This window comes from Platalea leucorodia (genome assembly GCF_965183815.1).
Source record: "Platalea leucorodia genome assembly, chromosome: 8".
Taxonomy (NCBI): domain Eukaryota; kingdom Metazoa; phylum Chordata; class Aves; order Pelecaniformes; family Threskiornithidae; genus Platalea; species Platalea leucorodia.
The window spans coordinates 53,704,310-53,818,933 of NC_138830.1; the positions used below are offsets into that span (position 1 = coordinate 53,704,310).

At 43.0% G+C, this 114,624-nt stretch overlaps 3 protein-coding genes across 12 annotated transcripts; 2 read left to right on the top strand and 1 right to left on the bottom strand.

Annotated features, from left to right (window-relative positions):
• Window positions 1-2,198: 2,198 nt before the first annotated feature.
• Window positions 2,199-24,143, bottom strand: COTL1 (coactosin like F-actin binding protein 1). Its single transcript, XM_082320896.1, has 4 exons — window positions 24,008-24,143; window positions 23,616-23,698; window positions 13,427-13,584; window positions 2,199-3,537 (listed from the first exon to the last, which is right to left on the bottom strand). The coding sequence occupies exons 1-4, from the start codon at window positions 24,082-24,084 to the stop codon at window positions 3,427-3,429; spliced, it is 429 nt and encodes a 142-aa protein (XP_082177022.1). The 5' UTR covers window positions 24,085-24,143; the 3' UTR covers window positions 2,199-3,426.
• Window positions 24,144-24,539: 396 nt separating this feature from the next.
• Window positions 24,540-44,970, top strand: KLHL36 (kelch like family member 36). 4 transcript variants are annotated; one of them, XM_082320452.1, is made up of 5 exons: window positions 24,540-24,625; window positions 29,088-29,166; window positions 33,045-34,118; window positions 34,949-35,106; window positions 41,540-44,970. In XM_082320452.1, the coding sequence occupies exons 2-5, from the start codon at window positions 29,107-29,109 to the stop codon at window positions 42,093-42,095; spliced, it is 1,848 nt and encodes a 615-aa protein (XP_082176578.1). In that variant the 5' UTR covers window positions 24,540-24,625; window positions 29,088-29,106; the 3' UTR covers window positions 42,096-44,970. The 4 variants fall into 4 exon arrangements, with proteins under 4 accessions (XP_082176578.1, XP_082176575.1, XP_082176577.1 ...); XM_082320449.1 differs by having other exon boundaries at window positions 24,545-24,625; window positions 29,085-29,166; XM_082320451.1 differs by lacking the exon at window positions 24,540-24,625 and adding an exon at window positions 28,765-28,818.
• A 5,354-nt stretch (window positions 44,971-50,324) lies between these two features.
• USP10 (ubiquitin specific peptidase 10) lies at window positions 50,325-108,362 on the top strand. 7 transcript variants are annotated; one of them, XM_082320296.1, is made up of 15 exons: window positions 50,325-50,453; window positions 71,185-71,253; window positions 76,149-76,194; window positions 81,036-82,061; window positions 87,911-88,002; window positions 89,490-89,599; window positions 90,085-90,140; window positions 91,545-91,648; window positions 92,428-92,527; window positions 93,842-94,022; window positions 97,687-97,852; window positions 103,187-103,331; window positions 104,625-104,690; window positions 106,996-107,202; window positions 108,275-108,362. In XM_082320296.1, exons 1-14 carry the CDS (start codon window positions 50,433-50,435, stop codon window positions 107,181-107,183), a joined length of 2,370 nt encoding a protein of 789 aa, XP_082176422.1. In that variant the 5' UTR covers window positions 50,325-50,432; the 3' UTR covers window positions 107,184-107,202; window positions 108,275-108,362. The 7 variants fall into 7 exon arrangements, 6 of the variants coding, with proteins under 6 accessions (XP_082176422.1, XP_082176423.1, XP_082176421.1 ...); XM_082320297.1 differs by having other exon boundaries at window positions 106,996-107,117; window positions 108,275-108,330; XM_082320295.1 differs by lacking the exon at window positions 108,275-108,362 and having other exon boundaries at window positions 106,996-108,086.
• The last annotated feature ends 6,262 nt before the right edge of the window (window positions 108,363-114,624 follow it).

A 114,624-nucleotide genomic window follows, 5' to 3' on the forward strand; every position in this document is an offset into this window, starting at 1 on the left:
TACTCTTCATGTCCCAGTCTTTCTTCTGCTCCATTTTTGTCAATTGTTTTTTGCATTCTTAATTATTAGTAAGGAGGGATAACGCATGCAGATACTGTGGGGTAAATACTTTTCCAGCCAAGCAACAGCAGACCCCAGAGAGAAGTTTTAGCCTGCGGAGCAGATGATGAGTTACACCAGGCGCGTAGAGCCCCTGTGACTAGCTGAGCTGCTCCTATTACAAACATAAGGGTTTGACATAATACCAATAAAGTCACTCTCTTGAGGAAAATGAAGACCATTTGGTAATGCTGAAGTATAATCAACATTTTAAAAACAGAGCCATTTAACGTCTAATTCAGATTACTCTTACAGGAGTGATGAGTAGAGAGGGAGGGAGGCACTGAGTTCTTGAAACACATTTTGCCCCAAACACTGCTAGGCAGCCACCTGGGATGTACATTCATCAGCTGGGGCTGGGGGCCGGGCTGGGTGTGTTTCCAAGACATTCTTTGTGACAAAGATAATCTTATATTTGACTGAGGGTTTGACAAGCACGGACTTGATTAACTTGGCTGTTGCGGTGTTGTTAGAGGAACAGGACTGTACAAACAGAACTCCTCGGTGGGTTTTTCAGAACTGACCCAACTGCGCTCCAGCGAGGCCAGAGACAGACCAGCAGCAATGTTTTTGTACATCTCATCCTGGTTTTTCCCCACGAAGTTCTTCAGAGCATTAGCAAGATGGTATTGCCAGGTAGCCTGCCTGAGAAGACGAAATTGAGGCTGGAAACAAAACCAAACCCCACTAATTCTCTGTTACTAGTATCATTCATTAGGCTAGTTTTTTCCATACCGATTTATCCTAATCTCTTATCACAAATGAGTAATTCCTTCTCTTCCTCATTCTTCTCATGTGTATCTAGTGTTGCTCATGCAATTGCTGTACTAGTGACTGCAAGCTTGATATTCCTGTGGTCAAAATGGGACCCCACGTGCCAGTACACCACAGAGGTGATTCAAAGAGGGAATACGGGATCTTACATGTTCTGCAAACTGGACTGACTAAGGGCAAATAAGATGGTTATCTTGTATGAGCACTTTGGAGTCCTACTTCAAACCGCTGCAGAAGTCAGGAGAAAATCCAAGGGAAGGACAAGCCCTGTGTCTCCCCTCCCAGCCCGTCCAGCTGCCGCTGGTGGGTCGGCCCCGCATCCCGGGCACTGGGCCCCAACAGCGGCTGTCAAAGAGGGCACGGAACAGACATGCCTGGAGAAGTTACCTGGAGGAGACAAATATTTAGAAAAGATTTAGAAAGTCTTCAGAAAAATACTTTGTGGGAGGCATATGCTGACCAAGGATAGCAAAGCCGCCGAAGAGGCCAGGGTGGTGCCCTCGCTTCCTCCATCCCTGGAGCCAGCTCGCCGAAGGCAGCACAAGCGCTCCGCTTTGTCTGGCCGAGATGCCTCCGAGCGGCTCAGAAAGCTGCTCTGCCTCTGGGCTGAGCTCTTCCCTGAGCACTGCATCAAACCCCACTCCACAGCGGGTGCGGATGAATTTCTTGCGATGCTGCTGCCAGGCTTCAAGACCAGACTGGGGCTGTTGCCTCAGTACCCCACAAGCTGTCAAATCAGAGTTTATCGTGGTCACTGAACCAGTAAGGCAAAGCCTCAGAGCATCGCAAGACCTCTGCAAAGCTCTTCCCTGTTAGTTATGTCTGTCCCTACTGTCAGTCCTTTAAAAAATAACCATTTCCCTTCTTCCAGGGCAAGTTTTAGTAAGTTCAGTCCAGAACCGTAACGCCCCATGTAACCCTGTGCAGGAAGCTGCAAAACTTCACTCTGAAAGTGTTCTTCTTGCTGCCAAATCTGTTCCTGACCTCTCTAAATTTATTTTACGTGGGTGTGAAATTCTCTTTGACCTAATTACAAATCCCACTTGGCATTTTGGCGCTGGAAATTTAGATGTAGAGCTGCTGAACAAAAAGTGTGTCAGATGCACTGTGGTCAGACAAGCAGACAAGGGCTGCAGGCACCAAGATCATTTTACATTTAAGCCAGTGTTTAATTGTCCTAATAGCCCCAAGACGGCAAGAGCTCAAAGCCTCACGCCCAGGATTAAGAGAGCTCCTAAATATAGGCTTGTTGTTGCAGGGAAGGTAAAAGAACAACAGAGTCACCGAGAATTGTTCTTGAAAAACATTTATTTCTGTAATGGGTTTATAGCGCTGATTCCCAAGCCCCAGTACAACACAGTTTCCCCCTACACATAATTCCGGGGACAATTACCTTTGATGGAAAAAAAAGCCATACAAAGAAGCCCCCCAAACCAACCATCTGGTACCAAACCAACTGTGCCCAGGTTAGCTCTGAGCCTCTGCTGTCGAATGTTTCATCCTGACTGGGACAGAGCTGCCCCGCTCCATCCCTCGGTCACTGCTGCAGGATGGTTCCCTGCCTGAAGGCCCCAAATAACTGAAGATGTTGTGTTTAACTGCAAAATAACAGGGGGGACATGGGCAGAGAAGGCTGCTAGGATTCAGCGGCTGCTATTTTTTGCAGACATCATTTAAAAAGAAAATCTATGCATTTCAGTTTCACCTCCTGAGCCCCAGCGTTAGGAAAGTCAAATACAAACCCAGAGACCAATGTACGCAAAATAGTGAACAAGTGTCCAAACATTTCTAAGCCCCTCACTTTACTGTGCCATGATACCTCCAAAAAACAACTAAACCTCCACATTCGGATCATGTTGGATCTTATTTTTAAGAGGGAGGGGTAGAGATGCAGCACATAGCATAGCAACTGTCAAGCAATGTTTAAGGCAAATTTGTTCCCATTTATTAAGAGTTGAAGAATTTTTTTGTTTGTTCGCTTTGTGTTTTAAGCTGTTAGATAACATCTCAGCTGGACATTTAAGCCTAGACAATTTAATCAAAGTTTGAGTGAAGTCAACTCAAGTTGATCTGAGCCTAGAATAGCAAAAAATATTATTCCCAAGAATATCAGTGAAAACAAATCAAAAAAAATTAAAATAATCGATGTTCAGAACTCCCCCAAAACTTTCTCCCCTCAGAGACCAGGTTGAGCCCAACTACAACACACAGACATGCACGCGTATGAAGAAGGACACAATGGCAAGCCTCTACGAACACAATGCTGAATAGGACCAAAGCAGAGCCAAACCTAAATTCCACAGATGCGAGAACATGGACAGAGTTATGAGTAAAAAAATGGGGGGAGGGGGGGGGCGGAACAGAACCGCAGAGAGGGATGTTTCATGAGATGGAATGGAAAATAAAAGTCCGCTGTATGCAAAGGAAGGGAGTTCTTGGGTGCACACAGAGAAAGCTGGGGGTTTCAGTTGCCTCATCTCTCCGTTGTGTTAGTTTGTTGTGCCTTCCCCCTCCCTTTGGGATCCAGGTGGTGGTGCCAGGAGGTCCGTGCGTTTACTCAGTCTGTGCATCGTAATTAGCCCCCCCTGCTTTCTTCAGCTCGTTCTTGATGTAATCCTCATCCAGCTCTTTGTGGTCACTGATCACAAATTCTTTGGCAAAGTTCTGCAAGAGATAAAGAAAAAGCCTGTTAAAAAAGGGGATACTTGTCCAAGGACCTGAATAAGTAAGTGTTATCCAGCTTGCATGGCTGTATGAGCTGTATACCCTTATCTACGGTGGTAGGGATGATAAATAGAAAGCTGTGGATGAGACAGAAGACTAGTGATGGCAAAACCCAAGACTTAACCTGGAGAAATTTTATGTTTCTACTTCTACAGTCACTGGCTGCAAGACCCAACCCTGCCCTATGCAACAGCTCTTCCTAGCGATAAATGCACAGGCTAGGTTAGGTCAAGTTTCCTAAGTAGTATGAAAACTAAAAAGCTCAATATCGTTGACCTTCTAACTGCCACAGACCCTCAGCACAATCTTCAGCAAGTCGCTAATCCTGTTTGTGCCCTGGTCCTTTTTAGGAGCCCTTCTCTCAAAAGAAGGGGAACAGCGCTCCACTACAGCACGCTCCAGTAAAGTACCCCAGCAGCTGATGCTTCAGTTGAAGACCGAGCAACATGCTGATGGTACCAGGAGCAAATAAGCCTACTTCAGTGGATTTACTGACTCCTCCTCTCGACTGTCTGACAGACATCATGGCCAAAACAAAGATACTGTACCAGACAGGCTGCTGCTGTTCTTAATAGGCTGCACTATGCTCCGTGGTCTAATGATCCACAGTGACCTTTAAGGACAGGCTTTATCAATACACTCGTGTCCTGCAGGGCAGCCATCTAGCTGCTCGAACGCTCTTTGCAACTCAGGGGAGCTGGGCAAGCCCTAGGCAGCGTGCTGTGATGCGAGGCTGCGAACAGAGAAAACCTTTCTCAGAGGAGACGGCTGTGAGCGGGATCCCACGGTGCCTTCAGGGCAGCTCCCCACACTCAGGGATTTGTTCCTTGGCAGGGGCTGTCCCGCCTGCCTCGGAGCAAGGGTGGCATGCACGCGTGTGCACAGATATTTCAGCAAACATGCACATTTGCTTCTTGCTTTAGCATTTTCCTCCCCTTCCTAACCACAACTGAAAACACTGTATGTGTCTTTCCCTTCCTCCCCCCCAACCCACAGAGGTTTGAGACAGCATGAAAAACACAAGCATTCATTGCGCTCTGCAGGGCCACGGACAAACTGAGCACAAAAAAAAAAAAATTGAATCAAAATCCCAACAGCCCTATAGCAGTGTCTCAGGAAAGCTGCAATGCCAGGCTCCCTGGGCAGCGAGCGCCCCGAAAGGTGACGGAGGCTGCCGGGGAGAACGAGGCGATGCTTTGAGAGAAGCAGTCATCTCGTCCGGGTCTCTCCGGCGTTGGAAGAGCCCCAGCACAACCGTGGAGGGGGGGTTTCTAATTGGTTTCAGACTCTAAGCCATGGGAGAGCTCTTTATTTGGCAGCATCTCAAGGGTCTCAGTTTGGGATCAGAGTCGGGTAAAGGAGGGGGTGGAGAAGGATTCAGCTTGAAAGAGTCTCAGCACCTCTTTCATGCGGTGGAAGAAATGGAAGGGAGAGCAAAACAGCTCCCTCCCCCACGCCAGTCTCCCAGGCTGCCGCTGATCCTGTTTCACGCTGTAGGAAATCCTCACCACCAAAGAGTTGCTTGGGGGGGGCGGAGAAAGAAGCTTATAGCAGCTACGAGAAGCCCTGCCTGCTCTGCCTCAGTTTATCAGCAGCTAGACAAAGTCCTAAGAAATAATAACTGCTTCACAGCATCATTTTGCTCCGTGCTTCAATGGTCGGTTTTTCTGGTGTGAGGACAGACATTACAGGCACTCATCCATGTCTTAGCAGAGTTCAGAGAAAATGAGAAAGAAATTGTTTATTTAGAGAAAAAAAATCCTTTTTTTTTGAGATGGGAAACAAAGAGGCAAACTGCCCAAAACATCAGGTTTGGTCATGCTCACAAGTGTCCTACTTCCAGATCTCCTGTGTGAGATCTCTGCAAAGCTCAGCTCTTGCTAAGACCAAACAAATGATATTCAACTATTTGATGCTCACTGAGGTGTGCCACCTACATGATTTTTGAGCTGAGCCTTTCTAATTTCTTTTTGACGTGCCAACAGATTTAACAAATTTTCCTTAGCTCAGGAAGCAGATTATCCAGGACTACCCGACTTCAGTGCTAGTCTTTGCCCTGACTTTAGTGAGAACTGAGGCAGGCTCATAAAATCATTTCTGAGAGGCATTCCATGAAAAGTGTGTGTCTTTTATAAATGCACGGAGGGTTTCCTTCAATGCCCACTCTGCAGAACCCAGCTGATTCTGAAATTAAACCTGCAAGTGCAGTCATGCATGAACAGAGGGGAACTAAATTATATGTACCACAAAGTAATCGTAATTACTCAAAGGTCTTCTCAACTAGACAGCTATCCAGATGATACCTGGGTGATGATCTGTGGGCACCAGCCACTGTTTCATGTCAGTGCCACCGAGACACCTTGCAAGGTCTGAACAATCTCCCTCTAGCAGTGGCCAGATGAGTTATGTTCCCAGCCACTCCTAAATATCCTCTTAGCTGACTGGGCCACCTCTTGTGCCAGATTCGTACCCTCGGAGTGCAATCTGGGTCACTGCTATTAATAACTCTTTGCTTTATTCCTTTCTGCTGGCAGGTGCTGTCAGGGGCTTCTTTGGTTCTTTGCACCGGCTCTTACCCACCACAACGTCTCATCAAGCCTGGCCCCAAGGGGAGAAGATGCTTTTGGTGAGTTTGCTGCCTGGAACTCCTGATTTCAATATCCTGCTTGACCCTTCTTCAGCCATAGCCTCCCTCATCACTCTGAATTCACTGTTTGAGCTCTTTGGGGTTGAGCTTTTGTTTAGGGCACAAATTGTAAGGTGAAGGGAGGCATATAAGCATTTTAGAGATGGTTGAAACTTCCTCCTGTGTCATCAGGGCAGGAAGACAGGAGGGACTGGCTCTCAGGTCAGGAGATGGGGCACTCATGATCAACGGCAGCACTTTTCAGCTGAGGGCCACCTTATCCCGAGTTCACTCTTTTTTTTGTCCCCACTGAAACTGCTAGAATGTAAAACTACTCCCAACTGATTTAATGGGGTCTGATGTTAGCTAGACCAGGCAATGGTCCTTATTTGGCATGACTGTCATCTGCAATTACAAATAACCGATCATAGCAAGCCAGCTCCTGCAAAGCACCAGGAAAACCCTTAGCTTCAAGTGGCTAATAGCAATGCCAACAGGCATCCGATTTCAGCCAGCTTTCTGCTCTGCCACCAGATTTTCTTTCTGCCTTTAAGAGACCGGGGTGGGGAAAGTCCCTGCTTTCTCTTCTCTCACACATACCAATATCTAATGCCTTTCAAGAGAATTGCAGAAGTTATAGCCGCCTAAGGCACAGTGCATAACTCCGACGCTTGGGCCCTCACTTTGCTTCATTTTACATCCTCCACTTCCTTTTCTCTTCTCCTCCCCCTATCCCCAAGCTTTTTACAACCGCAGCAAGCCCTGTGAGTGAATTCTAGCCTTTGTATTCACCCCAGAGTCACCAGCAGACTACAGATAACAAAAACAATGATGCCATTTATCTTTATCATTCTCATGCCACAGCACTGACCACAGTCTCTTTGCTTTGCCTCTCAAATCATTGAACACCACGTAAAAAGTAAGGTTTACTCATGGTTCTTCAATACACCTATCTAGCACGTGCTTCACTTTGTGCCTGAGTAGCAGAGGGTCACAATTTTGCAATCCAGTCCCATGTGTCAACCTTCATGTGACACTACAGAGAGAAAGGGCTCCAACCATGCAGGGCAGTTTGCAAAAAGGGAGCCTGCATCTCTCCCTGAGAAGCATGAAATTTGTACAGCAAGCTCAGTCCGGCCTTCCTCTTCCAGACAACTTTAGGGGGGGAAAAAAAGGGTGGAGTAGATTTTCTTGTTATTCCAGGCCCTGAATGTTTAGCATATGGGGCCATAAAATTTCCCTAAGCTGGCCAAGGGAAAATCTGTCTGCTGCAGATACTGTACCAAAAAGGTCTGCAGAGGCTCTTATAAATCCCAGCATGGGTAGGCCTGAAGCCAGAAGGAAAATCCTTGTATCGTCTACAGACACTTGGGTTCTTAGCAACTAGGGACGGTGCCAGGTAGTTGAGCAGCTTCTTGCTGTTTTTATCTACATTGGGGCTTGCAGCAGCCTCCACTGATGTTCAAAATCCTCAGTTCCGCTGTGCTTCATGTCACCACTCCCATCCACTGGTCATCTTATTTTCAGTGCAGATGCGTTACAGAGGAGGTGACATCTCCCATGTTTCTCTTCCAGCACGGTATGAGTCCTAGGCCTGGGGTCATGGGGAAGAAAGGACGTGTCCTCTGGCTGCAGCAGAGGTATGTTCTAGCAGGGCTTCTCTGACTACAAGGAGAGCTATAAAGTGACAAGCGCCTAGAGCAATACAGTACCGCTGCCCTCCACTCTGGCTACACCAAACCTGGTCCTGCGATCAGCTGTCAGAGGCCAAGCCATCAGCAAAAACCCTCTCTTCAAATTTACTCCTTGCCAATTTTTACATGGACCAGTTCCAGCCACTGGGAGAAGCCAGCCCAAACCTCTGGCAAACACATCCCTCAGCAATGAGAAACTACATTTCAGCTGATCTGCAAATTCTTCCTATCTGTGCCGCATCCCACTGGAAAAGTCACAGGACTGTGTGTCAGATGTGGGGGGATGAGAAGCTGCTTATTCTGGCCTGAAGAAGTGACTTATAAAGTTACCACCTTCTCTAGAATAGGCCTAGGAGTTCTTGTAAATCCATAAACGTTTGGTATCGTCATTACAGTAAACCAGAATAGGAAAAACAGTCAAAAAGAACAATTCGGTTTGCTTTCCCAGCAGGATCTCGCTCACCCTCCTGAGAAAGACTGTCTCAAAGCCACCGTGACATAGCCGTTACTGTATGAGTTTGATTTTCTGACTGCCTCTAACAAAGCTATTAAACCATCTTCTGTTTAGGCTGCTGTACTAATATGAGAATCCTAATGCACACACGTGGAGTTATATGTGTTGGATCTGCCCTGAGACCAGGGACAGTAACCCCGTAAGTGGGTCCTCTCTCAGGAGGTAAAAAGAGAAAAAGAGAAAGGTGAACAAAAAAAGATCTGGCCATGAGCTCCAAAGCAGGAACTCAGTAAACTTGTTGACATCACTAAAGCCAGGCAAATTCCTCACCAAAAATAATAATGAATAAAATGCCACGAATATTTGCTTCACAGAAACAGAGCTGTTTTACCCTGAATATGATTTAGGCAAATAAAAGAGCACATGACTTTGTGGGGGCAGGAGTGCTGAAGAAAACAGAGAAGGGTCAAAATTCATGGAAAATAAGACAAACTGGCAAAGGTTGGCCAGTCCCTTTGCTGAGAAAGCCCTGTAAGGGAATTCAGTCCCGTCAGGAAAAAGACCTCTATGCTGCCTAATGAAGGGTTAAAATCTCCTGGTAGGAAATGCAGTCATGAAGGGCAACAGGTTCACAGAGAGGAAGCAACACTCAGAGGGAAACCAAGTCCTGTTTTCAGTTCTTCGGCATTTACATCAAAACCGGACCACTTCAGCACCGGTTGCCGCTCCCAGCCCCACAACCGTTGTGCCTGGGCTTGTCCTTACGCAAAGAAAAGCACCGTAACATCATCCCTCTGCCTCTCCTCAAAGCGAGCGGGGCCCTTCACTGGAAGGCCTGACGCTCCTGTACTTAAAACCCACAGCTGCCAGGTTTCACCTCGCAGGAATTTTTATGGCTGAACTGAACCTTCTGCTGGCAGCCGTTCCTAGCCATGACAAGCAGCTTACAAGAGCCTTGATTTCTGAGCTTAAGCTGACCGACCTGTTTCTCCTGGGCCTCTGGAATAAAAGAGGTCAAAACAACAGCCCTCAGAGCACAGAGTCTCCTGGATGGATTTGTACTAAGGCTGAATGAGCCACAGCTTGTGCATATAAAGGAGGGAAAAGGCAAAACCATCCTTACTTACTGTCAGGGACATAAAACATGAGTTTAAGACCAGCTTTGGATGTTCTCCTTTTTAGCCAAGTAGAAAATATGCCCAAAGCCTTTCCGCTCAGCTGGCAGCCGGGTACAGCCTTGGGATGACAACTAGGGGCGCACAGGGATCAAACTGCGACCGTGCAGAGCACACAAATGCCGTGGGGCCTGCTCTGCGTGTGGCTCACTGCAAGCACAGCATCACAGAATCATTAAGGTTGGAAAAGACCCTTAAGATCATCAAGTCCAACCGTTAATGCAGCACTGCCAAGCCCACCACTAAACCATGTCCCTAAGCACCGCATCTCCCCGCCTTTTAAATACCTTCAGGGATGGGGACTCACCCACTTCCCTGGGCAGCCTCTTCCAATGCTGGGCAACCCTTTTGGTGAAGAAATTTTTCCTAATATCCAATCTAAACCTCCCCAAGAGCAACTTGAGGCCATTTCCTCTCATCCCACCCACGTGCACAAGGTAAGACACACTACTGCCGATGACAAAATAGATGCAGCCTTGTGGTTTAAGTCATCCTGGCTTACTGTTTCATAAAGTTCCCCAGCTGTTAAGTTTAGATCATTCTAGATCTATGTTTAGACTGTACCCCAGAAATGAACTGCTAAACATCTTAAGCAACAGTCTGCAAAGCATGGGACGTTGTATGCTACTACCCCCCAGCCCTAGGTCTGTTCTTGGCCTAGACAGAAGCTCAGTGGAGAAAAGACAGGATACTGCATCACCTTGCTGCATGTCTCCATTTACACAGGCAAGTCTCTACACATTAGTACTGAGCTATACCCTTAAGAAGAGAGAGAGAGAGATACTTTTTCCCCATCCTGGCCTTACTTCTAACCTGCTCTCAGCTGAACTACTTGGACCAGGTCACAGGCTTGATCCAAGATTTCCAGCTGAGGTAAAGAGGAAAGGATGGAAAATAAATGGCTGTGGAAAAAAAAGCTACTGAATATCCCTTAAATGCAAAATACATTTTTCTACAATCCAAAATAAATACAATAAATGCAAAACCCGTTTTCCAACAACATTAAAGAGGTAATAAGGTTAGTCCTAAATAAGGAAGAAGACCCGATTCTCAGCTAGCACAGATCAGGAGAGCTATGGCTATTTGCACCAGATGAGATCCATCCCTGTAATTTTACAGTTATTACAGCTAAAAATCAATTGTCCTTTCTTCCTGAGAGATTTTCTGGCAACCTCCTCCGCTGACTATCAGCATCGCTTCCCAAGCCACCTCCCTGTAGATTTCACAGCACCTGCTCCCCCTTCCAAGGGAGGAACACAAAAGCAAGGGCAACCCCGTTCCTCTCCTTGCTTTATAATATTTCATCCTTTTGTTCACAAGCCCATAATCTACTCTTCAACAGTTCATGTCCCTTACGTTTTCGTTATGGCAGGTGCTTCTAGGAGACTGTTAATAATCACCACGTGTGAACGCTCTTTATTCTACAGATGCAACATGGTGGGTTTTGCTTGCTAGGCGGTATTCAAGCTGACTGTCTTTCACTTTGAGTGTCTCGGCGGAAGAACAACGTTTATTGGCGTTTGTTCAGCTTTGAGCAGAGCTCAACCGTAGCTCATCAATGCATCCACAACGTAGCAGAGAATATAAAGCAGGCCTCCCCTCACACTGGAGCTTTGGTCTTAAATAAAGAGCCACAGTTAGGTTTTGCAAATATTACAAGATAGTGAGAGCCCTTCAAGTTTTACTGAGGGCTTCTCAGACTGAAGAGCTGTTGTTCTGGAATGCCAACCAATCACTTCGATAGATCGCAAAATCAAAGCTGTTATCTGCCGTACAAAAAGCCTCCTTGTGCCACACTTCCTTGGAAGGAGAGCCATGTCGCACGCAACTAAAACTGCAGAGAGCCAAACTGCGTCAATAGCCTAGATTCCCTTCAGGGTTTGTAAAGAAAAAAATTCCCGCTTTAGGGTACTACTTATTCCAAATGATGAACCAACACCGAGTCAGATTTGTAGTTTATCATTACAGCAAACAACCAGCTGTATTTTTCTATGTATAACTCACATCTCAAATCATCTCTGTAAAAATCAGAAGCAGTGGGGTGACTGGGAATGTACTTGAAGGTCAAGAGAACTAGCGAGAGTGAAATAGCTCTGGGATAAATTCCCTCCACTAAATTTCAGTTGGACTTTCTTGTCCTCTTTTGTTTTGACAGATTATCTGCAAGGTTACATGCGTAAAAAGAAGAAAATAGTTCTGCTTTTATCCCACTCCACTCAGAGGGATTCAGTTGCACATGTAGAACTATTCAAAATAGTTGTCAAGATAATTTCTTATGGAAAGGAGATCACCATTGACATTACATTCAGAAATGCTATGGAGTGGGTTATAGACATGGTTGCTCAATAGAAGTGTATTAAGCACAAGTTGTATTGTTTTCATATTTTAGTACAGATTAATTGGAATATGAAAGCTTTTAAGTAACAGCCAAGAATGGTTAATGTTCCACCAGATTATTAACTCATACAGACTACTAATCAAAGATGAAACAAGTGAAATTGCAAATTATATGTAACAGACCTGAGGGACAGATCTTAGAACAGCATTCAGGAATGCTATTCAACTCAACAGGAATAAATTGTCTAAACACATTTTAAAAAAAATCTTGGGCTTAGTGACTCCTATATGAATCATTCATTAGTACTCTATAATTTCATCTTCAGCTACAATTACACAGTTTCAGCTGCTTCACAAGAACAGAGATTTGCTTTCTTATCTCTCAGGTGTCATTACAGAAGTTTCTACTCAGAACGGACCCCTCGGCGTAGTTGTCATTTTGAAAGATTTAGCACCAGCGCTTATCTTCTGGAAGGATACGAATTTATTATATTCTTCCTGCTTCTTATCTAAATATAATCTTCTGTATCATACAAATTACCAATGAATTGAGGAGGAGTTCGTTCTCATCCTTCACATTGCCCTATTGGGAGATTCCTTTACATAGGCAAGAACACAGCTATTGAGGGAGATTATTTCAATGGCCAGCCTGTTCTCCAAGCGCGTAAGAAAGACCATTTCTCAAGCATTGGAGAGCTGGCCCTAGCTTTAGTTGGAAGAGCTAATCTTGCCTTACATAATTCTTCAGAGAAAACATGCTAAATGTTAGCATCTTCGCCATTAAAGTCAGCTTTTGGGCAGCAGTTTTTTGCAGCCTTCCACAATTCACTTCTCTTACGGCTGTTGCTTGTTTTCACCCGCTTGGGCTGAGCGTGGAGCCCAACAGAGCGAGGCCGGCTCAGAGCGCCCTGGGAGGCCTTGACAGAGTTAAATGATAAACTCAGCTAGGGCAGGCAAATTCAAGTGAAGCCCTTCCAAGGTGTGTACTAAGCACGTTTCTCTTTTTCCCTGATACGCCCAAAGCCAAACAGAAGACTATTCAAATCTAGTTAGCTATTAAGAGCTGTTAGTTAATTGGTACTGATAGGGGGGACTTCAGGTTTTAGTTGATTAGGTCCACAAATTCATTGTGCTGAGACAAAACGCCTAAAGAGAAAAGTTTAAACAAGGGTGTGGGTTTTTCTGTTTAATTTTACCTGCTTAACTTAATACTGCTTTGTTCTCTGCCACTCAGTATTATGTTCTTTCCGTATCAAGGAAGGAGATGGGAAACATCTTAATGGTGACAGGAGGGAAGTGTGTATATTCCCCCTTCATGAAATAGTTAAGACAGCCCTAAGCTCAAAGGTGCTTCTTTATGCCTGAGTGCTCAAAGGGCAGATGTTAAGTCTTCCTAGTAGGAAGACAGGCAATAGGAAACTGTCTTCTTTTTGCAGGATTAACTACGAAGTTGAAGGATGATCCAATCCTTCCCCTTCTCGTACCTCCTGCTGGTGTTTGTAGAGCTAAAAGCGATGAGAACGGGTGGTAAGGAAGAGGTTACCTGTACTACTTCTTTGACCAGAGTCTTGTCGGTCCCAGTTTTGGCTCTCTGCAGGCCACTGACATCTTCTCCAATCCAAGTGATGAGGGCAAACTTGACTCGCTTGCTCATGGCATCGCCGGTGGTGAATCGGACAAAGCCAAACAATCGAACATCATCTGGAGAGACAAAGCAACAGGGGTAAAGTGATTGAAAACAGCAACATCCCTGCCTTGCCATTTTCCGGGGTGAAACTATTGCTCTCAACTTAAAGACCAAGTTAAGGCACTGATCCTGTGTTATAATAGCATCGTTCTGGATTAACAGGGCAATACAGGGGCTCTGCTCACATGTCCTTCACTTGCAAGGTGCGCTTTGCCGGTGTTAGGTCTGCCTAGTTAGTGTGCTGCTAGGGAGTTTGGAACTGGCTAAAATACAGCCAACAGGCAGCTCAAGAGCCCAGAGCTAACCCCAGTTACATTCAGCCAGATCATTCATCTGCAGGTCACTGGTCAAGAAGGAAAGAAAGTGATTTCTCAGCATCTCTTTCTTACAGGATAGCAGGATTAGGGTCATATTTTATAACGTATACCCAGAAACTGGCCATTGTGCAAATCCGATCCTTTTCTCTCCTTCCCTTCAGCGATATTTCTGGCTCACTCGTGGCACGAGTTTACAAGAAGGAGGGAGAAGAAGGAGCAAAAGAAAAATCTGCAATTACTTCCCCAGATGTGCTTTTCTACTCCTTCCAAAGGCCTTGGATTTTAAAACTGTTCTGATCTCTGTTTCACAGCTGGTTTCTGCTATATCACGCCAGACTAGAGTTATTTAGTCTGGCCATATGTGTAAAAACCTTTTAAACTCCTGGTCTCGAAGAGTTCGTTCCCTCATTGCAGGGTGACTCATCAACTGAGGCAGTGGGACACCTTCATGGTCACAGGCACTTAGAAAGCGTGTGATACCATCCACTCATATCCCCAGCCTCGGTGGCACGCACGATACCGCAGCCTTCAACCAGGACTGTGCCAAAAAGCAGAGCAGATGGACAGTTGTGCAATCGTGGAATATACCTAATCATAGCTACTTCATCTGTTACAGGTCGCTCAAGACCTTTTAAATGAAATGAGATGACTCAAAAGAGAAGAACAAACTTGCTGTTTGAAAAGAATCATGTTAATCCTGGTTACACTTGTTGTGACCAGTTCAACACGTCTTATAGTTATTTGCTGTCTTGACTACTGCCAGGTGAAAATGCAGGCTCCAGGTGTGGTAACGTTTGCCAACACCCCCATCCTTGCATCCGTTACAGCATGCTCCAGGAATGGTCAGGACAGCCCCGGGAGCTCCAGGGATAGGGGCGAAGCAGCTCTAAATTGCTCATCCTCAGAGAATAAGCTACGAGAAACCAATGCAAAAAAGTGGGATTTTCTCTGAAAGCTGACAGATCTCAGAGCTTCTTTAACACTTTGTGTTGCCAAAGTGTGAGTAAAGACAACTTCCCGTTGATAAAAGATAAGAAGTTTTTAAATCTGAAAAAACCCTACCTATGCTCTCCCTATTTTGTTCTCTATGTACTTTTTCGCCACTGACAGAGGACTACTGGGGAAAAATGGAAAATGTATGGGGGGGGGGGCGGTGAGCCAGTACAATGTTTAAAACAAACTCATCTCATGATTTCAAATTTGAAACAAAGAGAAAGAAAGAGATCTTACTCAAAAGACAAATCCACATGGATCTTTGGAAGGAGAGTAAGAGTTTTGTATGGACAGTGCAGGCAAACAAAACTTCTCTCTCAGATACCCTGTTACTGGAAGTACAAGAAATGCACAGGCTCCCGTTTCTGACAGTCAATCCTCTTCCCGAGATGGATTAGAACCATAAATGAACTGACAGCCAGGAAATACCCAAGGTGAAGAGAGACAGTAAATCCCCTAACGTTACTATTAACAGTTCCATGAAAAAACCTTGCTTTCCCAGATCTGACAGTAAAGGAGGCCAGGCTCTGCTAAGAATTGTACCGTGGGTCCTCCGGGAACACAGTGCTGAAGGCACTTTAATGTCATCAAGTCCCGGCCCCCACTGTACTGTAACCGTGTCACAGCCCTTCCCATGGACCCATCGCTTTCCACCTTCAGTATGTAGGTTTTTCATCCCCACCCCTTCTACCAAAGGCTGTTACAGATCCTGAAGACTGCTTCAGAATATGCCCTTTTATAATAAAGATAATGCAAAAATAGAATGAATGTGAAGAATTCCAAGTTTTTCTGCAGTGCTTTTTCATAGCGACGTAGAAAGGAGGTTGAAGGAATTTATCTGTCAGCATGAACTTTAATTTGACGGGAACCCACAGATCACTGGCAGCAGCAGGATTTGCTTCTCAGCAGAAGAGTTTGAGTGCTTTCCCGTCCTGTCTGAGAGCAGCTGGATCGGTGGCACCCAAGAGAGCCAAGCCCAGCAATTCCTCGCAGGCTTTTATCTGTTTGATCACCTTCTACTCAGTGACTATGAGCCACTCTTACTTCATCACGTTCAGCCCCAATAAGTTCAATGAGCAATCGAGGTTAGATGCGGGGCTCTGAGTCACTGTCTTGGGCAGAATTTACCTGGGGCAGGTTTACTTGTGGGGGCTTGAAAGGTTACACCCGAGCTACGCGCTTTCTCCTCCTGCCTCCCCATGGGGGTTGTATCCCCACAGGAGGCAGAACAGCCTCTTCGGCTGCCAGTTTTCAGTCCAGCGTATTCAAGAAAAACTAATACGTGATGCTTTACCCTGATGTGCCAGTCTGTGAATCCCAGCAGCTGAGGAGCATTTCAGCAGCTGCAGATAAAGCCAAGAGGGCATGTGAATTGGAGCCCTAAGCAATTAACAGGTCTCTTTTCCTAAAAGGGCAACAGGGACAGACGTGGAGATTTTTAGCACTAGTTCAGCCTGGGTATGTGCCCCTCCAGCTGCAGGTCAAAATCCCTGAGCAGAAGTGGTTGAGTTTCACAATTAGTCTGAAGCATGTTCAGAGCGATAACAGGATCAAAACCCAAGTTCTTTTATACTCCCAGATTTCCTCTTTCACAGTTAAGCGCAAAAGTAGTTCTGCCCTACCAGATCACCTCGCGGCGCTGGAAGTCATCAACGCCATCAGTGCCACCTCCCCTAGAAGTCTCAAGGCATTAATGCCCACCACCTCCCCCTGCCCTTTTCACACAAAGCCACTTATAGTGGTTTTAGGAATTGCTGGGTGCGTGGGGAAGTCGAACAAATCATAGAGAGACAGTAGATTTCCTCTGAAAGAGGAAATCCTGCCTAGCTCTATGCAACGACCTTCCTAGCCACTAAGCCATGAATTTCAGGGCAGAGAGAGGCAAATAACAGATCTGGGTAGAACGGAAATAGCAGCCTTATTTGAGAAGATCTCAGGCGTTACAAACAGCAGAAATTAACAACGTTAATTCCTGCTAATACAACTCCTCCTTTAACTGCGGCTGTACAGCAAGACAATAGGGCTACACAAACAATGAAAAGTACAATAAATGCCTTAATGAGCATCTCTTAGCATTTTTCTCCAAACCCCTTACTTATCAGTAGGCAGGATTTTCCAAATATACTGATTAAGCTGCCCTTGGCTGTCAACAAAGCTCAATGCCAAGCTGCAGAGATTTCCTTGATGGTATTCTCCTCTTTTTCATCCACTCAAACCCTTTGGTTCAGCTGTACTGAAAAATTCCCCATTAGATTAAAATGCACTGACTCATCAGTAAAAGATAATAGCTGCAGGAAAGAAATACACTGTGAAAAGCTTCACGGTTCTTAGTCTTATGGCTCTGAATGGCCAAGCCAGGGACATGCCAAGATAAAGCCACCGCTCCCAGCTTCACCTGCCTGCTAAACCAAGGTCACGTACAGCAGGGCAGCTGAAGGAATGATCTGCTTTTGTGTTCTGTCCAACAATGAATTACTGATAGCGCATGACAGGTTTCATGAAGGATTTGTTTGCTTCAATTGGATTCATTTTAGATTAATTTGTCAATTTTCCACTTCTTCAGTCACCCCTGTAGTCCCGTGGCTAGAAGTGCAGACAGAAAACCTTCCCTACCTCTTACTACACTGTTTTTTCCCTCTTCAGCCCTGTACTGAAGCGCGTGTATCTCTGATGCGATGCTGCCTTGCACCATGCAGACGTGTTCATTAAGTCATCCAAGACAAATACAAAAACCGTTTGACCTCAGGACCATCACCACAGGGCACGCTGTAGCTGGGGCACCAGCCTTGCCCGTGTAACCCGGGGTGGCTGCCGTGAGTACGGGGTACTCGGGACACAAGTGCACGGGGAGGATGACCCCACACTGACTTCTCCAGCTTTCTCTGGTCCAGCGAAGCCACCAGCAGCGTTTCATCAGAATGAGTTGCCACTACTCCAGCGACAGCGGTCCTGTACTGGTCTCTCTCCTGAGCTGGGTATATACTGGAGTGCAGCGTGGGAGGAGACAGGGGATCCAGCTAGTCTTTGCTCCCCTTTCCCGAAGGAAGGAACGGTTGCCTTAGTTGGCCAGAAGTAAGGGCCAGGCAGGCCCCAAAACAACGGGCATCCAAAAGATGTAAGGCTCTTCTTTACCTGCTTTTATGCCTAGCACAGGATGGTAAAATGCAGCCCCACAGCCATACTATTTTAATTAAGCATCACAAAACTAAACTGAATGCAAAGAGTCACTATTTCAGCGCAGAACTTGACCTGATGAGTTACCGCCGCAAAAATCAATGAGAACATTCCCTAGAACAACCTCCTGTCCATTGCAAGGGACAGTCTTAGCCACAGCTCCAGCTGGCAGCCAGGAGCTGGCTGTCAAACACGCCGTTTCAGCCGACCCTCCCAACGGCACCGGGCAGGGAAACGCTGCAAAGACAGCGTGAAATTCCCACAAGCCACTCGTGGCCCCAGGTCTTCCTTTAAATAGATATCAAGGGAAAGCAGGCAAGACGAACATTAAAGAGGAAAAACAAAAGCAGTAGGAGACTGATTTACAAAGCCCATTTTAGCACCTTGAGAAGTAGCCAAATACAGATAAGCACCTATCTCATTATATGTCCTCGTGCATTTTTACAAATCTTTCCTACAACCTAAGATGCCAACGTAATCTTGGTGATCTCTCAACTCTTAGCTCCTAAATTTTATATACAGGCCAGCCTTTATAGGACAATTGTCATAAGCCCAAAAGAGCTTGCATTTGTCTTAGGAGCCGATTCTATTTCTATTTTCTTCCTAATAGTTTATGTCAACCCGAAATGATTTTATAGGGTATTTATTTCAGACCAAAGATTTTCAGTTCTTCCTCATGCTGAATGCACAGTGTGGTTTTGGTTCGATCTTTTCAGACACATGAATAACTCTCCCATTTCATGCTGTCATTGCAATTATTTATCTGGACGGGGGCTTTCCAAATAAAAGGCTCATTATTTCTTTTGTCAGAGATGGACTGAAAAACAACTGTTCACATGTGGCATGGGGGGAAGCACAGTCTTCTGACCTCTCTGCTACTTAATGGCAGAATACACGCTTTAAAAAAAATGAAAGTAAACCCCAGAGAGAGACAACGCAACGCTCTGCTGCTTCGTAAGACAGAAACTGAGGCAAGCTCTCCAGAGCAGTCAGATATTACTGACACACACAAAGGGTTTTAAGCGGATGTTTTTGACCGGACTTTTACTTCAGTATCTCAGCTGTATCTCATTCTACTCTTCTCAGCAACAGCATCACCAGCCCAGTTACGAGACTTTGAAATTAAAAACAACAACAAAAAAACCCAAGAGCCTTCACATCCTTCCGTACAATAACCTTCAACTCTTGTCTGTGTTCCTGGCTTCAAATCCACCAGCTCAGCTGGTTTTTTAAAAGTATACTGGTGGCGCATACTACTAAACACCAAATTAATGCTGCGTCTGGATCCATGCCATCTGCAGAGGCAAGAGTGAAGTAAAATGGATCAAAAGCCTTGAATTAAGTCCTTGTTTAATGCAGAGGTAATCTGTGCCCAACCCAAACAGTCCTCAGCCAGAAGACACAGGGGGTGTCTACACTGTGTGTTTAATGGCCCTGACACAATTAATGGCCTCAGCTTTGGTCTCCAGACTCCTTGGGTCAGACAAAGGCCAACACAGCCACGTACCTTGGTCCTTACGCAGGACTGCAAGAGGAAGTGCCACCCGCGGCCACCTCCGAATCATACAAGGACTTTACTGTCCCAGTGGTCTAAACCAACCTCCTCGACTTTGGGACAGGCTGGAGGAGAGGGGTTCACCCATCTGGGGCTGGGCTTTGGAGGACAGAGAAGACTACTGCCTGAGACTAAAGTGGAGTCTACTACCTCCCAGCCAAAGTGTTTGAGTCGTCTTGTGGCCTGGCACAGACCTTGACAGCAACAGCATGACAGCGACTGATATGCAAAAGTCCAGGGTTCAGGCTGTGTTGGCAGCATAATCCTTGGACCCTGAACAAAAGGGCACTGAAGAAGCTTTTCTTACCATGTTTTCTTCCTTTAAGAGTGGCAATTGCTGCCCCCAAACAGTGGATGGGAAAAGGATGATAGTTTCATTATGCAGTTCCTTAACCTTTTCTGCTAGTGCACGAAGCTTAGCAAAGAGCTTAGGAAGAAAAAGCCTGCACGCCAGGATACGTGACACGTAGGCCTGACGCGCACCGCGTATCTGAGAGCGGAGCAGTGGGAGTAACGAAACCCGCGGGAGGCAGACGGGGTGCAGCAGCGGCTCCTGGCTCAGGGCACGGCCTCGCTGCCCCAGGAGCTCAGCACCTCCGTCTGTCGTGCGTTCCTTTAACAGCAGCCCACGGGGCGTTGCTGGGGGTTGGCAGAGAGCTGTTTCTAACATGGTCTTTTTGAACTGCTACTTCCATTAAAAGAAGCAAATTAAATTTCTTGCTTTTCCCTTTGTCCTCAACCGCTCCGGTTCCCTGAGGAGGTTTGCAGGATCAGTAATGGGTTGGGCCATGGTCTGCATGAAAAGGGTTATGTATGGGGGGAAGGAAAAGCAAAAATACAACCCTGCTACCAGCAACCCCCTCCAGCCCTTCCTAACCTCTGTCGCCGCACAAGGCAGGACATCCACCACAGGCAAATGTCTTCAAACTGGTACAAAAGACCCTCTTGGTCTCAGAGCCCCATGAATTAGCACACACTGACACCGCCTGCTCTGTAATGTAATGCCCTGGAGGGAAGCAATATGTACCGCCTGCTGAAGGTGCTTTTAATAAGAATGGTTATTAAAGAAAGCGGGGGACACAGATGTTTGCCACTCAGAACGGCACTGAAATAGATGGTGCAGAAAGTAGAACAGAGCAAGCTCTGACGGCGGGGCTTGGTGCCACTTTGCAGGCTGAAGCGTTCGATTCCAGCTCCTGCTCTCACCTTCAACCACCAAATTATGCTCAGCTTCTACCACAGGCAGCTGCAGCACTTTGTGGCTTTCAGGGCAGTGTTTTTCACAAAACAGGAATCCAAAACAAGGAAGGAAGTTTATTCTGATGCCAGGTTTTTGAATCTTTTAATCACGTTTCCCAAAGCTGTTCGCACTGATATTAGCTCTTCTCCCCTACAGCATAAAGGTAGAAGGAGATGGGGTGCGGACCGGGAGGGAGGAGATGTAGCAATAGCAAGGAATAATATTTAGCAACTCTTCCCATCCCTTCCTGCTCTCTTTCACTGACTTTGTTTCAGTACGAATATTCCAACCAGCTCTACTTCATAGTAACAGTTGGCACCTTTCTTCCAGATGGGAGGAAAGCTCTAACTTCGCTGCTGGCACGAGCCATGTTTTCTGACTACGGTTAGTGGTCCAGGCGAAGGGTTGCTGCGCAGATGGAGGCACGGAAACTTGCATCTCTTGCTTCCTCAACTGCTGCACCGTGGAGGAAGATCCTTTCCAGGACTGAGCCAAGCACCCTGTACCTGAATTCGCCTAGTTCTTTAAGCCAGCAGCTGTGCTCCAGAGGTAGGTTTGGGGATCACCCCTTGCCCCCGGGCTGCCAAGGAGCAGCCCAGGGGAAGGAAGAGGGAGAGAAGGAAGAGGGACAGGGAGCAATTGAGTAGCTGTAAAGGATTTAGCTCCACATTAAAGGCTAACAATAGGCCACAGTCTGCCCCACAGATGCCTTTTATTTAACTCTTCCCTTACCGTGCTTATGCCTAAAACATGCAAAATTTCCTTTTTGCTTTAAAAATCGTTCAGTATTGGGGTCAGCTTGGCACTTTGCTGGTATAAAGCAAGGTTTCCTTGAACTCTGCCTGTTTTAATGCCCTATTTATAAATAAGGGTTTGGCACATGCACACAATGGCAAGAAAACAAAACTGGCCATATTCCAAAGTGCAATATGTTCCTCCATTAGTTGTTATATGCGTCCTACCCAGCCCAACTGGTGACTGCTCTCTGCCACAGCCCCGCTGCCTGCGTGGCCACTCGATAAAAGTATCCCCTTTGCTACTGAAGCGAAGATAGGAGCTGTTCTTGAGAGGGTGCCACTCCCAACAAAACATTAAAAATCAGTTCAGGCAAAATAAGAGACGGACTCCTTGAAAACAAGGAGGGAAAATACATGGGGAAGGTTCCTCTGCACGCCTCAAATGTCAGGAGACGCTGGAGATGCTCAGTTATCTTGGCCACAAGAGGAGACAGAGAGCACGGCACTCAGATACGGAAGCCGTTGACCTCCCAAGAAAACTACTAACCCTTAAATAACGTTGGCATGAACTTCAGAGGTGCTGAGCCCCGAGTTTCCCCATATGCCAGGGAATTAATTACTTTTTCCTTATGTTGCCCATTAAGAAGAGTTGGGTGGGAAGGAGTTCTTGCGCTACAGGCTATCAGCTCTTCTGACATCAAGTACAAGAGGATCCTTTTTGGTTTTGAGAATTTTCCCTGCAAAGGTCTCAAGAACCGCTGGAAATGAGCAGCCGTGTTAATCCTAGTAAGACCCCACTGCAAACGTCATAGCAGAGCAGTCTAAACCTTCTTGATTTAGTGGCTACTTTCCAAGGACTAAAACGTATTTTTCTCGTATGATATTTACTGCCCGATAAATATCAGTCCAGTCCTGTCCTCATGTTAAGTCACTGCAAGTTCTCCCCTTCAACTCAGCAAAATAGAGCCAAGCCCTAGGGCTTGACAGACCAATCTGGACAGGCACGGGTGGTTCAGTAGCTGGGGGACTCTGAGTACGACGCCTCCGGGACTCGCCCCACCTTGAGACGGGAGAGACCGCTCGATATGCAATTCCTTCGCTGTACAGATACATCATTCCAAAAATACGGGTTAACCGTCGTACTTGACTGTAGCGTAACTAGATGAGCGAGGAAGGCTTTGTTATAGTCCAGTATTAGTTACAAATGCTTCATATCTCGTGTCACTTGGTGACATTGTTAAATAGCAGCCAAGATAGGGGGAAAAGCTATACAATTGCCCCCCTGAAGTTATTTTGGGAAAAATCAAAGCCGGCTTTTGTAGAACACCGCAAAAGTTAAGATCAGATGAAGTTAAATACTCCTCCATTTATTTTCATTTCCCGCAGGCTTTGTTTTTCCTGTTAATATCCTACAGCCGACAGTTAAACAATCAACCGCCACGTTCAAGCCCAGAGCCGCAACTGTTGCGGTTGTGCAACGCCACATATACGATTGTTTTCGGTGCTGTATTGTTCCAGCCCATCTTCGGCATACCTGCTCTCCTCTCGGGTTTCATGTGCTTAAAAAATCCCAGCAAGCCTTCTAACTGCAGTTACTTTAGCGCTATGAGTACAATTTACAGACGAATTTTATTGCAAAATGATCTGTATGACTGCATCTTTTTAGCCACAAAAACTGAGTCTTTTTTGCTCTTCAGCAATGCTTTGAAAGTGCGGTGCTAAAGAAGGAGACCGTTGCTAATCACGCGTCTTATCTTGCTTATAACCGAGAAGCAATGAAAAATTGTGCGAAGGGGGGGAAAAAGCCCCAAGGACCTTACGTCTAAGGGTGAGACAAAGGACCGGCGGGACTATGGACTTGAGCGAGTTGCACTCTGTGGCGGCTGGAACCCGATCGTGCAGGACAGGGCGGACGCGGGGAAGCACAGCGCTAACTCCGCTTCACCCAAATTTTCTCCCGTCCTTTCCCCCCTTGCGCCGGGCAGCGAGGAACACGGTGAGGTGCCAAAGCAATCAAGACGGAGCTTACCTGTGCACTTCCTCTTAAAGGTTTCATAGTCTACTCCTTGGTCTCCAGGGACGATTGTGGAGCCGTTGTATTTAAAAGTCACCCTTCGGGAAGGGGAAAAGAGAAGGCGAGAAATGCATTTAAAAGTCACCCTTTGGGAAGGGGGAAAGAGAAGGTGAATAATGCATTTAAAAGTCACCCTTTGGGAAGGGGGAAAGGGAAGGCGAATAATATATTTAACAGCCTTTGGGAACGGAAAAGAGGCGATGGGGAAGAATATACTGTAAAAACCCCATCCCTTAGGAAGCGGGGAAGAGGAGAAGGGGAAAAGGTGTCACCCTTTCGGGAGGGGGGAGAGGAGAAGGGGGATCCCGGAGCACCGGTGCCCGCCCGGGGATGCCGGGGCCACCTACCAGTTCACCTCGGTGGCATCGTCCCTGACGAGGTTGTACGCCTCCCTGCACGCCTCCTTGTCGATTTTGGTGGCCATGGGGGCGGCCGGCCGCGCCGGGGAGAGGGGGGGGGAGCGCGGAGCGGCGCGGAGCTGGGGGGGAGCCGCCGCCGCCGCCGCTGCTGCCGCCGCACCGCACCGCACCGCGCAGCGCCGCGCAGCGCCCAGCCGCCGCCGCCGCCGCCGCCCGCCTCCGCCCCGCCGCCGGCTGCCAATGGCTCCGCGGCCTGCGCTGAGCCTGCCCCTGCCCCTGCCCCTGCCCCCCCCCGCCCGCCCCGCCCGGCCCCGGCGCGGGGCTTTCGGGGTGATGCAATAGCCCGGGGACGGGGGGACGGCGGGGGGGGCGCCTGGCTGCCGGGCGCGGAGCCGGGGCGGGGGGGCTCGGAGGGCCCCCGCCGCAGCGATGCCGCGTTGGGCCGCCGGTGTCTCGGCAGCCCCCCCGGTGCTCTCCTAGCCGCCGAACGGGCGGGCGGAGGAAGGAGGGAGAGGCGATGCGCAAGATGGAGCAGCCGCTGCCTGCGCGGCGGGGCCGGGAGCCGGGCCGGGCGCACGGGAGGTAGCCCAGCCGGAGGGAGAGCAGGTAGGCGAGGGGCGGGCGAGCGGCTGGAGGGCGGCGCGCCGCTGCGCCAGCCGCCCCGGCCGGGGCAGGGGCCGGGGCCGGGGCCGGGGCGGGAGCCCCCCGCCGCTTGGGAGACTGCGGGAGCATCGCCCCGCACGGCGGCGGGCGGGAGCTGGGGACCGGGCCGGTCTGCAGCCGTGCGGGCTGGCCCCGAGCTCTAACGGGGTCTGCGAGGGTGACTTTGAGTCGTGACAGCTCGCTGGTGCTTCAGGTGTGCGTGCTGGGGGTGCCTCTGTGTGTGTGCGTGTGTGTGCGTGTGTGTGCGTTTCACCCCCTTGCAGATGGAGCGATCTCCCCCTGCTGGGCTGCGCCTCCAGCGCCGCCGCCTAAAAATACCCCAGCCTAACGCTGCCGAGAAACGCTGGGGTTTAGGCAAAAGGATGGGGGTTGTCTGTGAGGTTGCACTTCAGTCCTGTGTCCGCAGAAACAGGTCCTGCGCCTTGCAGAGCTCAGCTTGAAGTAAACGTCACCAGATGCTGTTGTGCCCAAGGACCGCCGTTTTAAAAACCAGCCCTTTGCGCATATTAGTGGGTTTCTACCCTAAACCTGGGGGGCTGGAGATCGCAATTTTAATAAAAACTACATTCCGTGATAAAAAGTATCACATTTTGTTTCTTTTAAAGTTTGGAGCGGGATGTTAATTATTTGTTTCACGTCAGTACGTTGTAAATGTGAAGTCTGAACAGTAAAAAAACTCACCACCACCTACAGTTACTCAGTGTTTCCAGACACCTCGAGGAACAAGATTGCCGGAGCATGTGTTAATTGTAAGACCCATCATTTACTGCCGTACCATGTGAAGCCCTAATCCTGCACGAAGCTCCTTCCAGAGAGGGTCCCGAGTGGCGTGAGGTTCCCCGGAGCAGCAGGGCCCAGAACACGAGCGTATTGCTGCAGTGCATCTCTCTGATGTAGATGAGGTCATAGCGAAGCGAGAAATATTTCTCAAGTCAGTACAAGTGTAGGACATGGCACCTGGGTGAATCACACTCCATAGCTCTGTAGACTGCAGGCTCTAGATGATAATATAATCACACATTAATAGGTCTGAATTTCTATCGATTTTCTTTTGGAACTGTCCTTAGGAACACTTTTTCTTTTTTAAAAGCCTTTATGCTGACCATTATCCGCTCGTAATTTTTTTTTTTCCCTGTAGTCTGCATTGATCATCCTTTGGCACTACCTTGCTGTTGTTTATACCTGTACCAGCTGCTGGTTGTCCTTGTCTCTTCACGTTTGCCCCTCAGCTCCTGATGTTTCCTAGGGGAGAGATGGGTGACTGAAATGTCACTGCCCTTAGAAGGAGAAAATCTCAACCTTGCTCAGGTCTCTGTGACCCAGCGGCTGGTGTGTTTGAATTATATTCGTTAGGAACTTCACACTTTTAGGTGCCAGATTCAAACCTCAGGACTGCATGCCTTCCTCGTGGGACCAAACCTCTTCTCGTTGCTTCTCTTCCTTGTCTTTGACACCTTTTCACGGATTTTTTTCTTTTAACGCATGGAGGAATCAACATTGTGCTCAGTTCCATCAGGCTGTAACTGGAGAGGGGAAAATACCTACTTTTCTGGCTTCGGTGAGCTCTGATTTGCTTTTCATACGGGAGCTTTGAGGCCTCCACTTTCCGCACACGGGCCTTTCCTTCCAGCGTGGGAAGATGTCACTGGCCTGGCAGGAGCATCTGTCCGCCTCCCCGGCGTCCTCGGAGAGGAAGCACAGACAACAGAAAAAGTGAAAGGACTTAAAAGAGGACTTATGGACTTCCTCAAAGAAAAAGTCCCCAGCAAGCGTGAAGTCTTGGATATCTGGACTGACCCTCAGCTCTCCAGGCTGTACTGATGAAGTTCAGGAAGGGTCTCAGAATGCGGAGGGAGCTGAGCAAACTGGATGGTTCTGCGCAGCCATGGTCCCCCCGGAGGCTTAGCCGCTCTCCTAAAATAAATCGCTCCTGTGGCTCTTTGCCACCACACGTTTTTGCTTCTTTTCTGATCTTTCTATGTGGCTGTCCCCAATCCTGCTTCCCCATCTGTGTCTTTTCTGTGCAGGAGCAGAGAAAATAATGGGGAGAATAATACCCTCTTTCAGGAGGAGGCTGCTGTGAATTTACAGATCACAGTCAGCATTAGGGTTGTCAGCAAAGTAGGTTTTTTACTCAGACAGTCCAGAAATTGAGGGTCTGTATCCTGGGTCCTCATGGTCGCAAGGGCTACAGGAGAGACCAAAGCTAGCAAAAATGCTTCTCATCTGCAGACTCGATAATCAATTAGGTTAATAGAAATCCATCATCATCTCCGGTTTCTCTGAGGTGACTGAAGAACAGACACAGCCGGCTGGATGCTACTGCCCCAGCGCCGGAGCGGTTACCTGCGGTGGAGGGCTGGGTGGCAGCTGGGGTAGGTGCTAACATCCCAGGCAGCCCTGGCACACTCCCCTTGTTGAAAATGCGGCTGCTCCACGCCGTACACATCGTCTTCTGCCAGCGACAACTGCCCGTCACCATGAGGGACACGTCTCCAAGCGGGGCTGTCCTTGGTCAGAGCAGATGAGCTTGGACGCGCACACAGTCTTGCTGGCTTCTGCTGTCCTGACCATAGCCTCTGGAAGGTGCTGAGGAGTGCTGGATTCACAAAGGGGTTTTTTTACTTGCGGCGTTGTGGTGAAGCCCATTGCACTGAAATGGGACTCGGTGGGGTCTGCATACAATGTCTTTGCTTCTTACTTCATCCCTGAAGGAGGTGTCCTGTCAGCCCTGCTGTTCACCAAGGTGGTTTTTATTAACTTTTAAGCCTCCTGGGCCCTAATCAATGAGGAAAAGCCCTACAGCAGCATGCGTTGCTGAAGAGGTGCCAGTTGCAGGCTAGGCATTTTTGAGGTCAGATAGTTTCATGCCCGGGTAAGCAAGATGAGATGGTGACGGGGCTTCTCGCTGTGCCTTAATGCCCGCCCCTCCACGCCCGCTCTGCACGGTTTATCACTGCTTTACAAAATCACGCTGCCAAGCGTCCCGCGCTCGCTGTGGCAGACGCCGCTGGCACAGACGAGGCTGGGGCAGGGGCTGGAGCACAAGGCTGGGGAGGAGCGGCTGGGGGAGCTGGGGGGGCTCAGCCTGGAGAAGAGGAGGCTGAGGGGAGCCCTCATCGCTCTCTGCAACGGCCTGAAAGGAGGCTGGAGCCGGGGGGGTCGGTCTCTGCTCCCCAGGAACAAGCGATGGGACGAGAGGGAACGGCCTCAAGCTGCACCAGGGCAGGGTTGGGTTGGGTATTGGGAAAAACTTCTTCCCCCAAAGGGCTGTCAGGGCCTGGCCCAGGCTGCCCAGGGCAGGGGCTGAGTCCCCATCCCTGGGGGGATTTAAAAGGCGGGGAGACGTGGTGATTAGGGACGTGGTGTAGTTGTGGCCTTGGCAGTGCTGGGTTAGCGGTTGGACTCGATGATCTTAAGGGTCTTTTCCAACCTAAACGAGTCTGTGATTCTCTACGGCCTTGGCCGCACCGCCATGGCCGCCAGCCGGCCTCCGCGCCGGGGCCGTGCGCTCCTCTCCCTGCGGCACCGCCGCCGGCCCGGCCCGGCCCGGCCCGCCGGCAGGGAACGGCCCCAGCCCTCGGGGGCGGCCCCGGCCGCCATTTGCTCTCGGCGGGGCGACCGGAGGCGCCGTGGCCCTGCCCCGCGGCGCCTCCCCCGCCGCCGGGTCCCGCCCCGCTCCGTCCCGCCCCGCTCCGTCCCGCCGGCATTTCCTGGGCCGGCGCTGCCCGGCCGCGGCGGCCCCCCCGGCCAGGCCGCCCGCCGGGACGCCGCGCTGTGGTGGCTCCCCGCTCCCGTTGCGGCTGCGGGCCGGTTGCGAGGCCCCCTCCCGCCTCCTGGTATTCGTCGTTGCTTTGCTTTCCCCCCCCCCCTTTCATTTTTTTTTTTCCCTTTTTTTCCGGCTCAATAAACGCTGTGGAAACGCGCAGCCGTTGTGCGGCTGCGGAGGGCGGCCCAGCGGGGCGGCGGAGGATGCGCTGCCGCGGCCGCTGTCGGCGCGGCCCGGGGCCGAGGGGCAGCCCCGCCGCCCGGGTCAGGCCGGCGGCCGGCGGCGGGGGGCCGGGGGCCGGGGGCCGCTCCCGCTGGCGGCGGGGAGGAGATGGTTGTGCCCCGGGCAGCTGTAGCCAGGACTAGCCGTAAGTAAATAACTTCTTATCCTTAATATACGTGCTGGTCTTTGATTATACCCCAGCGCACCCCCGACTTGTTGACACAACCAAGCATTAATAACACGAGAAAACAACATCAGGGAGCAGAAAACATTTTTTTTCGAACTCAGACGTTTTCAAACCGCAGATTAGCGAGTGCAGGTCTTCGTAGCTGTGTTATTTATTCAGCACGATACGGTTTTTAGCAGTCGGAAAGGATTGGTATGCTGCTAACATCTTTGCTTTTGTTCTAGAAGTACTGCGGCTCAGCCTGTCATGGAGGGAACCAGGCAAACCAGGATTTGTCGTCCACACAAGATAAGTGAATCCTCAAAGGTTCGTACGTTTTCTGTTGCCTACCAAAAAAGCAAGTTACAGAAATAACAGGAAGGGGTGTAAAGAGTCTGCTTTGGATGGGCTGTTTTGGAGGAATGTGAATATTCTGAGCTTTTAAAAAGAGGCATGAAAACGGTGGTCTACCTGCTCAAATATTTTTGATAGAAGAAGTTGCTATCTAGTGATTTAAAAAAAAAAAAGCAGCAGCAAATGGGCATCTGCTCATCATGACTCATAACTTAAAAAAGAAACCCACATCATCGCAGCACAGTATTTTCTCTACACCAGAAATTCAGTCATTAAATGCGATGTGTTTATTTTGGGAATTTTTCGTACGGATCCATCTCATAAAATCCGAGCTAGTTACAGTAGCAAAGCTGGGATTACTTTTTAGATTTAGTCTTTGTTTTGTGCAAGACGGGTGTCTTGACCCTGCAAACAGTAGTTATTCCAGTGAACTCGAGATGTTTTCTTAGGTTTGTGAGGTTATTTTCTTCGTATAGAATCTCTGCCTGCACAAATACACTGATTTTAGTTGGGAATCCATGGAAGTCCATCTTAGGTAGCTCTTCATGCAGGTCATCAGGATGATGACCTAAGATTTATAAGATGTTAATATCAGCTGTAATTATTATGTTCACTTTGTTTCATAGCAGTGAAAACCGCTTTTCTGTTCTAGCGCGAGCAGTAGGCTACCGATGCTGCAGAGCAAGTACCTTGTACTGCCGACGACAGCTAGAAGAGAAAAACTTTTCAGTGCCTGTAGCTGTCTTATCAAAGTTGAATGAGACAGATCTCATTTTCTTTTGCATCACTGACGAGTAGTGGTACTGCATTAACAATCTGAAGGAAATCGGATCTTTGAACCCGAAAGAAGTTAAAATACCGCTCTAATACCATTGATAAAAGATGAACAGGACTAATATTTAAATGCATCCCCACCAATATAATCTTTCCCTGAGTGCTGATCCTGTCTACCATTTAAATGGTTGTCTGAATGTAATAATAATTAATCGCATTAAAAATTAATTAACTTGACAGCATTGTTTTATTTTCTTGCTTAGACAGCAGCTGTCACTATCTGTTAAACCTAGAATTACTAGATAATGCTGAAGCTGTTCTACAGAGTATAAATAGCTTGAGAAAGATGTTCATGTTTAGTATAAAATTAGTCTTGGTTTTGAAACGTGCAGCTATCAGCTGCAGTTATTTGCTCACTGAACGAAGGAACTCGCTAAGTGGCTGAAATATGTTAATGTATTCTGAGCCCATCCAATGCCGTGCGTAATGATTTTATGCTTGATTTCTGAAGTAGCAGCAGTTCTACATGGCAACAAGGATTTTAGGAGTACAAGTTGTCAGGCGTATTTGCGGTCAGGATTATGCTGCTGACTCGACAGCCAGCTAAGCAAATACGGATCTCTGGCAAATCTTATATTCTGGTGTAATCTTGTTATGCACGATGGTGGTATTAGAGAAACGATCAGCCAATTTACAGAGACGAGAGGGAATATGGTTTTGGTTTAATCCAATAACTGTCCGCCATGAGTCAGATTCAGAAGAGGGTGCTGCAAGATGTTAGGTATTGTCTGTTCATCCACTGTCCTTTATCGTAGTTGCCACAAATGTGTGGTTTGTCCTTTGCCATATTTATTCTTCTTCCCACCTCCTCCATCCCCTGGTCTCTGCTTGGGCTTCTGTATGATATCAGCATTTCTCAACCTGAGAAAAATGAAAATAAAAACTTTACAGTCGTTAAACCCCATATTTTTTTTTCCGTTGCAGATCTCTGGCAGTTTTGTTCCTCAGTGGAAGTTACTGTGTTGTCTATGCCATAGATCCCTTTTTAAGTTCAGAGATACGATGAGGCAGTGAGTATTAGGCAAATTAAAGAGTTTTGGCCCAGAAAACTTACAATTATTGAAGCCTCTTCGCTTAGATTGGTTTAACTCCGGTACACTTGCATGTACAAAGTTACTCCAACAGAAGGCTTTTTGGCAGCTTCGTCTCCATTGTTTAGAAAAGAGCGTAAGCAAAACTGAGAGAAACCACTGGGATATCGGGGTAAGAGCAGCACATTTGGTTATTAGTTTGGGTCTCCTCTTTGGCGGACTGCCTGTTGCTATACCACCAACTGCTGAAAGGCAGGCGTGGGAGGTCGCGCTCCCAAGGTTGGTATTAGCTCAGGAGGATTGGTGCCATCGCGTCTGGACAGTGGTGAGCTGCCTGCGTTAACCCTGGTTATCTCATCGTATCATGTACAGTTACCAAATTATGTACGCGGAGTGCCTATCTAGAGTGAGGGTTGCGTGCAGGGGAAAAAACTTGGCTCTAGGACTTGAACCTTTCCCATCCAGGTGGGTAGAGAAGCTGTCTCACCATGATTTAACCAAGGCATTAATGGCTCAGCCAGACAGCAATAATTATGGGCTTTCTGTTTGGGAAACCAGGAAAGCCGTGGATAGCTAGAGTTTCTAGGAGAAGCAACAGTTTGGTGAAGGAAAGGTTGAATGCCTGAGAGGCTTGAAGAGACCTCAGGTCACCTGCGTGACTGTTTCCAGTGTAGATATGGGCTGAGACACCTTTTCAGGGTGTCACTTCGGGGAATGCAGTCTGAGGGCGTAGAACTGGACAAGACCTAAGGTCCTACAGCCAGAACCGTTCAGAGCTAACTTAGGGACGATGCAAAGACGTGCTTCCTTTCCACCTCCTTTCGTTTCTCTTACATGTTCTTACAGGCTCTGCAACTCTGCCTGTTTTGGATTTGGTAATTAAAGTTATGTAGTTGCATTTAATTTAACCTGGCTTTTATTAAGAGAGATCATAAGGTAACTGACTGTACCATCAAGCGTTCCGTTCCTCCGGAAGGATGGTCCTAAAAGCTGCGTCGCTTGACGTACTGGGGTGACCAGCCCCTTCAATACGTGTTCTGCAGGACAGTCAAGGGGTAACAAAACATTTCCTTTTTGGTTCTTCTGAAGACTGGTAACGCGAGTCTGTGAGAAAGAGGCGAACGCTGGTTGCCTCAAAAGCTCTGTGGCACGTACAGAGCCGGTGGGAAGAATGTCTGGCTCGGAGGGATCCCAGAAGGGCACTTAACGGACGTGTTCTGAGGGCATTCTCCCCTTTCTTTAAAATAAAAATATTTAGTTGTATTCATTAAAACAAAAACTACCTCGGCTTCTGGACGCAAGTAGGAGTCTTATGGGAATGTTATCCACATGTGTGGCTTTGCACATAAATAAACAGCTATTATTTTTGAATGCAGTGTGTGTGCCTGGAATAACGTGGAAAGAAGGAGAGGGATTTTACCCTAACGAGCTCAGAAATGCAGAGTTCTGAAAAGATTTAAGAGGGGGTAGCTGTCAAGTAAGCACTAACCCAAACAATACATGGGCTGAATGAAGATTTGGCACTCTGCTGCCTGTGTGGCTCCCACTCCAGATATTTAGCGAGTAGCTTAGTTGAGAAGAACTCTGTAAGGAGTCATTTGGGGGATAAGAAAGAAAGGAAATGTCAGCAAGATGTCTTGAAGACAATGAGTGGAAGAGTTTCAGAAAATCATGCCTGTATAAATCATCGGGGAGGAGGTTTGGATGCAGCACTGTGGAGGAGATAGGAGTAAATCATAAAAAAAAAAGGGGGGGGGAGTAGGAAGCAGTAAAAGTCTGCATAGGCCTTTCAAAGTGAAGGTGGGGAGCTTGGGCTCGTACTATGTTGCTTGCCAACTGTTTCAAGTCAGAATTTATTATAAATGTGCAACACAAGTAAGCTTTCTGTCTCGCGGGTATGACTACATCTAATGGGAAAACACTTTGTGCACACTGAAATTTTCTTGGTGAAGATAACACCTGCCTGATGCTGTTTGTTTATCCCAGGTGTACAGGTGGGATGACCACTCCAGCCTAGTTCTTCAGAGCCTGAATGAGCAGAGGCACCGAGGCCTCTTCTGTGACATCGTCCTCGTGGCGGATGAACAGAGAGTCCCTGCCCACCGGAACCTCCTCGCTGTTTGCAGTGACTACTTCAACTCTATGTTCACCATTGGTATGCGAGAAGCCCACCAAAAAGAGGTTGAACTTTTTGGAGCCTCTTACATTGGTCTCAAGGCTGTGGTGGATTTCCTTTATGGCAGCGAGCTGTCTTTAGATGGAGGCAATATCGACTACGTGCTCGAAACAGCTCACCTGCTGCAGATCTGGAAGGTGGTTGACTTCTGTTGCGAGTATCTGGAGAATGAAGTCAGCGAGGAGAACTATTTGTACCTGCAAGAGCTAGCCTCTATTTACAACCTGAAGCGCCTTGACTCCTACATTGATTCTTTCATCCTGCAGAACTTCGGCACGCTGTCTTTCACCCCGGACTTCCTGCAGAACATTTCCTTGCAGAAGTTGTGCCAATACCTGGACAGCAGCAACGTGCAGCAGGAGTGTGAGCACGACTTGCTGCAGGCTGCCTTGCAGTGGCTTACCCAGTACCCAGAGAGGGAGAACGAGGCTTACCAGGTTCTGGATAACATTCATTTTCCCTTGATACCTAAAAGCGATCTCCTCCATCGAGTCAAGCCTGCTGTCTGCTCTCTTCTTCCCAAAGAAGCAAACTGTGAGGGGTTCATAGAGGAGGCAGTGAACTATCACAATAACGTCACGGCTCAGCCGGTGCTGCAAAACAAACGGACAGCCCTGCGGACCTGCGAGGAAAGGCTCCTCTTTGTGGGCGGGGAGGTTTCCGAACGGTGCCTGGAACTGAGTGACGATACCTGCTTCTTGGACATCCGCAAGGGGCAGTGGGTAGCAGAAACCCCTCTCCCAGCCAGACGAAGTCACCACTGTGTTGCAGTCTTGGGAGGCTTCATCTTCATAGCCGGAGGCAGCTTTTCAAGAGACAATGGAGGGGATGCAGCTTCCAATCTCTTATATAGGTATGATCCCCGCTGTAACCAGTGGATAAAGGTGAGACTTAAGCTGTATTATTTCTCTGTTTAAAGTCCTTAATGTTTAGAGTGTTTTCTTCTTTTTGGTGGAAGGACAGGGCCCATTAGAATAACCAACGTAGCAACACTTGCCAGTGGAAATACTTAAGTTGAAAAAGCAGCTACTTGAATCCTGTGTGGGAGTGCTTAAGTTACACACACAGCAAAAGAGTTTGGGGCAGATTTTCAACTTCACTTGGGATTTGGGCATCTCATCTGTGAAATTCCTGGTCAGCATCCACCTGCAACTCTTTAGATTACTTTTGGGAGTAATGCTAGAATGGACTTACAGGGGTGATTGCTTAGTTCATCTTTCTCAAGCAGCAGCACATATAACTAAATCAAGAATGGGTCTGATGTAAAAAGAAAATGTCTCTGACGCTTGTCAAATGTCTGTGTGCTAAATGTCTCTGAGAACAAGCTATTCGCTTCCAGTCCTGCTGTAAAACCCGGCGGCCAGTGCAGGTTCCTATATGAACCAGTCATCCTGTGTGGTTCAGTTGTGGGTTTGAGTGATTCCAATATATGTTTCTTGCAGAGTTTTGGAAGGAGGCCAATGCAACACCAACATTTGTAGAGTAACCTGTCTCTTAGATGCTTCCTGTTGTCCCCTTTTTTCAAAATGAATGCTATGTAACATGCTACTGCAGAAAAACAAAAGTATTTTATGAATATAATGGTCAAAACCAGTAGCTCTCCTTTCCGAATAAATGGGAAGAAGCAACTATCCTATCCTCAGACATGAATATACGTTAAGTCAGCTTGCTTACGTGATGTTTGAAGATGTCAGCCTGTTCTTTTTTTTGACAGGTTGCCTCCATGAGACAACGCCGTGTAGATTTCTACCTGGGAGCTATTACCGACATGCTGGTAGCTGTCGGTGGCAGGAATGAAAACGGGGCGCTTTCTTCAGTTGAGACCTACAGTCCGCAGAAGGATTCGTGGTCCTATATAGCAGGCTTGCCCAGGTAATAGAGGTGTTTGGGAGCTTGTCCTGTGTTTGAAGAACGGTAGTAAAGGGAGCCTGTGTGACTTTAGCTGATGAATGAGCAACCCTAGCAGGGAGGCAAGGGGGTGTATAACCAACGTGGTATCAGCAAGTAACAAACCATATCAGCATTTGGTATTTGAGCAACCATCCCTTCCAGGCAGCGTGCCTCACGTCAGCTTGATTGGTTTTAATTTTTGTCCTGAGGTGTGTCTGAAGGATGGGAGGGAGAGCTCTTGTAATTCCGCTCTACTATTCTTAAAATATTTTTCCTGAGGTCACTTGGAGTTGAATCTTTTCAGAGGCACTGTTTAGATCTTGATCAAAGGCTTTTATAATTTATTTGGCCTTACTTTGTCACCTCGGTGTGATTGTTTTCCTTGTAAGGTGTTTCTCTCTGTTTAGCTGCTCAGGTTGGCTGTTGCAGATAAACCACATTTACCTGTATTGCAAATAGATAACCCTGGCAAAGGTGATCTCTCTTTCTCTCAGTCTGAGTTAAAACTTAGCTGCTCTACTTTTGAGAGGCTTTAGTGCTGTAGCTCTTCTTGTAACAGCAGCACAGGACATAGTATTTTGAATCAACGTTTGAGTGGTGGCTTTGTAAGAATGGTACGGTAGCATTTCATTTGCAAACAGCTCTTCAGATTTAGCAATATTTCACATTGATGGAAATTACAGGAGTATTGGCTATACGGATGGTATTTTCATGATGTCTGAAACCTGCAACTTCAGCAGCGGTGCTTGCTTTCTTAGTGGCATCATGAAGAAGATACTTGCAATTTGATTTTAGAGTTCAGGGCTTTTTCCCTTATTCCCTTAGCTGCAGAGCCATAGGCAGGCAGGGAAGGCACGGAAGCCTGTTGCCCAATTCTATTTTGGGTAGGTGCTGCAATGCGAGTCTGATCCAGGCTAACAGCTGGGCTCGAGTGCTCTTCAGAAGCAGGATGCTTTTTTCCGTTTTATTTCTGCTCACACGGGCAGATCTAGCAGTTGAGGCTAAACACCACAGTCTCTCCTGGGAAGCTGTGCAGGAGAGCATCTCCAGTTCCTAAGCCCTTCTGTTAACGGGGTGACCTGTGAGATCCCAGTAACATCTCATAGAAATTGTAGCACAGCTTTTCTTCTGTTTTTGTTTGTTTTTTTTTTTTTTAAAACATTTTTCAAAGAAATGTAGATGTGACCTGAATGCCTTGCATGCTGTTAGAAAAACACTCACCTTAGAACCAGTATGGATATTTTTTTCCCAGCGTATAAGTGGTCCTGGGGAAGCTTGCGGACTGTAAGCTGTCCGAAAAGGGCGGTTTTTCTGCATGTTCCTACTGCTACCTGTGTGTTGGCTTTGGGAATTTTCCAGCTGCAGCACAAAAGTGAACTTTGACGTGGGGGGGTGTTAATTTTTCATGAGATTGCCTAGCTGATCCTCTTGGACTAGGCAAAAGTCCCCCTTACGGGACAGCCCTCGCTTACACTGACTTAGCTGGTTGCTGAACCGCAGGGTTAGGCTGTAGTACAGCGACTATTTTAAGTTATTGCGGCATCCCAAAAAAATAGTTCTGCATCCTCTCTTCCAGCCTGCTCTGTCGTCATCCCGTGCTAACTGTCCCTTGCGCCAGCTCAGGTGTTTGTGCAGCTGCGTAGTGAACTAGATAGTTTCCCACTTTTCCACGTAGCTGCTCTCTTGCGTGTTAATATGTCTTTAGTTAGATCTTAATGGACACTTGGTACCGTCAGATCTTCTGTTTTTTTCAGCCCTCTTTCTCCTTTTGGAGAACTCTTGTGTTGGGCAGTATATTGTTTGCAACAACCGTTTTTCTGCGCAGAAGGAATAAAGTTAAAAGAACTTTATGCAGGTTGCAAAAGGCAAAAATCAGCGTGGAGGTGGACAACAGAAAGAAACCTGAAAGCAGGGGCAAGCGAATGCTGCTGGAGCTCAGAGAGATGTGGGTGGCTGCTGGAAGGGACCTGGGCGGTCCTTTCCTGAGGTGCTTCAGATGGATTTGCTGACAGCAGAGGAAGGATGAGAGAGAATTTTGTGATCTGTTCAAGACTAGAAGAAAGCATGCTAGCCACAGTTCCTTCTGTGTACTCTTATCATCCCGTCAACATACTCTTGATCTGATCTCTGTTTTCCTCCCCACTGCAAGCTTTTGTTCCTCAAACTGATCTTGGTTACTGTTCTTACCCAAATGACATCTTCCCCAGCCCTGTTCTAGCAGCAAGTCTTTGTTCCTCGTGTAGAGGAAATCAGAAGCTCCAATCCTCTGCTTCCTCACTCCCTGATCAGGCAACGTGTCCCAAGAGAGCTGCCTGGTTTCCTGCGTTTTTCTGTCTTCTTCCCTCTGAAGAGAAAGCGTGCAGGTTTTTTTGTCCTCCTGGGTGCATGGCCAGCAGAAGCAGGCTCCCTGCCCGCAGCTCTGGTGGTGTTTCTGCCTGCTGTAAGCCAGCAGCTGCCTGCAGGGCTATTCCCGGGAGCGATAGGCACGTGTTGAGGTCATTCTGGGGTGTGGGCTTGCGTAGTTCGATTGGAGCTGCGTGGGGTTGGACTCTCGGGGGTTATATTTGGTAAAGCTTTGACTCTGAACATGCAGAAAATGGTTTTATTTTTTTTCTTCCCAGGGGTTATAGCTTGCCATGTGTGCGGAGGTTTTCAGGGGAAAGGCAATGGTTGCGTCCTTGAATACACATGCCTCCTGCCCGCTGCCAAATCCTGTGTCCGTGTTGCCGTACACAGGCACAGTCATGCTCCTCTAAGGAAGAGCTCTGCAAGCTCTTTTTTATCTCTTCTTCCCCCCACCCCCTTCCCACCCCAACGTGGTCAAAACAACACGTTGTTTTCCCTAACCACTTTCTTGGAAGGAGCTGAGCTGTTTTGACTGAAATCATGCTGTCTTACTGAAGAAGAAAACACAGCCTCTTGAGGCAGATGCTTAACGTGGAAAACTTCAGCCAAGCTATCTAAAGGGTGGACGTGGTCCAAGTTTGCTACAAGTGAATTTTGCCTGACTCTCATTAGGGTCCTGGGTTGTGGGATACCTTTCCCATTCTTCAGAGAGGTCCTGTATTTTTTTCACCATTTTCCCAGGCTCTGTGGGAGCAGTTGCTGCCATAGTTTCTAGCCCGGAAGGTAGCAGCGGTGGCTGACAAGCTTGGCAGAGCAGAAGTTGGTGCAATGTGTTCTCATCTTGCATAGACCATGAAAAAGTCTGCTGCAAACATCAGTGAAATTAATTGAGTGGCCCTAGGTTAAAGTTTGGCAGAACAACTGAAAGCAGTTGTATGAGGAAATGTGCTGGAACAGGTTAACGAATGATGGTATCTGCTCTGCTAGTTGTGTCATGAATAATCTCGCAGGCTTGCAGCAGGTGGACACCGAGATTCAGAGCTACCGCAGCTCCCCTGGACTTCGGTTGGAGTAGGGGATTCCCAAAGCTTTATCGAGTTGGGCCAAGTGTTCTTCTGTTTAAGAAAATAAATGGTAGATTTTCTAGTATTGACTGAACGGTGTTACTGTGTCAGAAACCGTAATTTTTGCAGCATTGTATCTAGGTAAGTCATTCAAAATCAGCAAGTGGCTCTAGCAAATGTTCTGAATCAAAACTTCCTTCTCCTTAATGCCTCTGCCTTTTTCTGGCCACTGTTATAGATAACGCTGCCAAAACGCTTGATGCTTTCTGTTGGAGGATGTCTGGACCCGCTGTATCGAAGTGTCCTGTTCTGTTGCACGTCTAGAAATGCCCCTGTTTAAACCACAGGGCTTGCAGAAAGGATTCTCATTGATTGTTTCCAATCTGTGCATTATATTTCATGCAGTTTTCTATTCGTGTGAAGCAGGGTATGTGCAATTTTGGATGAGCTTTTCAGAAGTCAGGCAAAGTGAAACACCTCTGGCGTATTTCAATGGGTAATCTCCCTATATTGGAAAATAACAAATTGATGGTCGATGCTTCAGATACGATTGCCTCTTTCAAATTACTCTTGCAGCTATTGCTGTTCACTGGACATACCCATTGATTGAGGCAAAAAGAAAAGCATCAGTGTTTTTTTCTGTAGCTGTCTATGCTAGACTGCTTGCATGTGCTTGAGAGAAAATGTCTATTGCTTGCTTCCCTACTTAGTGTAGGAGAACATTTAACCTACTTCTCCAAAGGTCGCTCAAATTTTTCTTAACTTAGTCTTTTTTTTTTTTCCCCCCTAATGCTGAATGTAATGTGATTGCTGTCAGCAGTACAATAACCCTGGGCTTTGTGTTGGATTCAGTGTCATTGCACTCTTCTCCTTCTGACTCCTCAAGACTAGCTGTTGCCTGACACTGCCTCCGCAGCGGAGCGCACTGCGCGTCCTCCAGGTAGCTTGCTGCTTGGATGGGGGTTTAAAATCCAGCGCAGTTTGAGAAAGGAAATGAATTCAAGTTGTCCATCCCACTTCCCAGACAGGTAGTCTACTTTTTATAGACCCACTCCTGTGTATATAGAGAAGGAAAGGCTCTAGCAAGCAGACGGGGTGCCACTGGAGACATACGCTCCCAGCTGGTGTTCGTGAGAGACCACAAAGAAGGCGGAGCAGCGTCCATGTACGCTGCGCCGGCCGCAGCCGTTCTGGCAGGTGCGCAAGCTGCAGTGCACGTGCTCAGGGCGCTTCATGTCACACGGAAGCACCGAGCATGAGTTACCTGCTTCCATGGTTAGGCAGATTGTGAGCTGCGCAATTTTTGAGTTGCCTTTTTGGATAAAGTCTCGTAACCATGCCTTAGTCCTCTCTTTTTTTCTTTCTTTCTTTTTCCTGAGTGGCTAAGGAGCAGTACAGTTCTGAAGTCATCTCTGCAAGGTCTCCAGGGATGGTGCTCCAGCCCCTGTAGTTGAAAGGTCTGTCCTGGTCGCTCAGCATTCTTAGGCCAAGCGTGTCAAGGATTTTTCTGTTTCTTGTAGCAGGAGCCTGTTAAAATATCTGATTCAGACACTGGTCAGGGATCAGAAGCTTCGGTAGGCATCTAGAGTAATAAACATCTTTAAGCTTTTCTCAGAAGTGTTGTGCTTTCAGGGTAGATGTGGGTTTTCTCTTCTATTCCACCTTTTCCCTTGGCACAGAAGTGCTTGGCACTTAGATGTGTGGAAGAAGTTATGATACCGTGTGTGTAGCTGAGAGAAACTATTACCATGCGAAATAAAAACAGCTCAAGGTTCTATCCACGTTGAGTTTCCAGCGTGTTCAGGCATGGTTCAAAAGCATTCCGGGCTGAAGTAGTGCTAACCTAGGTTTGTCTGCCGTCGAGGTTGAGTTGTCTCGAGTCCTTGACCACAAAGGATGGTAGTAGAGGCTCGTGAGTGCAGCATGATGAGTATATTGCTCTGCAGCCCTATGGGTATTGAATTGTTTGGGCTCTTTGTCCCGGTGTGTGAGCCGGTTTGCTGGGGCTGGGGCTGCAGCTACATCTTTTGACATCCCCCACACCCGAAAAAAGAAAAAAGGGCATCTGCAGGAGCGGTGTGTTCAAAGAAGCCGAGGCTGCCCCTCGCTTTAGCATTCCACTTCTAAGAGCTCGAAGGGGTTTGGCCGGGAATATCCTAGTGTGGAGTTAAGAACAGCCTCAAGAATTGGGTTTGTAGTGGCTTTATTAGAGCTGATCAAAGGGGTTTTCTCTCCACCCTGCGGAAGCAGCATGCATGGTGTCGGCTCTGCCATCTTCTTTTGTCTTATTTCAAACATGGACTCTGATCCGTGATTGAGTGAGGTCTGTTGCCTTGTCCTGGGGTGCCCAAAGAAGGTATCACCTGCGTAGAAGTGGCAGAGCAGATGGATGGCTCGTGGAAAGGACACTACGTGTATCATGACTGCAGATAAACTGGGCTGTGAGCACTAGTGCGTAAGAAATGTGATTCGTGATCCTGAAGCTGTGGAAGGGAAAGGCAGCAGTAGTTCTCGTGTTGATTTTTCTTGGTTAATCGCTCCTGGTACGTCCGAGAGGTATCATGATTATTTCCTCTTTCTGTCATAGAAACCCTCGCTGAGGTGTGGATTTTTTCCTCTCGGGCCCTTTCAGACTGATCCAACCCAAGCACTGGAGCAGGAACATGGGAGCGAAGGCCATGCCAGCTAGAGCAGGATGGGTTACTTCTGTTGTGTGACACACTGTAGAGGATGCCTTAAAAAGTGCTTGTCATACCTTAGCGCCCTGTAGCGACCAGGTATGAAAAGGACGCCTTAAAAAGTGACTGTCGTACCTTAGCACCCTGCAGCGCAGGGGGAAGCAGTGTGAATAAGAGTAGTTACTGGGTAACTAAAAGGATTAGGGATTCTTCTGTCTTTAGTTACTCGTTACTTTTCTTCTTTAGTACCAGTCCTTGTTGAATGCTTGTCTATCGCGATAAAATCCGTACGTACTAAGTGGGATCATTTTTGTTTGCCTGTCCTAGGTTTACCTACGGCCACGCTGGAACAGTCTACAAGGAATTTGTGTACATTTCAGGAGGCCACGATTACCAAATCGGCCCCTATAGAAAAAACCTGCTGTGTTACGATTACCGCACGGATGTTTGGGAGGAGAAGAGGCCAATGATCACTGCCCGAGGGTGGCACAGCATGTGCACCTTACAGGACAATATCTACTCCATTGGTGGCAGCGACGACAACATCGAAACCATGGCTCGCTTTGACATTCTGAGCGTGGAGTCGTACAGCCCTCAGTGTAACCAGTGGACCAGAGTTGCTCCTCTGCTGCAAGCAAACAGTGAGTCGGGGGTGGCAGTTTGGGAAGGCAAGATTTATATCCTCGGAGGCTACAGCTGGGAAGAAACGGTCTTCTCCAAAACAGTCCAGGTTTATGATAAGGAGAAAAATAAGTGGTACAAAGGAACTGACTTACCCAAAGCAATTGCTGGTGTGTCTGCCTGTGTCTGTGCGTTGAAACCCAAAACGGAGGACAAAAAGAAAAAGACGAAAACAAAAAAACATCAAGATCGAGGAAGATGACTACGTCTGGATAACCACCGTTGGACGGTGGCCTCCAAAAGGACCTTGTGTTTAATCATTTCTATCTAACCTTGATTCTTTCTTTTTCTTTTTAAATGGGGGGGAAGGCATCTTCTGAAGCCTCAGAAAATGTACAGTTGAATGTGGGTTTTGGATTAAGCTCATGTTTAAGGTAAAAACAACAACAGAAACCAAAAAACCCCCCCTGCTACTATATAAGGGGTGATACGGCAAGAGAGGTGACGCTGCTCTCCTGAATGCTAAGGCTTAGTCTTTTACTTCTGTGGTTCATGGCATTTCCGCACACATCGTATTATATTGACGTTTTTAAAATAAGGTTGAATCTGTGGCCGAGGTGGTAATGTCGGGGGGAGGAGGCGGAGTGGTGAGTGTCTGGTTTGAAGTTACAGAGCGGTTCAAAGGAGCTCAGAAGCAACTGCTAAGAAAAAACGAGATGGATCTTCGATGTTGTAAACCTTGAATTCTTGTAATGTTCAATTTCATTTACAATACGTTCTTGAGTTGTTAGTATCAGGTTTCTGGAACACGTGAGCGTTGCAAGAGAATACTGCTTTTGGTGAGTGCAGGTCAGATCAGCCTGAAGAGCAAATAACTCCACTGGACCCTTAAGATGAAGAAGCCCTCACTGTGGCTGAAGAATAGGTGGGGTTGACTTGGGCTTGGACTGATAGCATTGCGAACTTGGAAATCTGGGAAAGGCAAGGTGACTTTTGCATCCCTTCTTGTGGCACTTCTCGTATCTAAACACAATAGCAAGTTTTGCTTGGGCTTTAAAACATGGCCCAGAACGATTAAAAAAAAAAAAAAATCTTATCAAAGAACTGGAAAGAAGATTTGAGGATTTGGATGGAAACGGTACAATTTGCCTTGGGCTTCAAAGCAGACGGAACCGATAGAGCTCACTGCGAGTCTGGGGGTTGCTGGATAGGGTAACGGTGGGGAGGAACGGCAGGAGGATCCTTCCGGTGAGCTTGAAGCGAGGTGCTGTCCCTGCCCAGCCCTCCTGGGCTGTGGAAGCTGGGATCTGCTTTATTTAACTCCAGCCTCACCGTGGTCACGGCTAGTAGCCAGTGTGAGCAGGGGGGACTTGTCTGCTGTCAAAAAGCTTATTAACCGAGGATGATTAATTGGGGTTCAGTAATGCTGAAGAACAGCAACTTTTTTTTTTTTTTTTTTTTTTTTACCTGAGCTAATAGCTCACACTTTCCTCTTCCACCCCCCGCCAAAGCTCAAAACGTCTTTTCGTGAGAGTAGGCCCTTCTGATGGGCTTGGCGGGGCCTCAAAGCCACGGCTCATCAGGCGCGCAACCGAACGCCTTCCCCAGCGAGACAGGTTCGAAAGGAAGAAACCCAGCGTATACTCGGGACTGCGTTTGGGATCCAGACAGCGGGACGGACCTGAAAATCGTCTGTTCGATCCTCTGCGTCACACTGTCCTCTGCACACCAAGTACAGAGATTTCCAACCCAAGTGTTAGTCCACCCTCTACAAACACAGCTGATTCTGCTGCAGATATTAAAATTCCCCGACTGTCTGGCCAGCTTTCAGGCATTCACCCTGGGGCATTTTACAAATGCACCTCTCGTTTGCAAGAAGTCGATCACCAGCAATCTGATACAACCACTTCAGTTACTGTAATAATGCCAGGCCACAGGTTAATATTCCTCCTTCCCAAAACAAGAAATTTTTAGAAAATTTTTAAAAACAACTTTTATACTTTTTTATAACACATTTTGCTAACTCAGTCTCTTGTTTGCCATATATTATATTATTTACTATAGAAGCTACCGCTCTGTAGTTGTGACCCCGTTGTTGCCGTCAGGAACTCGTCGCGCGGTGGATCGTGCAGTCTTTGTGCCGTTGGTCGGGGTGCGGTGCAGCTGCTCAGCAGCATTCGCGTGCCCAGCGCCGTCGGGCAGTCGGCTGTAACTGTGACTATCGTACGGCCCCTTCCCCGGTAGCCCCGCTCGCCAGGCCTGCTAAGCAACACGCTTTATTTTCAGCTGTTGGTGATCTGCGGAGTGGATTGCAAGGGCTTTGGTTTAAAGTTCTGCTGGGGAACTGTTGATTGTTACTGTTACTTCTTCCTCAGTCCTTCTTTCACACCTCCCTAATGCACCATAACCATGTATTTCAGATTTGCCTTTTATTTTTTTCCCCCCATCTGGTGTACAGACAGTTGATATCCTGCTACCCTCCTTTTTTTTTCTTTTTTTTTTTTCAACTATTTACCTCAATAATTGGAAAACACTAAGAAAACATTTTTGCACTTAATTTCATTTGAAGCTGTTGTAAATTAAAGAACTCTTGGATATATTACAAGAACATATTAGTATTGAAAGAGGTACCTCTGAATAAATTTCTGGAGTGCAAGGAAGTTACAGGTTTCTTTTTCAGTGCTAAGAAAGGATTTAAGAAAACTAGTTGAAATTAATTTTGTGAAAGTCCTTGAGGTTTTTTTGGTGTTAAAAAAAAAAAAAAAAGCCTCAGGAGTTAGTCCTTCATTTGCATTAATGGATTTGTTTTAAAGCCTTTGTACGCTGCATGAGGTAATGGTTATTCTTTTTTATCCTAAAAATAAATTAAAAAAAAAAAAAAAAACACCACATTTTGGTTATGACAAACTCATTACTGAGTTGTTTGGGTTTTGTTTTATATCTGGAATCCTTGCTATGTTGACTGACAACTACTTAACTTTTGGGGACATTTTCATGTGTAAGTATAGAACACAAATTTCAAAGACTTGCTTTGTTTCTGTTAACGGGTTGCTTGTTACTATATCCCCCCTTTTAATGTGTTTATGTATTACGTTAATGTCTGGAAACAATAAATCCAGTTTAGAATATCGTATTCAGCACTGTCTGACTTGTGTATTGATTTAATTGAGCTTTTCCTTTTTGACAAACTGGAAAGAAGTAATTTTTAAATTAGGTGGCATTGATAATGGTGGAAACATGTTAATAGGCAGAAGCTAAATGTAACAATATGACATAGAAATAGAACTTATTTGGCTAATCCGCCTTTCCTGCATCGTGTTCCAAACCAGACAGTCAGAAATTCCTTTTCACACTTTTTGCAGCTGTGACAAAAGACCCACTCCAGTTTCTACAGTGGTTTTAAAGACGGTATTTAACGGGGAGCAGATAAAGAGAGTTATGACTTCATAACATTAAACTTAATTGCATAGGCAAACTATAACCTCAGTATTCATCGAAGTAAGCCTTATTTTTCCCGGTCCATTTATCCTCCCTTCAAAACCAGAGGCTCCAGGTGAGTACGGGACATCTCTCATGTTGTCAGAGGTCACGGGGGTATCGTACCTGTTGGTGCCGCAAGTGTTTTACCGTTGTTAAAGGGACAGACGATGCCATTTGCACCCGGGAGACCCCGGGTAGTACGCAGCGCTAAAAGCACGGTCTGGCAGGGCGCCCTTGTACGTGTTGGACGTTGCGTACCCAGACGCGGCTTACCGTCACTCGGGAAGCGGTAGCAGATAGCACACCGTGCTCGGAAATAACTTCAGCTCCTAAGCGCTGAACTGCTTTCTGAAACGGGTCTGCTGGAATTCTGCAAAAATGAAAGGGAGAAGGCGTATGAGATGAGAGGGTTTCTACTTTGATTTTCGTTGTGCGAAGAGCCCTCTCGGCCAGTAATTAAGATGGGTAGGGAAAAAGCGTATCCTGCTCGTCTCTGCTCTTAGAGAATCAGGCTTCTGCACCTGTACGTGCCACTGCCTTCTGTAAAACACTTTACGTCTTGTCAGGAAGCGTAGCTCGCTCTTCCTGCCCTGGGGAAAAATAACTACTGCTCTACCTCATTTTTTAAAAAGGCTCCTATTGCCAAATTCTGAGGAAAGCTCGTTTTACCTGACACAAAACAGCTACCAAAAACCTCAGGTTTTCTCTTCCCACACTTCCACGCCTGTGTCTTGGCATCGGCATGTCAAGGAGCTGCTGCCTGCAACGCTGACGGTAGATAACATAAATCCCTCAAGACACCCTGGGGAAAAATTACACTGTGGTGTGAGATGCAGTGGTTTTGAAGGCTTGAGAAAGAAGCTGGAAATATTTTTGTTCTCAAGTTAGAATCTTCAATTGAGAAAAATGTGCCTGAGTGTCTGTCTTCCTCCGTAAGAGATCAGACTGCTTTCTTCTACACGCTGCCGTTTAGGATTCGGTATTCTTAAGTGACAGTGCCTCATGTCTAGAGAATTTAAATCAATATTTTAACCTTTAGTACTCTTTTTGAGAAGCAATTTAGCTTGCAGGAAAAGAAGTCTCAATTCTAATTGTGATTTTCATCTTGCTGATGTGTCTTAATGAAGCTCTGACCAGTAGGAAGTTCCTACGGAAAAAAAAAAGCGCAACAAACTTTATATATTATTTTGTTTCAGTTTCTTGTCATAGCTCAGTTCTCTTCCCATGAATGTAATGATGAGTGAGCAGCTAATTATGCCTTTGTGAACTTCGGGCTTTGAGTCGTCTGGCGGACCAGGTCAGGGCAGATGGAGACGTTCTGTCGCTGCGCTGTGCGAGCCCGAGCACAGACGAGCTCCAGCTACTTACAGTTCCCTTCTCCCTCCTGCTGACTCCACTGCTAGGCGAGAGCCACGCAGCCCAGCTGCGCGGGTGTTGATACCACGCGCGTTTTTTAGCATCACATAGGCTCTTTCTGGAACTCGGCGTAGCTCTGGGAAAAAATGTACCTTTGTTTTTATCATGACGGGTTCGGTGACAGAAGGCGACAGGAAGGTGAGATAGAGACTTGCAGCTTCTTTTGAGACTGCAGCCCTGAAACAGACAATTGCCTGAGAAGAGAGGAGGCTTGTATTTAAGATAAGGATGAATGAGTCACAAATTCAGCCAAAAGGCCTGCACAGATAACTGAAACACAGGCCATGTGGAGTCAAGCATCCCCATGATCTCCTAAAGGCTTGTCCAGCCTTCAAATTTGTTTCAGGTTAACTGGAACTAGTCCGTGCTTAAGTTCCTTGCGTTGACAAATGAAATGTATTTGTTACAAATTTCCAGCAAATTCAGGAATACGGAGTTTCAAGTCAGGCTTGCATTAATGCATTTTTGGAACGAAATACTTCCTGTTGGTGTCCTGTGCTGCTCTGCTCGTCGCTTCCACCCGCACGGCCATTCCTGCGCTGCTGCTGCCTCAGCTTCCCTTGGGAACTGCCGGGATGCCTGCTCCTGGCCTGGGCAAATCGGGCCACAGAAAGTTCAAAACTTATCCTGCCAGCGTGTTTCAGTGCTTGGGGTACTCCGAAGTTACGAGGCTTTGGGGAAGCCTCAGGAGCGACTTCTGTTCCTTCTTCATAGGCACCACATCATAGAGCAACTTTTGTGCCCCCGTGACCCCCGTGAAAACAGCTGGGTTTGCCTCTGCAAAGCTCCCGGTGCCTCTGCGGACCTTACGCGGGAGGAGCTGGGGCAGCTGCTTTGACAGACCGTGCCGATGGCATCGCTGTGGACGCCGACCGAGCATAGGCTGGGTTTCTATCGAAAACTTAAAATACAAGGAGCCAACTGACCCACAAGGAGAAGCCCTCCCCGAGGTCCAACCGGGGCAGATTGCTGCTTGTAAATACTTTCTGGTAGGCAACGGTGCGGGTGGAGCGGAAAGAGCTTCCTCCCCAGCACTGTTTTTGTGCCATTATGGGCACGAGGCCGGTACCACTATGGTCCTGGAGACTCCTGGTGCTTTAAATAATGGTTCTGTTTTTTCTCTGCACAGCAGCCACCTTAGCTTCCTGTGTCTTGGTCCCGCCAAAATACAGTATAGTGCTGACTGGTTTTTTTCTTCCCAGTTGAATCTCACTACCAGAATGACCGGAGAAGTAGCAAAGCCTTCATTGTACCTAGAAACCATTGGGATAAAAGTTCTGCATCTCTGAAGAAAAAAGCCTTCAGAGCTCCTAAAGCTCTTAGCACTAGGAGGAAGCTTTCCATGGAGAGCAGTAAACCTCCCGCAGGGATCAACCAGTTCTCGCGGCACTACCGGAAGGTATTCCCTCCTGCCCCTGAAAGAACGGGCGCCTGGTTGCTTCAGAAAAGTCATACGTACAAATCCTTCCCCTCCTGGGCGCTGTCGTGAGCACGGGTCTTATGATCTAGCGAAATCACGAGGAGTAGGTATGGGAGGGTGAGCCATTCCCAAGCGCTTCGCATTCACTGTAGGATAAGAGCAATTACAGTAGTTACTGGGAGGCAGCTAACGCCGAGTAGTTTATTCAGCTCGCTAGCTAATGTCAGCTAACCCTTTCTTATTTCCATAGCCATGGACCTCGTTTGTTGTTGATCAATTCACAAAATAATTAACTCACTACCATGTTGTTAGGAACATTACTTTGCTCCGTCAATCTTAAGAATATGGATACACAGAAGAAAAATACAGCACCACTTTTTTTTAGTTGGAAAAGCAACATGTTGTTTGGGAGCTATAATTCATGGCCACTGGCATAAGACAGAAGAAAATAAAACTGGTTTGTGCAATGCAGTAAGCAGGAATGAAATAACAGACCACAAAAAATGGCAAAAATGAATGATAAAACAGAACCAAGGTGGAAACTTTGCAGCAGGTAAGTTTCTTCAAAGCCTGCTTTGCAATAAAACTTACAAAACTTACATTATTACAAAATATTGTGGTAAACTGTTAGCAGACTTCACAATGAAACTGTATTAGGACTGGATAAAATTGAAGGTGTTTTAAACATTGCTGAACTGTGAGACAGTGACATCCTTTCTGCCCACGCCAGTTTTCACCATCAGCTCCGGCTTTGAACAGCGCTGGTATTTGAATTAACAGGTTTTCAGGCGGGAGGCACTGTGCTCATTTGTATTTTCAGCCGTTTGAAGGGGCAGCCTTTCCAGCAAAAACAGGCAGTTTACATAGGCAGTATTGTGGGCAGAAGGGAATTTTGCCTTCAACCAGATGAGCTACGTCAGGGTTTTCGCTCCATTATTTACCTTGTAAATTAGACTCCCGAGGGGAGAGGGGGTTTCAGATGTTTGAAATGCTGTATGCAAAAAGCCTATACATTTGTCTCCCTTTTTTGTTTCTCGCTTTTAATATTAAACAGCCGTTTTCACTGCTAGTTCTCTGCCTTAGGACAGAAGAGCAACACTTGGAGAAGAAAGGGAGCAGCAGCAGGGTGTGTCAGCTTAAAGGACAGAAGCCGATACAGAAAATCATTTACTGTCATTCCTTCCCATTACTGTCACGAGCACATGTTAAGCGTTGCGCTTCATAAAACGCAGGGAAATGTCTTTATCCTGGAGAGGTGGGTGAATCTTCTTCCCGCTTTCAGTGAACCTCCCCTCCCAAAGACACCCAGTTCGTTATTTCCTTCTCTTCACTTCAACTTTCACAGTAATGTCAAGCTTTCTCTAACGCTTGCTTCCCAACTGAAGTAGACTTTTGCAGGATTTGGTAGTTTGTTTAAGGAAAAAAACATGGAATAAATTAGCGATTAATTTAATGGATTCTTGCCTGGGGGTTTCAGTATTCACTTATGACTCAGTCCCCTCAAAAATCACGAGATTGGCTTAGTCACGTTTTTTTTCCCCCCAGATAGAAACGCTGAACCCATTCCCACTCTCGTTACTTGGGAGAGGCGCGGGACGGCTTCGCTCTGCCAGCAGGCAGCCTTCCTCCCGCCTGCCGGCGTGACCCTCGGCACACGGCCTGCCGCGGACTTTCGAGGCGAACCCATCACTAATTCTTGAGGGCAGCCTGCCTGCTCGCACGCTCGTATTTTGTCAGCTTACTCCCGTAGCGCAGGGCCAGCTGCGTTGCCTCGCCCAGGTTACTCGGCCGGGCCACCGGCTGCACGGCTGCGGGACCGAGCTCCCGCCACTGCCTCTGGAGGCGGCGGGCTCGCCTCAGCCCGGGCCCGCCTCATGGCCGCCCGCCTCACGGCGGCTCCCCCGCCCCAGACGACGCCCGGGGCCTGAAAGCGAAGTTTTTTTGCCAGCCTCGCCCTCCTTCCCGCCTCGGGTACGCCCGGCTCCCCCCTCAGGGAGGCGGCCCCGCGGCTGGCGCCCTCCCCGCCGCCGGGCCCCTTCCTCAGGGCCGTCCCGCCCCCCGCTCGGCCGCCGCCGCGCCTGCGCCGCCGCCGCCCGCCGCCGCCGCCCGCCCCGCGCGCAGGCGCAGAGGCGCCACCGCCCCTCCCCGCCGCCGCCGTGCGCAGGCGCGGTGGGCGCCGCCTGCCCGCCCGGCTGGTGCGTGCGAGAGAGAAGATGGCGGCGGCGGGGGCAGCAGCGTGAGGCGCCCGGGAGACGCCGAGCTCCCCAGCGGACGCGGGGCGCCATGGCCGTGAACAGCGCCCAGGTACTGGCCGCCCCCGCGCTGGCGGCCCGGGGGGTTGCGGGGGCTCCCGGCGGGCTGCGAGGGGCGGCCGGGCCCTGCGGCGCGGCTCGCCGAGGGGGGGAGCGTGGTGGCCGGGACTAGGCCCAGGGTGATTCTGCAGCTTCATTGAATCTCCTCAGGGCGGTGGAGGGGCCTCGCCGCCGGGCGGGACGGCGGCCTCCCGCACTCCCGGCGGCGGCCCTGCCCCGCGGAGGGGCCCGGCGTGCTGGGGCTCGGCCCCTCGCCGCGCCGGTGTCACCGCGCCTGGGCAGGGGGGTCGGAGCGGGGCGGGGAGGAGGCCCGCAGGAGCCCTTCGCGGGGTGAAGTCGGTGCTGTACCCCCATCCGAGCCGCTGCCAGGAGAGGATGGTGGGAAGAGAGTCGATACGTTGGGCTTTTTTTTTTTTCTTTTTTTTTTTTTTTTTTTTTTTTTTGGAGGGGGGGAGAGGCAGAAGTGATTCTATAATGAGAAAGGAATAAGGAGATTTGTAAACTAATCCCCCCCCAACACTCAATAAACCTCAATGCATTGGGGTGCAAAGGGCTGAGTGTTGCAAGATTACCGTGCATGGGGATGCGTGTGCAGCTTCCCTGTCTCCCACTAACTAAAGCAGCCAGAAGATTTGTGCACGGAGTGAAAAAAAGAACAAAACACCTTTAATCGTGGTAGTTTTTCATTGGAAGTTAAAAGCTCGATCCCTGGTCTAATCTAGTGTGTGCTTACAGCAAATGATTGAATGAGTTAACTTGACTATTTCTTTCCTGTAAGGCTTTTCTCCCAAAAAGCTTTAAAGCAAAAATGTCAGGCAATGTGTGCGGCGCACAGAGGAGTTTATTTCGAGACTTCATACAGCTTTGTCTTTAGCAAATAATAAAGTTTAGAAATCTTTGGTGGTGTTAAAGATAGTTTTGTTAAGAAACGGTGTTTTTTGTGGTAGAAAATATCTTTCATAAAATTTAAGTGTTTTAAACAAGGTGATGCTTTATTCTGAATTCCGTATTTTTTTTTCTGAAGGGCAGTTAAGGTACACACGTAATAAAGTTGTGCGCTAGTGGCACTGACAATGATTTTTTCCATACAGAAAAGTTTGTGATCGGTGAAAACTGTCATGACGTTTCTTGTCCAGCTTGATTTATTTATGTTTGAGAGAAAGAGGGACGTGATTTTGTGAACGTGGGTGTTCTGGGGGCAGCTGCAGTTTCTGGAGTTTGTTTAAAATTCTTTTAAAATTTTGTATCCTTCAAGTTTTCTTTCAAAGTGGAGGAAACTCACTTAGTTTTGCACATTTTTTTACTGCCCTAATGAATGAATGAATGACACATATATCAAAAGGATTCAGTGTAAAAGTGGGAGCTGTTTTACTTGCTGCTTTCCCCTCAGTACTAGACAGCAGTACTTGTAGTCAGTTTGGTAAGACTGAGTTTTACATTGCAGCTTTTTTCTCGATTTAGAAGAATTAAGGGCATTTTTGTGTCTGTACTTAATTAAGCTGGTGTACCTTGAAACAAAAAAAAAGAGTTCTGCTGATGATTTAGTTTATGGTGAAGCACTGCATAGCTGTAATTAAACCTAGACTGTAAATTCATCTTCAGTAGTAACTTGTACATAGACTATGTTAAATCAACCCCTCTATAGGTAAAGGTAGATATTTAGGTCTTGTGAGGATTGCTGTTTGAATTTATACATAATTAGAAAGCAAATCTGTAAGATATCTTTTAGTTAATGCTTTGTTTGTGTCATTAAATACAACCTATTTTTGTGTTTTGGGTTTTTTCCCCTAATGTAAACAGTTTATTTAAATACTGGGATTTATGTGAATACATATTCTAGAGCAATGCAGTGCTATAACGCTGAAGTAAGGTAATGATGTTTTGGACTTTTTTGGAATGAGAACCCGAAAATAAGTTCAGGGATGCAATTTTACACGTAGGTGTTTCCTTTTTATTTTAGGATGGTAGTGTTGCAGATCAGTAGAAAAATTAGAGAGTTTTGATAAAAATTGCCTGTTCTGAGCACAAGACTAAATAACATTATTTAGTCGTCATGTTCGTGTCATAATGCAGAGTCGTAAGCAAAAGTGCTTAGTTTTTCCATGTGACTGTAATTCGAGTGTACCGTAATTGAGACTTTTTTTGTCACACGGGGGGGAAAAAAATCTTCAAGAAAATCATGCTCTTCTAATAGGTAATATGTGTAGTCAGATTTCTGCCAATGAATGGATTCATGTAACAGTGGGCAGAAATATTTCATCAGTCAGTTTGCACATTCTAACAAATGAATCATGAAACGTGACAATATCGTATATTTTCAAAGGGGTGTTAATTTTGGATGGCCAGCTAGTCAGCAAGCACATGAGTATATGGTAACACGGTTTAGATATTGCTGGTCGTTTGTACCTCTGTATTCCATGTCATTATTTTGTAATCATTTAATGAGATATTTAAGTGTTGCTGTCAGTTTTCTGGGCGTGTTCTGAGTATATTCAAAATCTGTAAGAGTTTTTTTTTTTATTGAGGTGAGCTAGAAGTAAACCTGTTGTATCACTACAGGCTTTGTATGACACTACCGATGTTGAGCTGATTTAGCACTGCATATAGTCGAAACCATTTGTCATCAAGGTCATCTAAAAATCTTCTTAAAAAAAAAAAAAGAGACATTTTAAAAACTATTTCCCTGTTTGGAAAGAGTAATACTCTGTAGGAACTGTATAAACAGTTATTTTAGCCACTTTTCCTATTGTTTTTCGTAGGAAGAATTAATGCAAACACATCATGTATAAATCTTGTGAAAACAAGTTAAGCAGAAGAAAGGATACCATAGCAGAATGAATCATTTATGCTTGTTTTGTTCTTTCACCATTACTGTGGTGTCAAATTAACTCAGTGCCATTTTAAATGTGCTGTATTGCCCCAAAAGCCAGCTGAAGTAACAACCAGTAGAGTTTGAGTTCAGAAAAAGCTGAACAAGCTCATAAGCTGCTCATCCTCACCCAAGCCTGTGTCTGGCCTGGCAACCAGAATAACTGGAACTCGGAACATGGCATGCAATCCGACTCCCTGAAATACTGCACTGCAAACTACCTCTTTTATGGCTGGCTTGCAGTGTTGCTCCCTGGCAGGGTGTAGTTTGATGTTCCCTTAAGCCAGCGCTGTTTCTGGAAAAAAAAAAAAAAAAAGAAAGAAAATAAAAAGCAGCAGTCTGTAGGCATTTGCTCTGTGCTGTCTTTGCAGTGTATTGCCTGACGTTTGTGAGTGACCTTGATTAGGGAACCGATCTGTCTCAAAAATAATCTTAAAAAAAAATGGTTGTAATGCAGCTGGATGAGTTTCTTGTGCTAGCTTGCTTGCATCCATGCAGATGTGTCTAATGTTATGGTGTCCTTACAGGCAGAAAGAAGTGTTTGGAGAGAGGGCAAGGTGGATTCTGTCCGTCAGGTTCCTGAAGTACGCTGAGAACTATGGGGGGCACCCTGAAGACAAAATGAAAGGTGGCTCTGGGCAAGGGCTGCCAGTGGGTGGATTTGGAGAGGGGTTTTTGAGTGCATCGTCTTGCTGTAGCTGCCGCTTCTCCTCTCTCCTGCTCAGTTGCTGTTCTGTGTTTTAAAGGGGTGAAGAAGCTGGATTTATCTCCCTTTTTTTCCTTCTTTGAGTCCTGCTTTCATTGCTCAGAAGGGGCTGTGTTGGTCCTTTTGCTAGAGCTTTTGCTGATGGAGTGAGTAGTTGTTCTAGGCTTCCGTGGTCTCGGGAATTCAGGCTGCAGCTGAAGCCGTGCGTTTAGGTAGCCAAAAGGTATCATCATTTGTCTTTCTAAAATGTGAGTGGTGAATCCACGCAGAGTACAGTGGGTGAATGTGGGTTGCTTAACTTAAAAAAAAAAAAAGGAAGTCTGGGAAAACTGACAGAGAACTTAAATTTGGACCTGTATGGCAGCATGCAAATAATGGAATAAACCCCACGGTTTTTGTGAATCACTGCATTTATTCTGTGCATTCTAGACTATAGCGGTGATTCGGAGACTTTTTAGAATGGATCCAGCCATTTACCTATTAAGAAATGCGGTTTTTGTAGGCAGTTGCTTAGACACACTGCTTTTTCCATTCATGTAGCTGTTAAAATCCTTGTGAAGTTAAGTGGGGTTTTGTTTATAGGTAAACTAAGCAGTCTGATTTCTGTTTAGTGATATACATGCAACATGCTGTGTCGTACAAAACAGCCAAATCTGTTGTAATAGAAGTTGCTGGCCTTGGGCCATTGGATTATAGTCATTTGTCACTCTAATGCCATTTCAGCAATGTAGATGTTCATTTCCAAAGAATTAAACGTGCTAGAACTGCGGTTTTTCTTTTTGATGGAAGTGCTTTATGTGTGATCATTAAACATACAACTGGGGATTATGGAACAAAGGGTTATGCTTCGTGGTGGGAAAAAAGTGTGTGTGTGTACGTGTGTGTATATGTATATATATGTGTGTGTGTGGATGTGTGTGTATATATATATATACACACACACACAAACACTCCATAATGGAGTAGTCTTATTAAAATTGGGATTCCAAACCCTATTTTTATTTTATGAAATCATAGTGTATGCATTTAGGACTACATGTTTTAAGTATTCCCAATAATGGTGCTGTGTTGATTATTTTTAAAACACTTTAAAGGATTTTCTTAGATTAGTGCTCATGTTAATATATTCATTAACACTCTAGTAGAGTAAAACTTTGAAGTACATTAGTCTTTTAATTTTGTATTTGACTCTCTAATACCTAATTTAATTGCAGATGTTCTTGATATTTTAAATACATATAAGAACTTTTCCTCCTTGTTTGACAGCGTAAGATGTATTGATCTTTGGTGCGTGCTACAAGTTCTGTTTCTCTTCACCTGTAGTTAGGCAGGAGGTAGCTTAAATCACAGTAGCCCTAACAAAGTGTTTGTGTAAGGCTTATTTAAATCACACCCCTAATGGAAGAGCACGTGTTTAAGATAAAATTAAGAAAGGCCTTCTTGAGATCCTACAGTAGTCACAAATGTTAATGCCGTACAACCTGAAAGAAATGTGCAAGAGTGCTTTCGGGAATTTTACTGCTTATGGCGTTGTATGTGAATTCGTATCACGTATGGAAGTTTTAAAAGAAGCCTTGTATGTTATTTGCATTGAAATTTTAGTAGGAAAGAAAGGGATATGGATCAGCTTCCATTGAATGTAATGTTAACACAAACTGGAAAATCACTTAAGGGTTCTGTAACTTTTTTACTTTGTTAAAAAAAAAAAACACAAACAAAACAAACAAACAAACAAAAACCAAACAAAAAACAACCAATCAAAACAAAACCCAACTGGGGTTCAGCTTTGACGTGGAAGAGAAAAATACCCTATCTGTAAGAAACTGTAAAGAAGAACATATCTCTAAAAGTTGTGTGAAAAGATGCATTTAAAAAAAACATACCAGAAGGTAGGTTTTCTTCAAAGAATTCTGTGTATGAAAGACTTCTCTTTCTGTTTTGTTTGAATCAAACTGAACATACCAGCAGAAATAGCAGTGCTGTATTCCCTCAGTGCAGTGGACATGTTTTTTCATACAACATTTAGAGCCTGCTGTAGTGATTCACAGGTTTCCTGCCTCATTTTTCCCCCATGAATGTTGCAGGCTGGCAATGGATTTACCAGTGTAACTTAAAATCCAGAAGTTATATATCATTCATGCAAAGAAGTGAAGGCTTTTGTTGTGAAAATGTTTTGTCTTGTTCGAGTGGGATTCCTTTGTAGGTAGTGTAGCAACATGTTACCAATAGCGATTCTTATAGTGTCAAGGTAATGTTCTTATTTTCATGAGCACTTAACATCTTTGCCATATGCACGTAGCTATCTCCGTGGGAACACGTATATAATTTGCTCTTTAGCCTGTATTGCAAAAATATACATATGTGTTTTATATTGGTTGAAGATCACCTGTTATTAGCGTAGGAAACTCCTAGAAGGCAGGTGGGATTACCAGGTATCGGGTGGCAAGCGTGACTTTAGATGTGCTGGCTTTCGTTGTGTGAACGTGTCAAGACTTCAGATGCCGTACGTGGTATCAAACCACAGATATTCTCGCTCCTGGTTGTCCGGGGGAGCAGAGTTCCAGTTGCACATGGCTCTTGTTTGAACAGGCTGAGTCTAAGTTTTAAAGAGGGAAATTAATTCAAAGCTAACCTCGTTTACAAGGTAGGAGTTAAAGAAATGACTCTGACAGGAAAAAAGGGGAGATACTCGAGGCAAGATACTGATAATTCCTTTGATTCTTGCTGCAAGCGTTAGGGTGCACGGAGAGGGAAATGGAAAAAGTTTGGTTGCTTAGTTTAATGGTAGCAACAGGCAGTTAGATTAATCGTATTCAAATAATGGTTTTGGACCATGCTACATAGAAGGGTATTTGGTTAAAAATGATGCTATACCGGTACATAATATGGGATGGTCTTGTAATTTTAAATATGGGTAGGTATGATAAAAGGAGAGGGAAATAAAGCAGAGAAGAAGAGTCATTGTCAGCACAAGTTACAGCTGAATTGCAAGAAGAATCAAGCTCTCTTGAGTTCCAGTCTACTTCAGTCTATGCATTAAATCATATAGTCTCTAATAATAGCTAGCTGTTACCAGAGAAAGTAAGAAATAGTACTGTAATGTTCTTAAAGCATGGAAAACCTCACTTTCTGTTCCTCTGCTGCCTTTGGGATACAAAACCAAAGCTGCCACTGTTTGAAAATTTCTGTGGAGCACTGTACTTAATTGATACAAAGTTGGAAAAATGTCAAAGACAACTTTTTTAGGCAATTCCCAATACTCAGGTAAAGGCTGTGACCATAGGCTATTGCCCCTTAACAAGACGTTTAAGCTCCCACGAATCACACGTAGTGAACGCTCCCTAACTTAAGCCAACAAAAAAAGGATTTATGCTGTTAATATGCTTTCATAGCAAGCAAGAATGAGATATGTAAAATTATCATGCTGGCGTTGCAAGCGACAGAAAATGTGAGTGCAGCAGAAACATAAAAGTGTGAAAGAGGAGTAGTCAGCTTTCAGAGCAGAAGAAATAAAGCTGTTGAGTTTGCTCATGTCAACAGGTTTGCGTTCTCAGCCTTTTGAACCGTACCTTTGTTCAAACACAGCACTGAATTGTGGTGGTCACTTTTGCTGCTGTGAGTCAAAACGACTGTGAGTACCAGATGTTGGCATGCGGTGTTTCAGATGTTGCCAAAGACTCAGAGTTTCCTTAATTGGGGAGGATAAAGGCAATGGACATGTATTAACGCTTAGTACTAATGATTGTCACATAAAGGCTATTATGGTTTTCTGCTTTGGTGTGCTTGCATACTTAAAATAGAGATTTCCCCGAGTTCTCATCAGTGTTCACCCCTGGAACGACGCGTTAGGGACGTTCTGCGCATTTTTTTCCTTTGCTTTGTACTGCTGCTAGTAATGGTGGGCGCCACCATCAGAAGTTGCAGTGGGCTACAGGGGTCCCTCATTCCTGGAAGCAGTGCTCAGTTGTGTGCTGAGCTACATAGCATGTGCACGTACAGTATTTTCATGGTAGTATGACTTTATAGTTAGTCTGAATTCCTCAGTTCTTTCTAGCCAAAAATCTTAGGGGTTAGCTAAGAGCTAAGGTATTTTGTAGCCGTTTGGTTTGCATGCCAAATTTTGTATAAGTGTTTGTGCTTCAAGTTTGTTTATTTTATGACAGCTTAAAAAAAAAGAAGTGCTTGTAATTAGTGAACAACTGCTAATTCTGTTATCTTTGAAGGTCAGCTCCAAGTATGAGTGTCCAACACATCCAGTGTGTTTACTGAGTAGCCAGAGGTTGCAATATTTGATAATGGCAGACATGGCAGAAACTTGGTTCAATTTGTATTTTCCATCTTATTTGCAAAACAGCCATTTTGAACATTAGTATGAGTGACTGATTGTGTTTACCAAATGTTTTTATGATTTGCAAGATTTTTTTTAATTGGATTTGGGACCAAAGGGGGCAATGTACAGCCACATGAGAAGCATGTTCTTTCAAAAGCTGCCTAAATTGGTGTTGTTTGAAAGTGGAAAGTATTATAAACTCACAATACACAGGCTGAAATATGAGGGTGTGGTTTCATTGTTGTTGCTCAGCTTTATCAACATTGCGGATTAGACGGCAATTTGCTAGTATTTATGTGGGGTCCCCTAAAATGCCCTCGCTCCTTTGTACCGTAGGTGGATGAGGGCGAGGACGGAAGGTGCTGGGGTTGCAGAGGTGCTGGTGGAGGTGAGGGGTGTGAGCAGGGACACCGCAGACAGCAGCGGCTTCTGCCTCTGTCCTTGCAGCGAGTAGGCGGAAGAGCCAGTGCTGCGCTGTGCTTGTCTCCCTGCCGCGTATCGATATTCCCCTTGGTGGATGGCTGGATGTGCAGGCCAAGGAAGTGGCGACTCCAGCTCCCCCCTGGATGGAGCGGGGTACCTGAGCTATCCGGTGTGTATTCCGATCTCGGAGCGTTGTGGGCTTTATCAGTGATAGTGTGTCAGGATGTGCTCTGGTTTAGTCCCTTTTCCCTCCCGCAGAAAGCAGGAGAATCTCAGTCTCTTCAGTATTATAAATGTGTTGGGAAATATCTTGAGTGCTCTGTTTTGCATTCTGTTCATTCATATGTGCAAAAGAAATCTGAATGTTAACAGATCTCGTATAAGGAAAGAAATGAAGTAGCACCACTATCAGTGTTATTCTTTTGAAATGAGCTACCTAAAAAGGTTATAAAATTGCAGCATTGTTATCATACAGTAAATCTACTGCCATATTCATACCCAGTTTTTAATGTTGCCATATAAAAATATGAGTGTTTAATATGCTTATTATCTGTGTTCTAGTTGCAGCAGTGTATTAACCTGTGCATTCATTTTAACAGCTATCTTGCATCTACATAAAATTGTGTTGCAGGTACTTAGGCTCTAAAGCTATCTCAGGAGGAGGTGGCATATGTGTAGCGTCCCAATTTTCATTTTAACTCGTGTACCACTTCAAAATACAAAGTTGCTGTCATGGGCAGCGCCAGATCCTCTCGGGTTTCCACCTGCCGCTGAGGACGCGTCAGGCTGGTAGAGGAGATGGATGGCTGTGTGTATACTGAGAATCAAAACAATAGATATACTGAGAATCAAAACAATAGATATATCGAGAATCAAAACAATAGATGGTGTCCTCGGTTTCTGTCTGCCCGGGGACGTACAGCATACACGTGTGTCATGTGGTGAAGTAGTGGAAGAGGCTTTAGTTCCTGCAGAGAGAAAATAGAGTAAGAACCTCTGTAGAATTACTCTCAAATTTCAGCAGTTGCAGAGCTTAAAATATAGGAAACTTTATTGTGTGGTGGTAGTTGTGTTTCATTTCTGTGATCCCCTTGAGTCATTTACTGATCGTTGTGTTTTTCACAAGTTCTCTGGTTTATTTTTGGCTGGGTTTTTTTTTGAGATTATAACCCATTTTTGGCACAACTTGCAAAGGGGAAAGTCTCGTTCTTTCTTGCTCCTGGCCACTTGAATCTTTTGCTTTACACTGGTTCCTCACCCTCTCTTAACCCTCCTTCCCCCAGTGCAAAAAAAAAAAAAAAAAGTATAATTTGGATCATTTTCTCTCAGTTCGAGTATAATCATCTCACCAGTCAGTTCAGCGTGTGCCAGAACTGGCACAGGAGAAGAGGTGAGATTGTGAATCCAGCAAGAGGAAAAGGTGAGTAAAAGCTGTGTGGCCTTGGTGAATGGAGCAGGTGGTGCTTGTTTTTAATGATCAGCTGGTGTTTTCTCTTACTGTCACTGTTAAATGTGTGGTGCCTTGCCGGGGTGGTTACCCCTGTACAAGCTCTGGCTATCATTAGCTTTTGCATTGTCTTTTTTAATTCTTGGTGGCTGATGTAGTTTTGATAGGACTTTGCACCACATTTAGATTAATACTGAACGTTCTAGGTTAAATCTCACTCAGCTGTAGTTCTAAGCATTCAGCACTTCTGAAATTTAGGGTTGAGATGCGAAGTTAGGCCTTCAGAAGAGGCATCTCGGTCCTGGGTAGGTGAGCTCAACTGCCTTCTGAAGGTGCTAATCTGTATTCTTTGTCAGGATGGAGTCCAGATAGCTAATTTTTACCTCACCTAATCTTAGTCGTCTTAAATCCTGCCCTGAGTAATTGCTTGTGAAAAGCGTTGTGTGGGTGACTTGTCTAGCTGTGGTGCTGTTAGGGATAGATCTTCGTTTTCCACAACATTTAGCTACAGTTATTCAGAGGCTATCCATTCTTTTCCTACTTTTCTTTATCTTCCAGTGTATTTTTCAGCTTGCTTGACAAACTGGAACAGCGGTCCCCTTACTGCCCGGGGTGGAATTGTCCCCTGGGATGGGTCTGTATTGATCCTGTGAGGTATTAGTCCTCTGTGTAGTGGAAATAAGCAAAGAAAATAGCGAACGTACACAAACTAGTGGGAATCAAATGAAGAAACAAGAAGTCTTAATCTTTGTGCAGCTTTGCTTTTGATTACTTGATTTTAGAAGCATAATTTTTAGTGTAATTTCCTTATCTTAAATAATAGGGTGCCCTCCCAAGTCTCACATGCTGTGTCTGCCAGGTTAGCACCTTCATGAACATGGAAAGGATGTCTGCTATTCACATGGAGCAATTCACAAGAGAGGGAGTATTATTAAAGGAGCTGAGATACATAGTGCTGTAACTGAATTAAAGAGCCCTCTGACAATAGTAGAAGGATTATGCGATTCCAGAATTTTGGGTGATAAATCAGCTTTTGGAGAGGAGCATGGTCTGGCAGGCTCAGGCCAGTTCTTTCCATTTCTTTTTTTTCCTGTGCTGTCTCTACCAGCAACTTCAGATACTGTGTCATCTCTTCATCTGACGCTTATTCCTCATCTTTGGCCTCATCAAGCCAATTGTAATCTCCTTCTTGAACCACTTAAAATGTGCTTATAGTCAAACTTGTTTAATTTCTTAAAACTCAGAGTCTTGTTGTGCTTTTTCTTCCCAGAGCTCTACCTCTCTTTTTTCTTTTTAATAACCTCATCCAAGTCTAGATGTATTAGTTTTACCTTTTTAAATCATGGATTTGGTGGATGAAAGTTGCCTATGAGATGAATTCAGGTGTAGTAAGCACGGAAGAAGAACAGCATTCCTCTGCCAGGCCGCTGCCAAGCACCTCTGACGCTTGCTAGCTGGAAGCCATTACAGGGAAAGCCTGTCTTTAGTGGCCCGGAGCATCCTGCCTTGCCGGGGTAGGAATGTACTGGCTCCTCCATACTACGAACTACGCGGATGGTCGAAAAGATAGTGCACATGCTGTTCTCCCACCTGGAGGGACTGAGAGAAGCTCGATGAAAACAATCCCTCAAAATCTTAGTTGCAAAAATATCTGCTAAATAAAGATTTTGCAAACCTCCGACAAACGCTGATTTATATAGCATGTCTCGAATTTGGGTGGACTGCTGTGAGGTGTTCAAAGACAATTTGCTATTTAATGTGGCCAAAGCACTGTTCTCCAGATGCAAAACTGATTTTACTACTGTGTTCTTAGAAGTTTGTTCTGCTGTAGGTATCTAGCACAAAAGGTTGCAGCCCTAATGATTTCAGTCTGGCAGAGAAAAAAAATGGCTAACACCGAGGTTTTTCTGCTGGGAATTATTAGATAAAATTAGTAGGAGATTGTTTTGCCTGCCCCACCTATAATAAAATAGTAGTTAAACTGGCTGTGTTTTTGAGTAACTTCATGTTCCAACTTCTGTCTCCTCAGTGCTTATCGTGCCATAGTAAATTGGAATAATTCTGGTCTTAATAATTTTTGTTCTTCATTATAGGAAAAGTTTACAATTAGCACATTAGACTCAGTAACTAGTTCGGTGCAAGCAGAGCTTGCAGAGCTGGAAGGAAATGTGTTTGCTCAATTACGAGCAACCAGCTTGAAGCTGGTGTTTTCAAACTCTTCAAGGGTGTGAAGATAGAGGCTTAGCAACACGTGCTTTACCGACCACTGTTCTTGGATTCAAAACTGAAGAAGGACCTATCTACCCATTTTGGAAATATTTATTTTTCTTTTGATATTTGCAAGGACTGCCTGCTTGGAGAATTTAAGAGGAAAGTATTTTTGTTTGGCTTTTATTTTGATTTAACATCGCAAGAAAATAGATTGGAAAATATTACTTCTCTGCATCACTGGCAGATGTTCTGTGAGCTTGTAGTGGTAGAGCTGCTGGTGTAAAGGTGTCAGAAATTCCATCTTTTGCTCTCCAGAGATTTGATGTGATCAGCTCTGACGATTCAGTTGTTCTCTTCCCTCTTGCTTGCTGTCTGGAGTGCACTTTCTGGGTATTCCTGCTGTAGTCCCAAAATGACTGCTCTTCACTGCAGCTCTCATTTGTATAACATGTGAATGTATGTGCCTAACTTGAGTTCCAGTGGAAGGTGCAAGGAAGATGTTTTCTTAGCAAGAATCCCTGATGCTCTCTCACAGGATGCAAATTAAAAGGTATATAAAATGTAGATACAGTCCTCCTGTTACTGGGCCATTGCTTTATGATCACGTGTAAGTGATAGAGCTGCATTGCCCTCATTATACTATTATTATTTACAAAATAAAATTGTGGCTGTTTTGGGGCGTGCTTTTGTTTGTTTGTTTTTTGTGGAACAGAGGAAAAATATCAATCAGGGAATGCTTTAAATGTGAAACAGCAGAGGTTTTTTGCTGGGGCAGTCCTGCTTTGGAGACCACAAGATAAGAGAGTCTCTTCATAGTTGGGGAAGGTACGCCGCACTCCTAAATGCAGTGGTGGCTGTGTACGATGATGGCTTGTTTCATATTCTTCCACTCCCTTTTTTCCCCCCCTACTAACTACAGTCAGCACTTTATAGCTAGCTTCCTTGGGCTGGTTGCACTTTGTGGCAGCTGCTGTTTGGTTGGAATGGAAGAGTGCCAACAAGCACTTCGTTTTTGGTAACAGAATGAAGAGAGTACATAAACAGAATTTGTTTGAGCGTAAGAAATTGGCTCATGTTTTGGCAGTTTTTTGTATGGTTATTGTTCAGTGTGTTGCTCTTATTTGAAATACGTTATGTAATTGATGAAAACTAATAATAATGAAAGAGCACAACCTACTCTGCTTTTGTGAATATTTGAATTGCAGTCTTCAGGATAAACTATTCTGATCCATGTTGTGCCTCCATGATAGTGTCAGGCTGTAGGGGCCATTTGTTCATGAAACCCATCCTTCCAGTAACGCTACGGCCGCCACGGAAATTTCACCAACTTGTGCTTTCATACTAGCCAGTGATCTGGTTTTTCCTCTGATCAGAAAATGAGCTTTTGAGAATGATCATTCTTTTTCCTCATAATGGAATAAATTCCCCTCAGATTAATTCATGTAAAATGTGTGGAAAATGCCTAACTTCTTCAACTGTAAGAATTCTGTAATAACATCCAGGAAACCCTGAATTGGAGGAAAAAAAGAAAAGGGGGGAAGGTACAGTCATGCACTATATTTTTGAAGCTTTGATTGCTTAAATGGTAGGCAGGCGGAGTTGCACTGACTCATGGGCTTAGTTGACCTACATTTACCTGGCTCTGATCTTTCTCCAGGCACTATGTAGATTTGTTAATGTTCTAGTTTTAAGCTGCAGGCTAGTGATAAAGGACTGTAAGCTGTACTAAGAATTTGCTCGTGTTTCGTTACGTTTTCAACTGTTAAAAGCTTTAATATGCAACCGCTCCGCCTTAAACTACGACTTCATTTCCATACATTTTTTATAAAAATGGACTTTATTTTTCCACAAAGAGGATATATCAACATAGAATTTTTTCAGAAACCGGTTTGCCTAAAATACTACTATTTAGGCTGTGGTACAGCTGTAAGTATATGGCCAGTGGTCTTTGTAGCTCCTGGTTATGGGCTGTTGCTTGCAGATTCTGAATCTAAAAAAAAACCCAAACCCCAAAACCCAAAAACAAACGAAGGGAAATAAAAAAAAAAAAGAAAAAAACAAAAAAACAACAACAACAACAAAAAAACCAAGCCTGGTTTTCAGTCTCACAATTTTGTCTGTGTTTTTATAAGCATTTTAGCAATAAGTTTCTTGGGATTTGGAAGTTCAGAAGACCTTATTGTATCAAATCAGATAATCATCCATGTACTAAGACTTGATGGATCTCAGTCTCAAAAAGAGGGAGAACCTGAGGGAAGATGGTATTTCCCTACACTTTCCAGAAAAAAAAGTTGACAAACACAAAAAGTGACAGAGAAGTAAAGGGTGACAGAAAAATACCTTATTTGCTGCTCAGATGACTAATGTAAGAGCGTTTCCTCTGCTAATAAAACCCAAGTGCAGTCATACGCATCTGCCCTTTTTTCCTTGCCAGAAAACTCTCTGAATGGTTCATTTTCTTCCTCTACTCCAGCCTATCCCGATAGCTTTAAGAATAGGTACACTTTGTAGTAGCTCAGTGAGCAAGATTGTATAGCTTATGGTGTACATAAATTGAAATGATGAAATAGTTTATGTGTGAACTCGTTTTCACTTGTTAGGCTTTCTGCTTAGATACAGTTGAATAATTCCTTGCCACCGTTAAGTAAAAGCTGTATTTTTAACTCGTTTGTGGCAAAGCAGTTGAAGTGGGAGTATTTGCAGCTTAAACTAATTTGACTGGAAGAGCTGAAGCTGTTGGTTATTAGATGAAAGCCACGTTAATGGTTCTTGAAAGCACAAATTGACACTTCATTTTCCTAGCTTTCTTGTAGCACAGGTGATGCCAAGATGATGATGCATCGGCAGTGCTATTTCTACCCATTTTTCTAGGACAAGCAGCTGTGTAACACGTACTCCTCCTCCTTGTATTCCTCCAGGAGAGTGTTCCTGTTGCTAGACTGGAATACCAGCGGAGATTTTATTACAGGCAGTGGGGTAACATGAGCATTCATTTTTTAAGTGCTTAAGGAGAGCACAGCAAAAAAACAGTTGACATGAGGAGAGCTTGCAGGTCAGGCATTTGAATCCTTTGGGGTCTTTGGAGAACCTTTTTTCCGCTTTCTTGGAATTAGTTCTGTTGCTGCTGCTTTTGTCTGGGTAGTTAAGATGCCCCAGGGTCAGTTATGTTATTGTACAAATAGAAGAATACTCTTACTTTCATTCCTGTGTGGTAGAAAACAAGTTTTCTTGTGTAGATTTATTTGATTAACTGGTTTTATGTAATTTGTGTTATAATCTAGATGCAGTTAGTATCTCAAAGATGTAAAGGTGATGTCATTGATGAAATGTTTTGTTCAAAATGGTGTAAAATCTGCTGGAGTGCAGATGTATGTTATACTATGGGAATCATATTGTGGACATTAACTTAGAGACTGATTCCAGTTTTGTTGCAACTGGAAGTACCAGCGACTGACTGAACATTAATTGCAAAATCTTGATAGGTGGAAAGAACGCAAATAAATTACATCTGAAGTACTGGTAACGTAAGGAAGTTTAATTAAAAACTGGAGCACCCATGCCACCAGCAGCTTCATGTGAAAAGAGATACTATTTTAGAATTGCACAAAGTATATTTAACTTTGCATTGATTTTTTTAAATTTATGTGCTAGTTGTTGTCAGTGTCAGTATCTGAGAGATTTTGTGTATGTCATGTACCATCCTGCCTAATGCTATCTCATTTTTAAGGTTTATTCAAGCATTGTTTACTTTTATTTTTCATCCTTGGTCCCACAGATGTGAGCTGCTGTGAGAGGCATTCACATTTCAAAACTCCCTGCAGTTCAGAACTTGTGTATCTTGAAACTAGCACTCAAAAAAGGGTGGAAAGCAACCCTCATGAGTAACTTGCTTTTTGAAGTGATTGGTGGTTAAACCTCAGTATGAAAGATACTGGATGGAAAAAATAGCAGTTTTTGATCATGCAGTGTAAGAAAGGCATTTTGTTATGTTGGTATATGCTTACTCATTAGTTGAAATTGTGTTAATTTTAATATGTTTAATAACATATTGTACATCTCTGGCAAATGGTCAAACTGGGTTACCGCTGTGAATTGCAAAATGGAATAGATCCATCGGTATGCTTTAGATTTGCTATTTTGTTTTTCCATTCCAGAGGAGAGGTTTGGAAACACTGGCAAGAAAGTGGAAAGCAGAGGTAGATTTGTGCCCCCCGAATTCTGCAGAGCCTTGTCCTCTCCTCACCTCCACGCCCCTGCCTCTCCCCCAGAGGAGACTGTTATTTTCCATCTGTTTTTCTTATAGAGCTGCAAGTGGAAGATAATTGAAATTTATATGATACGTTTTGACATTGCTCTTAATCTATGGCAGAAGTCAAGCTCACCAGGCTGAGGTATCTTAAGGGATCCTTGAATACACTTAATGCAAGGTTAATGATTGCTCTGCAGAGTTAAATAATCTGGGGAGTAGCGGGAGAAATGCAGTGTGAAATACGTGCTCCTGACGAAGCGAGAGAGGATTCCTTCCCAGGAGCCAGAACAGAAAGCTGCTGTGTAGGTTGCAGAGATGGTTTGAGAAGGAGAGGGAGATCAGATTTGACTCTGAATTAAGCCTCTTAGGGATTATGTATTTTTAAAAGTAAGTCAAGGGGTAATGTTACAATTGAAAATTTTCAAAACTTCCCCCCAATGTTCTCTTAGAGTTTTTCTTCCAAATCCAGTGTTGGTGTAAGACTGGACTCTCTTTTCTAAGCATCGTTCCTGCTGTACCTTGTGAGCTACCCGTTAGACCATTGACTACTATTTAGCATGCTTTTCAAGCAGGTGCTTTTTTGTCTGAGGATATAAATCAAAATTATTTTTTGAAATATGTAATTGAATGTTAAACAATATTTTTTTCTTGGAGAAAGCTTGATTTTTTGCCTTAAAATGAAATTTGTGTAGAGTTCTGAGTAGTTAAGCTTCAACTTTTCATTGGTCGTATTTTTTAGTATTTTGGGTTTGTATGTTACCACATGTACTTTAGTTTATGTGTTGTCGATGGTAATAGGGATGGATTTTTGTGAACTGGGCCGATTCAGCTGTCTGTCCACATGCATTGTCACGGCAATTGCGCTCGTCCTTTGCTCAGGTAACCGTACAGTTGTAGTTACTGTGAAGTAAAAGGCTCTTGATGCGCTGACGCGTCGGTACCGGTCGGCACGACAAGCGGCTTACCTCCGAGCAGATCACCAGCGCTTGCCTGCGTTAGGGCTGGCCGTAAGCAGCCTGTATCTGAAACCCACTTTTTCCTTGGAGCTTGTGTGGTGACGTCCCAGTCTGGTACCTGTGACTGGGACTTGGAGGCATGTGAAGTACACACGAGCGTAGGGATTGATCCCGTGTAGGGCAGATTCGAGTTCGGCATTTAAAGGAATCAATTTGATGTAGTCCTAAGGGTATGTGTTTCTTACACAAATGCGCACCTGAAAATTTTAAAATTGGAATTGAAATAGTCTTTGGCAAAGTTTTAACACATGCTAGTGTATTTCTGCTGTGTTTTAAATGTTGTTTGCAGAGTGTGGGGTAAGCTAGTGCTGATTGTGACTAGTTAGTGTAGGAGTTGTGTAAATAATATAATTAACCTTGTGTTTGACTGTTCCAAGTATTTGATTTTATTTGTCAGTTTGGAAAAAAGTTAACTGAGGCTTTTGAAATTATGTGGAATAATTTAGAGTGTGCAAGTTAAGTCCCCAAAAAGCTCATGCTGCCTGTAAGATTATTTCTTGCAAGGGTGTATTGCTTTTATAAAATCCTGGTGCTCTCTTGCCTAAAAATGCTTACTACTTAGGCATTTCAGTTGCAGAAAAACCTTTTAAATTTGAGTTAATGTTTCAGAGTAAGTACTAAAGTGATGTCTTTCTGAAGCTGCTACACAGCTAAAACAAGTATGTTCTTACACAGAGATCATTTGTATAGCGCCAGGCGCACTGATTCATTGGTACGTGGGATGGACGGGCAGCAGGCAGGGAGCTCGCACTGTGTTTCAAGTTGCTTAAAATGTAATGGCTTTCCCCCCTTTGCATCCTTTTTTGTAGAGATTATGATACTTGCCAAGTGATGTGATATCTCGATTCTTTTTCACGTCAGCACGTAGCGTTGCCTTAAAAAGGGTAGAAAATCCTGTCGTGCTAGCAGAGGGTGCTGTGTGTACAGCTTGCAGAAATCGATTTCTTGAGAGATGAGGCTGACTTGAGAGGCAGAGGACAGGAAGGCCGGTTAAGTTGGGTAGGTTTAATGTCATCAGTCATATGGCCTAAGAAGTTTATTTTAAAACAGTATTTTTCTCAGTTTATTATGCAGGGACCTTTTAACTGGTTTACTTCGTGTTTACAGGTATAAAGCATTGTTAAATAAAGCCTCATAAAATCAAATAAAATTCTGGTTTCTTCAGGCCCAAATGGGATGGGATTTTTTGCACTATGGTCTGACTAGGATTGGTTTTTGGGTTAGATGCTGGTAAATTTTTAATGTCCTGTTTTAAATGACGAAGACACAGTTGCATAGACACAACATTTCTCGATGTGAATGCATCATTATATAGTAAAATAGTTTCATTAAGATAGTATTAATGATCACTTTGCTTAACTTTTGTCTTGTGTTCCCTAATTAAAAAGTAGCACTTTCTTTTGCTCAGAAAGAAGTCCCAGGCCTGTGATACCTCAGTTAAAAACATTGGTAAATGAAAAGACTCTAGTATTATATGGAGGAATTAGGGTTGGATTTATATAACTTTTAATAGTTTATAGTTGAGATTATTGTTTTGTCTTGTTGCATGACTGCATCAAAAATATCTCCTAAAAACATAATTTAGTTATGATTCAGCAAGTGTTTTTCATAGGCATGTTTTTGGAATATGATAAATTCTAGCTGGTATGTTACTGAATAAAAATTACTTGGTTATATTGAGAGCATAAGCCAAGTTTAAGTCCCGTGCCAAGAACTGTGAAGCCATTCACTCAAGTACAATGTAGGGATCCTGTTCCGTTTAGGTGTTGTACTGTCTCAGGTGGTAGGTAGCAGTTGGTTATGTGAAGGTTATTCAAAGCATTAACTGTTTCACTGTGCTTCAGATGTTTGTATCACACATGTTCCAGTTTGTTTTGACTGTTAGAATTGTGTGTGACTAAACCAGGCTATACTAATATTTGTTTAAAAACACTGAAGGGCATTAAAATGGTTAAACTCTTTCCACATGTAAGTGATATATGCATAAATCACTTTCTGTGTGACAATAAACTACATTTTGTAATTGCTGTGGAATTTAGCTTAAGCTTTGCAATTTATGAATGTAGATAACTGTGAGTCATGCAGACAGTAAGTACGTGAGTTTTATTGGAATAAACCACATAAAGTCTAAAAAAAAAAAAAAGAAAAAGAAAAACAAAACTGTGATTGAATTACTGTACCTACAGTTCGTGGCAACAGCCTGCACTTCGCTAGAGATGATTTTTCAAATTTTGAGAACTTTTTCCTGTGGCTCAACTCCCAATTTAGTTAGCTGTATCTTGATACAGCCGAGCTAAGGATTTACCGTGAGCAAGTGTTGACACTGATGAAAAAGCTGGTGTCTGCCCCGGCTTTCTGATGGAAGGGTGGAGGATAGCAAAGCATTGCCTTAAGTGACCGTCAGAGTACACTGAAGGTGAATGAGAGTGGTGAGCTGTAAGGTACTGGACCAAACTGACCTGCTTTTATCCATAGCCATAATATTTGTGACTGGTGACTGTAAGTGTGAATATCCTGCTGCGTGCCAAGAATGTGTTACTAGTGGTATTTTCCAGTCCTCTTGTCCATCTTGTCCGCTTATTCGACTCCTTGTTCAGCTTCTTTCTGTCCCAGTATCTCTATGCTGTCCTGAATGTTCAGATGCTATTCAGCTAATTACAACTGGTGGTGGAAGTTTCTATAAACTTCCAGGTGCTATGAAATGCCAACATGTCAGGCCTTTTTATTGGGAATATTTCATTTTCTGTAAACTAAATATAAGCTCTCATTTTAGTGTGGGTTTTTTGTGGTCTTGGTAGGTACTTACTTTTTTTCCGTAGAAATCTAGATGCAAAATATCTAAAAGGGTTCAGGAAGATAATGTTGGGAAAAGACATTTCATCTTAGGCTTGTTATGCAAAGTTTCAGGCACAGGGGTAACAAAATTTGTACTAAACTTGTTGATATTTGGATCTTCTCTATTTTTCTACACCTAGGCAGTTTCAGTTCTGCGCTTGTGCACTCAGGTAGTGGTACCATTAGTTTTGCATAAGTCATTAGTTTAGCAGAACTCTGGAAAAGTAGTTTTTGTTTTTGTTTTTGTTTTTTTTTTTCCCCTGTTGTGAAGGGTAGGTGTCTGTGTTGTTTTAGAAGGTAAACCAGCTTGTGTCTAGGGCTTATATGAACTGATGCAACTTCTCACCCTACATGTTGGTTTAAAACTGGTCACGGGATGAGCTGCAGTTTGTGCTGTGATTGCCTCTAGTGGGAATTTGAAGGAAAATGCATTGTATACAGTTTTAGAGCCTAAAGTACTTTGCTAAAGACTTGGGAAGGAATTAAGATGAGAGTTGGGATGCAAACAGGTGAGTTTCTGGCTCCCAACACACAGGTCTTTTTGAATGCTAGAATCTTAATAAATTTTGCCATGCATTTATCAATTGTATTGAATATAAATCCTTCTTTAACTAAGAACTTTCTCTTTTATTTTTAGTATATTTTTGGGGAGTTCAGCCCTGATGAATTTAATCAGTTCTTTGTGACTCCACGATGCTCTGTTGAGGTAAGATCTACTTTAAACTACTTTTAGAAATAACATTTTAAAGCTACATGTCTTTGTGTATATTTGAAATAGAACAATACAGTGATTTTTATCATTCTCTTAGCTTGCTAATTTACAAACTGAAGATGTTGAACAGGAGTCTTCTTTCCATGTACGTGGATGTTAAGTCAGTTTTTAGAAATAAGAAATTAATTATTCCACCTTCTGTTTGTCATCTTTCAGAGCTGGAATAGCTGACATTGTAGTGATAGGATATTAAAAGTGAGTTATCCAGCCCTATTATCTTAGCTTTGATTTTTTTTTTTTAAATTAGATTTTTTAGAGGTGGATATAGAGAAAACTTTTTCAGCAGTGTTCTTAGTTGTAAATAACATAGGCTTCTAAATCTTATGAGCCTTTTGAAGCACAAGGATTCTTAATATTTTTTGACAGGCGGAGCACTGCTAACCATCAAAGCTATGCTTACAAGGAAGGCTGTGCATGAGGTCTGAGAAATGAGAAATGGATCAATAATGAACTAATTACAGTGGCAGTGAGAACCACAGAGTGGAAACAGTTGTCTTTGTGTGTTTGAGTTCATAACATACTACAGGTAGTATTGTAGACTCATTCTCTATAGTTCTTGGTAGAGAGCGAAGAAACCATTTGTAGGGAAGAGTATCATGCCATTGTCCTAATCTCCAGACTTGAAAAGTAATTTTCCTCTAGGTCACTTTCCATGCTTTTCCTCCAAACATTCCTATTCAAACATTACAGTCACTCTTCTGTCCTCCTCCCTTAAGGGGATGAGGGAATGAACCCTTCAACTGTAAATGGGGAATGGGGAATGAACCCTTCAACTGTAAATGGGGAATGAACCCTTCAACTGTAGATGGGGAAATCCTTTTGTCACATTTTACAAATCTGATGACCATTGTTAATGCAACTTAGTTTCCTGTAACTTAATTTTCCAAGTATAATTAGTATAGTATTCCACAAAATAATAAAAGTGCATGAAGGGAATGGGGTGGGGTGGGGGGTAGGGGAAGTGTAGAAAGAAAAAGATAGCTTCTGCTTGCCTTTAGGGATAGCTTTGTATCTCCATCCTTTATTGGTTGCAGGAGGAAACATAGTGATAGTGGACGAGGAAAAGCCTGAGGTACTTAATACCTTCTTTGCCTCAGTCTTTAGTAGTCAGACCAGTTGTTCTCAGGGTACCCAGCCCCCTGAGCTGGAAAACAGGGACGGGGAGTGGAATGAAGCCCCCATAATCCAAGGGGAAATGGTTAGCGACCTGCTACGCCACTTAGACACACACAAGTCTATGGGGCCACATGGGATCCACCCAAGGGTACTGAGGGAGCTGGTGGAAGTGCTCGCCAAGCCACTTCCCATCATCTGTCAGCAGTCCTGGCTCACCAGGGAGGTCCCAGTTGACTGGAGGTTAGCAAACGTGACACCCATCTACAAGAAGGGCCAGAAGAAGGATCCGGGGAACTATAGGCCTGTCAGTCTGACCTCGGTGCCTGGGAAGGTTATGGAGCAGATCATCCTGAGTGCCATCACGCGGCATGTATGGGACAACCAGGCGATCAGGCCCAGCCAGCATGGGTTTATGAAAGGCAGGTCCTGCTTGAGTAACCTGATCTCCTTCTGTGACAATCCACCCGCTTAGTGGATGAGGGGAAGGCTGTGGATGTTGTCTGCCTGGACTTTAGTAAAGCCTTTGACACTGTTTCCCACAGCACCCTCCTGGAGAAACTGGCGGCTCATGGCTTGGATAGGCATATTCTTCTCTGGGTGAAAAACTGGCTGGATGGCTGGGCCCAAGGAGTGGTGGTGAATGGAGTTAAATCCAGTTGGCGGCCGGTTACAAGTGGTGTTCCCCAGGGCTCAGTGTTGGGGCCAGTTCTGTTTAATATCTTTATCAGTGATCTGGACGAGGGGATCAAGTGCACCCTCAGTCAGTTTGCAGAGGACACCAAGTTGGGCAGGAGTGTCGATCTGCTGGAGGGCAGGAAGGCCCTGCAGAGGGACCTGGCCAGGCTGGATCGTTGGGCCAGGGCCAACTGTGTGAGGGTCAACAAGGCTCAGTGCCGGGTTCTGCACTTGGGTCACAACCACCCCATGCAACGCTACAGGCTTGGGGAGGAGCGGCTGGGAGCTGCCTGGCGGAAAAGGACCTGGGGGTGTTGGTTGACAGCCTCCTGAACATGAGCCAGCAGTGTGCCCAGGTGGTCAAGGGGGCCAATGGCATCCTGGCTTGTATCAGGAACAGTGTGGCCAGCAGGACCAGGGAGGTGATAGTGCCCCTGTACTCGGCACTGGTGAGGCCGCACCTCGAGTACTGTGTTCAGTGTTGGGCCCCTCACTCCAAGAAGGACATCGAGGTGCTGGAGCATGGCCAGAGGAGGGCAACGAAGTTGGTGAAGGGTCTGGAGCACAAGGCTGGTGAGGAGCGGCTGAGGGAGCTGGGGTTGTTTAGTCTGGAGAAGAGGAGGCTGAGGGGAGACCTTATTGCTCTCTACAACTGCCTGAAAGGAGGTTGTAGCCAGGTGGGGGTTGGTCTCTTCTCCCTAGTAACAAGCGATGGGACGAGAGGAAAGGGCCCCAGGCTGCGCCAGGGGAGGTTTAGGTTGGCTATTAGAAAAAACTTCTTCACTGAAAGGGCAGTCAGGCACTGGCACAGGCTGCCCAGGGAAGGGGTTGAGTCGCCATCCCCGGAAGTGTTTAACAGACGTGTAGATGCGGTGCTTAGGGACATGGTTTAGTGGTGGACTTGGCAGTGCTGGGTTAACGGTTGGACTTGATCTTAAAGGTCTTTTCCAACCTAAATGATTCTATGATTCTGTGATTCTCTGGTAGGGGGAAAGTAGTGCAGAAGAGATCTTCAGGTAATACATGTTCCTTCTGATTACACTGCTGTTTTCCCACCGTTAACTACAGTAGGAGCAGTATGACATTTGCATCCTATGTATTGTCACCTGAAGTGTCCTACATCAGCTATTCTAACGCTTACGTTGTGGAAGATGAACATGTCATGTCTTGACTTCTATAAAGCTATTCTCACAAAGTGTTGAGGAAACATGAACCTACAGCATTCAAACCAGTCTTACTTCATTTTTTAACTGTCTCAAGTGTACCACTTACTGGTTAGCTATCAAAATAAAAAATTCTGTTGAACAATGTTCCTTAAGTTTGTCCTTGATCTGGTTCAGTTCGATGTTTTAATTATCTGGATGATGAAATAAAAATTATGCTTATTAGTTTTACACTGTGCAGAGATTTCGGAGAGAAGTGGTCTGAAAAAAATAGGGTGAAATTCAAGAAGGACAAGGCTGAGGTGATAATACTGCAGTGGTGTTTGACATACATTCTGTTGGGGCAGTGCCAGTTAAGTCCCTTACCTATAGACTAAAGGGTGGACTGAGGTAGGGGACTAGTTAAAGCTAAAAGTTGTCTAGAATGTCTCTTTATACGTGGCATTTTTAATACAAGTTCTATCAGGTATCTCCTGACTGAGATGGTTCAGATGACCCAGTTGTATGAAACAGGTCAGCTCGGAAATCGCTACTTCGCAAAGATGCTGTTGATTAACCAGATATGTAGGGGACCAATAGGTAGACTATTTTTTTTATTATTTTCTTTTTTAATTTGTATTTTCTTAAGCCCTTTGAGTTGGAGAAAACCAAGAATTACAGGATTTATCATAAACTGTTGGTAGTAGACTTTAAGAGTAACTTTATTAGCTGTAACTATAAAATTATATTGAATTGGTGTTCAATCTTAATATGGATAATAAGTTCTTAACAGCTTGGAACCTCTTTCTGACCCATTGATTCCCATTTTTGACCTGGAAAGTTGATGTATTAAGATGTGTTATGGTTTATAAATGGATTTTACAGTATGTGTTCTTTTTATGCATTTTTTTATAATGGAATTTTAGGAATATTTTTCTTGCCACTTCCGATGCACTGTTGTCTACAGTGCTTTAAGAAGGCAGTATGTAAGTATCCATAGCTTTAGAGAACTGAAGACTTCAATGGAGAAGTCTTTGATATTTGTTACACCATTATAATTAATATTTAGAATAGCACTGTAAAACTGCACTGTACTCTCAAAGGTTTATCTCCCACTGCAGAAGCAGTTTAGCTGTTCTCCAGGGAGCTGCTGGACTGCAGCATAGCAATGGCTACCAGTCCACGCAGGCACAGGAGAAGGCTTTCGGCTGCTGGGGGAGCAGGGGGCAGGCGAGGAGGGATTAGAAATTGCCCACCCGTGGTTACACAACAGCAGGGGTTCTGTCAACCATAAAATGGTGCCAGTGCTTTATACTAGACATATTTACAATCCAGAGAGAAACTATATGCTGTGGTTACTTTATGCTTAGGCTGATGATAAAAAATTTTTGGTTTTGTTAAATGTGATTAAGAATACACCTTAGCTGAAACATTTCAAGGGCAACACTGTAGCTGAAGCAGGCTGAGAGTCAAAAGATTTAGGTGTGACTGTTGTCTGTGCAAAACTTTGTTTCGTCCTTTCACAGGTAATGTGGTCTGTCTTCAGTTTTTGTCTAGAAAGAGGACGTGTTCCTCATTTTAAAATCGTGGTGAGTTACTGTTGATGAAGGAAGATCCTGATGCTGTGAGGTGAATTGCTTGAGAAGTTGATGAGCCTATGGTGTGTAACCAAGATAATCTTTATCTTTTAGTAATTGTGGTAATCTGCAAGGACACTTGAAGCTGCGCTCTGGGATTTGATAAATATAGAAGCATGAGTTCAAGACATATTCTCAGAAAAACAAACCTTAATAATGATATTATTTTTAAAGGATTCAGATGTTTGAAATGAGACTGATATCAAATGTTAATAGAGTTGCTTTGTCTTTAAATAAGTTTCATTTCTTTTTTGTACAGCTCCCCCCATACAATGAAACAGTTTCATGTGGTATTAAGTCCACAGGTAAGTTTCATGATGGTAAGAAATCAACATCCATTTTTTTTTTAAACTTAAAGCTTGTGACACTTTCCTTAGATATACTACAACCTCTCTGTAGAACTCATTCAGCAAGTATATATGCGTATATTTGGCAGGTTGGTTTTTTTTTTAAATACCTTTATTGAATGAGATCTGTGAGAGTATTTGAAAATACTGCCTTGAACTTCAGGTAATTAGGGTGGACATGCTTACTCCTCCTTGATTGTGCTACCGTACAATCTTAATGTCTTGCTGAAATATTGTAGGATGTAGCTGTAAAAACGTGGGGGACTGAAGCTTGCTAGAGAACTGAAGAAATAAATAACCAGTGTGGCATTCAAGTGGCCTTCCTGTAAGAGCCATAGCATGAGTGCTTTCTGGCAGTTGCAACCTGAAGACAGCTCTGCAAGCAGTGCTCTGTTCAGTGTTCCCTTTGACTCTTGTTTCTGTCTGGCTCAGCTATTTTTCTGGAAAATCCCCCCGCGCCCCCCCCCCCCCCCCCCCCTTTTTTTTTTCCTTTTGGTGAAAGCATGACTCTTGAGGTAAAAATGCATTACAGAGTTCCCGTTTTAAAGCTGTAACAGTCACACATCTACTCTGTCTCAACCCATACACCTTACAACCTGGCCTAACGTCATAGTTATATAAAGTTAAGTTAGGTAGGAGTTGTCATGTGATCATCCTCTATATAGTTTAACCTGAACTTTCTCGGTATTTTCAGAGGCAGGTAAATTAGCGTTTGACATTTTTCCCTGAACCAGGGGACAGCAAGGAAGCTGAGGCTTACGCAGATGCATGAGAGAGTGATGCAAGTGACATCCAGATCTCCTTCAAAATAATACAAGTGTCTGACTGGACATTTCTCAAAAGTAATTAAGAGGACCAAAATGCACATATTGATGTTTAAGAACATTATGCTTAGCGACTTTGGCTTTGCATTTAAAGGTAAATAAGATAGCTCGTCATAAAGAAGGACAACAGGTCTCATTTGAAAGCAGATGTGCAATATTTCTGAAAATTCAGGAGCTTTTTTTAGTACAAGACCGGTTTTAGGACCCTGAGTAGCCTTAAGTAGGCATTTGAAATGTTCGTTAAAAGGACCATACGGTACGAATTGTCTGATGTTGATGACAGGGGCGTCCAGTCATATATTGCTTTGTCTAACTATGGATTTAAGTTCTGTTCTTTAAGACTGAGATTTTAATGTTCACAAGCCATACAGAAAGTTGGTTTGTACAAATGTTTTTCAGATCATTCCTAGACCCTGAGAGAACCCCTCCCAGCCCTGAGATTAGGTAATGACAGCAAATTAGGTTTTGCCTGAAAAATGTCTTTAACAAGCTTGCACTGTACTGTGCATGCCTATTATCACTGTGATGGCTGCATAAGAAGCTGTGGAAACTAAAATAGCATGCTATGCTTATGCAGAATATTTATAATTATAATGAGATGACACATACTCATCATGTTGTCACTCCCCCCGTAGTCTAATGTTTTTCCTATACTTATCTTCAGTATTTAACTTTATTACGGAATTAGAAGATCTGTTAATACTTACTAGGAATAATCAAATCATGGCTGAAGCTCTAATATGCAGACCTCTGTTCAGACTAATTAGTACCATGTATTCACAGCTTTTGTTATTGTACGTAGACTTTGTCCTTGGCGCATCTGTTGATACTTGTTTCAATATGCATGTCATGCTGTTCATGACAGATCTATCTGTTTCAGTCCATTCAGAAATAGCACTGTGAATGAGATTGAAACAAAGATGCCCAGAAGCAAAGCGGAAAGTCGAAACAAATAGAAAAAGTTACCTCTCATTTTTTTAAAGGAACTTGACACAGTCTTATGGCAAATGAGCTTCTGCCAGTCATCCCATGGACTAACTCTACAGTAGCTACTGGTATTTATTATTCTAATCCTGCTGTAAGGTGTGAAGTTTAATTCCTCAGCTGTAACTTCCTAATTTGTATGTTAAATCCTAGAATATCAGTTATGCTCTTGGCAAGATTTTAGCCTACGATGTTCATGTTGCACTTTCAGCTGCATTACCACTGTGCCATAATTGTAAGGGGTATGTTTTGTTTTCTGTTCCCCACTTGCCCTGAGTTGGCTCTTGTGATTGTCTAGTGTACAATAAGCTGATAAGTTCACCAAAACAGAAGAAAAAATACTGGCTTGGATTATTTTTTTTTTGCTGGGTTAGCTTTCAGTAACGCAAGTGCTGGAAGCTTGCTGGAGCAGAGGAGCAGAACAGGAGTGCGAAACTGAGAACTCTCACTTTTGGCTGCGCTAGACTTAATTCGCCCACGAAGGAAGACATGTTCTTTGTTTTGAAGCAGTTATTATTTTTTTTAAGTATTTTTTAAGTCCCAGGTTATTTTGAATTGGTAGGGATTTGAATTATGTGCCCAGTAATTCATTCATATTGTGGTTGGAGGGTTATTAGGTGTTACCAGCTGTTGCTTGTGCTTTTTACTGTTACAAACGGGAACGAGCTAGCTCTTGGTTCATGCTTGAACTAACAAGTTGCTCCATAAGCAGATGAACTAATGAGGAATCGTTTTGTTGTGGATTTGCGTCCCATATCCCTTAAAACCCATGCCCTGCACTTGCAAGCAAATGAAGCTGTGGCTGGTTTCGAGCTGTGTGTGCCCTGACAGGTCAGCCAGCGTATAGCGCCGATAGCCAGTTAGTGCTGCTGCTAAGCAGTTAGGTGATGCCTGAGATCTCCCAGCCCTTCCCTCTTAAGTGGATATCAGGCAGCAGCTTTCCACCTCCCTGCCTCTAGGCTGCTGATTTTTTTTAGAAGGAATTAAGCCCTCTTTTCCGGTTGGTGATAGCAAGTCAGTGATTGCAGAAGTAGTTGGTGAATGGTGGATTGACTGGCATGGTGCTATAAAATGCTTTCTCATGAGTGTATGGGAGAGGTGCAGAAAATTTGCAATTCAGGCTCTTGTTAACATGATTTAGAGAAATCAGATGTGTATGGAGAGTGTTTCTCTCTCTTTTTTTTTTTTTTTTTAAAGTTTCCTTTAGTTTGACTGGCAGCAAGATTGAAATTGATATGTGAAATGTGTTTACTTCTCTTTTAGTTAGGTTAATAGAGCAAAGCAGAAAGGCAATTAACATCTCTATTATATATCTTTGTTCCTTAATTCATATGTTTGTATTGCACGTGTAACTCGGATCTCAGCACACATTGAATGTTTGCTAGTCTTCATTTGATATTAAAAGATGTATCCTGTACATTCTTGGTTCTTTCACATTTTAGTTTAAAGCTAAAATTTTCATCAGTGGACTTTTCTAGAAAGTATTTGGAGAGTTTCAAAACAGTTATGTTGACAGTTATGTATCAAAACATTCTCCACTAGACTCTGTCCTCACATAGGCTTATTTCCTTAGGTGTGTGATGAATTTTTTTTTCGCCAAAACGCAACACTACCACCACCTCCCCCCCCAAAAAAAACCCCAACCACACCTCATTTTTAATCAGTGTCTGTGGTAGACTTGAAAATATGCATTTGTTGACGTGTCATACATAATGTAAGTTGCACAAAGTTTTTAAAGTTTAGTGGTGTATCCACTTATATTCCTTTGGAAATAGTATCTAGTGTTGTTTCGTTCTCTAGTAACAATCTTAAAAATTTGTAATGTGTTTTTTAGTCCCCCATCTTTGAGGAAACAAAAAATGTTAAAATCAGTGTCTTTGAAACAGTAGCATACATATCATGGAAAGACCTACAAAACTTTTAAGTACTAAAATGTGAGCTTACCTTTAACATTCCTGAGACTGTTTCATTAATATTATCTCTTTATTTGATAGTTATGGAAATAGTTGTAACTAAAGTATTCAGTGTTACTAGTTAGCACGCATGCATTATAAAACTAATTCAGTTCCATGAAATTGCACTACTTTATGACTGACAATATTTTGTGATACTGCAGCCTGCCATGAGAATATTCCTTAGCTTTTCTTTAAAGAGCATGTCAAAGTCCCAGAGTAAATAAAGAAAGAAAAAACCCAACAAAAACCAACCCAAAACAAAAAAACAAACCCAGTCCTGTTCACAAGTTTTTCAGTACTGCTTGTATCTACAAGTTGAACGCTGACTTATGTTGAGGCGTATCTGTTGTTTCTTGTCATAAAATCATAGTCATATATATCATATTCTTATATAGTAATAAATTAAACTGTGATAAAATCAAATAAGATATTGATGAGCCTAGAGTTTCAAAAGCTGTAATTGCAGTGTTTCCATACAATTAAGAAAATAGTTTTCAGTTATTAAGGATTATGATAAATCTTTACACACCAGGAAAAACAAAGCAAACCAACCCCCCAAAAACCAAACTCCACATGTGGAAATTATTTTTAGAAGTTTAACAGGTAAAGGCTTGGATTTTGTAATTGTCAGTGGAAAAGACTGGCTTTAGAAGAAATGCGGAGTTAAATATTGCACCATATTTTATACGCAGTTATCCAGTAATTAACTTGATGTGGAATATTGGTAAAGTCATTGGGCTTTAGTAGTTTTTCTCAACAGGTGAATTGGAATAAATGTTATTTGCAGGAACTGTGCAGTGATTTGGAAAATTTCATACTCTATTTAAGAAAACCTTAATCATACTCTGTTATCTTTAGGAATATCGTGTTTTGAAATGGCCTTCAGGATTGAGATAGAGAATAAGAATTATTTTAGTTTGAGGGAATGTAGTTTGTTTTCTGAGTTGCAGGAAAATATGGGGTTTTTTTTTCTTGATTTTTGTAGCTGTTTGATTAGCCATCATTCACTAACTCAGGTCTGCTTTCTCTTGTCCAGGGGAAGAGTATCAGAGAATTGAATTTGGTGTTAATGAAGTTATTGAGACACAGTCATCCGTACTAAATAACACCGACTACAGTATTTCAAGTACTCTGAATCCTCAGGCTCCAGAATTCATTCTCAGTTGTGCACCTACTCAGAAAGCCCCTGATGATAGCCTCAGTGAAACAAACTACAACTCCATTGACTGCCAGTTCACTGATCCAACCCTCGCTTTGGACAGCGGTTCTAATGCTGAAAACGATGGCTTGTCTGGAGGCCTTGGACAAAGGGAGCGTAAAAAGAAGAAAAAAAGACCTCCTGGATACTACAGTTACTTAGAAGATGTCAGTGATGGCACTGCTCCCCCAGAAGCTCTTGTAAATGGCCATGCAAATTCATCGGGACTAAACAGTATAAGCACGGAGGATACGGAACTGACGGGAGACATACCCTCCCTGGCCACACCAAGGACTTGCAACAGCCCGGACAATTCTGTGGACTTCATTAACGAAGCTGTCTCTGATGATTCTGTTTCTAGCGCACTAGACAATACCAGGACTGCAGGGCAGCCTGAGGTATGCCGTGTTACTAATTCTGAACAGTTTTGCATCCCCTCAGAGACTGGCAGAGATAGCCCTTTAAGGACAGCTGTTGTACAGTCTTATGCTGGTACTGATACTACTGAAAATCTTGGCGTTACTAATGGACAAACACTTGAATCCTCTGGTGAGGACACAGCTGCCAATGGGGTAGAATTGCACACTGTGGAAAGCACTGACTCAGACCAAGCTAAGCCTGAGGAAGCTTCACCTACTACTGAGGCCACAGTCCCGGTTACAGGATCAGTCCCTGTTAATCAGCCTGCAAAATCGTGGGCTAGTCTTTTTCACAATTCCAAGCCCTCTGCTTCCACATCTGTGGTCTATGTTGAGACTAAGTATACCCCTCCTGCCACATCTACTCTGGTCCCTGAAAAACAGGTTGAAGTCAAAGAGGGACCTGTTCCAGTTTCAGAGGATCCTGTAGCCATAAAGATTGCAGGTATAGTTAATACACAGGAGTGGATGTTACACTGGAAGGGTATTAACTCTGCTTGTGAACAGGAGCGTGCGCTATTGGTAGAGAAGATTCCTCTGTTAATGTTCTTAATAACATGACTGTTCAAACACTGCTGTGAAAGATGTAATTTAAATAAGCTACTTTTGTATCCCCCTGAGTAAACTTTCCGGTGAGATATTACCATGTCATCATCCCAGATGTGGTAAAACTATTGCTACTTGTCAAACAGTGTGTTTAAGTGATCTGTGATTTTAAGTAGGCTGGTTGAATTCAGCTGTGCGTTACTGTAGTAGGGAGAACACATTAGAAAAGTTTATTCTGAAAATGGTGTGCTATATTATCTAGTATTTATAATCTTGTAGTGCGTTCCATTACAAGAACAGTATTAATGTATTTATGCCAAAGTAGCTGAAATTCCTGGACCCTTACAGTAGCTTAAGTGTAACGTCTAAATAGATCCTGCTTCAGATATTCTAATTGAGGAAATAGTTTTTGTATTTATTGATTTACTATTTGAGAGGTCTGTCTTTCAAATTTCAAAGAATTATCCGTAACCATTATAAACAATATTATTTTATTCAGTAACAATGCTAGCTATTGCCTGTTCCAAGAATAACCATAAGAAACTCTCCAGAGGGTACCTCAGGGAAGTCAATGCGTGATATAAAGGCTTTGACCGTTGGTCCTGTCATATTTGTGGTTCTAATGAGAAATGCTAGAACGTGCATGAGATTGGTTTTGCAGATTCAGTCGGAAAATATGAAGAAAAATACCCAGTTGGTTGCATTTTCTGTCACTGACTTATGAGTGTTGGAACAAAAATAATTATTTTAAGTCTGTGAAATAGTCTGTATGTAAAAAGGCTTGTGCAAAATCTTGCTATTTATGCTACAGGGTAATTTACAAGTACAATGGCGTTTCGTGTGTGACAGCTTCAAGTCAAAGTTTTCTGCTCTAACCAGAAGCTGACCTGGAGATTCCTATTCAGAATACCCTGAAGTATAGGCCTGCCTCTCATCCCCTCCTTAATAACGGTTTCGTTACTTAAAATTGTCTGTGGAGAGGAAAGCTGTCAGAATAATTCATATTTCTGTGTATTTCTCACTTAGGTGTCACAAACGCAGTTGACCATGTTAAAAAAATGTGTATAAGCAGGTGATTATGGTTCCTGTGAACCCATCCATGTGGAGTATGTTGTGCTCTTAAAATCTTAAGCTATCATTTGGTAATGAATTCTAACTGAAAACTACTTTGTGACAACTGTAAAGCTAGAACTGCTTGCCATAGATGAAAAGGTTTTTTGTTGAATTTGCTTCAGCTTTAAGTTAACTTTCTGGACTTCTACTGTTTCTGTACTATTTTTTGCCACCAGGTGGGAGCAGAGCTTTTTATTTTGTCTTTAATGTATTAAAATAGCAATATAATTTTTGTACAGTTTTCTTCTGCACCTTCACTATTAGCTAGCTGTTTTTGCAGAGGAATAATCTGAGTATAGTTCCTTTTCCAGTGGAAAAGAATTCATCTTCTCCTTGCAGCCGATTTAGGTAGGAGTTACATTGCTGCAATTCCTGTTAATTCAGGTGCTGCTGATTGCGGTATGAAACGTTTGCTTGAAGAGCTGAATGCCATGGTGTCGGTGCTTTGCTCTGTGGAAAAAGGCGACTTTCTTCATTGTCTGTTCTTTTTTTTAATATTCTCTGTCCTGTTTGGGAAATGGGTACATTAGTGCTTTGTTTGTATACCCACACTCAAAAATATGTTACCCGAGTTTCAATTTATGATTTCTGGACAGATCATTTGCTCCTTTCCATATGTATTTCATTTCAAATCTTCTGCCTAGGTTAACGTCATTGTATAAGGGTATATAGCAATCCTGTATGTTTTTCATAGTTAGCTGCTGATCGTGTTCCTTGTTTTCTTTGCGGCTGAGTTGAGATCCCGTTGTTTGATTCGCTGGGAATTCACCAGTTTCAACTCATGCCAATGGGATTGAATTTTTGACCACAAGTGCCATAGGGTGCTAAACACAGGCAAAATCTAAAGTATCTTGAGTTTAGCAAGCAAAATTAGCAAGTCTTTTGACTTAACGTTGGAGCTCTGAGGCCCTTCTGTACAGTTTTTATTTAGAACATGTGCTCAGGACACAAGAAGGTAAGTTACTTTTCCAGGGACAAACTGCTGGATTGTGTCTTAATTTCACCTGTTATTACAAGGGAGGTTAATGATTCACAGGCACCTTGAAGATAGTTTAATGCTACTTGATTCAGCCTGCAAAGGTCTGGGGTTTCTTAGTCCTCAAATGTAAACGAAAGCTACAAAAGATAAAGAGATGAAGATCAGGACTAGAAAATAAATAAAACAAACACATTTCCTGTTAACCTTGATGAGAAAAAAAATACTGAAGAGTTAATTTTAGCAAGTGGCTAAGGTGTGTGGCGAGAAGCTTTACTGGCAACAGTAGCGAGCAAGTTAAAGGAACTTCTGAAGCAAACTGTGACCCGTTGGTGTTAATTTGGCGAAACTCCAGGCAGATAACATCAGAATGGTAGAGAAGTACAGGTACAGCGCTTGCATATTTAGACAGGGACAACCGTACTAATTACACACCTTAGCCTAATTTAGATGCTAGGACAAACATCTTAATAATTCGTTTCTAGGGGATAGTAAGGTTATAAATGGTCTGTATTTGTAAAAAATATGACTCTCAGGCTTCGCTTGCTGTGTTTCACAGGTAATACCCTCTGAGGCGTGCCCTGAGGATAGTTAATAATGCCTTATATAATGTTCTAGGTAAGCTAGGGAAATCAGTGATTGGAAAACTAGCTATTCTAGTCTTTAACTGTTCTTGGTGACTTCAGAAAAGATTTCAACAGGAGAATCTAAAAAGATTTTCTGAATCATGTTTTGTTGCAGTGTTTTCATTGTGGATGATGGAATTAACAGTGCATGTAAAATTTGCTTACAGCAGGCAGAATTTCAGATGAAGAACACAAAACATTTAAGATCTGACTAAAGCTGGAATGATTTCAAATTAGTAGGAGAGGAATCCAATAAATGCAAGTATAGAGGGATACACCAGAACAGAAATCAAATGCAAGCATACAGTATGAAAAACAAGTGGTTGGTAATAGTACTAGAGAATAAAAGGATCTGGAAGTTGTAGGGAGTTGATAAGTGTCCTTAGTAAAGCTGTAGGTGACTAAGTTTTATTTCCACTGTGTGTTAATAGCGATTTACATGGAAAAGATGGAAGATAACTATGATTCTGTAGTTGCTGTTGAGGACTCGATGAAAATGCCAGTCTTTGGGCATTACTTCTCAAGGAAGATGTAATAGTGCAGCAGAGAAAACAGAAGTATGATTTGAAAACTGTACTCTTTTGGCAAACATGGAAAATTTGGGTTTACTTTGTCTCAGATGAGAGTGTTCACAGATGTAACTTCAAGTATGTAAAACAAATTCATAAAGAAGGTGGCAATTTGCTGCTCTCCCAAGACTGTAGTGAACAAGACAAGAATTACTTAGTTTAATTTGTAAAAAAGCTGTTTCAACGTTACGTAGTCGAAAAATTTTTCTTATTGGTAAAGCTAGGTAAGCACTAGAGCAATTAGTTGTGGCATGGAGGCATGGAAGGTTTGGGGGTTTTAGCCTGTTGTACTATCCAACTGCGTTCTTGCAGGAACTGATTTCGTGTAGGGTTATCCAGCAGGGCTGTCCTGGCGCTTTTTATCATTGTCCAGATTTGAAGAAAGAGCTGAGTGACATACATAATATTTGCCAAATAATGGTCTAAGGAAAGACCTTGTAACGTGTATTTTTTCAGCATGGAGACCATATCCATGTGGTTTCTCTTTCGTTAAACTTTGGATTTGCATGGGTTGGGGAATTACAGTTTTGTTTGGTTTTTTTGTTTTTAAGTTTGACAGGTATTTGTACTAACACCACCTAGTGAATGAACTTCAGCAAAATGTTTTCTGTTTACCAACAGAAATTTCTGAACATAGTATTGTTCTAGATATGTTTTCAAATCAGTCTTCACAATTCATTATCCACCAAACGTGAATTCTTTCTGGTTAGCAACACGTGCTTTATAATAGGTTTTGAAGTTTTAAGAAGGTTTTCTCATGGTTCTAAGTATGTTTTTCTTCTGATACTTTTGTGAAAGTTCTTTTAGTTATTGTGTAAATGTTGGATATGAGGTGAAAATGTGGTATTGAATGTAATTGCTGTACACAAAAATAATTCTTTCTGTTAAAAGAAACAAAGCTCACTGTAATTGCTCTAGACATTGTTTACAAAGCAGTTTTATGACCACAAGAGGATGCTAAAGTTCCTAATAATATTTTTATTTAGTCTGATAGAAAAATGGGGAAAAATACAGTTAACATAAAAAGTTACTGATGGACATTAAAAATAAATACTTATTTCATTATTTTTATCCTAATTTCCAACAATGCTTAGTTATATTAAAGAAGGATTTTATGTGTGCACAACACGTTTCAAACTTTGCTGCATTAACAATATATTCTGAAATACTTGAGCATTAATGGTTTAATAACAAATATATTTCAACACTTGCAGAAGGATTTTCATCTGCATCTGTGCTAGGTACTAACACCTTCCCTTTTACATCTTTTTGCTCTCTGTCCCTTCAGGTCTCAGGCTCTTTATGTAATAGAGGACTGATTTAAATATTTTCTATTTTATGGCATGTTTTTATTTGGTTAGAACAGGTGTTATCAGCAGGAGGTATGGTCTTACAGGTAAATAAATAGTTTGGAAGTAGGAGGACATGGATTGTGTTTGCAATTCTGCCACCTTCTCTGCTCAGTGATGGCTTTGTGCCTCTGCTTTTCCACCTGTGTCATGTTGTCTTGTCTGTTCAGGTAGTCCTTCTAGTGAATAGCTCAAACTCTTATGTTTATGCAGTGTAGCATGTAAGGGCTTTAGAAGCCCTCACATTTATTATAAAAATAAATAACCCCCTTGGTAGACAATTGCTATGTTTATTTGCATTTTTTAATTTTGTCTTGTATACCTCTTGTCCTTATTTTGCAAATTTAAAATACACTAGATCCAATATTTTCCTTAAACAGTTTTTATTTAGGTGCCTAAATAACAGGCCAGACTTCCTGGAAAAACTCCCCCCATTGCTCTCGGGTTCATAACTGAAACAGACTTATTTATGTGCAGTGGTTTCTAATTTTTAAACTTGGGCCATTGCTGAAGTTTTTGAAAGCAGGAAAACAGTAGGCATGATATTATATAAGCCTGTTATCTTGTAGATTTTGGAAGTCTTAAACCAGTAAATAAAACATACTGTTCAGAAGACCACATTACCATCTGTCTGTCCTGTTTGCACTAAGATATTTTTGTTGTAAGGTAGTGTATCTTGAAGCTAGTAAACTGAGACTCTGTGTCAGCTTCATCTCTCTTCAAAGCAGAAGAATTTGGGAAATACTTTATAAAATTGGTGGCAAGGGATTACAGCTAATGGGAACTCATGTCTATATATGTATCTATGTAAATAAAAGTACCTAATTTTAGTAAAACAAAAATAAAACCGAATAGGTCTTCTCAGTTTTGAAATGACAATGGTTAGTTTTTGTACCAGCATCCTCCTGACCCAAATTCCAGGATGTCTTTAGTTGAAGAAGTATGTCTGATTTGAAATATGAGCGGTGTTCAGATGGAGTGAAAATGATTTGCTGAAGTTTCTGGGAATCTTGTTAATAGATTTGAATTATTTTGTAATGCGTCAACAGGTATTTGTTTTGATGGATAACGTGTGCATTTTGTTGATGCTCAATTGACTGTTTCTCATTCTGCAGAAATACTGGAAAATGTAAGACTAATACATAAACCAGTGTCTTTGCAACCGCGAGGGCTGATCAACAAAGGAAACTGGTGCTACATCAATGCTGTATCCTTACCTTGGAAAAAATTAATACACTTAAGTTAAAATTTGTATATTTTATCTGTCAAAGTTTTTCTGGATTATTCTGGTAAGTATTTTATAAAAGTGTTTGTCTTCGCATATCCTACTACTGTGGTTAAAATGTTTAAGGGCAGCATCTAGAAACCCAGGGGTGTTTTGGATCATTGAACCTTGCGTCCAGGGTTCCCCTGCAGCTGGTTGCACAATCCTGTTTGCAGTTTGTCTCTTAGCTCTGTCAAAATATTTCAGAACTGTAACTTTCTCTTGACTGAAAACCTTCTTGTAATTTCTAGTTATGTTTACTCATGACTCTTTGTGCATCAGCTTAAGTGGTTATTTCTGTTTTGTACCTGAAGTAATTATTCTTACTCTTAGGCTTTGTTTTGGCAATTTGGTAAGCGGATCATTGGGATTTCTGTTGAGCAGGCTGTCGCTATTGTATCATCTCTGTAAATGCAGTGTTTAAAATAATCCTTTTGCAATGGGATGGAAGATTAGCTCGCTTTTAATGTATTAGAATTGTATTCCCCTGCAAAAGTAACTTTTACCTTGGGTAGCAGAAATCTTCCTTCTTCAGTGCCGTATTATGATAGTTTTATTAATAATTTGTTTATTAATATAGCTGTATCTCTTATGTTAGCAATGGCTCACTGCAAGTGACAATTAGGATGCTTTTATTTTAACTGCTAGTACTGCTAGTGAAAAATATTAAGACTAATTTCAAGACTGATCATTGTAGAACCTAATAACCAATTTTCAGACCAGTGATTCTGCTTTAAACATCAGCTTTTAGCTTACATAACCAGTTCTGCACTCACCTGTTTGTATATTTTTTCAGTCTTAAAATGTTACATGGGAATTTGTTACTCAATTTTTGCGCACTGTAAGAATCAAGTTAATATATCTCTGTAGCTCTTGAGATCGCTGCCTTTCTTGTCATTTCCCTGCCCCTCCAGGCTTTTAACAAATTTCCTCCGTTCACTGTTCTTGCCAGGTAGCATGGATTTTGCTGTTTTTAAAGTATTTTCTCCCAACATTCACTGTAGTTTTACTGGTTACTCCAGACTCTTCTTTACACTGCAGAATATTTCACATCACAGCGGGATTTTTTGGTTTGGTTATGGAGGTGAATCATCACCTTTAAGTTAAAGTCTGTCAGCTGGCTTCTTCCATTCTTTTCAGAAAATACGTTACAGGTTATCACTTGCAAATTTTCAAATTAATTTTAAAAAGTCTTTCCTATGAAAGTTCTTTTCATCTCCTGCTCCTAGACTAAATGTTTCCTTCCCCTTCAATTAAAGTTTTTGACATTATTAAAATGTCAGTGAAATCACTGCATGTTACAAGATGCTGGGTTTTTTATTATAACTTCTGTACATTATTAGTTAATGTTGTGATAAAAGTCTATTTTTGAATATTTGGTTAATATGCAGATTACATTTTCTGAGTATTTCCTTAATGCCACTGCATAGACCCTGCAAGCCTTGGTTGCTTGCCCTCCAATGTATCATTTAATGAAGTCCATTCCAATGTATTCAAAATCACAGCGGCCGTGTACCTCAACACCAATGATAGACAGTTTGTAAGTAGCTTGTTTAAAAATAAAAAAATAATTAAAAAAAAAAAAATCTGTGATGTGACTAAGCTCATTCAGAAGTCTCTAACAGATGATTGTTTACTGCAATTTTTGAAAGCTGATATGTATCCAGAAGTCTTTTTTTGTGTGTTTTTTGGTGATACATGGCTTTTATAATGAGCTTGGTACTTTACAATTGCTTGAGTGGTCAAGGAAGATACTTCCTGTTGCCTGAGGAATATCAGTTTTAAATAGTGTTTAATATGCAAAAATGAGGTGCGAGAGCTGCAAGAGCTAACCTAACCCCTTGGTTTCATTAGCAATGATCAGGTTAATTTTGATGTCTGAACTTTACTCAGATTTCATTATGATATTCTTTGATTATTTTTTTTTTTTGGCAGTCAGTAATGACAAAGATCTAATTTTATTATTTGTCCTTCTAAGTCTTAACTTGCTGCTCATGCCTAGTTGTTCCTTCCATTCTGTTTCAGTGTTCGTTTAATGAATGAGTTCACTAATATGCCTGTACCTCCTAAAGCAAAACAAGGTGAGTAGGAATAGGGAGAGAAAAGTCTTAAAATCGTGAGAAGGCTTTGGGGTAAGGATCCACATTGCGTGATGTACTTCAGACCCTTAAATAACGGTGCTTGATCCCCTTCGTGGCTCTTAGGACTTTGGGGGTTTCTTGATATCTTAAAAAGTTGCTGTTGCTTTTCTGTCAGTGTTACGCTTGTTCTTATTGGTGATTCATGTCAGGAAGTCATAGGTGTTGCACCTTACATTTTTTCTTCTATCTGGTAGACCAAATGTACAAGTGCAGGAAGAATAGTTTTTGTTGAAGGTTAGCTTAATTGTTAAGATGTCTCCTGAGAACAGGCCCTTTCTAACAAACTCCTTTGATATTTACTGTGTTTTACTCTGCTTCCTTCCTTACGTATTTCCAGCTGTTTGGTTTATCAACCTGCTCAATTCTATCATTCTTCCTTAAACACTCACATTCATTTGGAACAAAATGGGGCCATGATAGGGCTCTTTAGCAGTTAGAGATTGCCTGCAGGCATGTTATCATGGCTTTTAATTCCTCCCCATCCTATGCACTATTTCAGTGTGAAAACTTTAGAAGTGTATGATTCTTGCTCATACGTGTTGAGGATCAATGATGATTACGTGGTGAGGAACAGAACATTTTTTTGATGCAAAAAAATGATCTTGTTTCATTTTTTTAATCGCTGAAGCAAACTTGTTGCATTACAAACTTATAGAAATAAAAAAAAAACAGTTTCAGGAATGTGTTTATGTAACATTATAGCAGATCACTAGGAACTGGTTGTTCCAGTGATTTCCAAACAGTTCAGACATTTCTGTGGTTTGCTGCTTAAGTTTTGTTTCTGTAAAACAAATCTTACTGTCTTATGCAACTTATTATACTTCTAGGTCATTTTATTGTATTGTGTAGTTTTGAAATATGGTTTCTGAGGCCTTGTATTGCCTGTAGGTTGAACATTCTGTCAAACTATCTTGTTTGTGTTTTGTTTTTTCTGCAGTGAGGAAAGTGATCTATTAGAATTACATATATGTGGAAGATTTAAGGAAGTGTTCTTTGAATACAAAAGTAGTACAAAAATTTAAATAGAACTAGAATTGTTGTTTTATGATGGCTGTGGATATTCTTGTTACTCTCCAGAGTGTTGACAATAAAAAGAGAGTACTAACTTTTCCAGACCATCTGTAAGTCTGCATAGGGTGATGTAAGATGTTTTTAAAAAAATGTTTACAGATAAGAGTCGTATCTTAGGAATTCTGAGCTTGAGTCACTAAAATTGTAATAAAACTATTAATAAAAAACAATTTTGGATTCCAAAATCTAGTGATGTATGAAGAGGGTGTTAAAGTGTAATGTAGAAAACCTCCTAAATGTTGTTATTTATACCTACTTCTCTTTGCCTTGCAGCTTTAGGTGATAAAATTGTGAGAGACATCCGACCAGGAGCTGCCTTTGAACCTACATACATTTATAGACTTTTGACAGTTATAAAGTCAAGTCTGTCAGAAAAGGTGCGACTTACAAATCTTTGACTTCTGTAATTGCGTTGCAAGGCAGGCGCTGTCGTTAAAACAATGTAAAGCCATACATCAGGTTCTGTGCCTAAAGATTACTAAAATCAATTAGTTGATAGCTCATTATTATGAAGCTAGACTGTCCTGGGACTTAAATTACAGGAAGATGTTAATTATAAGTTTGGCAGTTTGATATGTCAGAATAATGAAAAAATTATGATTGGAATGGAACATCTCTTCTTTATAAAGAAGATACCTATTGATTTATATTTAAGAAATGAGCAGTTGTTCGTTTCTGCTTGGGATTCAGCTTGGAATGGTTGAATGTCCACAGAGACTGCAAAATACTATTTCAGGTTTGGTTTCAATTTAAAGAAAAGATAATAGATCAAACCATCTTTTGATTTGGCATTGGTTTGACAGCAGCTTTTAATAGTACTTTTAAAAGAAATAGAAAAAAAAAATCATCAACTTGCATGTTAAATCAAATTTGTATTGAGAAGAATGCAGAAATTCTTGTATCCAGGTCAAGCTTATGTGTGTACTTGCTGTTTATGGCAGGTTAACAATTAATGTGTAGGTTCTTTTTGAACTGGTTAAAAATGAGGGGTTGTTATAGTAAAATTTAAACTTTATTTGACTTTACAACTTAGACTGAGTAGTTGGTAAATTAGCTAAATTAATAGGAGAAAGCTAGATGTTCAATGTCATGTATGTTCTGTTAAAATGCAAACATGAAAATGCCATGCAGTAATTGAAAAGAACAATTTATTCAGGGCAGGCAAGAAGATGCTGAAGAATACTTGGGATTTATCCTCAATGGATTACATGAAGAAATGCTGACCCTAAAGAAACTTCTCTCTCCACATAATGAAAGTTAGTGGTGGTGTTTGTTTGTTTGTGTTGTAGCAAACTTAATTTCTTTCAAATATTCTCCTTTTTTGTGGTGATTCTGTAATAAAGAGAAATGTTTGGAGTAGATGTTGAGATAGGGGTAGAATGCCACGTTTTAGGGGTCTCAAAAGACATTAACAAATAATCTGTTGTTAAAATCTGCCCAAAGGATAAAATTATTCCATTCTGTCCAATTTACAAATGATCTGAAGCATTACTGGGTATTTGGAAAAGCATTATCGTTCTATAAATATTCTGAATGACAATAATAATGTCGTGTACCCAATTCTTCTAAACAACAAACTTCTGTATTACAAGTTTTTACTGAGATTAACTGAGCATTATTTGAGGCCAACTCAAGTTGACTAGTCTTAAGTGTAGGTGTGTTTGTCTGCCATTCATAATACCTGCAATGCCAGTTGTTTACTGGGGTTCTGGCTCTCTCCATGGTAGTTCAAAGATATATCCGTGTGTATTTCACTGATCTTTAAACCACTGTTGATTAAGATCTTTTTTTGAAGTGGAAACTTAGAGACTAATGGCTAATTAGATTAGATATAATTTAACATTAGATATAATATCTAATGTTAAACCAGAACGTATTAAATTATTTTAAAATTCTTATTGACAAAGTTGGAGAAAAATTTTCTTTGGAAGAAGTATTAGAATATGTATGCAGACTAAAATGCCATTTTATTTTACACTGGCTTTATGTTTGAGTCCTCTATGAAAAACGAAACAAAACACTGTTAGTCTTAGCCAAGTACAGAATTAAGATTACTAGTTATCGAATTTCTCTTTAGTCAGGTAAATTTATGATATAAAATGATCATTCCGTATTTTGTTCTTTGGCTGTGTGCAGTTTATAGCCTCCTGACTTTGGCACTTGGAAAGAAAATATTTGCTAAGCCTTGGGTTCCCTGTAAAATACCTGTGCAGAAAAGGAGTTGCATTTAATAATGGCATAATTATGTTTCTAGAATAACACTTGACTTTCTAATTTTCTACACCATAAATTTACTACTAAAAATATATCAAACTTTGCTAGAAAACTACATCTGTTTACATACAGTCATCAGTGAGCTGCGTTCTGTTAATACATGGCTGTGTCCAGCTGTGAGTGGGCCTGGAATACACTTGTTCTCATTAATGTTCTCGAATCTATGATCGATGAAAACATTTTTATCCTCTGAAAATTATGTGTGTTGTGTTTTTTTTCCTTTCAAATTCTTTATCTGTATACATGTTTTATATGTAAAAAAAATCAACACGCTTTTTTTCCTTCTTCACTTTAAGAACTCTCGGTGTCCAATGGCCCTGAGGCTCAGACTGTTCATGAAGAAGAGGAGCAAGATGAACAAGGGGAAGGCAGTGAGGATGAATGGGAGCAAGTGGGACCTCGCAACAAATCATCGGTCACTCGCCAGGCTGACTTTGTTCAGACTCCCATTACTGATATTTTTGGCGGTCATATAAGGTATAGTACTTTTCCATAAAAGTTATTGAGACCGTAGGCTGCTTTGCCTTTACAAATAAGTTTTTCCTCTGCTAATAAGTTTTTCCTCTGCTTTGCTTTTTGTATTTTTCACCATTATTGGATAGTTGGATGGAAGAGACTATTACACAGTTTGTTCAGGCTAGGAGAGGTGAACATTCTACTCTGAAGCATTTGTTATGCAAGAGAGGGTTCAGAAGATGGACCAGAATGATCAAAAGATTGATCAATGATCAAATGATTCTATGACTTATTGTAGAGTCTGAATCTTAAGTGTCTTAAAAGAACAGACTGTTTAGACAACAAAAGCCCTGAATTGCAAATAGAGGAGTTTTGAAATATGTATGCTTTGTATATTTATATTAATGTCTAAGAATTCCGAAGAACTTTAGTGCTACCTAATTTTTGTGAACTCTGAGGAGTCTTGCCTCATGTTGTATATAAGGATACTAAGGGATAGTGAGATTTGCTAAGAGTTAAATCTGGTCAGTAAACGAAGAATGAAATAACATAGTTGTTTTAGTTGTTTAGTTGTCTTTTAGTTGTTTAGACACTTATGCTTCCCAGAGGCAGGAAAGTTACGTGGAATAGTTAATAAATAAAATGTTAAAGGCGAAAGAAGTTTGGAAAAATGTAAATTACTACAAGATGTTACAGGAATGAAAAGAATGTGGGACATTACTTATATTCAGGTCTGATACCAGATGAAGGCAGAAAGTAGATACTGAAAGAATATTTTTTGGAAGGAAGCCTCATGACTTGTTTGGAGAAATGTATAATTTAAAATGAAAGCAAGGTAAACACTTGCTAAAAACATATTCCAAAACAAAAATGCTAGACTTGAAGAATTATTTTTAAATTGGAGACAGACACTTAATTGCTAGTGTTTGACTCCCTGTGTTGCCAGGTATTCAGTCTAGAGGTGTGAATAACGTGGGCTAGTGCCTTCTGCTTGTGAAATGCACTGAAATTATTCTTCTGGGATTTGAGTCAGACAGCTGGCAAATAAAGTGATATTTTCCATGGAAATTGGCAGACAGATGTTTGTATGTATTGATGAAATTCCGCTTTGATGGTATGCTCGCATACCCAAGGTATTGTTAATACCCTCAGTATATTTATCATGGTCAGAATTGTTTAGATTGCTACATAATTCCATTAGGTTTTAAGTTAAGAATACCCAGAGAATGCTGTCTTCTGTAGAAATCCACAGAAAATGACATAAAGCAAAGGTAATACTGAAGAAACGCAAAAACTTTCACTGAGCAACAGAACCACAGGGTCCAACACGACGTCTGTTGTCTGCTGTCACGACATTCACTTTATTTAGCTTCCAAAGCAGGTCACACAATTTACTGCGGAAACAGCATCCCATGTTGTGATGTTGGAAAGTTTCATCCTCTGAGGCTGAGGGTGGAGGTAGGAAGGATTGAATACAGAATTGCCAGTAGAATTCCGCTAAATGAAAGCATCAGAAATGGGAAAAATGAAATGGAAAAAGCAGCTAGGAAAACGTGGTTTGAATTGGCATCTTTTGCTTTGGGAAACTTTAGGCTGTCCTCTTGAGGCTTTAATTGTCCATTAAATGCCTCTTTAGGCATAATTACTTTTTTAAAACCGAAACAAAAAAGTCTTCCTTAAGCCATGTGAGACTTAAATGTGCAAGTACAAAGATAGCCAGTTCTATCAGGACCTGGTTTGTTGATGTGCAGGAATCCCTTTTGACTTTCAGCTTGTGTGAATTTCAAACAATTGTTATGCAAGCTAGCTCACAAGCCAGTTAGAAGTCTGCTAAATATTTCCGTAGGTAGTACCAACTTTTCCCTTCAAATGCACTGTTATTTTAAAAGAAAATACATCAGTTACATTGTTGTAGTTTAAGTGGGGTAGCAATGCAGTGCCTGTTTTCCTGAAAAATTCTTACTGTAGAGTTCTTACAGTACCCGAGAGTAATTATTCATTGAAAATGATGCATTTTCCCTTGACCAACTGAAATTTATAATTATTCTAATAAGTGATGATATTACAGAAAATCATAGTCCAGCAAAGGTTTTGCTATCAAATCAATTTCTGCCTATCGTTTTGAAGAAATGTTACAATTTATTTTCTAATTAAAAAAAAAAAAAAAATCCTTAACGTTATCTTTTCAGAATATTATCCGTATTATTAATTAAATCTTTAATACATGGACTTGAAAACAGTTGGAGTTGTTAGCATTTTTCTGTTGGTTATTGCACTAAATAATGACTAGCTTAAAAAGGGTTTGGGAAGTGCATCCAAAAGCAGCAAGACTTACACAGTGAAGGGTTTGTTTGTTGAAACACTGCGCTTGCCATGTGTTGAAGGTTTTTGTCCTTAAATATAGCCAAGGAGGAAGTGTGAAACTGAAATAAAAGATGCTACTGTTTTTCATATGCTCTCTTTCCTCTGAAGGATATATATTTGCCAATATAAAGATGCATTGGCTTTCTGTTGGTGCTTCAGGGCTTTGCCTGAGTCAAAGGGGCTCTTTTGATAGGAGTTTGCAGTACAGGCATTAAACTTGTATGTTAACATTTCGTACATGACTTGGAGGAATTTCAGCATGGCTACATGGATTAGAGCTATGTTAATTATCTTACTACTTTCAGGCTTTGTAAGGCGCTGTAACAAGCGTAACAATATAATAAATGAATGATTTCTTTGGCTGTATAAAACCGCATTTTTGTAGCAGCTGGGGCTTCTTAAGTACTGCTTTCAAAATTTAAAAAAAAAATAAATTCTTGAGCCATGTTTGATGGTTTTAAGTTTTCAGCGAAGTTTAAGGAAAATGAAAATCAGGAAGAGTCCACTTAGCGCAGCGATGTTGTGGCTGAAGAGCACGCTGTCTCATTGCACAAAACAATGATCACCAAGCCAGGCTACTTAAAGGCTGCAACTGAATACACTGCAAACGAAAATAAAAACCCAAAGAACAGGAAACGTTCTCATGCCCTAGGTTGTTACTCCTGCCAGTTTTCCAAAAGACTCCAATTTATGTACAAAGGAGTACATGGACAAAGTCTGGACACAGAAAATGACGGGAGGAAAAGGAAATACCAGTCCTCGATGGAGCATAGTTTATATTTCCCATGGCAAGATTTAAGCAAACAATTTAAAATCACTGTGAAATTGGTCTTAGTGAAGTGACTAAAAATCTGTGTATTTTTATTGGAGAATCTGGAGTCAGTTGTAATTTTTACAATAAAACATACAGTTAGATAAGCACTAGTATTTCGCACTTAGGAAGATTTGTTGGAAAACATAATTTCAAAACTGTAATGTGAAAAGAGTCCAGAGGTAAATCTTTTTAAATACATTATAAAAAATTTCAGTGTTTTTCTCTAAACTTTTGATGCTTATCCAGTAACTGTTTTAATCCTTGCATAAATAAAAAAATTAATATCATCCCATTCAGTATGCTCTGAGTGGATGTGAAAATCATTTAAATTGCAGTAAAATGGATTCAGGTTGTTGAAATTTAGGCTTAACCTTTGTATTTGTGTTTTGTTTTGGATTAACCGTAAAGCGAGTTACTACAGTAGACTTCAGTCCGTTCTTGCTTGAAGGTTCTATATTGTTGAAAATTACTCTGCTTTATTACATTTTAACTTTTTTGTTTCCATAGGTCTGTTGTTTACCAGCAGAGTTCTAAGGAGTCTGCTACACTGCAACCTTTCTTCACCCTGCAACTGGATATCCAGTCAGACAAGATACGCACAGTTCAGGATGCGTTGGAAAGTTTGGTGGCAAGAGAGTCTGTCCAGGGTTATACCACAAAAACCAAGCAAGAGGTGTGTTCTGTTGACCCCTTTTTACAGTCAAATATTAAACTTTTTAAAAGGGTTTTTATACAGCTCTTGCTTTACAAATAGTTACTTGAACGGTATGACTTATGTTAACAAAAGAGGTACTAACCTTTTCAAAGTGTCCTGCAGCAGTAAAACGTATTCCACTTGAACACATACACTGAAAGGAAGAGAACTAACTCTTAAACAAAACCATGCCTGTAAATAGGTATGTTTTCTGAGTTGGTGTAGTAATTGGTTGGAGATTTTACTGGAGTGTATATTAAATTAACAGGGTGAACTGCGGTAATAATACCTACTATTATGAGTAAAATAGCTTGTAGCTGATCTTAACGTACTGGTTCCTGGGGATTGCCAGATGTTCTTAGTAAAGGAGCAGCTCTTCAGCGTATCGTTTGAAAGCACGCTCTAGCTTTAAGAAGAAAACTCTTGTAGCAGAACACTTGCGTGGTTGTCTGTGTGGTTATCCTCGATGGGTTTTGATTTACACATTTAACTTACAAATTAAAAATGAGAAGATTCATTGGTGGTAGGCCTGGTAGAAGCCCATCTAGAACCTTACTAAAACATCAGACGATCACTACCTTTCTCTCTGGATTAATAATCTGAAATCTTTCAGTAGCCAGTAACACCTCCATTCGTTGACTGGTTTGCTGCACATAGCCCTGAAAAAACCCAACTTGTCAGTAATACTATATTCAGTTTTAGGTCATCGGTTCAAGAAAAATGTCCTTCAGAGTTGGAGCATATCTAGAAAAGAGCAATCAAAATGAATGGCAGCATAAAAGTTGTGATGTAAAAGGAAGGAATAAGGGGGAGGAGCTGTTCGGCATCAAGAAGAAAAAACCATGGAAGTAGAGAGATGGAACCTGATGTAAAAATATGTCAAAGGCTGCTCTGAAAAGGAAAAGACTGATTTTTCTCAGCAATACTCAAACAGTAAATAGGAATGGGACCTAGACTAGGTGCTACCTGTGGTGCTTGTAGAGTTTTCCTCGCTGCTTTAAGAGAAGGTTGGAGAAACACGAGTGAGGATTTACACAAATTGTTATAACTGATTCAGGGTGGAGGACCTTCTGAGATCTCCAAGCCCTGTGGTTGTCTGTCACTTTAAGTACCAGGACGTTTTATTCTGTATTCTCATGCAGCTCTGCAAATTTTTTAATCTTATTTTTCAAATAATAGTATACATAACAGTAATAATTGTAATAGAAAAGTACTTTGTAGGAAGAAAAGCATACTCTTGGCATTACAGTTTGAGAACTTGTGAATTTTAGGTTGGATATTAGAAAAAACTTCTTCCCCGAAAGGGCTGTCAGGCCCTGGCCCAGGCTGCCCAGGGCAGGGGCTGAGTCCCCATCCCTGGAGGGATTTAAAAGATGGGTAGATGTGGTGCTTGAGGACATGGTTTAGTGGTGGACTTGGCAGTGCTGGGTTAACGGTTGGACTCGATGATTTTAAGGGTCTTTTCCAACCTTAACGATTCTATGATTCTATGATATAGGGTAATAAATTAAACTTTTTCCCCACGAAGGTATTGCCGTGCTTCCTATGGCCTGCATTAGTAAAGAACATCATCTCTGGTGCGCATGGATTGCTCAGATGGAAATTTTGCGTACACTGTTCGTAACTTCTTTCAGTAGGCCAGGATGGAAAGAGGCTCTTGAGTTGTAAATGTTCTCTCTGACTTTTATTTCTGTATCCGTAAGTTTTCTAAATGCTCCCAGTGAGAATATGGTTAGATAAAGAAAGGATGGACCATTTTCTTTGAAAAGCTAAAGATGGATAGCTGAAATTTGTCTGCCATTTATACTCAGTAGGAGTGTTAGAGAACATTTACTTCTCCAGTTGTCTTCCATGTGAAAGAAACATTTGCAATGCAAGCTCATCATGATTTACCACATAGATTTTGTTTTGCTAGTCATTCATTTTTTGGTTTTTACTGCAGATGGTTTTAACTTCTTTACTGACAGCCCAGTGTTCAATTATGGGGTTTGGAAGAAATGGGTGTTCAAATTAGGTGCTGGAGGTTTGGTCTGGTTTATATTTTAGAGTCTGAATGGAAATACAAGCATTCCCCATGTCTTTTAGATTTTTTTTCAAAAGAAATTCAAGTTGAAAGAGCTGTTCGTGTCTTAAAATTGTAGTGAAAACACTGAACACATTGACTATAGAACAAGCATAGGACTTTGCCGATAATAATTTTCAGAATGTATTGCGAAGAAGTATTTCATCTCCATTTTACAGAAGGGGAACTCAGGACTACTGATAAAGCTAAAAATCGTATTATGCTATTATTAAAAATTATTACTGTCTTCTGATTGTTTTAGTCTGGGTTGTATTCTTTACAAATTGTGGGCATAAACAATAGATATGAAAAGAATAATCTTCCAAATATATGTGAATGATTTCTCTTAAAGTTTGTTTTTTAATCACTTTGAGCTGATTTTGAATTTTATGTATTAATATAAACAGGAAATCAGTCAGATTTTCATGCCGTGTTTAAACTAACTATGCGTTTTGAATGAAAATAGGTGTTTAAAATGGAGTGGCATTCTCTTGCTGGTTCTGACTCAATTTCACTTGCTCACGAGCATTTGAAGAAAGTTTTGGTTCCTTCTGGTCTTGCAGATCAGTTTATTAAATCTTGAATATTTCAACAGTTAATATGTTTTTTTTTAATGGGCTTAATTTTTATCCTCGCTGAAGTGATTTTCTTTTCAGTCTCTTATTCCTATTTCAGACCTCATGTTTTCTAACAAAAGTGAAGATTCTTGAGTAACAATCTAGCCTTACCTCATTTACTTTTCTAGGTTACTTTCCACATGCTCCTTAGGAGTCTTCACATCTCCTGGAGTCCTCAAACTACTCCTTGAGGATCTTACAAGTATTTTCTCGGGACTCTAACTCATGCTGACTAATTAAACATTTGTGGCACTTTTAGCTGGTAGTGTCACTGCCAGGAATCGGGGCCCCTTCCCACAGTCAGGACAGCAGAACATGTGCCTGTTTCTCAGCTGCTGCTCTTCGGTCCGGCACCGTAACACAAAACTGCTTTGATCTGTGGTTGAAGCTAATCCAGAGCTGCACAGCTGAGGTGCAGGCATCTGTTCCCGTACGCCAGCTCGGTTACTGAGGATGGGGAATGGCAACTGCTTAAACCACTGCAGTGACGTTCTTCAGCAGCGTCTGTTCCCGGGCTGGGAGCTGTTACGTTCTTTTTGCATGAAACTCTGAATTCAAAGACTTCAGATTTGAGATTTAGAAGACTCAGTACAGGAAAATCTTGAGATAGGAATAACCAGGTGAATCAAGTGTATGTTTTTTCTTTATATAAAGCCTCTCCGGATTTGCTCCCTAAAAGCAGAAGCCGTTCCATGCTAAGGTGCGTGGAAGATGCACGTTCTCATGAGTTCATCAGAGAATTGTGTGAACTTCTTGTCACCTTCACCTTCAGCCTTTGCCTTCTAACTTCTTATTCTGCATGTTATTTCCTGGAAATTGAGGAGATGGGCACCAGCAGGCACTTCTTGGATGGAGAAGAACAGGGTCCTGTTTGGCTTGCTGGTTTAAAAACAAACAAACAAACAAACCCACAAAAAACCCCTGTCAGTTCTCAGTGAAGCTGCTGCTGTTGCCAGGGCTTTGATGGGTTTTGGATGCAGAAGGGCATATTTTGAACCCTTAAGATGCAGGTGAAATTTTACAGCTTGTAGAGACTATTTCTGTTTCAAATGTAGAATTACTTCTTGTAAATTGGATCAGCTCAGATCTATGAGGAAATCAAGTACCCTACAGAATGTGCTTGCTTCAGCATCATAAGAGGTTTTACTTTTCAAGCTTGGAAAAAGGTAATAGTTTTTCCCCATGAGTTTCTATTCTGCTCTTAGTAGGTTCTAGCAGAATTGGGCCCTGCATTGAAAAATAATATGCTGATGATTTACGATAAAGAGATTTTTCTCAATCAAAAACATTCAGAGAAACCTAGAGCAGTTATTTGGAGATCTGGGTTTTATGTCATAATTTTTAGGAAGGCAAAACATTTTTGTTCTGCAATTCTGAGTCCAGCTTCAGGTTTTCAGACAGTAACTTTGTGGATTATTTGTTTATAACTATTGAAAAATAAAGATTTAGTAGCAAACAGGTTATGACTCATATTTTTCTCTCTGAATTTTCTTCAGAACCTTTTTCAAGAACCCAGCATGCTTTCTCTTTTTAAAAAGAGAAGTCTTCAATGACTGATCTGTTCTGTAATAGCTGATCATGGCTAAATAATTTTTAGATAGCCTACATAACAGCTCACTTTGTTTTCAAAGGAACTTCTTGAATGATAAATGTATTCTGATTAATGCAAAATAATTTTTGAACTGTTGCAGTACGGATCTCTTAATATATTAATCGTTGTTATCCCCCTGTGAACAGGTCTTTAATGATACCATTGTGAGGAGGTGCTTTTCAACAGTGTTTTAGGATTCTTCTGGTGAGAAGGGGGGAATAAAGATAGTACCAGGTAAAACTGGAGAAGTCTGTTGTAGAAACTAGTATTTCAGTGGGGAATCGCAGGGTATACTCAGGACATTCTTTGAAGTGACACAGCGCTCAAACTTTTTAGCAAAGTAGTTGCAATACTGCTTTTGCATTTCAATCAGTATTTCTGGAGCATTCAGTGAAATTTCTCAAGATAAATGTAGATTTAGGTGTTTACACAAAAATCTTTCATTTTAGTAGTTTGCCTTTGTTTTCTAGAGATTCTTTTTTGATTATAGTTAATTTCCCTGTTGAAAATGAAGAAGTGATTTGGATCAGTTCTTATTTTTCCTTCTATTCAGCTTTTTGTAAAAAGGTGTCAGCTTTTAGAAATGAAAACTTTTGCCTCAGGTACTGAGGTGTGGTGCTGTTGTTGTCTACAGTTCAGAGTTCTCTGAATTCAGCAGCATGTGTTACAAGTTATTGACCTTTGATTAGCATATAATAAGAATTATTAATTGCTAAACTTCCATGAGGAGTTTCTCCTGGGGGATCTCCAGCCAGGTGCTTTTAGTACTGCAGTACCTAACTATTTGTGCTCATTCTAACAGGTGACATTCTACTAAAAGGTATTGGGCTTCTCCTTTAAGACAGCACTTTGGTTGAAGATCCAATGTGCTTTAAGGCATAAACTGCAGTGTTTATCGTAAATTAATATTAATTTAAAAAAATCTGTGTTTTTTCTGCTAGTGTATTTAAAATTAACTACTTATTCCTCTTTTAAAGGAGTGATTTTGAGCAGTTAACAAAAAATCACAGGTTTTCTTCATCTTTGTTCCATGTATGTGTTAGGTGGAGATCAGTCGAAGAGTGACACTAGAAGAACTCCCCCCTGTTCTTGTTTTACACCTCAAGCGGTTTGTATATGAGAAGACTGGTGGATGCCAGAAGCTTATCAAGAATATTGAGTATCCTGTTGATCTGGAAATTAGTAAAGGTAAAGATTTTTTTTTTAACAGAATTTCCCCCCCTTTAGGGAAGAGATAATGTGTTTCCTCAGGTTATCTGTGTTTGTTTTCTTCTTTCCTCCCAGCTTTGTGCACAAGATTTCTTCTCCATTGTTGGCTGGAAACTTAGTAATTTGGATGAATATCTTGTATGCTGCCTTTTTTTTTTCTTTTTTTTTTTTTTTTTTTCTTTCTTCTTTCCTTCATAAAAAAAAATATATTTGGGTTTCTGGGTGCAGTCTTGCCGAACCTGGCACTGCCTGTATGTGAGTTTGGGCATCCATTTTGCAAAGAACATTATGGCGAAACATCTTAACGACCTTTGCCACATCCTAGATATTGGGTTGGCCAAATAAGAGCATCCTGCAGATTTAAGGAGTAAGGTTATAGACTGCTGAGGACAAATATTGGAAGTGATCCTGTTGAATGAGGGGTATGTCCCTCCACATGGCTGTTGCCAAGTAATAGTAGATATTTTTATCTCAGATTTCATTCACAGAAGCGGCAAATTATTCTAATAAACAGTGGCTGAACATTTTATAGAAAATGCAGCCTGGAGGCAGACAGCTAAGCCATAGTTCAGAGGTTAAGCAACAAAGTTCTTTTTTTAACAAATATCCTGAGATACTGATTTTACAAAGTGTGAGAGCTTCCACATAATCCAGCATCTGAAGCTTGCCAAATTAAATGCATTTTGTTGTGATCGGACAAATTGGCTGTTAACCAGTCAGTAGTTCAAATAGGGAAAAACAAACAAACGAAATTAATGATTATTTATACCTCAAGTGAGATACGTACTTGTCAGACAGTACCCTTTTGTTTTACGTAATATTTTATTTTAAAACATTCTCTAAAGAATGGATATTTGTAGAACTAGTTCAGTTTGCCTTGACTGACAAAAATGGTTGTAGTATGACTTGGCATCTGAAAATGATTTTTGTCATTGTCTGACAGCAGGAATGAAAGGAAAAAAATGAATAGTCTGATTTTTTTGCCCCCCCCCCCCCCCCCCCCCCCCCCCGGATTTTTCAGTGTCTTTTGTGGTATTTTTAAACCTTCCATAAATGTTAGTGTTCAGCAAACCTCAAAATTCATTCCCTTGATTACCAGGTGTCACAGCCATGACCATTCTGTAAAGGCTTCAGAAGACATTTTAATTATACTTTTTCTCCTTTATGCTAGTGTTGGTTAATTGGTATGCTAGTGTTGGTTAATTGATCCCTTTAAAATTTGAATTTCTAACCTTGCTAACTATTGCCTTTGTGACTTTTTTCCTCCTCCAGAGCTACTATCTCCTGGTGTGAAAAGTAAAATTTTTAAAGGCCAAAGAACCTACCGGCTCTTTGCAGGTATTTTATCTATATGCCTCTAGTCCCTGTATTGCAAATACAAATTCTGCATATAGAATTCTAGAAACACTGCAGTTTCCTGGATTATATAAAATATTTTCTTTTAAGTTACACTGAAGTAGCGTGTGGGTGTCCAATTCTTGTATTTAGTGGGGTTTTTTTGCATATATGCATATACACATGGATTGTTATATCTGGATTTATATATCTCACTGATCCAGCTTTGTGCAAAACCAGAATTCTGTAACAGATCCACCTTGAAATACAGCTGTAATATAATTGGGCCTAAAATACACCATATATTCTCAGAATAATGTTTCAAATGTCTTTAGAAATGACTGTTTGAATGGTGGCTTTGCATCTCTCTGAACCCTCAGGATGAGTATTGCTGGCAGGGTATGAATAGCATATTGTAGGTGGAAAAGTTTAACTTGGAGGAGATGATGATTTTTGTGTGAGGAAACGATGTTTTTAAGAGTGTCTGCGATGTATATGAAATATCTAAATTGGTAGTTAAGATTGGACGCTCATGTAAGAATTCGGAAGCAGCATTTTAATATTGAACAAAACAGTCTCTGGGCAGTAATGAATTTCCTGAAGTTTAACACTCCCACACAGTTTACGATTTGCACCTGCTTATTTGTGTTGGCATCAGGAGAACATAATAAACTGGAGAACCGGAGGTCTTAACTTCCACGTCACCAAATCTGGGCCAGTACTGGTGGCCTTATGTGACTTGGTGGTTTGGATCCAGTTTTGTGACCGCTGAGGTTACGGAAAGAAATAACATACCTGTCTCTTGTGGAAATTCAGGACTGCTTCTGGCAGTGTAAATTTTTTTTTTTTTTTTCTATTGATAGTGGTTTTCATGGGACAAGTTTAGACAGCGTATTTAAGGTGGCTTGAAGAAAATGTGTTACTGCTGAAATATTTTGCTTACTCCTTCTATGGAAAACTACAATACTTCAGTCTTGTGTCAGTCTAGGACTTCTCATCCACAGAAACCGAGCTTGTTAGATGAATTTTAAATTACTAAAATAAGCTTTTGAAGAATGAAGTTTCAGATATCATCCAGCATATGCCTAATTATCTAACAGTATATTTTAGAACATCAATAATTCAAGTTTAAGCTACTGTAAAAAAGTTATTTCCTAAATTCACCAGAATATATAGATGTAGTATATTTTGCCTTTTTGCTTTGCTTAAGTCATTCTAAAATGTTTATTTTCATAGAAGTATGAAGAAATCTGAGTAAGCTTGAAGTGTGACTCTAGTCTGAAAGAGTGTAAACAATTTCATAATTATATACTTATTCTCTTGTATCAGTTATGTCAATTCTTTCAGCTTTTTACTTGTTCTTGCTAAATATATGGTTAGGGCCCACATGTTCCTAGGAGGAGTTAAATGCAATTTCTTATATGCATACTTAGAATTACCAACATAAAAGATGCCTTCCGTTCGGAGGCAGCTGCCACACCTAGCGCCGGGAGCTCAGCATTAAGCTCTGCGTTTGGTTTCTGCAAGGAGAGCCGAGACGTCTTCTCTGCAGAGCACTTCTGACAACAGAGGTGACTGCGGAAGGGAGCCGCTTTGCGTCTCGCTTGGAAGGAGCAGTATTGGCAGTTCATTAAAGGTGTTCAGTTCACAGTTTTGTTAAGGAGGTTACCGAGAACTAATAAATGCGGAACTTGTAGATTGGTGCTTCAAAGAACCTGTTTTCAGAATAAAATCGTACTTAAGACAAAATGAAAAAAATCGTCAGATGGGGAATAACTGGCTTACATTTGTAATCAACATTGTTTGAAAAGTCTTGCTTGATTTTTTTTTTAAGACTACTACATAGTTTTACTTGATTCCCCCCCCCCCCCCCCCCCAGTAGTTTCAATAAGATACCGTTGTCATCAGCAGACACAGCGAATGTGTAGCTTAGAGCATCTCGCTGAGCGCGGCAGTACCTGTTGGCAGCCCCGAAGCGTGTGCTGCACTGTTGCAGATGGCCTTTGTGAGGCAAATCCTTCCCAGAAGATCCTCTAGGAAGTTATAAAAAGCTATTTGATGCTTTTGGATTCTTAATTTACTTAAACCTCCTTTTAGAATCATGACATTTGGTATGCTGGAGAAACATTACTGATATTCCATAGCATCGAATGTAAAAGATTCTTGCTTAAGCCAGGTCGTACCATCTGCAAAACCATGAGTATGCTATGACGAAAGCAATACGTGACCTTTTTTTTCTTGATTTACTTTTTCAGCGGCTATTTATCTATGTATAGCGCATATGTGCATCATGAATTTCTCTTTGCAGTTGTCTATCATCATGGAAACAGCGCAACTGGTGGCCATTACACTACGGACGTCTTCCAAATTGGTCTAAATGGCTGGTTACGCATCGATGACCAGGCAGTCAAAGTGATCAACCAGTACCAGGTGGTGAAGCCGTCTGCAGAACGCACAGCCTACCTCCTGTACTACCGCCGAGTTGACCTGCTGTGAAACTTTCCCCTTTTACGCTGTGTGTGCAAGATACCTGCTTTGTAGAACGCCAACTATCACTAACTTTTTTTTCTCCTGTAAATGCTCTTTTGAGTGAATCTTTTTTTCTTTCTTTTTTCTTTTTTTTTTCTTTTTATTCCCTTGCAACTATGGGATAGAGTGATAAAGGAAACTACCTTGGGTTTGTGCACAACATAGTTTGTGTTGGCTTTTGACTTTGCAGAATGAAGTCACTTGGTTGAAAGACTCAGTCTCACGAATCACAAAAATAATAAAAAAAAAAAAATTAGTCTGAGTTAATGCTGAATCCTAAGATAATAAAAGGGGATTTGCATTTGATTCCCACTTTCTAATTGCGTAGTAGAAGAAAGCCCTGCACCAGCAACAGAACTTGTAGATTTCTGTGAAAATGTTTTATCTTTACTTAAGTAAAAAAATAAAAAAAAAATAATAAAAAAAATAAAAAGCGCTCTCTGCTTCCCCAATAGTTTTTGATAAGTGGTAAAATATGAGCCAATGTGTATCAGATGGAAATGGTCCTATGTGCTTCAAAAAATGTACAAACGTACAAAACGCAGAGTTGCTGGTTCCTAATAGGAGGATACATTTTAATAATTGTGCGATGAGAAACTGCTTAAGTACACATTGCAGATCAAATATTTGGAGTTAAGATGTTAGTCTATATAGATGGGTGATTGTAACTTTATTGCTATTAAGAAATTTCAAACTGCATTTATGCTTCTGTGTACATGAAATTTAAAAAATGGGCAAAATAATTAAGATTGATATTTCTTTAAGTCTGCTTTGTTTAATTTTGCTGTCTGCTCTCCTATAATGTTGAGTTCCTAATTGTACACAGTTTAGTGATATCTAGAAGTATAAAGTTGTCGCCCATCAATAAAAGTCACAAAGTTGGTTTAAGGTGTGTGTGTGGGTTTTGTTTTTCCTCAAGTGTCAATTCTACCCTTGGAAACTCGAAAAATTGCTGCGTAGCACTTTTACAAGGTGTAGGTCGCATTCCCCAAATGAAATGTAGAATTTTTTATTTATTTATTTATTTATTTTTCTTTTACAACTTCTTGAAACTTCAGAAATGTTCCCATTCGGCATTGAGATGGAAGTGAGCTTTGAGGGGAGAGGGACAAGGAGAGATGGGTCAGCCCAGAACAGCTCCAGCCTAACGCAGGGCCCGCGCCCGGGACGCGGCAGTCGCAGGGCTGAACGCCCGTCAGCCAGAAAGGGGAACCGAATCCCTTCTGCACCCTCCGTGAACGCCCTGCACGGCTGGGTTTGAGGTAGATGTTTTGTTTGCCTTTGACTAAAATCCTTAGCCAGCTGGCGTTTCCATTGAAAACTTCGGTAAAAATGTTTCCTTGATCGGCTTCCTGCTGCCTTCCCTGCTGCTGAGGATGATAAAAAAAATCTATATTATTTAATCCTTGATTTGATGATAGTGGTGTTATGTGCTTATTGCATCATTGGAGAAGTGTTATAATTGTTGGCAGTGAAACGGGGCTAATTTTAGCACGGATTGTCGATAAAAGGTTAAACTGCGTATTCTCTGACCAAATACTGGTCACTTTTTAAGGTGACATTTAGGGGAAAAGGAAGTTATTTTCCACAAAGCTGGGGAAATAAAAGTAGCTGCATTAATCTTACAGGCACTGTGTTCCAATAAATTCCTTTAGCATTTCTTTAAACTGCTGATTTCATTTTGCTTTGAATGGCCGGCCCGTCCAGGAGACGGGCGCAGGTCTTCGGTGAAAAGCGGCGGTAGCGTTTTCCAGCGAAGGGAGCGGCCGCGTGAACGCCTTGGGTTTCAGCGCCTGCCCTCTTGTCTTTTCTGCCCAAGTCACAGACCTTTACGGAGGAGGGGAAGGTCGTTCACGGCTGCTTTCTGGAGGGAGTCAGAGGTGGAGACGTTAAATCGCGGCTGCAGTTCGCACAGTTCCGTTGTGTAGGGCGGTCGCGGTGGATTTGCGGAAGCAAAACTCCTGCGACAGACCTGGGCGTTGGACGAGCAGCCAGACCTGCTGAAGCAAGCCCTGCTGATCCGACTTTCCTACCCTCGCGTCGGACGGTGGAGAACGTGGGACTTCCCTGCCTGTGAATCGCTGCCGCAGGTCAGGAATGAGCGTGCTGCCCGGGGCTCCGGCGGGAAGCAGCAGCGTCGGCCCCGGGGCTGGGGCGCGGCTGGTTGGGGTGCTCCTGGTCTCTCCTCAAAGCTGAGTGATCTCAGATGGATGATCTTCAGTTCCTTTCTTGAGTTATTAGCGTTAATTTTATATCACTACCGCAATCCTGATGCTGAGAAAATTTTATGGTATTTTGTCAGTCGTTTTGGACATCTAAAGGTATCATCATTTTTTCGCTGATCAGCAAATTTTATTAGTATTTTCTGATCTGAAAATTGTGACTGAGACACTGTTCTTGATTTTGGTGATGTTCCATCAACTCTGAAACAATTTTCTGTCCAAAGCTTGTTTTGATTTTGGCCAGTGGCAGGGAAAACCTCAGCTCCTGGCTGCTCACCGGGCACGGTGCCCCAAAGCTGGGGCCACCGAGGCAACGTGCCAGGGGGCTGCCGACGGGCGGCTGCTTCCAGGGTTTCCCAATGCAGGGCCGCCCGTGATGGGAATTACCCCAGCGCCAGACCGGGTGAGGCACTGGTTCTGCTCTGCATTTGAAATCCGGGGGGGTGGGGGTGTTCCAAATAGAAAAGAAACCAAATTTTGACATTACTGTTCTGTACTGCTTATTATTCACGTCCTGTTTCTGCACCCTGGTTGAGGTAATTTTCTGTACTGCAGAAATCTTTTTTTTTTGTTGTTGTTTCCTTCCTTGAGGCTGTGTTGAGTATTTGCCCGTGTCTCCAGTGGGCTGTGAAAAGGTACGCTTCTGATAGCGTGGCTTACCGGAATATTCCGGATAAAATTGCAGGCGAGGAGTGACTAATATATTACTCGATATCAGGTTCCTTGCAATTAACTTTGGTTTTGACTGGCCGAGATGGTCGGCTCTTGAGTTTTGACCCATGTTGCTCAAAAATTATGGATTCAGGTCTGTGGGTGGGATGTCAGGCATGTTTAGTAGAAACAAACTGGACCCCGTGTTGTTGGTCTGCTCTTGCACTAACAGGACTCTCTAATGGCGAGGGATTTCCTAGCAAAAGGCTTTCCCTATTTTTAGATGCCTTGACCAGTTGCGGGCGGGTTTGTAATACAGGTGTATTAACCATACAGGTATAATAAAATCAGTTTTTATTTTGGGGGATGGTTGCTGTTTGTGAGCAGCCCCTGCAAGGCTTTCCCAGGACTCGGGAACATGCGTTGAAATGAAGTTCAGCTTTTTGCTCTCGGAAGTCTTGCATTTTGTTACCTTTTGGCAAGGAAACGCCGTATCGGTCCCGGTCTTCCCGGGAATAACGAAACGAGTCTCCCCGGCTGTAGGGGACTCATCAGCTTCAGCAACGACGGCGTTCAGCCTGGAGCGGGCACCTCTCTGCGGTGAGCAGTCCTGAGGGAGCCCAGCACAGCAGAAAGAGCTTCAAAAGGGGCAAGCGAAGAAGAGAGGAAGAAACGAAGCGTAGGGTGAGAAGGCAAGAATTGGTGCACAAGTAATGAGACTTTCGTGTTATTTTATTTAGCTGTGCCTGCGCTTCTGCTGAGGTTCGCTTGGAGTTGCTGCATATGTGATGGATTAATATTACGGTATTTAAATTACGGTTTAATCACCTAATCTAGTTTTACCTAATACGGGCTTGGTCCACCCTATTTGATATTTTTTTGCTATCGGGAGGTTTTTGGTGTTGAGACGTACGGTTCTGCGTGCCTTTGCAGCTGTGGAAGCGCCGGGGGCTTTTCTGATGTCCTGCACGTTATCCCCTGGGGTAAAAGAATAGAAAATGAATTTATAGCAGAACTGAAGTTCTGGCGTACAACCTAGCCCTCTCCTGTTCGTGAAAGACCTGTACAGACATCTCGTAACAAAAATTGTCCGGACTGGAAAAGATGGTAAGAGGAGCTCCTGCTGCAACAGCACAATTCACCCTGAGTCCGCATGTTCAGTTCTACGTTTGACTTGACGTGAGCAGGTTACAAGTGTTATTAATTATTTTAAAGAAAGGGCAATGAGTAATTGCCGGTTTAAAAAGCAAGTGTTGAAATCCCCTCTTAGTATGAAATGGAAGTTGTTCAGATGGTATTAATTTCTTGATTTTTTTCACTAAGGATATTACAAATGCACTTGTTGGTAAAATCTGTTTTTTGCAGTGTATTACTCAAAGGAAAAAAAAAGAGTAAAAAGTATGTGGCAACAGCCCGATGTGAACACATAACCACAATTTTTATTTTCTGTATTACACTCCTCCCATTATTGCAAAAGAAGGATTTTGTAGCCTTTTGATTATTTGCTTTGTCTGTGAGCGATTATGTAAAAGAAAAGAAACCGACACCCAAGACACCCCCCCAATTCACCATAAATCTGCTGGTTGTTTACTGATGTTTAAACCAGGTTTCAAGAAACGGTTTTTAAAAAAACCGCACAGGAAGACCTAAAGTTTTCAAAACTAGAAACTTCGGGTGTGCGAGTCCAAAAGGCTGGTAGAAAAACCTCACGCCGTAAGGCAGGTCTGCGGGGGGGATGATTTGACGGGGTGAGGGAGAAAGATTACCAAAAGCACAAGGTATTTGGGGGCGAGGGGGAGCTCGTGTGGTTTTTAATTAAGAAACTGTCGTGTTTTCTGCAGCATCCCCCCGAGACGATGCCGCTGCCGAGGCGGACGGGACCGGGACGCGCTGCGGCAGAGGGCAGTGGTGGCACGCGAGTTTTGTGGTCTTGCAGCTCTGAAGCTGCTGCCCGGGCTTTGGGGAGCTCCCGGGCTGTCGGCGAGGGGGTTATCTTCCTAAATGTCCGATAAATCTTCTTGTTTGGGGCAGGAATGAAGAGTACGACACGCAGTGGATGTTCCCAAGGTGTTCGGGGATTCGTGCAACTGCAGGGTTTAGTCCGGGCTATTTTTAATGAGCCAAAGGATTTTGGAAAGAATTTGTATTAGCAAATAACCAGACGTAATGGCTGCGGCGCTTGTGATTGCAATTCACCTTCTCCCCTTGGGGTGAAATCTCCAAAAATGAGTGTTGGGTTAATATTTCTGAACTGTTTCAGTCTGCAGATCTGTACCGGTTACCTTATTATTAAAAAAGTGTGTTTTGACACCTCTCGCTGCAGCTGTAGCCGGGAGATGTGGTGAGCTGCAATGTCAAGGTGAGGGGGTTTGTAGCTTTTAGTTCATGTTTCACTTGTGCTTAGAGCGGTCAGCAGTGCCCCTAAAATCCAGCAATTCATTTCTGAAATTGCTGCTCGTGTGCTTATGTCCTTGTCTTACTGACCTAACATTTTACCTGGGCACGGACAAAGCAGCAGAGGCGTTGGGAGGTTTTGTGGGGAGCTTTTTTCATGCATATCATCAGCAGATTGAACATTTGGGGAAATGTTATTATTATGAGGAGGAAAAGAAGCCGCAGGTGAGCCCGGGGGGTCGCAGTCCAGGCTGCCCTGAAACAGGAGTGCAGCCAGAGAGAATAAATCTGGGTTCACAATGCCAAATATTAGCTGTGTTTGGGAGTAAATCTATAAATGCCTGGCTTTTGCTCCAGTGATCTAGGATCCCCCCCGCTGTTAATTCATCCGCTGGAGCAGCCTCCGTATAATGCCAAGGCAGCATCGCGCCGTACGGTCAAGAGACCTGGGGCATCCTCATCCCGTCCCTGCAGGAGGGCAGGACGGACGCAGCAGGGGCTTCTCGGCCGCCTCTACCCCACTGCAGCATCCTCCAGGGCAGGCAGAGCCTGGGCAGGAGGGGACACCTAAGCAGAGAGCCAAGGCGAGGACGCGGCTCCCCCCGAGACCCGCGTGGCCGTGCCGCTGCCCGCCCGCTGCCCGGCACGAGTAGCTCACGGGCTGCTGGTCTCCGTTACGCTCTCGTACGTGATTACCGCCAAGTTTCTGCACGTTTCCTATTGCCACCAGGTTTGCCTCATCCCCGTTCTTCCCCTTGGACTCCCTCTGTTCTGGAGCAGGAGCCAAAACCAGGCAGTAACGGGAGTTGGCGCTACGGCTTTGAGCCTCTCGCCCCGTTCTTCGCTCTGCCCCTGCTCGTGTTCAGTGCTGTTATTACTGTTTGAATAGGAAATAAAGGGGAATTTAGTTGAAGTTGAAAATCAAGACATGCTGTCTGCATGTTCAATTAGGAGGGCATAGTGAAATCTGTGTTTCTTCCTATTCATTGGCTATTACATTAAAAGCCTTCTCTCCTAATATATACTTATATATGCAGCCTGCTTTATGTGGCTTTTACCACACGTGAAATGGAGACGTTATAATCAAGGCGGTAATAACGCTGAACGATTAAAAGTAACTTCTGATTGTTTTGGCTTTGGTCAAATGTATGACCTGAAACTGCTGACTCGAGACAAAATGAGGTGCATAAGAAGCCTCGTTCCGGGCTGCGCTCATCCCTAAGCACAACCGTGCACCACGTGTGACTCGTACAGTGAAACCACACCGGTGTGTATTAAAAAAGAAATTAAAAAAATCAAATCTTTGTAAAGTAGCGGGGCTGATGGAGAAGTCAGACAGCCCAAACCGTCCTACAGGGATTAATTTTCCCATAGGAGCATTTGTGGAGATTACAAAATACTGAATTTCTCTGAGATCTGGAAATCATTTGTATGTCAGTACGTGAGATTTAAAATGAGTTAATTCAGCTTGCTGGTAATGGGAGTGAAGTGCACCTTCTGAGGGCCGTGACTCAGGGCTCTGGAGCTGCGTGGTTTGGGGGGGGACGATGGTTCACCGCTGCTGGCCCTCGTTATTCAGGGAAATGAGGAAAGCAGGGGCTGCAGCAGCATCTTTCGCTGATGAAATAAGGCTGCTGCACAGACAGCAAACTTGTTGATCCGGAGGGAATCAGAGGAGCAAGGGGGAAAAAAAAGAAAGGAGGATATAGTGATTTTAAACTAAAGCGGTGCAGAGCCTCCTCTCAACCCAGTCCCGTGTGGTCTTTGAATTGCCCGCATCGGTGGCAGTATCGGAGCTTTTTTGGGAGCGAGCTGCCCAAACTGCCCCGAATCGCACTTAGAAGTGCCAGGTCCAAATGATGGCCCGTATGTTGTCGGTTCACATACACAGTTTGTTCTGAAGTAAATAGAAACTCTTTGTAAATACAGCCGGGAGATGTGGCCAGTGGGGAAGAGCAGCCAGTGGGGGTGGCGTGGCTGTACCAGGCTGCAGGACTGGGACTGACTGGTGAGGACTGGCTCCCCCACGTCCCAGCTACGACTCAGTTTAAGAGACGCAAACCAGAAACGGTGCTGAAGATACCCCTCAAGCGATGAGGACCTGCTACTTCTCGAAAAATTCTCAGGAAAATGGTGCAAGA

What these genes read in the sequence shown, in the direction of transcription:
- USP10 (XM_082320296.1), top strand. Translation starts at nt 50,433, where the DNA reads ATGGCCGTGAACAGCGCCCAG. An exon ending in TGTAGCCATAAAGATTGCAG is followed by an intron (nt 82,062 to 87,910) that starts GTATAGTTAATA and finishes CTCATTCTGCAG; the next exon opens with AAATACTGGAAAATGTAAGA. An exon ending in TGATCTGGAAATTAGTAAAG is followed by an intron (nt 103,332 to 104,624) that starts GTAAAGATTTTT and finishes TTCCTCCTCCAG; the next exon opens with AGCTACTATCTCCTGGTGTG.
- KLHL36 (XM_082320452.1), top strand. Translation starts at nt 29,107, where the DNA reads ATGGAGGGAACCAGGCAAACCAGGATTTGTCGTCCACACAAGATAAGT. An exon ending in AGATAAGTGAATCCTCAAAG is followed by an intron (nt 29,167 to 33,044) that starts GTTCGTACGTTT and finishes TGTTTATCCCAG; the next exon opens with GTGTACAGGTGGGATGACCA. An exon ending in GCTGTAACCAGTGGATAAAG is followed by an intron (nt 34,119 to 34,948) that starts GTGAGACTTAAG and finishes TTTTTTTGACAG; the next exon opens with GTTGCCTCCATGAGACAACG.
- COTL1 (XM_082320896.1), bottom strand. Translation starts at nt 24,084, where the DNA reads ATGGCCACCAAAATCGACAAGGAGGCGTGCAGGGAGGCGTACAACCTC. An exon ending in GATGCCACCGAGGTGAACTG is followed by an intron (nt 23,699 to 24,007) that starts GTAGGTGGCCCC and finishes CCCTTCCCGAAG; the next exon opens with GGTGACTTTTAAATACAACG. An exon ending in CTTTAAGAGGAAGTGCACAG is followed by an intron (nt 13,585 to 23,615) that starts GTAAGCTCCGTC and finishes TTGTCTCTCCAG; the next exon opens with ATGATGTTCGATTGTTTGGC.